Here is a 140,279-nt window from a genome sequence, read left to right as displayed (position 1 = left end):
ATTGGTTTTGGTTTTTGATTATTACATTACAGCCTGGGGGGAGGAGATTCGCTAATTAAGGTCTTGGAGAACAGCTACCAATTTTGAAATGCTGCTTTTAATTTTAATACTCCCCAGGCTGGAAGGGGGGTGGGGGGACGAGCTCCTTCATGCGGAACATCTGCGCCAGCCACTGTCTGCCCATCTGCCCTCCTGGCTTCCTCCCAAGAGCCAAACGTCCGGCTGCATTCATGCCTCCTGCTCACTGCTCAGTGCGTAGCCATCGGCCCACCTGCCGGCCACTCTCCTCGTCGCCAGCAGGAGGGCGCTGTGGCTGGGTTAGCGTGGTGCCGGCGGGAGGGAGCAGAGTCACCCCGAATAACCCTGATGGCGCTGTTCCCATGCGGGGAGCTCAGAGCAAGCCAGCCCTGGAAGCTGGCCTTGGAGGTCAAGAAAAGTACCAAGTGCCGTGGCTCCGAGCAGAGCGCAAGCACCTGGCCTTCGGCGGCCTGTGCTCCCTAACGCCAGCCCTGCTCACAAGAGTGGCCCGACACCAGAGGCCAGCCAGGCTCCCGGGTGGGAAGCGAGAGAGAAACTGAGCCTCAAGCGCACCATTCCCATGCCATGCTGGTGGGCACGGGGGAGGCGGACAGACGGGGAGGAGTGACGGGAGCCCCTTTGGCCAGCGCTGTTAGGGGCCTCCGAAAAGATTTAAGACCCTGACATTTGTTTCCAAGCGTTGGCCTCTTTGAAGGAGAGCTCCACCACAGCTCCCTTCCGGCAGCCGGACCTGCCACGGGGCCAGCCCCAGGGCGCTTCATGGAACATGATCCTGGCACTGCTGGGGGGTCGGAGATGAGTCTGGGGGCTGAGCAGCTTGGGAGCTCTGAAATCTCTGCCAAGCAATGAGTATGGTATGTGTGGCTGGCATGGGCAGTATGGCACACATGGCATTATGGTCCGCACCGGCTGTATGGCAGTCATAGGCTATATGGCATGTAGGCTATAATGAGCCTGGCTTTGGTGGGACCCAATGGAGAGGACCAATTCAGGACGAATTGCTTCAGGCAGGGCAGTTATAGCCCAAGGCTGGGGTTCCTTTGCACACCAAGGCAAACCCAACCAGCCAGACAGAGAGGACTTTGGTCTCCCCCCACTGGCTAACCATAAGTCACACAAGCAATTCCCTTAGACACTCCAGTTTCCCAGTATCACCACCAGTGTCACTTGTTATGGGGATGACTGGTTATGAAAACTAATACCCCAGTAAAAGAAAAAAGGTTCCCTCGATCCCAAAGGGCCAAGCTCCAGACCCAGGACAATGTACAAGTTAGATCTTACCCACCAAGCACACTATTGCCAATCCTTTAGAATCTAAAATCTGAAGGTTCATTTATAAAAGGAAAAAGACAGATGAGAGCTAGAATTGGTTACATGGAATCAATTACATACAGGGATGGCAAAGTTCTTGGTTCAGGCTTGTATCAGAGATGGAATAAACGGCAGGTTCAAATCAAGCCTCTGGAGAACATCCACAGCTGGGATGGGTCACTCAGTCCTTTGTTCAGAGCTTCAGTTTGTAGCAAAGTCCCTCCAGAGGTATGAAGCAGGATTAAAGACAAGATGGAGGAGTTTCCGGGGCCTTTAATATCCTCTGCCATGTGGCTTGTGCTTCCTTTGTCTCACATACAAGCTGCCCAGCCATGGCTTGAAAGCCTTAGAGTTCTGTCCATAGGCAGGCAGGTCCCTGCATGCCTGGCTGAGTCACAAGGCATATCTGCCTTCTCTCAGTGGGTCAGTTGTATAGCTGATGGTCCTTAATGGGCCATCAAGCAGGCTAGGCAGAGCTGATGCCAAATTGTCTGGTGTATCACCCAGAAGCAGAGCACACGTTTGAAATACAGACAGCATAGAGCCAACACTTATAACTCTAAACAAAAATGATACACACATACAGACAGCATAATCCTAACCAGCCAACCATAACCTTGTCGTAGACACCTCATTTGACCCCCTTTATACAAGATTTGGTGCCACTACAGGACCTTGGTTGCAACAATGATCTATATGGTCACAGGTTATGTCAGTACCTCACATAGGGCATATATGGTTGGCATTGCCTTATGGTATATACAGGCTTTATGGTTGGCATGGGCAGTGTGGAATGTATGAACTATATGGCATGTATGGGAAACTGCTCCTCCTCTGGGCATTGGGCTCGAGGCCTTTTTGTTTCCTTTTGTTAAAATAAAAATAGCAACAGAAGAAAGCTCCATGGCGGGGGGGGGATAAATTTGTGGGTTTCAGCCCATCATGTGCCAACAGGGCATATACCTGCAAATCAGGACTGGCAACACCCAGCATTCAAGAATCATGCGCCGAGCCTGAAAAATCATGATTGCCAGAAGCTCGGAGTGGACAACAGGGGTTGGTCACTGGATAAGTGCCCTGTCCGGTTCATTCCCACTGAAGCACCTGGCCCCAGCCGCTGCTGGGCGACGGGATACTGAGCTAGATGGGCCACTGGGATGGCCCGGTGGGGAGGGAGCTGGTGTGGTTACCAGTCTGCCTATTGCATTTTCCACTCCGTGCATCTGATGAAGTGAGCTTTAGCCCACAAAAGCTTATGCCCAAGTAAATTTGTTAGTCTCTAAGGTGCCACAAGTCCTCCTCATTGTTTTTCCAAGGATAAGGAGTTATTTCTTTCTCCCTTAGAATGCTAGGCAGGAGCTAAGCCGAGGTCATCGCTCGGCTCCAGCTCTGGCTCCAGCCCCGGCCTGGGACCGAGCAAACCCAAGCTCCGCTGGCCAGGTGTTTGCCATGCAGTTTGCATTTCTGACACTTAGACCTTCCCCTTCCAGCGCCGGTGCGAGGCAGCGCACAGTGCGAGCCACTAGGGGGCAGAAGCGTGCAAGAAACACAACCCTTGGAACAATTAACTTTGCCTCCCCAGGGCCAGCTGGGGAGAAGCCCAAGGAGAAAAGCCCCTCGCCATGGTCCGATGTCTCGGCTTCTTGCCACATGCAGGGCTTTGGAACTGCCCCGCCTGGGCAGTTCCTGGAGAGTCCATCCCGACTCAGCACGGGCTGGACAGGCCACTAGTTCACGTCCCGGCTGCCCCTGGCAAAGCTGGCCTCAGCGAGTAGACCTGCCAGCCTGAGCATATGAACCACGGAGCCCCGGCGCCCTGTCCCTCCCCTCGGCTTTTGCACAGGGACAGGAGCGTAGTGGCTAATAGTCCAAGGCGGTCCGTATATGAGGCCTGAGCAGAGGCAGATCTCAGCAGGGAGAGGCCCGGGAGTCGTCCAGAGGAACCACAGATGGCGCTTTGGAAAGTTTTGGCTCCAGACGTGTGTAGCGGACTCTGAGCATTGTAGCGTGGAGTCCAGGCTGGAACGCTCACCCTGATGTTCAGAGCAAAGCGGCTGCACCGCCCCCCCCACCCCCCCAGCACAGAGCCCAGTACTGCAGGCCTTAGCACCTGCCCCAGCTGTAGGTCTTGGCATCGGCAGCACGGCTCCTGGCAGGGGCCCTGTCAGTGCAGCTCACAGTGCCAGGCCTAGCAGCAGGGAACGTTTCTGGGCCCTGGCCCTGTTGGTACGGATGCCTGTGACCCTGTCCTCTATACACAAGGCAATGCCGCCGTCCCTGGCATGGACAAACAGGGGAGGAGAAGGAGGTGGGAGGTGATTTTATCTCTGTGAACTGGATCCTGGAACGCTGCGTCCAGCTCTGGTGCCCACATTTTTTAAAGGGTGCAGAAAAGAGCCACAGACATTGCTCAAGGACTGGAGACAATGCTGGACAGTGATTCACAGAGCCCAGGCTGGTTAGCTGATCAGCTGGAGAGGTGCCTTGGCTACAGTGTACCAGGACCCTCCTGGGGAGAAAGTAGTGGGCACTGAAGGGCTGCTTAACTGCGTGGGAAAAGGCAGAACAAGAGCCAGTGGCTGGGAGCGGAAGCCAGACAAATTCTGCTCTGAAAGGAGGCAGGCATTTTTCAGGGTGAGGGCAGTGCTTAATTTGTAACTCTCACAACGGATGCGCCAAGCCCAGACGTGCCAGGGCTATGAACTGCCAAATCTCAAGGTGCCACCCCAGGGCTCAGCCCTGGCATAGATTAAGCACTGGGTGAGGGTGATTCACCATTGAACAAACTCCCCAGGGAAGTGGTAGGTTCTCCATGTCTGGACAGTGCCACATCCAGACAGGCTGCCCTGCTGGAAGGTTAAGGTGACCAGAGCTCCTGATTTTATAGGGACAGTCCCGATATTTGGCGCTTTTTCTTATCTAGGCCCCTATTACCCCTCACACCCTGTCCCGATTTTTCACACTTGCTGTCGGGTCACCCTATGGAAGGTACTGCAGTCAAACACAAGTTACTGGGCTCAATCTGTGGGGAATGGATGGCAAACAAAGGCCTGACTAGCTAGCCTGAAACGCTGTGAATGAACGGATACCCTCCCTGATAACTGACTGGCTCTATGGGGCCCAATCCTCCACTGCCAGGAAGCAGGGACCCGGCGTTTTTAGCTGGCCCTGAGTGAGGAGCATGGTGGGGCTGGCAAGGGATGGGCGCAGATGCACTGGAAGTTTTCCAGAGCAATCAGGTCAGCAAGGAGGTTAGTGACAGACAATGCAGCCAGGGCATGTCTGCAAATGAGGGTGAGGTGAGGAGCCCTGCTTAGGAGTGAGAGCCATGGGAGAACTTGGTTGTCTCTCCCACGAGGCAGCAGCTGCTCTGCATGGCCCCAGCCTGGAAGCCAGTTGGATACTTGGGGCTGGGGGCCAGGGCCCTTTGTGCAGACTAACAGGGACACAAGCATCATCTTCCTGACCTCCAAATCCTTTCGCGTCCCCTTCCCCACCCCAAAACTCTGCTCCACTCCTCTGGCCCCGCTGACTCCACCGGGACTCTACCAGGCTGGCTGCAGCCAGTGGTGAAAACGGTTTGACCCTCTGGACACTAAAGATCCAGCGGCTTGCATGCCTGCCCTGCCAGCCTGGGGCTCTTTTCCTCTCCCAGACATGGGCCTTGGGAGAACCATTTCCAAAAGCTAATTTTAAAAAGTGCCCCTGTCCAGCTCGCTGCTGGAACTTTATTAAGATCATTTTTGACAAGCGGGTTCCACGCATGGCACATTCTGCAAGGTAGCCGAAGCCCCGGGGTCTCCTGGGGACCAGGACGTCTGGAGCGCACCTGGACGAGGGAGGGGGGTTAATCTGGTATGTTGAAGCCGTCTTGAAAGTCAAGTGGAGGAAAGCCCGCCGGTCTGAGCCCCGTGGTGTTTCCAGTCCCCCTCGCATTCGCCTCTGGGCCGCTCCATGCAATCAGAGCGTTTTCTTAGCAACAGCAAGGCCTCGCGGCAGCTGGAAGTGAATGCTTTCTGCAGCCGAATGGCAATCATTCCCGGAGTGACCCAGTGGAAGGGCTTCTCCAGTCAGGTATTCGCCGCTCCAGCACCTCACTGACCCAGTAATCCAGCACTCCCGGCTCCAGAGGCCTCTACACGCAGTACCCACCCACCGCTGCGAAACCGAACAGGGAGCAGGCCCTGGGGGGTCTCAGGAGAGTGGAAGTGAGCCAAGCAGCCACGGAACAGCAGGGAGACTCCGTCCTGGAGAGAGGGTGACTTCTGGGAGTTTAGAAAAGTGTCTGAAAGCAGGAAAAGGTCTTGATCTGAAAGCTTCAGACACGTTGTAGCCAGTGCCTCCCGAGAGCCTGTCCGCCCCCGCTCCCTGTCTGTGACCAGAGGCAGCAGGAGAGGGCTGGGATGAAGGGCATATGCCATGCAAGCGAGCCGCTAACTGGAGAAGACAGGAGAACTGAAGAGTTCATCTCAGGCAGTCTCACACAGAGGATTTGCTGCATGCAGAAAAGACGCCATCTGGCTTTGAGCATCCCCTCTCCCCAGCATCACTCGCCCTGGCAGCCCCAGGGGGCCATGCACAGACAGGTGTGCCTTCGCCCAGGGTCTGGGTCTCACACAAAGGTTTTGTAACTTGTGGTCCTGGCGAGACCACGCTGCCAGCTCTCCAGGGGCAGCAGAGAAGAGAGCTAGGAGGTGCTGCCAGTCCGAGATGCCAGCCGTTGCGAGGTGCTGTGTTTCATGGTGACTTAGGCACCGGGGCTAGGATTCCATTTAACAGAGGGCGCCGGGCACCGTCCCAGCGATGCGCTAAGAAAGCAGCCCCCGCGCCCATGACAAGTCCACCGTTCCATGCCCTTTGCAGTGCTGTAGCCGTGTTGGCCATGCGGTGACCTCTCTAGCTGGCTGCTTTCCCCCGAGCCACTGCCGGGCTCCCGTTCCCTTCCACAACAGCTGATCCACACAGAGATGAGCTAGGCTGCCCACTCCAGAGGCTGTGGACTCCTGGGGCTCCCACCACAAAAGGTGGCACTTCAGGAAGTACCGCCCCATGAATGACATCACTCTGACGGCCAATCACTGCAGGCGACATCCTTCAGAACGGCTGCCCCGGGTTGCTGGTCTGAGACGAAGTGCTACACGTAATGTCCATGGGCTCTGTGCGCTGTGTCACCCATGTGGTGCATATGGGAGACGTGTCCCACTGCCTGGTCAGCTGCTCGGGTTCTGAGTCCATTGGTGGGCGGTGACCGCTCGCCCAGGCCCAGCCAGGGAGGTTTATGGGTAAAGCCAGGCTAGCACCCAGCACCAGCAAAAATAGGCCCAAAGCTCGTCGTAAATGGCATAAGGAAATATATTGTCCCCCTGCAACGAAGAGAAAAGAAGGCAAATATCAGTGATGAATCTTCTGCCTTTCAGTGTGATTGATGGTTGTAATCAGCGCCGGGCAGCTGACGGGAATGCCAGGAGGATGGGACATTTGTCATCTGAAGGGTGCTAACCAGAGACACTCGCAGCAAAAGGCAGAGACAGCCGGGCTGGGCAATGTTTCGCAACCCCCCGGCAGGCGCATTGGCTTGTTGAAGAACTTGGGCCAGGGGAGTGAGAGAGGCACAGAGGGAATGGAGGAGGGAGAGGACTTGCCCCTTTGGAGCAGGGCAAAGTGACTCGGGAGTCTTGATTCAATTCATGTAAAATTAGCCAGTGAGGATGGGTTCCAACCAGGTTAGGGGGGTGTTTAAAACCCACACGCCAGGTCAGGTGGGACCCCCGGGGCACTGGCCAGCCAAATACACTGGAATCAGGGTTAGCTGAAGCCACGTGTGAAATGTGGCCCCTTCACCTGGATCGAAGTCCCCGCAGGTGGGCCAGAGAGACAAGCTGTGGAGATAAGAGAACCCCCAGACAGGCAGGAGAATGGAGAATGGGGAGAGAAGGAGACCCAGGCAGAATCCAGAGTCCCTGGGAACGTGGCCATTCTCCATCCCTGGTCGGGGGAGTGTCCCTCACACCCTGGCCACAGTGGGTGACATTGTCCCATGTCAATAACTGCACCTATCTGTCTCCCACAGCTGTGCCGAGCCTTCGCTCCCACACCCTAGTGTATTACATGGGGGAAAGCCCACGTGAGCAGCTGCTGAGCCCACATCACCAGCACAAGCTCAGGCTTCCCCTCTGAGATCCAGTCTCTGCATGGGGTAGGGCAGGTCTCCAAACCATTAGGACTTCTGGGGTGGTCCTGCAGCTGGGGACCCGATGGCAGGCTATGTGCTGGCCCAGAAGAGAGGACTGTGCCCTGGCTGGATGCTGAGGGCTCTGCTCTTTGGCCCTTCCCTGCAGGGTCACTTACCCAGGGGGTTTGCTATCTGCCTGCAGTAGCTGCTGTCCATGGGGTCTGTGGGTGCTGTCAGTTCTCGGTGCCCGGCTCCGTCCCGTGATGAGTATCTCACACACTGTGGGAGTGTAACGCCCTGGCCAATGCGTGTTCTGCCTCCCTCTCTCTGCATGATCCATTGTTCCAGCCCTTGCCCGCAGAGTCTGGCTCTGCAGCGATTTACATGTAGTGCTCTGCAGGGCACCAGGGCCTCAGACAGTTTGGGTCCCAATGTGCTGGGCTGGGATGCTCCTCCCCTGCACCTTTCCCCATGTTCTGGGCAATCTGATGGACCACATGCTCATCAAAACCTCCAGATGCAACTACATGGCCAAAGCCCATTGTCCCTGGGGTGCACGGAGCTGGGCTGGGCTCTGCCAGGGAATCGACTTTGCCCCAGGCACCAGCAGGGAGAGGGGGATTTGAATCTGAAATCTTACAAGTAGCTACCAGGGGGTCAGTTTATTTCCCTGCCTCCTTCTTCCAGCAGCGCCTGAATCATTCCTGTTGGGGTCGGATAGCTATAGACTGACAATGGGATGAATGAAGCCTAGGCTCTGCCCCCCCCCACGCCCCCCCGCAGGATTGGCTCTGTGATGACTTGCTTCCTGGAGTACATACAAGAGCCTCTGCGGAGCCATCTGAATTTTGCTTGCTCTCACCTGGACTGGGGTGGGCTGCAGGGACCTCCCTACCCAGGGGGCTCTGCGGAAAGGGGAGGGGGCGGTGGCATCCTCCCAAGGGTTGCAGTAAAACAAAGACCTCACTGCTTTGGGGCTGCCCTGTGCGTTTCTGCTGGCCAGACAGCCGGCTGGCCAGGGACCTGCAAGGAGCCACCTCACACGTTGCCAAAGGCATCCTTCTTTCCCTGTCCTTTCCTCCCGTCAGCTCCCCTCCCTTCCCGCGGCCCTGCAGCAGCCCCGGCTTTGATTAAAACTCTGCCACCAGCAGCCCTCTCCTTCCTAAGCGCAGGCATGTGCCCCCTCCCGAAACCCACGTTCACTAGCGCTACCCACGCCTGGGCGGGCACACCTGCCACGCACCCTTCCCGGCTCATGCTGGCCTGTCCCCCCCACCTCACTCTCACACACACTCACAAAGCCAGCAGCCTCCGTCCACACTCACTCACTCACACGCTGTCTCACACAGGCTTTTCTCTTGCACTTTCCCTTGGCTCAGTTCATGAGCCTTTGAGAGCGAGCTGAGCGGTGCCAATGTGTGTGGAAAAGGACAGCCCGGGTCCCCTGACACGCACATCGGCTCCCTCGCCCACTGGGCATTCACACTCATGCTGTACCACGGCCAGGAGCCCGCCCCCGCCGGTCCACCTCGCGCTGCACTGGGGCCTAGACCCTGGCACCGGCTGCTCTGGACTCGCTCCGGCTACGGCCTGCACTGATGTGAGCTGCCATCACGCCCAGCGAGAGGCCTGGGCTCCCTCTCCCTGCCCTGGGGGAAGGATGTGCTCAGAGCCCCCCCTCTGCCATTAGCGCACCCATCCCCATCATAGGATACAACAGCCCTTCCCCAGAGCACCTGTCCAGCCGCTGGCCCCCAGGGTGAGGACAGTCTCCAGGGCTGGGGGGGGGCAGAAGCTCCCACACACAGAAACTTCAGCTTTGGTTCCTGATGGGACTGGCACTGGCTTTCCCCACCCCCATCTCCTTTAGGGGTACTTGGAGAGCGGGTCCCAAACTCCCCCAGAGCCGCCTGCTTCTCTCCTTCCTTTGTTTTTCTGCTTTGGCTGGAGCAGCACCAGCCGACACAGTGTGACAAAGCCACCGTGGGTCACAGTTCCTGCGGGAGTCCCTGCATCTCACCAGCGCAATGTCCCAGCCCTGGGGAGGGTCCCACCAGCTGAGGGTCCCAGCCCTGAGTGAAACCTCACCTCCCTCTCCTTCGCAGGACCTGACCTTACCGGGTCCTGGGCCCACAGACGCACTTCGACACAGCACCAGGCAGGGGAACAGAGCTGTTACAGGAGACTTACCCCCCTCCTGCGCTAAAACACGGGCAGGGCTAATTCAGAGCAAAATGCTGAATCGTCCCCCTTGGCCCTAACGCCAGCCCCAGAAATCTCTGCACAAATCTGTCTTTTGGGCCTGGCGGGCGATCGGCGGGACAGTGGGGTGGCAGATCCGTCAGGAGCATCACACAGGCAGGGACCCAGCACACTGGCGCTGGGGCACATGGCAGGTTTGGAGTCAGTTTGCTGCCATGTCGTTTTGTGTCATCTCTCAGAGACTTGCTCTCCCCCACCACCATGCTAAGCCACTGCACCAGTGAAGCAAATCCGCTCCTGGGGCTTGGCAAGGAAAGCAGCTCCAGGATCGGCGGGGGTGGAGGGGGGGTGTTTGCACTGGGGATTTTATCTGCTCCTAAATCCTGCTTTGCAAAGCAGCCCCTTGATCATTTTATGCTCAGCTCCTGGCCTGGCGCTTTTAACAAGGGGTCTGAGAGCTCTGTCCCCCTGCTGAGTTCAGCAATGTCCCACTCCCCAAAATACACCCCGGGGCTCACTGCAATCCTCATCAATGACTTTCTGCCATCACCACAATGACCCAAAGCATCTCTGGGCATGTCCTGAGTGACCCCTGTTCCAAAGGTGGCTCGTTTACACAGCAGGGTAAAGTGCCTCACTAAACTGGTGCAGAATGCCGATTCGGTGCCACGGAGATGCTTTGCAAATTTGGGTGGGTTTCGCCAAATTCTTTCAGGCACAGAAGAAAATAAATTGTTGTGCAAAAGTCAACACGGTTTCTGTAAAGGGAGATCATGTCTTACTAATCTATTAGAGTTCTTTGAGGGGGTCAACAAACATGTGGACAAGGGGGATCCAGTGGACATAGTGTACTTAGATTTCCAGAAAGCCTTTGACAAGGTCCCTCACCAGAGGCTCTTATGTAAATTAAGTTGTCATGGGATAAGAGGAAGATCCTTTCATGGATTGAGAACTAGTTAAAAGACAGGGAACAAAGGGTAGGAATAAATTATAAATTTTCAGAACGGAGGAGAGGGGTAACTAGTGGTGTTCCCCAAGGGTCAGTCCTAGGACTAATCCTATTCAACTTATTCATAAATGATCTGGAGAAAGGGGTAAACAGTGAGGTGGCAAAGTTTGCAGATGATACTAAACTGCTCGAGATAGTTAAGACCAAAGCAGACTGTGAAGAACTTCAAAAAGATCTCACAAAACTAAGTGATTGGGCAACAAAATGGCAAATGAAATTTAATGTGGATAAATGTCAAGTAATGCACATTTGAAAAAATAACCCCAACTATACATACGATATGATGGGGGCTAATTTAGCTACAACCGATCAGGAGAAAGATCTTGGAGTCATCGTTGATAGTTCTCTGAAGACGTCCACACACTGTGCAGCAGCAGGCGAAAAAGCAAATGGGATGTTAGGACTCATTAAAAAAGGGACAGAGAAGAAGATGGAGAATATCTTATTGCCCTTATATAAATCCATGGTACGCCCACATCTTGAATACTGCTGTCACGGAGTCCCCAGGCGATACTCTGGAACTGCTCCCCATGAAGCCAGTCAGGACTCTGGGGAAGTCTCCTCTCTGGGCGCAGCCTGTCTTCAGGACACACAGCTCCCCCGGCTTCCACCTTCCTGGGCCTGACCTCGGAGCATTCAGCATCCTCTGCCCCTCCCTGCGCTACCCCCAGCAAGTCTGCCCAGGAGGGGTCCTGGGGAAGCCAGAGGGTCCTGCCCCCCAACTCCGCAGTCAGACGTGACTCTCAGCCAGCCAGTGAAACAGAGGTTTATTAGATGACAGGAACATGGTCTAACACAGAGCTTGTAGGTGCAGAGAACTGGACCCCTCAGCTGGGTCCATTTTGGGGGGCCGTGAGCCAGACAACCCCGTCTGCCCTTCACTCCATGTTTCCAGCCAGCCCCAAACTGAAGCTCCCTCCAGCCCCTCCTCCTCAGGGCTTTCCCCTTTCCGGGGCCAGGAGGTCACCTGATTCCTTTCTTCTCCAACCCTTTAGCTCTCACCTTGCAGGGGGGAAGGGCCAGGCCATCAGTTTCCAGGAAACAGGGTGTCGGCCATTGTCTGTGTCCAGACCCCTGCACACACCTGCCCTCTAGGGCTCTGCAATGATCATACACCCTTACCCCACCATCTAGAGACTTAAGAACTGCATAGGGGAAACTGAGGCACCCCCACACTATTCAGAGGAAACATTAAGAACAGTCCCACTTCGTCACATCTCTCCCCCCTTCGAGATCGAACTGAGCGGGGTCACTTTAGCCGGTGACCTGGGGAAGTTCGAAGCCACCAACCTTCCCATGGATGCCCCAGCATCTCTCCCATTCCTTGGTAGGAGTTACACCAGGCCCTTCCAGTTTCACGCCCTCCCTTAGGTCGGGGGTGGTCGATAGCACTCGCAGGCCGCATGTGGGAAGGTTTATGAGGCCCGTGCCCTTTGGCCACCCCAAAACCCCAAGGGGTCAAACTGGGATTGGGTCTTCTCCCCAACAAGCTGGCCAAACACAGCCACTTGGTTATCGGACTGTTTAACTTTCTTAACAGCTTTCACTTCATCTGAGACCTTCTCAAAGCTATCCACACTGGATCTTTCAACAGGAAAGTCAGTGGATCCATTCACAACAGAAAATTCTGACTGTTAGGAACTGAAACTTTCTTGATTAAATCACTTTCACATCCTTCAGTTGCAGTAAACTGCTTGCAAAGACTCCATGAGGATTCCTTTCCCGAGAGCTTTTCTATGCAACAATTCACCCCTCACAGAAATTCTGCTCTTACCCTCTTCACCTAGGGCTTTCTCTAGAGGAACACTTTCCTGAGCAACAACAGACTCTTTCTGGGTCTCCCTTACATCCAGAATCACCTCTGGCCCATCCGGCGGATTCCTACACAATCCCCTTTCAGGCAAATTTACAGACTTCCTAGATAAAAGGTCAGAAGCATTCTCCTTCCCTTTGCCACACACAAGTTCAGGAATCTTTTCCTTCTTGCTGCAGGTTTCCACACCCTCAGTAGGTAACACAATCAAATCACCTCCATGCTCTCCTTGTGCCCTGGCTAGGATCTCACCCTGGTTAGAGAGAGTTGCTCCACCCTTTCCCAACAACACACGAGCAACAGGCAAAATACAAGCACCAGAATTGTCTGGTCTCTGGGATTTTACATAGACACTAACTGGATGCAACCTAGTTACGGGGCCATTCTCCCGAGCAGACACAAATTTAGGACCCTTTCCTTCCTGGGCTTTAGCTGAATCCAGAACCAGCTCTGAGACAACTGCACTCCCCTCAACCAGCACAGGCTGAAAGGCCCCTTCTGTCTGCTCCACCGACAAAGAGCCAGAGACACTTTCTCCTTTCCCAGACACGCAGCTTGGGATCTCTCTCCCCTGGTCCCAGCACACAAGGCTGGTCACAGACAACTGCTTGGAGATCGGGGTAGCTCCCTCCATAGGCAAGTCAATACCCCTGACAGACACAGACACATTTCCTTCCCTGTCACAATTCTCCAGCCAGGTACCAGGTAAGGTCCAGGGACACTCATCTTCCACTCTCCTCGCCTTCCCACCCTGCTGACTAGACACAGCCATCAGCTCACAAGGCTGCCTGGGCTCATCCAAACTTTCCTTACCAAGCACCTTGCCACTCCCAACAGATCCCCTGCCCTGCCTGTGTCTCCCCCAACCCAGCTGGGGTCTCAGCTCCCACTGTGCTCAGCACTCCCCTTGCTGTCCCAGTGGGGGTAGGCAGCGAGCTCGCTGCTTTCCTCACTGCATCAGAGCCAGTGTGAGCCCCCTCTCCGGTGTGCAAGGGGGGCGGGGAGCCCCAGGGGTCTGGTTCCAGGCAGGCAGGTACCCTGAGCCTAGCAGCTCTCCCCCATGCCAGCCAGGTCATCTGCATTTTCACTGACCATTTCCCTCTCCGCCGATTGGTTCCCTGGATTCAAATTCAAACCCTCGGCAGTTACAGGAGCAGGGCCTGGATCCTTTCCCAAAGAGACACAGTCACCCCACAACAGGGTCTTGCAGCTGGTATCCTGGAGAACCCCAACAGCCAGCCAGCCCGACCCCTCCTGGGTCTGCACAGGAATCTGGGCCATAGGCAGGGCGAGGGGCTTCATCCCTGGGACCCTCACCCAGCTCACCCAGCCCCTCAGCCTCTGAGGCTGCACCACCCAGGGCCTGACAACAGTTCTCTTTGTCCCAGGATCTTACCACCCCAGGAATGTCTCCCCATTGACCATCACCTTCCTCTCCCACTGGGGGTCTGAGGGGCCTGGGCCCAGGAGACTCCACCCAGACATAGAGGTTGGGGTCAGGAGTGGGAGCCTGTCCACCTCCCCACCCATCTGGCTGACGGAGTCTATGGACTTGGGACCCAGCAAGGGAGCTAGACACCGGGGCTTTTCCGCAGGGTCCCCCTGGTTCAAATCGCCAGCCTGCTCAAAGGCAGTGAGGTGGCATCCACACACCCCCCCTTAACCAGGGGCAGCAATTTAGTCTTGAGGTTCCCTGCGGAACTGGCCCCCCGGGGTCTATCCCCACTCACCCCGGGGAGGTCCCCTAGGCCTCTCCGCTCCCCCACCGCCAGTTCATGCTGCTGCTGCTTCTGCAGCTCTTTCTCGGGCTCTCGCTGTCTCTCACCGTCCTCTTGCTCTCTCAGACTCAGCTCCAATCCCGTCCGTCTCCGATCCCCGGATGGGGAAACCGATCGTGAAGACCCTCGTCTGGTCGGGGACAGGAGTCTTGGCGAAGCCTGGCTCCCACTCCAGCTGCTCCCAGATCCTGCTATAGCCCCATTTGGGTCAGAAATCTGTTCCTTAGAACGGTCATCCTCCTCCAGCTGCAGGATGAACTGTGCCTTGGTGAACTTTCCAACGCTCAACCCTCTCTTCCTGCACAGGATTACAATGTCCTTCTTCAGGAGACGGGGACAGGCCGTCACTCCGCTCCTCCCAAGTTGTTGTGGACTCACAGGCCCGTGTGTTCTCAGCTCCCCACGGTTTCCAGGGAGAACCCCTAGTGTGCCAGCCCTTCTCGAGGTCACCATCTCTTTGCCAGGGTCGAGCTGCAGACTCCTCCGCCCCTTGGACTGCTCTTGGACTGCTCGCTGCAATCCCCCGGGGGACCTTTTACTGCAAAAGCCTTCTCTCTGGTCACACACTCCCCGGGGTTGACCGCCACCTGAAACCGTCTCTCTCTGAATCTTCAGCACGCCTGGTCCCCGTCAATCCCCCTTCGTTTTACTGCTCCCCAGTCACTTACTGCAGGAAGCACCATCCACGGGGTGCAGTACATCCCACCGCTGCCACCAGCTGTCACGGAGTCCCCGGGCCATGATCTGGAACTGCTCCCTACGAAGCCAGTCAGGACTCTGGGGAAGTCTCCTTTCTGTGATCAGCCTGTCTTCAGGACACACAGTTCACACAGCTTCCACCTTCCTGGGTCTGACCTCGGAGAATTCAGCCTCCTCTGCCCCTCCCTGCGCTTCCCACTGCAAGTCTGCTCAGGCGGGGCTCCTGGGGAAACCAGAGGGTCCTGCACCCCAACTTCGCAGACAGACGGGACTCTCAGCCAGCCAGTAAAACAGAAGGTTTATTAGACGACAGGAACATGGTCTAACAAAGAGCTTGTAGGTGCAGAGAACCGGACCCCTCAGCTGGGTCCATTTTGGGGGGCCGTGAGCCAGACAACCCCATCTGCCCTTCACTCCATGTCTCCAGCCAGCCCCAAACTGAAGCTCCCTCCAGCCCCTCCTCCTCTGGGCTTTGTCCCTTTCCCGGGCCAGGAGGTCACCTGATTCTTTTGTTCTCTAACCCTTTAGATCTCACCTTGCAGGGGGGAAGGGCCCAGGCCATCAGTTGCCAGGAAACAGGGTGTCGGCAATTGTCTGTGTCCAGACCCCTGCACACACTTGCCCTCTAGGGCTCTGCAATGATCATACACCCTTACCCCACCCCCTAGAGACTTAAGACTGCATAGGGGAAACTGAGGCACCCCCACACTATTCAGAGGAAACATTAAGAACAGTCCCACTTCTCCACAACTGCGTACAGATATGGACCCCTCATCTCAAAAAAGATATACTGGCATTAGAAAAGGTTCAGAAAAGAGCAACTAAAATGATTAGGGGTGTGACGTTATGAGTGTAATATAATATCTCATTGAAAGGTGACACAGGGCCAGAAAGAGTTAATTAACTCACAGACTGACCTGATCCATGGCCGGACTTTAAAGACTGGTTAGGAAGAGATGTAAATCAATAGAGCTTTGAAATGTATCCTGTATTGTTAGAGATAGAAGGGTAGATGTTTGTTGAGGTCTTGTGATATCAGCAAACAAGTCTCATTTATGGCTACAGCTTTGATTCAAAGATCAAAAGAGGAATATTAACATTTAGGAAGACACTGGAGGGCCATAGTATTATTGTAAATATGTCTCTTTGAAGGTTGTGGTAACCGGTGTCTGAACTGCTCAATGGATGAATGACCCTGTGCTAATTGCCAGGATGTTTGGGAGAAGGAAGCTTGAGCCGATTGTTTTCTCTGGCCAAAAGGCTGCTGGAAATGTATAAAAACCCTGGAGACACGATCCTTCTTCATCTCCAATCGGCTTTGGGTTTCAAGAGGGGGAAACCTTAAGCCATAAGGATTGAGATCCCCAGCCACTAACTGGAGTCACCCTGAAGATGGACATTGGACTGTAACCTCTGGACTATTTCTAAAAGGACTTCTGGCAACTACAAGCTCAGCTCTGCTCTGTATCTGAACCTCAAGAATTGAATTCAAGTCTGTCTGTATATTGCTCGTTCAACCAACTCTCTCTCTCTCTTTTCTTTTTTAATAAATTTTAGTTTAGTTAATAAGAATTGACTGTAAGCGTGTATTCGGGGTAAGATCGAAGTTATAGTTGGACCTGCGTGTGGGGCTTGGTCCTTTGGGGTCAGGAGAACCTTTTATTTTATATGATGAAATAAGATTTTCAGAATTTATCATCCTATGTTTGACAGGTGTGTCTGGATGGAGGCCTGTGGCTGGCACTTTAAGGGAATTGCATTATTTGGACGTCTGAGTAACCAGGGAGTACTATAGAAGCTGTTTTGGGCTGGCTGGGTAAATCTAAGTGTTGGAATATCCACCAGCCTTTGGGGTTTGTCTGCCCCGTTCTGTTTGCAGTTCACCCTGATTGAGTGACCTCAGCTGGCTCCCACAGGCAGCACCGTTACAAGGGGTTTGGAACGGGTCCCATATAAGAAGAGATTAAAGAGGCTGTGACTTTTCAGCTTGGAAAAGAGGAAACTAAGGCGAGATATGATAGAGGTTTATAAAATCATGAGCGGTGTGGAGAAAGTGAAAAAGGAAAAGCTATTTACTTGTTCCCATAATATAAAAACTAGGGGCCACCAAATGAAATTAATGGACAGCAGGTTTAAAACAAATAAAGGAAGTTCTTCTTCACACAGTGCAAGGTCAACCTGTGGAACTCCTTGCTTGAGGAGGTTGTGAAGGCTACGACTATAACAGAGTTTAAAAGAGAACTTGCTAAATTCATGGAGGCTATGTCCATTAATGGCTATTAGCCAGGATGGGGAAGGAATGGTGTCCCTAGCCTCTGTTTGTCAGAGAGTAGAGATGGATGGCAGGAGAGAGATCACTAGATCATTACCTGTTAGGTTCACTCCCTCTGGGGCACCTGGCATTGGCCACTGTCGGCAGACAGGATACTGGGCTGGATGGACCTTTGGTCTGACCCAGTATGGCCGTTCTTATGTTCTTAATTTTAAAAAATCTGAAAAATTGAAACATTTTGAGTCTGGGGCTCAAAGTGACATTTTGTTTCAAACATTTTATTGGGGAAAGAATATAGATGTGAATAAATGTTCAACACAAGACAAGGAGTTTACAGTCAAAAGAAATGGTTCATTTGACCCCAAATGGGCTTTGGTGGGGTGGGCAGGGGGTTGAGTTTTTGATTCATCAAAAGTTTCAAAAAATGAGGTTTTCGGTTAGACTGGAAATGATATTTTTCCGGATTAGTCGGATTTGCCAGCAAACTGGAAAATCGATTATCTGCCCAGTGTCAGGGTGCTTGTGTCTGTCCAACCTGCTTGGTCAGATCCCAGGTGAGAGTCCCGGCTACTCCCAGCAGCCAACTCTTACCCCCCCTCCCCCTCCCCCACTCACACCTCCCCCACCATTTGTTCTCCAGCTGGGATCTGTGCCCAGCTTCCCTGCTGCGGGAGGGAGACCCATCTCCCCCTGAGGCACGGGGCACGAGGGGTCAGTGTCCTGGCAATTGGGTTTGCCATTGTAGTCTTGGATGCTCCAGTGATATGGGGTCGGCCTTTTCAACACCCCACCCTGGTTCAGACAGTGGGCAAATGGCCAGCTATGTCTTTTAGCCTCCCTGAGAGCAAACTGCCCTTTCCCCACACTGAGCAGCCTTGAGAAATACAGGGGAAACTAAAAAAAGAACAGGAGGACTTGTGGCACTTTAGAGACTAACAGATTTATTTGAGCATGAGCTTTCGTGAGCTACAGCTCACTTCATCGGATGCACACATAGGATTCATATAAATATTACAGAAAATTCTCACTTCATCACACCCAACTCTACTCATTTAACTGCCTTAAAAGAATTGCTTTGGCCACATTCACTGCCGGCTTGGCTCTTTGCGGAGTGACTCTGGAGTGACCGCAGTTCACACCCCAATGCTCCAAGTGAGGGGGCTCGGGAAGCTGCCCTGCCACGCGGCGAATCCAGTGGGTTTGCGTCCCCTCTCGCTCACGGCACAGCTGCAGTCCCGTTGATGTCAGGGGCGCTATTTCTGGCTTACACCCCTGGGAGAGGAGACACAGTGACCACGCAGTGTCTTAGCAGTACAGGGCGGAGGAATCTGTCGGTCAAGACGACACCTCTGGGCAGTCCCCGGGGCCCAGCGCTGATGCTGGCATGGCTGTCGCTATGTCAGTTCAGCCAGACGTCAATACAGTGGGTTAGCGAGCCACAAACACTGAGTCCTGGGGCACTTGTGGCCTGACAGCTCATGGGGAGAGACCCACTCAGCAAGGGGGAAAGGTGGCCGGAGTCGACTGATGAGTCCATGTGAGCCAGTGCTCCCAGGAAGTCTCTTGTGGTGTTTGCCCAGACGTAGGAGGTGACCCCAGAGAGCGGAGAGGGGGCGGGGGAGGGCTGCAGGAGTCAAGGCGGGGTATTGCCAGGGCTTAATCTGTGCCAGGGCTTGCCAGGGCTGAGCCTAAGCTTGGCAGTTCAAAGCCCCAGCATCTCTGGACTTGCTGCGTCCGTTATGAACGTAAAACAATGGCTGGAGCCCTGGCCCCTCTTTCCTTACAAACTGGATATTACGAGCTCACGGACCAGCGCACAGGCTGCGCAGAGGAAGACGGATGATGTGGTAGAAGAAAGAAGCTGCCTGATTTGATGAGGGTCCTGGGAGGAAGCTTTTCCATCCTCCCAGCCTGCTGAAGTTAGTTATGGTCCCAAAGCCAGTCCCTGCTAGGACGACGGGCCCATGAAATGACACCAATACCTGGGAGCAGGGCCACCAGCAGCTCGCTGCCTTCCCGAGAGAACCACGTTCTGACTATCCCTGGGCTCTTGGAAGGGGAGTGGAGCCTTTGGAGGGAGGGGTTCTCCTGTTGGTGCAGCTAATCCACCGCCCCGAGACTGGCAGAAGAATTCCTCCATCCACCTAGCGTTGTCTACACCAGGGCTAGGTCGGCTCAAGTACATCGCTCAGGGCCGGGGGGTTCACATCTATGAGTGACATAGCCGCCGGGTCAAGCTAACTGTCAGTGTAGACCAGGCCTGAGGAGAAGGGACCCGGGGTTGTGCTAACACGGGTACCTATCTCCGGAGCTTTGAACGTAACAAGCCTCCCTCCCCTCCCCAAAGTCTCCCTCTGCGGAGGCTGCGGAGCTGCTGTTTGCCTTCCAGTGCTCTGAGCCCGCCAGACACCCCTTCTGACAGATCAGCGCACAGATTAACAAGCAAACAGCAGCGGACCCCAGAGCCAGAGTGGCTGCAGAAGGGAACAGTAATCCCGTGAAGCCCAGAGGGAGCGCGGCGACTTCTGCTGATGAAGCATAGCACCAGCGCGGGGGATTCATTTCCCCACAGGGTGAATTTACCCTTGCGCTGCCCTCGCTCTGCAGAGCTCCGGAGCAGCCAACTTCGTTCTTCCTCCCCCTCCTCTCTCCAGGCTCTTCCTGGGCATTCAAAAAATAAAGGAGATGAGCAGCTGCCTCTACTAACACCTGGATTTCTCCTTGTTCTCCCATCCCCCAGCTGCTTTGCTTTGCCACAACTCCGCCAGCCCAGCCCACAGCGATCACTCATCTGTGACACCGATCCTGTTCTCCCACCATGCGGAAGTGACCAGGCCTGTGCTTTGCCCAGTGCTAGGCTAGGATAAATCAGACCCTGCCAGCTCCCACAGCCTTCAACAGACAGCAGCTGACGTGGCATCCCCTCTATGGAGCCAGGCCAGCAACCACCAGAAAACAGGCCACTGGCCCAGATCAAGGTTCCCATGGGACAAGAGAGGCTGTGGATTGTCACTGGCTGTAACTTGACACTTACGTGCCCCGTTAGGACTTATTCCCGGGGGAGTATAAAGGGAAAGGAGGGGACGGAACAAAAATACCCTAGAAAAACATTCATACCCATTGCAGTGGCCTCTAATTGACCCCCCTGGTTGGCAGGCTCATTGGAGGGGCCATGGACTGACTGGGTCCTCGAGCCAGCCTGCAGGTCAGAGCGAAGACGCAGCAGAGCTGCATTGCGGGAGGGGAAAGCTTTCCCTTCCTGCTGCCATGCCTGTTCTGTGGATAAATAGACTTCAATTTCCGGGAATGAATTCGCAGGTCATCCATCCGCAGGAGCCAGGAACCAGAGCAGGCCAGAGATGATGGATTTGACTTGCCCTGCCATCCCGGGAACAGCCGGGCTGGGAGCTGCTCTCCTCCAGCCCCAGCGGTGTACAGAAGCAGTTGGCGTATTTCATTCTGCTCTGGCTCCCTTCAGGTTCTCGCTCAAGTCAGCGCCGGACAAACTCACATACAGAAAAGCTCTCCGGGCAGCCTGGCTAAGCAGCCCCAGCGATGCTTAATGGGAAGTATTTTTCTGTTTCATTTTCCTTTCCCTCGGAAACTAACCCGGCCTTTCTGCAGCGAGACGAAACAAGCCCAAAAAATAATTCCCCTTTTGCAGCCCATGGCCTCTCTCTACCCCTCTCCCTCTTTGGAAAGAGAATGCCCAGCACTCCTGCCTCGTTTTTCCATATCCGTGCCGCGTTTCCAGAAGGAGTGACGGTTTTCCAGGGTCCAGTCTCCTCTGCGGTTCACACCAATGGCTTGTGTTGGCTCCTTGCTGCTTTATGTTCCTTTTGGGTGAGATCCTATCCTGGGCAGACCCAGGCACTATTCCTGCCCCCCTTCAGGCTGAAGCGTTCAGGAATGGGCTCGATACGAGTCCCACGGCCCAAGGACAGCACACTTTGCACAGTGAGCAGCAGCCCTGGCTTGCCACCTGCCCAGCCACACTCTCCTGGCGTGTTGTGATCCCTGCTTCCCAGCCTCGGCCTGATACACTGACCTCTCTCTACCCCTGCACTGCGTGAGGGCCAGGCAGAAGGAGGAGCCGGTGGCTCTAAAGCCCCCCGCAGACAGCTGCAGTGAAAGGGTGGCCCTGTGCGAGGGGTTTGTCCCTGCACAAGGCAGCAGGGGCTCTGTGCGGAGGATGGAGGGGGTGACTCGCCTGGGAACAGCAGGCTGGAGAGGAAGCAGTTGATGGCCCATGTGCCTCTGCGTGATTACAGGGGTAGACGGTGCTCAGTGTGCATCATTCGCTTATAGTAAAGTAAACACGTCGCTTCCACAGCCCGCATTCGGCTCCCCCCCCCCGCCTGCCCCCACCGTGGGTCAGGAAGGATCCTTCCAGCTCTTGGCTAATGCAGCTCTTTATTAGTGGGCTGGTTTCCCCTCTCAGTCGCGCCAGCCGCCTGTACCATGTCAATGTCACTCGCTTTCCCCGAGTCAACCTGAGATCCATTTCGTCCGCCAGCTCCAAGCCCACACAGCCCCTCGCAGGGGGAGACAAGGCGCACATTTGCTCAGCTTGGCTAGCCTGCTTGACGACTACCGCAGCAGAGCATGGGAAGAAGGAGCAACTCTCTTCCCAGGAGATCAGGCCAAGATGTTTGTTCCCTCTCCCAGGCTGGCTCACTCCCACAAACCGACACAACAGCCATGTCGCTCTGGCTGTGCGGGGAGGTGCCGGCATTTGGTTTCCTCTGTTCCACATATAAAGCCCATGGCACACACACAACCAGCCTCCGGCTGCACAGACAACATTGAATTCCTAACCGTGTATCTCATTGACCAAGGGTGCTACCCTGGCAGGGCAGAGCCAAGGTCCAGCTAGCCCTGTGTCTGGGCTCTGAGACTGGCTACCACAAGGTGAAGGTGCTGGAGCCCCATAGGAGCAGCCATCGGATAATCTGCCCCCTACATTGCACTCATCCTGCTCTCTAATGGCTGGAGACTAGCATAGCCCTGAAGCAGGAAGCTGAATATCCTCGATTCCCTGCCAATAGCCCATCCCCTGGGACATCCAGGCCCCTCACTATGGGGCAATTTGGGCAGCAACTAGGGAAGAGCAAATGTGAGATCCTTGGAACCATGTCCCATCTTCTGCACTGACCCTAAAGCAGAGGGTTCGGCACCCCTGAGGCAGGGTCTCCGGCCTGAGCTATGCAGGAGGTGGGGCTAGATGCTCAGGCTGCTCCCTTCTGGCCTGGAGTCTATGAATCCGTGCAATGTTTGGGGGCAGGTTTCCTCCCTTCACTGTGTGATTTCACACTCGTCTCCACTTCCAGGTTCTGGGTGGGACGGGGTCTAGCGCGCCTGGGCCTGCCCTTCGGGGGATTCACAGTACGCCTCCAGCAGGCCAGCTCTGGGTGCAGCAGAGGCAGGAGTCCGTGCGAGCAGGACATCAGCCTCTCCAAGGGAACCGTGCTGGCCCCGCCAAGAAGGGTGCTGTTTCCCCAAGCCAGGCTCTGCAGCCAGATGTGCAAAGCCTTGCGTGGCTGCTGAGGGGGCTGAAGAGCTCAGCCTGGATTCCCAGACTGCAAGGCCAGAGGGAACACTGTGCTCATCCAGTCGGAGCCTTCCCCCGGGAGCCTCCTGCCCAGCTCGGGATCCCACGGTTGAACTAGAGACCTCCAGATGCCAGTGGAGGGACACGTCACCACAGCCCTGGGTGAGCTGCTCCAATGGCTCGTTCCCCTCCCTGAACCTTATTTCCAGTTTGTATTGATCGATCTTCACTTCCCAGCCGCGGGCTCTTGGCCTGCCTTTGTCAATGATCGTTGTTCTTGAGTTGTATTCTTGTAGCTCCCTGCGAGCCCCAGCCCTGGCCCAGGCCCCCGTGACACTAGGCGTTGCACAAACACAGAACAAAAAGACAGACCCCGTCCCAATGAGCTTCCAACCCAAGTATATGGTGAGAGAGAACAGACGGGTGCAGACAGACAGAGGACTGCAGGGAACCAGTGTGACCTCACGTGTTGGTTTTCTTCTCCCCGGCAGATACTCGCTGAGGGAGAAGGTATCTGGCGCCCGGGGTTGTTCAATCTGGCATGCACAGCAGTTTCCTGACCCTTGTCCATTACTAGGGGCATAGGAAGGACGGCTGGTGATTAGGGAACTAGCCTAGAAGCCAGGTAACCTGGCTTGGAGTCCTGACTCTGCCACAGACTTTCTTTGTGACTTTGGGTAAGTCACTTAGCCATTTTGTGGCGCAGGTCTGCACCATGGCAGGACCTCTGCCTCCCAGGGGTACTGTCAGGACAAATACATCAGAGAGCGTGTGGGCTCAGATACCATGGTAACAGGGAGCCATGGCTAGGCCACCAGCTAGAACAAGGCTGTTGCTGGGATTGCAGAACAGACCAAGAGGGATCACAGTGATCTCAGCACTCCAGAAACTGTTTCATCAAAACTTCTGCAATGATCTCCCCTGGGAAGGGAAGGTTGGTAGCAGGGGGGGCACATTGGTGAGCTCCCCCACAAAGCTGCAGCTAAGGGAAGCCAGTGCCCTGCTCCCCCACCCCACGCCCTGTAGGGGAGGTGTTAATATTGTCCATCAGTAGCGGCCAGCTGAGGGTCTAGTGCCCTTCTCCTGAGCTGGAAAAGCAGTGCTCCAACAGCTATGCACAGGACAGGCCGTGACTGCCAGTTCTCCAGGGCAGGACAAAGAGAGGGAGGCAGAATGCAACTACCTGAGCTGGAATTTGGCCAGGACACCAAGGTTAACCCCCCCGGTGCCGGCCTGAGGCTCATCCTGAACTTACAACAAACATGAGAAGCCTGCTGTCCGTGGTGACTCTGTGGGTGCTGCCCCGAGCTCTCTGAATTCATCAGACACCCGCTCCCGTTAGCCAGTAAGGGAGCCTTATTTTCCCCCACAACGCTCATGTTCTTTCTGAGCAGCAAAGTTCTTGGGCTGGTTTTTTTCACCTGGCGTGGCCAGCAGCTGCAGCGTGGGGCTGGGAAAAGGAAGGATAGAAGCGACTTTGGCCAATCCAAGTGGAAACGCATTGTGTTTCAACTGGCAGCTGCCTCCTCTCTGAGATGTAGTGTGGGGAGCCGTCTTGTCCCTGCCAAGAAGGCTGGTTTTCTGGAACATGGCTCTGAAAAAGCACATTATGTATCCAAGCTGAGATCCAAATCCCTGCCTCTCTCTCGGAACACATTTATGAGCCTTAAGACATTTCGTGCATCTTTGTTTATGGCAAAACCCCAGCCTGGCTGCGCCTTCCCTCTAACACTGCTGCACAGCTCAGGGAAGGCTTCCGAACTGGAGTGTTTTGCACAAAGAATTGACTCAACTATTTCGTCTTTATTATTCTCCTTGTTAGTCGAACTGTTCCTCTGTGAGCGAGGGAGCTGGCCATGAGGGAGGCTGTTCAAACGGGCCAGGGAGCGAGCTCAGGAGACGACCGGACGGGAGGTGGGAAGGGTTTCGTCTCCCACCTCTGCTCCACTCAGCTGTGAGGACCCTGGGCACTGAGAGGGATGTTTTCCTCTCTGATAAAGCAGGTTTAGAAACTGCTCCTCCACTGCTTCTGCTTCCGGCGGGGAACAGAGACGCCAGCTCCTCGGGGTCTTGCTCCCATCCCCTGCCCCCTCAACCTCCCAGCTTCGGCTTCCAGGAAGGAGTTTCTCTTGCTTTCCCTTCCTGTGCAATGTAAGTGACTATTGTGCTGTGGGACAGGCAGCCTGCACGCCCATCCACCGGGCCAGTGCAGCGTGACCACCCCAGGCTTCCCTGGAGGGACCCCACCTCGGGCTAGAAAGGGAGCTCAGTCTTGGTGCCCCATGCAGTGGCTGGCTCTTTGCTGAGCGATCCAGCAGAGGGGCCAGTTATAGGGGCCATTGTCACACTAGAACTCTGCAGAGACCCCAGCTCGCACCACCAGGCTCCCACAGGCAACTGGCCAACGCTGACTTTCCTTTGCTACCGGCCAGGGCTGGATTTAAGCCAGCACCCTAGAGAAAAACACGTCCGTGGCCCATTGTCAGTGCCCCGAGCCAGCCAGTGTGACCTTCCCACCATCTCCAGCCTGTCCCAGGCTAACAACAAAGTGAGCTCTCCCTGGACACGTCTATGCCAGCCGTTCAGCATTGACGGCCCAGCCATCTGCTCTGAAGGGTACGTCTGGATTCACGTTCTGCATGGCGAAGAGCTCTGGCATGGTGGCTTTTGCCTGCCAGCATCACAGCCAGGGTACAGCACTGGCGGCCAAGATTTCTCCTTGGCTGACAATGGCCTTGCTGCTGCCACTTCGAATGGCTTTGTGTTTCCTTGTGGGCCACTTTCTCCGCTGGCGCCAGTCAATGAAGCTCCATCTAGGTTATTGGCTGCAGCGGAGGGAAGGAATCGGCTGCCAGTCCAGCCTCCACCCCAGTGACTGCAAAGTCCTGATTCTGAGCCCCAGCTCAGGCGTGCATGGGCCTATTGCGCTGCATGGCGCAGACGGACAGCTGGATGGGAGGGAGGAGGGAAAGAAGGAGTGCACGTGCCCTATTTAATTCTCATTAGACTGCAAATCTCAGTAAGGCAGGAGCAGCTGCAGTCCCGGGCGGCTGGGAGATCCTGGTCCTGTTCCCAAAGGGAAACCAAAGTCCCAGTCTCCCCCGCTCTTGCTCCGAAGTGGGATTGGTCCCCTGCAGCAGAGGGAAGCCCCGAGAGCTGTTGTTAATGTATACAGCTGCGACAGCAGCCAGTAAAACACCTGGCAACCAGCTTGCCAAGAAAGAGAACCTTCATTTTTGTATTAAACAACCAACCATCCTGATTTCCCCTTTTCCATCCAGAACCCAGAAATAATGCGATTCCCCCACGCTCCTGCTGCAACTGCAGCCCTCGTGGTCTCGCTTTGCCGCCTGCGGATTCACCAGAGCGTGATGCTACTTTCCATTAGCATTAGTATCCGTGGGACTGTTTGCACAGCAGCACTGATGCCTGGGGAAGGAGCATGGTTAGAATGTGAGTGCGGTGTTCCCCCCCCCTCCCCGGCCCTGTCCGGTGGATTTTGCATTCCAGACACGCTGTCCGAGCACTCCCTGGAGCTTGCCCAATGGGGGGGGGGGAGATTTGCATTTTAAATAACACAGCTCCAAATGTCACCCGGTTTGATCCCCTAAACTGGATAAATGGAATTGATCTGGATCACTGGAAAGGAAAAAATCATGGATAAACACCTGCCTGGGTGTGTTTAATCTGGGATCAGCCAGGATGTGAGTAAATATTCCAGTGACCTTCTGCCTGCTCCACCCTGAGCCATGTGGGGTGCAGAGGAAGAGGTGCCTGAGGCTTCAAACGTAAGGGATTAGGATTTTAATGAATTTCATGTTTGAAGATTTTGTTTACGCTATGAGACTGGAAGCTGTTGCTGTCCAAAGTGTAGGTGGATTCCTGCAGCCTGCAGAGGGATTAGTGCCTCGACAGCATCTAGAAGGAGCTAAAATTGAAGAGATCAAAGTGCACTCTGGAGGAATCCCGTGTTATTAACGAGGCAAAGGGAGAGGAACTCTGAGGATCAAACACCGTAAAGGTCTCAACAGCTGGACCTGCCAGACCCCACAGGAGCACATGCAAAAGGGCTATTCACACTTGCAATTTGCCCAGAGGTGGGGTTCCATACACACACCTGGAATGCACACGTGCATGCTGAAAACACCTTTACCAACCTGGGCCGTGCTGTGTGTGTCCGTGGAGCCCAGTGAAACGAGTATCTAGTCCCATTGGGGCTGTGCGAAAATTACTCACCCTTGGCCAGAAATTCCCATCCTGGCAGAATATTTTCGTCTGTTCATCCGTTGTCAGGTTTTTTCGTTTCTTTGTTTTTTGTTGGGTTTTGGGTTTTTTTGCGGCTTTTCCCACAAATTAACCCCGGGCTCTGCAGATGAAAACAGCTTCCATTACACCGGGACAAACGCTGGTTTGCTGTGAGCCGAGCAAAATTATGCAGCTGAGGATTTCCTCCCCCCCGCCCCCCAAAAAAAATTCCCCCTTCAGTAGAATTTTACCAGAGGAATGGATTGAATTCTGACGAGTGCTCCCAGAACCCGCACACAGAAGTGAGAGAGTCTAAGCCCCTCTTTCCCTTTCCCCGCCCGTTCACACTACAGCAGTGACATCTTGCCTGTCAGCTGCATGGTAAAGACTACACGGGGCAGCACAACGACTGGGAAGTTTGCTAAGGAAGAGTCCTTACTTGTTAATAACTCCCGATTAGCTCATTTTCTTCCAGGGAATTTGAGGGAGTTTCACTTGATGGTAGAGCAGTTTCCTCCAGGGAGTGAGTGAACCCAATCCTATTTAATTGATGCCTTTTTGATATATCTACAGTGCAAGTGAGCTGTCTGAATCACCCCCTTTGTTCCCGCTGGAGGTGTGTGCCTTCAGGGAACTCATGCCCCCAGGCGGCCATCAGCCAAAGAGTTTCAGCTGTCACACCGATGAAGCTGGCAGCCTCAGCCCACACCAGTGCTAGTCATGGGATGGGGTGGGGGCAGAGTTCCTGTGCAGGGACATACACACCCTGGGCTCTGCAGGGCCTGGGATAGGCCTGTCGCCTGCTCCAGTCAAACCCTCTTGTCTACAAATGGGTTTACCGTTGGTGAAAGCAAACCAGCATTTTCCTCTGGCCCTTAATAGAGCCCCCTTCAGGCTGCCAGGAGCTGATTCGATTGAATACGGGGGGGGGCACATTGAAGGCAAAAGGGAAGAGGAGTCTGTAAAGCATCGAGTGTGCAGCACGTTTACTGCGTCCCTGCCTTTCTGTACATGACAGAGCACCTCCCTCAGGGCTCCGTGCCCACACCCTGCACCGCCGCGTGGGGGTGCTCGCCCGTCCTTCTTCTCTTTCCTTTGTACAGGCCTCTCGACCAGCACAGGTATGGCGAGGGAGGCAAAGGGACCGAATGCCTTTGACAAGGTTCCCACAACACCAGGCCAGGCTCAGCCAGGCAGAGTTCACTGGGGCTGGCCCATTCAGAGGCACAGACTTGCTTTGTTTGCCACGGATCACTTACAGGCCCGTGCCAAGCACAGGAACATTGCCACACACGATTAATAATCATTTGCACCTAAGGAGCCAAATTTGCAAACTTGGCTTCCCCAGTCAGCAGCCCTAAATCTGCAGGGCGGGTCTGTTAAAGCAGGGAGTGCTTGCTGGCCCCTGTGGGCCGATCGGAGCTGAAGTGGGCGGTCTCAGCTTGGCATCCGAGATTGAAAGTTGGGCCCGCTGTCGAAGGCAGGAGTTTTACGAGCATGAGAAACAATACTTGACAGTACAGCAGTACATCTGTGCAAGAGGAATGAGTTATAGTTGCCATGGAAATCTTAACTTTTGAGGCCCCAACTTCCAGAGTCTATAATTTACAAGCACGATTACCGGGAGGGCATGAAAAAACACGGGGACTGCCCGCGCACATAACGAGCTGGACACCCAACGGCCCATTTGCACGTGCAGTTGCCATGACCACACACATGACCTAGGGCAGACTAGTCAGACAAGTACATTTTTGCATGCACAGTTCTGAAGATCTGGCCCCGTTTTTTGTGGTGTTGTTTTCTGAGCCTTAACGCTGCATGAATAACACTAATGTGTGTTATTCATGTGTTAATGGGGGAGAGAAAACCTTTTGTAGTGGTAAACACCCATTTTTTCATGCTTTGTGTGTATAAAAAGATCTTCTATACTTTCCACAGTATGCATCCGATGAAGTGAGCTGTAGCTCACGAAAGCTTGTGCTCCAATAAATTGGTTAGTCTCTAAGGTGCCACAAGTACTCCTTTTCTTTTTGCGAATACAGACTAACACGGCTGCTACTCTGAAAGTAATGTGTGTGTGTTAACAGAGCTACAGCAAGACAGAGCTATAAGGACACATGCAAAAGCACACAAGTGCTCATTGCACCATTAGGAACCCACATTTGCATGCACAAAGAGGTATCCTGATTTGCTCCAGCATTCATGTCTTCCTGCTCTAAGGTGGGTTTTCTGGGAGCAAGATGCACACACGCACACATTTCACAGGTGCACCTGACCTCTGGCCAGGAACATTGCTCCTCTCCAAGCATTGCATGGGCTGGGGCTGTCCCGTGAGCAGAGACACCCCCGCTTTGCAATCAGAGCACACTTCCTCCAATACAAATGGGTTTGAAATCTTTTGGAGAGGGAATAATTCCCTCTTTTAATGCATGGAAGCCTCCAATACCAAATCTATACCAACACAATTAGCATTATTCATATTCCATATGCTCAGCTCTCTTGTTATGAATATTAATCTGCGTCTTGCTCCCAGACACTTTAGACAGTCTTGCTCAGCGAGGAGCGTTAATGGCAGGGATTGTCTGAACGCAGCATTACCACAGGCTGCTGGAACATCTGCCCCTCCTACTGCTCCCTGAAGACTTTGCACCGCAGCCTGGTTTCTTACACTGTGGCCCTAGAGAGGCCCTGCTCAGCCTGTGCTGAATTGAGGCAATACAATGCCCTACACACACCTCACAGGAGGCTCCCAATGGCCCTCACCCCCCACACTGTAGTGGCAGCAGGTTTAAGAGTTACGAAGAATGAGGTTGACGACACCTCCTAGAGCTATTGTTTCAGGCTGTCTGCAGACTCAGGCAGGCATCAGGTACGGTCCGTTCATGTTTTCGAGTGTTTCTTTGGGCTTGTCTTTACATGCAGCCCAGCTGCACCACTGTAGTGAAGACACTATTACGCTGATGCGAGAGATTCCCCCACCTCCCCGAGAGGCAGTTGCCCTGTCAGCGGGAGAAGCTTTCCTGTCGGCACAGCACTGTCTACACCAGGGGTTAGGTCGGTTCAACTACGTCACTCATAGGGGGTGGACTTTTCACACCCCTGAGCAGTGTAGTCAGACCGCCACACGTTTGTAGTGTAGACCTGGCCTTCGCCTCCTGGAGGCCTCGCAGCGGAATAATTTGTTGTTATTTAATGAGAGCTGAGATGCGGATCCTGTCACGTGACTCCAGGATGCCCCTCTCCCTGGGGAGGGCAGTCAGAGAAGCCCCCCCCTCAGCAGATGCGTGCAGCAGCCTTCCTGCTCAAGCTGCCCCCAGATCAGCAGCTGAGCCAACCTGCCCCATCTCCTCTCTTGCAGGCCTGGCTGGGAAGCTGTGGTTTAATAGCACAATGGAGCGGGACGTGCTTTCTAGAACAATCGAGTGGCACCTGGTGATGCTGCAAAAGGAGAACAAAGGGGGAAGAAGCCGGGGCAGCGTAATGCAGTGTGTTTGTCTGGCTGCCATTCGTTCACCGGAGCACGGTGCAGTTTATGGAGGCAGGGGAGGTGTTACTGGGAGCTGTGGAGAGAGGAGGCAGCTAAAGGGGACCTGACCCGATTCTGGGCTTGATTCTCCCTGTGGACAGAGTGGAGAGGGCAGGTTGAGGGAGCTGGTTGTGGGTCCCTGAGTCAGAGCCACCTGGGCACAGGGGCAGCCCTAGCTCGCACCCCGGGGCATGGCTCCTCACAGGCATTGCACCATAGCAGGGGTGATCTAACAGGCCCCTCACCATCCAGCCCACACCGCCGCCTGGGACACACCCTTCCTTCCCCTGCCATCGGGGTGGGAACATCCGGTGCAACCTTACCACTGACTATCTTTGCTTACACGTGGCCGAGCGGCTGTAGCGGTCAGCAGAATCCAGCCCACAATCCCTTTGCCTCATGCCCTAAAGGCACCCAGCGCCTCTCCAGCCGCCACTGAAAAATAGCTCCAGGAATATCAAGGGAGGAACATGGCCAAGTATTTTAGGCAGGGGGCCGGGGCTCTGCCTGATCCCTGGTGAGCAAGGGGTTAACCACAGTGTAGGGTCCGCCTGGCTTTCCACAGGGGAAGGGTATCAGAGTAGGGGCGAAGGGGAGAAGCCTTCGGGAGGGCAGGGGTCTGTGTCCAGGCTCACGGGCCGAGCCTTTCTCTGGCTTGTGTTATCGATTGGGATTTTGGGCTCACAGCGTGATCTGTTTAGGCACAGACCCTGCTAACGCTGCCCGCTGAGCCGGTCCGTCCCCTCATGGGCTCAGAGCTAGGCTTTCTTATTATTTAGAAGTGATGTTCGACTCCTGCCCAGTCGGGGTTGGGGCCCCATTGTGCTGGCTGTTGTACAAATTCAAATGAAGATGCAGTCCCTGCCCCAAAGAGCCTGCAACCTCAGCCCTCCGTCCTTCAAGCCGCTTTGCAAGGGCAAAGCCCTGCCCTGGCAATGACCAGTGCTCGGTGCAGGCCCAGGGGCTGCGTGCAAGGAGCAGCTTGCAGGTTTGGGGGCTAAGAAATAAAGTGACATATGAAGGGCGGGGGTGGGAGGATCCAGTCCAAGAGATACAAGTTGTACATACATTTATTTGCATTTTTAATATATGACTTGTGAGTAAAGCGTCAGCTCCCCCATCTGCTCCGCAGCCTCGCATCATTAGCTGGCTGGTGTCCTGTAAGCGTCTCAGCAGAGGTGGGTGTGGAGCGGAGGAAGAGAGGTGGGCGCCAACCCGTGCAGGGACGCTGGTCTCTGCGGCGTGGAAGAAGATGCCGGCGCATTTTTAGTGGCGTGGAGGTTTTGGGGGCGGATCACCACCTGGTGGACCCGGCAGGGATTGAATGGGAAGCGGGCTAGAGAGAGACTGGGGGCCTGCCAGAGTTTAGAGTCTCTCTGAGTCCAGTACAAAATGTGGTTTCATGCAGCATATCGTTGCTGTCATTGTTCAATAAAAGCTTTTCATGGGCCCCCAAGATCCCCTGCTTCCTTGGGCAGGCTACCAGCTTAGTACCAAAGCTACAGGAAGGAGATCTCAGGAATGGGAGGTTTATAACTGCAGTGAAGACAGCAGGGTGCTTTCCTCAGAGTAACCTCTCTGCTGCAGTATTGGAAACCCCACGCCGCCTGCATCAGTGCAGGGGAAGAGAGCTGGGCGTATGGCAAAGGGACTGGACCAGGACTCAGACGAGCTGGGTTGGAGGTTGCCTTGGGCACTTCCCTCCCGCTCACTTTGCCTTCTTTCCCCGGCTGTACAAAGCAGCTTCACTTCACTTTGCCTTCTTTCCCCAGCTTCACACCGGCCCGGCAGTCACTGACGGGGGGGAGGGTGGCGCTCAGCTCCGGCAGGGCCATAGGCCGTGATGCTGGCTCGCCTAACCTCTCTGCACACGGCACAGCTCGATTAGGTGCCCGGGTTCTTCCCCTAGCAGGCTCACAGGAAGGCCCCCCCCCACTCCCGCAGGACTGGCTGGCACTGCCTCAGCAGCCCCCCTTTAACATCCCTGCGTGCCCAAAACGGGCTCGGACACAGAAAAGCAAACACCAAGAAAGTGTTTTCTTTCCTTCGAAATCTTGGCCGCCTGCCCTTTCTCACAGCGCATTCCCAGAACTCCCACACAGCCCTGGCTCGCGAGGGCAGCCCTGGCAGAGCAGTGAGGGGAAGAAAGGGAGGCCCAAAGAGCCCCTAGGTCTCTCCTGCCCCAGGCATTGATAATGTCCCTTATTGCAGTGGGTCTTGCTGGGCCCTGCTTAAAGGGCAGTTTCATTATTTTGTTTATCTTAGTTTTATTTTTTAGCTAAGTTAGAAAAGAGTTTGTAGTGAAGGCTGAAAAATGCACCCACCCCAGCCAGCCTGGAGCGCTGGTTTTAATTTTAACTGCGCTGCACATTAAACACCCCGCCCCCATTAGCAGCTGGTCGCCCTGCTGGGAAGGGGTTAAGTGGGTGCTGTTGACTCACTGTGATGGACCCCACACCCCCGGATTCAGAGAATCTGGGCACGTCGGTGCGGAGGAGGATCTAGGTCTGGGCTCTGAAATCCTTTGGGAGGAGCAGCCCTGCCAGGAAGGAAGAGCTGCAGGGCATTGCATGGTTTGTTGTTGTCCGGTTCTTTGCTAACAAAGCCAAACCCTTGGAAGAGGGAGTTTTGGTCCTGATATGGGGGGATGAGGGGGCTTCAGTTTAGAGCAGATCGAGGAACCCGCCAGCTCCCACACCCACTGAGTCCCGTCCTGCCCCTTAGCGCTGGTGACAAGCAGAGACTCCCCCTTCCTGCTTTCGCTCGCTCTCCAGCCCCCAGAAGGACCCCAGACACACTTCACACTCTGTGCACTTCATTCTGGGGAAGACTGAACGGCTTTATTGATCGGAATGATTTCCTGCCTGTGCTCTGATCTCCTTCGTGGCTGGGGGGTGCTAGCCGTCTCCTCCCGGAGTGCTGCTCTGGACACTAGAGACAGAACTCATTGCTGATCACACCTGGACAGCCCCAGGCTTGCAGAGTAAATGCTGCGTGTCTCAGAGGAGACCATGGCGTGTCTGCGCTGTGTATTCAGCCAGGAGCCCTGGACGTCGGGGGCACCTTCTCTGCCCCGGCATAGAGTTTACTGTCCTGAGGGCTGAAAGACTTTAGTCTAAGTAAAGTCTTCAAGCTCGATCTAGGGGTATCTGGGTGAAATTAATAGCCTGTGATATCCATGGGGTCAGACCAGGTGATCATTCTAACCTCCCTTCTGGCCTTTACCTCTAGTCAACTATGAACACAATGTACACAACTGTGCATGTGATCAGCATGTGTGTGTTCACTCTAGTAGATATCTCCGGCTGCATGTCAAACAAACCAGACCTGAACATGAGCTCCCAACACAACACAGCACAACGGCCAAAAGGGCTAATGCGATCCCTGGATGTATGAAGAGGGGAAATCTCCAACAGGAGCAGAGTGGTTCTCTTACCTCTGTATGTGGCACGGGTGTGACCGCTGCGGGAACACTGCAGTGCCCACAAGTCAAGAAGGATGGTGCTAAATTGGAGAGGCTTCAGAGAAGAGCCACGAGAATGATTAAAGGATTGGTCAACATGCCTTACAGTGAGAGACTCATGGAGCTCCATCTATGTAGCTTAACAAAGAGAAGGCTCAAGGGTGCCTTGATCAGTCTCTATGTGGGGAACAACTGTTGATCGTGGGCTCTTCAGTCTAGCAGACAAAGGTCTAACACCATCCAGTAGCTGGAAGTTGAAGTTAGATAAATTCAGACTGAAAATAAGGCTCAGTTTTAACATTGAGGGTGACTAACCACTGGAACTGCCCCAGGGTCACTGGTGGAATCTCCAACACTGGCAGTTTTTGAATCAAGTTTGGATATTGTTCTAGGACACCTGCTCTCGATCCACCAGGAATTCATTCAGGGCAGTCCTGTGGCCTGTGCTTTGCAGGAGGTCCCACCTAGAGGCTCACCAGGGCCTTCTGGCCTTAGAAGCTATAAATCTGTAGGTATGATTGTAAACCTTAAACAATAGTCCTCTGCACATGTGTGTGTCCCAGATTTTCCTTCATTGGTCTAGTGTCTAGGGATGCGAGTCAGGAAATCTGGGTGTTGCCCTCCCATCCAGTGTTTGTCTTGTCTACACAGACAATAAGCGGTTTGGTGCCGGGACTGTCTCTCACTGTGTTGGGACCGTGTCAGGCACAAAGGGCTCTCTGGACACTACGGCTAAGAACCAGGTATGGAATGGATCAAGCAGGAAGAGGCTGTTTTCGGCGTGTCCTAGAAACGGGACGCTAAACTGCTCCAGGCAATGAGCGTTCCAGAACTGTGTGGAATTATAACCATCGTCAGAATTAAAGCTGTACAAATAGCAGGGGAATAATGTTCTGACTCAATTTTTGGATTATTTCTTTAAAGGACAAAATATTCCAGAGAATAATCCTCTGGCAGTGTTCAGTTCTGGAGCCTAGACTCCCTCTAACTCCCAAGGGGTCAATGGGAATTGTGCCGGCTGACACCAGGACTGAGTCTGGCCCTGAGGGGACCTTCCTGCCCAAGCCAGCTCCAGGGCTGGGACGCTGCCCCGAGGACACAGAGCTGCTGGCCTTGGCTGGGGGTGCCTGTGTGTCCGTCTGCACGGCAGTGACTGCAGCATGTGGAGATGTACCCGAGCTAGCCTTGGCCTAGCTAGCCAGAGTATCTATAGCAGGGAGCTGGGGGGGCATGGTGGCCACATGAGCTACCCCCACCCTGCTAGACTCTGGGTATTTATTTGCACAGTGGCCACTCGGCGGCTGCCTTGTTACCAGCTACTGTCACACCTCCCCACTGCATTGTGGATAAACCTTTGTCTCCTCGCTCGAGGGTCCGAGAGCTGAAGAGAGCCCTCAGCCTGTCCTCAGGAAAACAGGCAACCCAGGAATGGGAGGGTGTGATGGGGCTGCGATTTCCCCCCGGGCATCAGGACCCGGAGAGGAGAGAACTGGTCGCCCCCAGCCCACCGCACACCGTCTGTGGCCAGCTAGGGCCGGAGAGGCTGCTCTTTGTTGGCACTGCAGCCTGGCGCTCTAAGTCACTCTCCACTTCTCCTTCCCTGTTCCAGCCATGTCAGGTTTCTTCATTACTTAGCCAAGCTGTAAATTGTCTCGTTTGGAGCACACAATTTATTCCTAATGTGCATTGTAACAGCCAGATTTTGTTTTCAGGTGTGTAATTAATTTTTTAACATGATTACTCTCCTAGGAAACCAACGATAAACAGGGTTTGGGCTCCTTGGGAAAACATCATCAGTGCAGGCAAAACTCAGGCAACAAATGAGTCAGCTGAGTTGGGGGGCGACTGAAAGGCTCGGAGGTTCTCTGCTCTCTGTGTCTCCTTCCCCGCTCCAGAGCCCTGTCATTCACACACTCAACAGAGGGATGTGGGACTGTCTGGCCCAGCAGGACAGCAATGGGTTATGGAGACTCCACCTTCTGTTTGCCTGTTGAAACCCAGCCCTTTGCTAGTGTGACGAAGTGGGACTGTTCTTAATGTTTCCTCTGAATAGTGTGGGGGTGCCTCAGTTTCCCCTAGGCAGTTTTTAAGTATCTAGGGGGTTGGAGTAAGGGTGTATGATCATTGCAGAGCCCTAGAGGGCATGTGTGTGCAGGAGTCTGGACACAGAGAATGGCCGACACCCTGTTTCCTGGCAACTGATGGCCTGGGCCCTTCCCCCCCCTGCCAGGTGAGAGCTGAAGGGTTGGAGAACAAAGGAATCAGGTGACCACCTGGCCCGGGAAAGGAACAAAGCCCAGAGGAGGAGGGGCTGGAGGGGGTTTTCAGTTTGGGGCTGGCTGGGACATGGAGTGAAGTACAGACGTGGTTGTCTGGCTCACTGCCCCCCAAAATGGACCCAGTTGAGGGGTCCCATTCTCTGCACCTGCAAGCTCTGTTTTAGACCATGTTCCTGTCGTCTAATAAACCTTCTGTGTTACTGGCTGGCTGAGAGTCACGACTGACTGCGAAGTTGGGGTGCAGGACCCTCTGGCTTCCCCACGAGCCCCGCCTGAGCGGACTCGCTGTGGGAAGCGCACGGAGGGGCAGAGGAAGCTGAATGCTCCGAGGTCAGACCCAGGAAGGTGGAAGCTGTGTGAGCTGTGTGTCCTGAAGACGGGCTGCTCACAGAAAGGCGACTACCCCAGAGTCCTGACTGGCTTCATGGGGAGCAGCTCCAGAGCATCGCCCAGGGACTCCGTGACAGGGCAGCTTTGCCGTCCCAGCGAGGGCTTTTCCGGGGTCAGCCTGAGACACGGTTCTGGGCGGGGGGGACGATGCAGTTTAACACCAGCGGCCCGGCGCAAGCTGGTGTCTTGTCTCACCCTGTCCACGGGCAGGAAACTCTCCGCAGAGTCAGTGCCCTGCACAGCCCAGGGACCGCACTTCAGATTAGTAACTAAATCCCCTCCCTTCCCTTTCATCCATTACAGGGGATTGGGGGGGATTATCAGGGATTCATCAGCTCCAGGCTGAGCGGCCGTGTTCGTGGCTGCACGCTCTCCTGCTGGACGGAGAAGGCTGCTTCTCTGAGGCGGCACGGGACAGACGATGAGCCGCGGGAGCGCCGTGGCTGGACCAGGGCTAAGGAAGCAGAGTGCGACGCTTTGCTGCCCACACGACTCCCCGAAGGCCTTCACACGCCCCCCTACATGGGGCCCGTGGGTGTGCCGCTTCCTTCCGAGGGGAAGCAGCCCCTTGCGCCTTGGCCCAGCACCCTGCGGCAGGCACGCAGGAAGAGATGGACCATTCCCCTCTGGATACGAGCCCCAGCGGAGGCTTGGAAATATCATTGTGATTCCGACTGGCACGTCCCAGCCGCATGCCGGTGGCAGCCGTGTCGCTGCGACCGGACGTGAGTCGTCTGTATCACATCACCGTGTGGCGGGAGCCTGGCCATCCAGCACCCGGCCAACCTGCAGGCCGCTTGCACGGTGAGACGGGCCATCATCTAGTGGGAGCAGATAGAACTGGGCTCTGGGAGCCACTGACTTGCTGTGTGACCTCAGGGGAGTTTATTTTGCCACTCTGTGCCCCGGTTTAACCACCTAATACTTGCCCCTTCAGGGGGGGCTTTACTTAATCCCCATTTGAGAAGGGCTTTCAGTCCCAGGAAGGAAGCAGAAGCAGCAGATAACAGGGAGGTATTTCCGGCGGGAAGATGGTTTTACTTCCCCTTCCCCAGAGGGTTCCCCAGTGCAGCTGCCCCGAATGGGCACGTCCCAGTAAGACGGGCAGCATCAGCAAAGGGCTCAGGGGCGCTGACTGATTCACAGCTTCCTTCTCAAAGCGGCTCCCGGGCGGGTGGGCGCAATCCAGGCCAGCCGGGTTTTCAGAGCGTGTCCCGAGGCAAAACGAGGCGGCTGCTTTGTAAGTCTCAGGGGAAGGGGAACCGGAACCTTCGTGATGGGTCCAACTTCGCCCTCAGGGCCAAAGCACTGGGCCAGCCCACACGCCTGCGGCTTTCACCCTCCAAAGCCAGGCCCGTGTGCTGCAGCGTCGGCTCAGCTGGAGCTAAGGGGGTGCACTCAGGTGCAGGCCAGTGCACGCAACCAGGAGGGTCGGAGCGGGTGTCTGGGCAGAGGCCTAGGAGTTCCTGGGTTCTGGGCCCAGTGCTGACACCTGCTCCCTTGGCTTAGGAGCTACCATTGAATCTGCCTCAGCGTCCTCCTTTGTGCAATTGACGCCCTACTAGTGCCCTGACCTGTGTCCCCAGGGGAGTCGTGCAGACTACTTCGGAAATGCACGGCGCTTCAAAGCCCCCGATTTTAATTCCAAAAGGGACCACTCTACACTGAGCGCGACAGCCCCTGCCAGAGGATTCCTCCCCGTGAGCCCAGCATGGAGCTCATGACCTGCTCTCTCCGGGCTACTTCTTTCCTGCGCACCCCCGGCTCCAGCCTGCCTTCCCTCACATTCCTCACCAGAGCCCGCCGGTAGTTTCCTAGCTCGATGCCTCTGCTGAGACCTGGCCCTGGGAGCTCGGGTCACTTGTGACCCCCTGGCAGTTGGGAGCTGCAGGTGGTGAACCAAAGGTCTTTACTTTGGGAGGGTTGTTTTTGAAGTGCCCCTGCAAATAAGTGTTTCAATCCAGCCCCTCTTGAATTGCCATATTAGGCTCAGGTGCTCTGAGCCGCTGTCCTGTTACAGATTCAGTCTGCAGGGAATTACCGACCTTAGTCAGACTTAACATCTTCCTGGCTGCAGGGATTTGATTCGCTCCCGGAATGAGCTGATGATGGCCGGGCTGCGCTGTCAGCACCAGAGTAAATATTTTGTTTCTCTCTCGACAATGCCCTGCCCTGAGCTTCCCTCCCGCAGCCGCAGCCGGGCCTCCTGCTCCCAGGGGAGAGGTTGCTGCCAATGTCTGTCTCCGGGGAACTCCTGACCTCTGAGCCGAGGGGATGGAGCCCTGCGGCTGGGAGAGGAACGGCCCAGCTGTAAAGGCCTCGTTCCTTAGGCTGCGCATCCCTTTCTCCTTTGCCGCCCCGGGGTACCCTGGCCATAGCAGCGCTATGGTGCTCAAGGAATTTCAGCACCTTTCTTCCCCTTCCCTTAATGGGCATCTACAGCAGGGACCCCCCAGGAGCTCCACGCCCCGCGTGCTGCGGGAGGGTGCCGCCCAGCCCAGAGGACGTGTCTGCATTTCGCATGGGCTCCCCATTAGCCATCACACTTGCAAAATGTGGGCTGGCGTTTCCAAAGGAGCTAGCACTGACATGTACTAGGAGTTTGGTTCCGAAATCCCCCCGGCCCCTTTGAGACTCCAGCCATGGTAGCTAAGAGAGAGACACCGGCCCCTGTCAGCAGAAGAGGGGAGCCAAGGGGCATGGGCCCCACATGTAAGGCACTGAGGAATTCTCAGAAGAGATGAACATGGGCAGTAATCTCCAGACAGCACGACGCGCCTCTGCCCAGAATCTGTCCCCTGCACACACCGGGCTCCCCACACACTGGGGCTGGGGAAGGCAGCAGACTCTTTCTAGATAGTAAAGAGACGGAGAAATGTATCTCTGACGAGCCAGAAACGGGATGGGATTTTGCTGGTGGTTTTCCAGATGAAAGGAGGTGAAAATCACTTCCATTAGCTGGGCAGAGATGGGCCGGAGAATCTGCCACGAGAGAGCTTCATGGCTCTGCGGCCTGACCCACCAGCCCTCCCTGCCCAGCTCCAAAGAGCCGTGAGTCACATCCACAGGGGAGAAGTCGGAGCGGGGGGGAATGCTGACTGGGAGTCACGCTCTGCCCCCTTCTGAAGGGACAGGTCTCTGGGGGACAGGGCATGAGCACCAGGATGTAACCCCCGCCCCCCCGTTTGCTGGGTGTCCTGACCCATCCCGGATCATAGCCATCCCTGGTGAGACTGGGAGCCGCAGGCTCCCTGCAGTGGCCAGGTCCCAGCGGTGCTCCAGGAACCCACCAGCTGAGTAACATTACCAAGGCGAGCTCCAAGAAGCAGCTGGGTGGCCCCTCCCGGCACAGGAGGGCAGTGACCATTTCCCCAAGGGGGTAGAGAAAAGCCGCGGGAGCTCCCGGGGGAAGTCGCCCCAGCGGAGAGACACCATTCGGCTACTGGGAACCGATTGGATGATTTTGCTTTTGGGGAGCGCAGGACGAGGTACCCTCGGTACTGGCGCAGGTATCAGGAATGTGGTGGTGCCCAGAGTCCCTGGCCAGGATCAGGTGCTGTACAAATACAGTGGCCAGTTTGACGGCCTTTACCTACACTGCGTGGAAGGTTCCTCCTCGCACCGTCCCATTGAAATCTGGGGGGCTCCTCGTGGAGTGAGACACTGCTCAGCAACAGGAAAGGTGGCAGAATCAGGCCCATCACAGGTCCCTGCAAACGTCTGTGTCCAGGCATGACCCCAGGGGAAGGGTGAAATTACTGAGGTGCTCTAGGCTTCGGCCCGAAGGAGACAAGCAAGGGGAGCTGGCAGTGGGGCGGGAGTCACTCCATCCCTTGGGCGCTGGCCAAGCCTTCTTCCTGGGAGCTGGAACTGAGCCAGGAGACCTAAGCAACCAGGAGCCATGAGCAACAGCAAGTCATGAACCGGCACCTCAGAGGCCTGCAGAGGAGGCTTCCTCGGGGCAACGCAAACCCGACGTGGGGAGCAAGGCGAGGGGCTTGATCGTGCTTCAGAAGGAACATCGGGGTTCCCGGCGGCTGCCGTGCTCCAAACAAGCATTAACTCCAAACAAGCCAAGGGACACAGGGGCACGAACGCCCCACGGTGCTTCCCAGGCAACACCAGGGCCCATCATCTCCCAGCACCCTGGGTCAGTCCACCTGCCTGCAGCGTCTCAGCCTGCTGCTCCCCGACCATAGCGACTGCCGTTCTCTGAGCGTGCCGAGCGGCAAAGCCTCACGGTCAGCTGCAGCCAGGCTTCCCAGGGCTCAGCACCCAGGACCAGGGTCCTGGCGCACGGTGTGAAGCAGGCTAGAGCTGCTGCAGGTGAGTGCTGAAGAATCCTGGAGCTTTGCATATTGTCCATTTCATGCCTGGCAAGTCGGATGTTTATTATCTCCACTCACATAACGTTGCAGAGAGTATCTGCTGGGCAGGGGTCAGGATCCTGGCCCAAAGAAGCCAGAAAGCCCGTGGATTCAGCCCTCCATGGAGGAACCCTGAGGTGGCATATAGCCGCTGTAGCTGCACGGACACCACCTCCCTCCTACTGTAAGGTGTGTGGTCAAGGCAGCTGGATGTCCCAGGCATCGCCCACGGCCGGACTGCCGGTTAGGGATTTGGGGTAGATGGTGCAGCATAGAGCAGCCCCAAGGCTGCTCCGCTTTGTACCTGGGACCAGCCCAGCAGTCAGCCAATTGCAAGATTGGGGGTGATATAAAGACGGTTAAACCCCACTTGTGTCCCCAGCACCAGTACACACACACACGCACCACACACACACGCACACCCACGCCCTGCAGCTGGCCATTATGTGCCATCAATAATACAGGGCCTGGTGAATTCCGCCCCAGGCGATGCAGGGTATGCGACACCAATGAGAGCACCGCTGACATAGCTACTGAGAACACACTGAGGCCTTGCTACTGAAATCAGCCTCCCACTCCTGGCAGCCTCCCAGCAGACTTCTTTGTCCCCTCAGCTCATGCACCCTTCATGGCTTTCAAATCCACCCTTGGCATTTGTTCCAGTCTTGCCAGGCCCCCAAGCCCATCTGCACATCTGCTCAGCCTCAGCCACCTCCGCTCCCCAGCCTGGTGATAGACAGAGCACACTGCAGGCAATTACAGGTTGGAGACAGGATGTCACATTGCAGATCCTTTAGTGGCTGCTTTGCCTGGGGTTTTTTAAAGGGCTGGTGCATCCCCAAAGGGCAGATGCGATGGAAGAAGCCGAGTCTCGGCTCCCAGCCCTGTACCTCATGCTGTCAAACTTCAAGGAAAGGGATGTTCCTGATCGGCTTCAGGGTCAAAATGTAGGTTTGGTTCAAAAGACTCAAATCCGGTTTTCAGTCTGACTGAAGCCAGGGAGAAGCCGCTGGGACAGGCTGGTAAAGCCCAGGGGAGTCTGCTCGCGGGGTGTTGGCTGGTTTTGTAGCTGTTTAACTCTCCCCAGCAGCGCTGGGAACCCTCACACCAAGGCACTGAGCCCAGAGGGGAAATGAACCAGAGACAGAGAAGGAAACTGACCAGCCTGCTCTCACTGGAAGTACACAGCCAGCCTCAAGAGCCAGCGTGGTTTGTACCCTGCCTTCCGCTGTGATGATCTAATGTGTGATTAGTGATGAAGAAAAATTAAAGGGGCCCTGATTTCTCCCCTCCGCTGCCAGGTGTGGACAGGAGCAGCATCTCAAAAGCAGGGTTGGAAGGCTCTTGAATGGGCACCAAGTGGGAGGGAGGTGCCATGGGGTTATGGTGCTAGGCCAGGCTGCCAGCGATCCAGGTTCTGTTCCCTGCTCTGCCACAGGCTTGCTGGGGGATCTCAGGCAAGTCACTTAGTCTCCCCTCTGGCTCAGATCCCTGAGCTGGCCAACTCGCTCCGCTCCCAGGTGGTGGTGGGGGTATGAGACTGAATCCCTAACTGCTGGGAAGATGGTCATTGTATATGGGAGATGTGTCTGGGTAGATACTATAGGCAGCCTGCCTCAGGACCCAGGGAAGCTCCTTCATTCAACCCCTGGATAGTGGGGAAACATACTCGCATATGAAACTGGCAACGTTTCCACCTGAGGTTAAATGCGCCCTGCTGTCCATTCCCTATCGGGGGGCAGAGGCACTGAGATGGCTTTGCTGCTGATGCTTCGCAAGCCCAGCCCTGTCTGATCCCGCGCGCAAGAACCTCCCTGACGGACCGGGGGGTAGTAGCGGGGCTGGGCCAGCAGCTGGAGTCACTTCCCCAGGGTGAGATTTGTAATGATCATCCTTGAATCCACCAGGCACCTCCCGTCAGCATCTGCCGTAGGAGCCTCCCAAGGATGCGCCTCGAACCAACCCACCAGACTGGCTCAAGGCCCCTCGGCTTTTCAGCCCAACTGAAAAGGAGCCGCACAAGCTCTGTCTCCGGCAGCAGGAGGCATCCCACAGTACCGGGGCTCAGCTAGAAGCACCATCCCTTCTGCTTCCTCCCTGGGGGATCTGAGCCCCAAGGGGTCTGGTTTGCAGGCAGCTGTTCCTGCTCCGCTTGGTGCCTTTGTGACATTCTGGGCTTGCCCCATCCAGGCTTCCCACTCAGGACGGGCAAACGCTGCCCCTCGTGGGCCAGCCAGACGTCCCAGGGTCAGACTGCAGGAGCTCCGACATTAGCTGAGGATCTGGCCCCTAGTCTAGCAGGAAGCTGCTAGGTTGATTACACATGGTGAGTGAGCCATTGCCAGGCAGAGGGAGAAGTGTCTCTTTCCCCCTCCTGCTCTGAGTAACCCTGCCTTCTCCGCCAGCGCCAGCTGCTCCCTGGGGTGGGGATAAGAGCAGTGTGCCATTAACGGCAGAGCCTGCCTGAACCCACAGTGCAGAGCCAGCCTTTGAAGGCTTCCTCTGGCAGCTCCTCTGACCAGAGAAACGAGTTCCCTCCCCGGGCAGCATGCCCCCTTCCATTGCCCCAGCGCCTGGGGGCCCTGGAGCAGAATAAATTGCCCCGGGTGTAGGGAGCTGCCCTGCTCTTTGAAGCACTGGAGGTAGAGGGCGCTGCTGAGCACTCTCCACTCCCACCCTGCCCTCCCATAGGGCCCACTGCTCAAGTCCTGGGAGCTGTCGCATCGTTTTGTGATTGATCAGACTCGTGACAAACACGGTGACCTTACTGGTTCTTTTCTGAGACAGGGTGGAGTCTTAGGCCACCTTCTCTCTGGACAGTGAATCAGGGCCTTCCGGTGGGTGATCACAGTGGATCGGTCATAACAACGGCAGGACTCAATAACAATAATAGCAGCTAATGACACTTTGCCCTGCTCATGTATCTGAGATCCCCAAAGCACTTTGCAAACATCCATTAACTCAGCCTCACAAACACACCTGTGGCGTAAGTAAATACTCTTAGTCCGCTTTGCAGCTGGGAAAACAGAGGCACTGAGCGGTGGAGTGACCTGCCTGAGGCTACCCGACGGATCAGCGGGCAAGCCAGGAACAGAACCCAGGAGTCCTGACTGCCAGCCCCCTCCTGGAGCTACTGGGCTCTCTCCCTTCCATCCCGGACAGCGCCGCTTGCACTGTGGATCCCTGTGCTGTACTGGCCAAGAACTCACCTGCCTGTCTCACCGAAGCCACAAATTAAAAACATGAAAATCAAAGCCCTGATTTCTTTGATTTGCTTTTTTTCCTCCAGAAAAGTTAAACTCCACAGGTACCGACCGCAGTGCGGTGTGCTAGGCTGTTGAGAATAAATGAGAGGCCATAGACTGTCCCTTGGAATTTCCTTATTAGCCAGGTGAGGCAGCCGAACTGCAAGGGGCGTGATAGCAAGGCAGGGAGCATGGCTAATGCTGCAGGGCCGGTGGAGGTTTTGGCTCAAAGCGGGATAGGTTAATGTGAGCTGGCAGAGGAAGGATTGCAATAAAGAGGAGAGCAGGCTGGGTCTGTAGGGCGCAGACGAGGTCTGAGCACAGCAAAGGGCAAATAAGTGAGAACCACTTTGGTGTTACCCATGTGGGTCTCCGAGGCAGAGTTTACATGCTCCAGAGTCACACGCATCAGCATGCATTTTATATGCAGCAGCAGGGTCACGCTCAGTGTTGTCAGGCTAAGTTACTTGCCATGGGCTGAGCTCCTTTCCATGGGGCGGGGCGAGTGCGCCCGATGGCACAAACAGCTTGGGGCATCATGCCAGTGTGGAAGGAGGAGGCCGGGCCCCTGCACTAAGAGATGCTCCGATCTCGGACTTCGCGTTAGCCCTGGGGCTAGACTGGCCACTCTAATGGCTCGGCATGGCGAGCCCTGGCAAAGGGAGAGCTCTGCGGCCAAGCCGGGAGCCGCGGAGCCAGTCTCATCTGTCGGGGTAATAAGGATCTATAATTCCCGTACCGCAAGGTGACACTTTACTGCAGAGAGCGGCCAACCTTTGGATAATGCTATTAGGGGCCTAACTGAAACCGACTACATTAGAGCCCTGTTGGGCCCATTGAAATCCCACGCCATGCCCGGCGCCCTTAATCTGCAGCCAGGACAGACGCTTCCTGCCAGACGCTTTCGTGACCCCCAGAGCTCTGAGGGAGACACTGCCCTGTTCTTTGGGGCCCGTTTGGCCCCAGCTCCTCCCACTCCCTACCGTTCTGTTCCTCTTCATCCTTCTGCCCTTCCACAGCACTGGCCTGTTAGTTCTTCATGGTGGGTTGATTACCTGGGTAATGATTAGCACTTAGATAGCCCTTTTCACCCAGACATCTCGCCCCAAGTCACAGAAGGGGAAACCGAGGCGGGTCTCAGCTGCGGTCTCCCAGTGCAGCAGTAGCTCAGCAACGCTGGGACCTTCGAGCACGGCCTGGCTCTGGCACCGCATGGGCTCCGTGACAGGGCCAGGGCCAGCACACACCTGTCTGCCCGGTGTCGGGCGGCACGCTCCTGCCATTGCACAGGTGCTAATGCAGCTGCCCGGGGGATGGCAACGCCAGGAGCACCCGGGTCGCGCTTTTACCACCATGTCAGCTGGAGCTTTGTGGTGGGAGAAGCCCCAGCACCTCCCTGCTCTGGCGCCCTCGCCTCTGCTGCCAGCCCTGGAGCCGCTGTGCTGGGAACAGCAGCGGGAGATTTTAGCCAAAGAACCCCCCGGTGTACGCAGTGCTCCAGCTAGAGCACGCCCGCTGGTCCTGGGCCCCCGGTGACAGGCGGGGCGGGGGCTTTGGCTACCACGGAGCAGCAGGAGGCAAGCTTTGTGATTCAAGGGGCGCTCTTCCCAGCAGACCCACCCTGAGCCCATGCCCCAGAGTGCTGCGGGGGGCACTGTGGAGGCCTAGTCGAAGAGGAGAGGCCTACCCCAGAGGTGCTGAGCCGCTGTGCTCACTCATGGCCAATCTCCTCAGCGCCAGGCCACTGGCCACGCCATCCACACGGGTAATTACTTCCTGCCTCCCTAACAGCTGGGGACGTTGCTGCCAGATGTTGCTTAACAGTGCTGGGCTCCGTTCAGCAGCTGCTGCATTTCAGGGGTGACTTCAGCGATCCAGACACATCCCCGGGAGTGTGGTGAGGCTTAATTAACTAATGATATAACCAGCTTGGAGAGCCTCCAATGAGAGCTGCTACAGAATGCATGGCAGAATTATCCATGGGAATGAGCGGCAGTCTGGGGAGCTGCCTGGTTAAGACTGGTGCATGCTGGAAGGGCGTAACGAGTGGGGTCCCACAGGGATCAGTTCTGGGTCTGGTTCTGTTCAATATCTTCATCAGCGATTTCGATAATGGCATAGAGAGAACACTTCTAAAGTTTGCGGACGATACCAAGCTGGGAGGGGTTGCAATTGCTTTGGAGGATAGGATTAAAATTCAGAATGATCTGGACAAACTGGAGAAATGGTCTGAAGTAAATAGGATGAAATTCAATAATGACAAATGCAAAGTACTCCACTGAGGAAGGAACAATCCGTTGCACACACACAAAATGGCAAATGACTGCTGAGGAAGGAGTCCTGCGGAAAGGGATCTGAGGTCCTAGTGGATCACAAGCTAAATATGAGTCAACAGTGTAACGCAGTTGCAAAAAAAGCGAACGTCATACTGGGCTGTATTAGCAGGAGTGTTGTAAGCAAGACACGAGAAGTAATTCTTCCCTTCTACTCTGTGCTGATTAGGTCTCAGCTGGAGTATTGTGTCCAGTTCTGGGTGCCACATTTCAGGAAAGATGCGGACAAATTGGAGAAAGTCCAGAGAAGAGCAACCAAAAGGATGAAAGGTCTAGCAAACAGGACCTATGAGGGAAGCTCGAAAAAACCGAGTTTGTTTAGTCTGGAGAAGAGAAGACTGAGAGGGGACATGGTAACAGTTTTCAAGTACATAAAAGTTTATTACAAGGAGGAGGGAGAAGAATTGTTCTCCTTAACCTCTGAGGGTAGGACAAGGAGCAATGGGCTTACATTGCAGCAAGGGCAGTTTAGGTTGGACATTAGGAAAAGCTTCCTGTCAGTGTGGTTAAGCACTGGAATAAATTGCCGAGGGAGGTGCTGGAATCTCCATCACTGGAGATGTTTAAGAGCAGGTCGGACAAACACCTGTCAGGGATGGTCTAGATAATACTGAGTCCTGCCAGGAGGCAGGCGACTGGACTAGATGACCTCGCGAGGTCCTGCCAGTCCTATGATTCTATGGTTCTATGAAACCCAGTCCCAAGGGCAGTGCGGCCGATTCAGGCTGGGCAGCGTGAGGAGCTTTGCCAACACCCCAGGAGGTTAATGCAAGGAGCCACATGAGGCAGGGACAGCCAAGGGCAGAGACCCCCAGAGAAGCAGCTTGTGATTCGCTGAGGGCTTGGGGTCAATGCTTGTATGGAGAGCTCCCAGCAGTGTTCCCCAGGATGCTCCCCACTGCAGAACAGACTGTCACTCCTGCATGGCAAATCTCAGGAAAACCCCACCACAGATGTGGGGCAGAGGGAACTTTCTGCACCGGGGGAGGGCCACGGTGGGCTTGAGAAGTTGCTGGTTTCCATGGAGAAGAGTGGCTGCGAGCGGTGCCATTTAAGGTGCCCACATGTCTGGCAGGGAGACCATGTTGTCTCCCCAAGGAGCCAGGCGTTGAAATCGAGGGGATTCAAAGAGTTGCTCCTCCAGTCCCAGCCCGGGGAGGATGAGGCTGCCACCCAGCGGCCCAGGGAGATTTCGCCAAAGGTTTGGCAGAAGAGGAATTCAGAGAACTGATCAGCAGAATCCGCTCCACCCCACTCCGGGTCAGATCCCCAGCCCAGAGTCCAGATCCCGCCAGCTTCCCCCACTCACCTCCATTTCCACAGTGCACCAGAGGGAAGATCCTGCTCTCCGGGGAGGCTGAGTGCAGTGCTGAGCCAGGGGGCGGGGGAGAGGAAATGTTTGTGTCTCTCCCTGCTCTTGGCTTAGGTCAGGGTAGCCCCCAGAGCCTGCCCCCAGCCCAGCCTGCAGCCCTGAGCCTCACAGTGGCCATTCCAATGGCTGGGGTTTTACAAATTGTTTTTACAATTTTTATAAACTGTTTATTGCAGTCACAGCGTTACCATTGTCATTTCCCTTTTTTTAATCAGCAAATTAATTACAATGCAAACACCAGCCTCCTTCTGAGCATTTTATTGACAAAGCCACATACAGCCAGGAGCAAGGGAAATCCACTTCTCCAAGCTCAGGCACAGTCCTGGGGCTTTCTCTGGCTTAGCCTGCGAGGGCAGTTAGCAAGCCATGAGCTCTCCACCTGCAACAGGGTTAACTCTGTGAGACATCCACAGCCCCAGCGAAATCTCCTCCAAGCTGGAGCAGCCCAGAGAGAGGCCCCAGACATGGTGAAGGGGCTGGAGGGACTGACCCAGGAGGGAAGTGTAAAGGGTCCTTTGTTCAGAGCTTCGTTTGTAGAGAAGTTGCTCCAGAGATAAGAAGCAGGAATGAAGACAAAATGGAGATGATGCAGTTGCCTTTTATAGTCTTTTGCCATGTGGCTTTTACTTCCTGTCCCCCAAATACAAGCTTCACAGCACATGGTCTGAAAAAGCCATAGCATTCTGTCCATAGACAGCCCCTACATGGCTTGCTGACTTATCAGGGGCAGTCCCTGGTCTCTCAATGGGTTCACTGTACAACTGATGTCCCTTGATGGGCCACCAAGCAGGCTAGGCAGTGCTGATGCCAATCTGTCTGGGGGTGTCACCCAGATGCACAGCACAAGTTTGGAAATACAGACATGCCCTACATATCTATAACTCACAATAAAAAGGTGATACAAACATAGAAACAAGATTATCGTACTTGGGAAATTATAGCAGCTTGGCATATCTGGCATGTCTGGCATATCTCACATGGCATATCTGGCACAACCCACTGCAATTTTACAATATTGGCATTCGTAATATCCTAAAGTGTCCCCCAGGTTTCATACAGCGTCTCACCATGAATCTTGAAAGGCATGTTGGGGGCTGGGGGTGCGTTACTGGTCATCGTAGCAGTGGAGATGTGTCTGCAGGTTTTCCATCTGTCGTTCTGGCAGCGTCTGGTGCCCCTTTGAGCTGGGGGGTCCTGGTCTGTGGGGAGCTGGCTTCTGATGATGAGCCTGGAAAGGTTTGGGGGTTGTTTGAACCAGAAAAGCGGGGTTGGGAAAGATTTCTTTCAGGATACAGTGCTCGTCAAGTACGGTGTGATGGGGTGTACATACCCCACACTGAGCAATAAGGGCTCAAGGGCTCATTTGGGGCTCGGCCAGACCCACCCCGCTGCACTTGCAGCAGATGCTCCATCTGCTGGAGGAATTAAAAGGCAGCAAATTAGCTCAGCTGGTGAGCAGCGCTGAAGGTGAGCAGACCTGCAGCCCACAGCTCCAGCAGAGCAGAGCAGAGCAAAGGGAAACCGAAAGGCTCTGACGGGAGGAAACAGAGGACCCTCCGCAGAGACAAGCAGAGAGGGAAGTGTCCTGTGGCCCTGGACAGTGGTGACTCCCTCTTGCTTCCTCAGGATTTGGATTTTCCCATCAGGCGAAGGCCTTGGACTGAGGTGACCCCGGGGGGGAGACGAGAGGAAGAGGCCCAGGGACAACAGCCTTTAGTAGTCTTGATTGCCAGGTTACTGGTAGCTAAAAGGGCCCTGGGCCAGAGCCCAGTGGAGTGGGAGTGTCCAGGCTCCCCTCCCCACAACGCTCTTGGCAATCCAGAGTTTTGGCCATAGCCAGTAGGTCACGCTTCCCAACCAGACCCTGAGTGGAGACCATTACGTGTGGGTTTTAGTGGAGAGTGGTAGGTGACAACTCAGGGTGTGCACTCGGCGGGGCTATTTTTTCTGTGTTGAAGCAGGTTCTCTGGGGGCATTTGGGTGACCGGTTCCATGAGACAATCTACTTCTCTGGTGACCTGTCCTTGTTTGGTGAAGGCGGTTTTATATGTGTTAAAGTGTGTATCCAGGTCTTTCAAAGAGCAAAACCTTCCCATACAAAGATCTGCAACCCACTACCCTTCCTTGTTTGTCCTATGACTTCAGAGGTGTTAATGGACCCTTAGAGTAGGTGCTAACTACTTATGTTAAACCATCTGTTCCACCTTGTATCTAGCTGTGACACTGAGGACCGTTCCCAGACCTGCAGGAGAACTCTGTGTCGCTCTCTCTCACCAGCAGAAATGAGCCCAGTCAGAGATATTACCTCACCCACCTTGTCCCTGGACTACCCCTGTTATTTTCCCCTTGTTAGCAAGCTCGGCTGTTGGCGCAGTACAGGGATAGCGCTTATTGCTGTGCTGTGAGTCTGAGCAGAAGCACCAGCCTGAAAATTGGATCAAAGCATCCTGTTAACAGCAGTTGGACCCTGTCTCTGATCCCTGCCCGGGGCATGAAAAGCAGAGCTGATGGGATCCCAAGTGGGCTTTGCCCACGACTTCCCTGCCACCTCCTCCTTTCTCTTCCTCTTTTCCTTGCCTCCTCTATCCCCCTTGCCCTGGGGGACTTGTCCACATCCATGCCATGGAAATACTGGGGGGGGCCTTTCAGTGCACGGAGGGCTGGATACATGGATCCACCCCCTTAATCCACCATGTTATGAATCTTCATGTCCTGACCCGGTACCCACTTGGATGGTTAGAATCCCTCCTGCCCGTTTCTCCAGGGACTGCAATCTGCATGGCAAAGCCATCCTGCTTGAGCAATGCCCCTCTGCCATGTACATTGGTCAAACTGGACAGTCTCTACGTAAAAGAATAAATGGACACAAATCAGATGTCAAGAATTATAACATTCATAAACCAGTCGGAGAACACTTCAATCTCTCTGGTCACGCAATCACAGACATGAAGGTCGCTATCTTAAAACAAAAAAACTTCAAATCCAGACTCCAGCGAGAAACTGCTGAATTGGAATTCATTTGCAAATTGGATACTATTAATTTAGGCTTAAATAGAGACTGGGAGTGGCTAAGTCATTATGCAAGGTAGCCTGTTTCCTCTTGTTTTTTCCTACCCCCCCCCCCCAGATGTTCTGGTTTAACTTGGATTTAAACTTGAAGAGTGGTCAGTTTGGATGAGCTATTACCAGCAAGAGAGTGAGTTTGTGTGTGTATGGGGGTGGGGGGGATGTGAGAAAACCTGGATTTGTGCAGGAAATAGCCCAATTTGATTGTCATGCACATTGTGAAGAGAGTGGTCACTTTGGATGGGCTATCACCAGCAGGAGAGTGAATTTGTGTGGGGGGGTGGAGGGTGAGAAAACCTGGATTTGTGCTGGAAATGGCCCACCTGATGATCACTTTAGATAAGCTATTACCAGCAGGACAGTGGGGTGGGAGGAGGTATTGTTTCATATTCTCTGTGTATATATAAAGTCTGCTGCAGTTTCCACGATATGCATCTGATGAAGTGAGCTGTAGCTCACGAAAGCTTATGCTCTAATAAATTGGTTAGTCTCTAAGGTGCCACAAGTCCTCCTTTTCTTTTTGCGTATACAGACTAACACGGCTGTTACTCTGAAACCTGCCTGAGAAAGGAGCTACTTAAATATTATCACTGCAGCACCCAGCAGACCAGCGATCCCCCCTGGGCTCCTGCTTTGTCTTCTTAGATGTTCCCCCCACCATTCTTCCACTCTGAACAAGTCTTTTTCTCCTGCAAGGTTTTAGTGCCATGTGATTATTATAAGCTCATCTGCCTAAAGGGACTGGCTGGTTTATCTGCCTTTCCTCTTCTGATAAAGGGCCCATTGCAGAAGCTCCAGGCTGCAGAGATAACATTTAAATAGCTTCTTTCTTACACTCCATTGGGGGATTTTTATTCCTTTGCCTCTTTCTCACTTTCTCCAGGCTGCTGCTGCTGGAAAAATCCAAGAGCAGGATCAATCACAAGCCATTTTAACCGACAGGGCAGTTGCATCTCCCTGTCTCCTGGGCCGCACCCCACAGCCCTGGCCTTGCTACACGGAGAACCTGGTGGAGGTGTCCTTAGTGAGGTAGCTTTGCTCAGAGGGGCCCGTGAGGCTGGGCCAGGACTGAGGTCGGTCCCAAGCACCGAAGCGGAGGTCGGGCATGATAGCTGGCTGGTCTGGGTGTTTAGGTGAATTTATTGCGGGTACTAGCCCAGCTACCGTAGTAGCACCCGAAGTCTGAGCCTTATCCACAGCATAGATACGACATGGGCAACAGCAGGACAAGCTTCCCCATGCTGCCCAGCCCATGTGCTCCCACCTTGCCTGGGCAAAGTAGAACTCAGTCTCCATGCCCCATTCGTTCCTCAACTTTCTGCCTGGACTGCCCATGAGGGGGCTAGTCAATGCCCGTTGTGGCAGTGGTTTTCCGGGATGTGGGCGCCCATCCTGGGGGAGCTAGGCTGGGACCCACCTGACGCTCCCCCCAAGACATTGCTCACACTCACTGTCCACTTGGGCTAGAGTGGATTCGACAGCCTTAGGGTGAAACGCTCCACACCCCGATCCCCCGAGCTGCCCAGCCTGCTCCTGCCCCAGAGCCTTCTCCGAGGCACTGGCTCTCGGAGCAAGAGAGCCTGTGTACAAGTCGCGTGTGCCCTGCCCCTGGAACATTTAGCCTACGATGAAGAAGCCGGTTTGTTCAAGCCCTCCTCTGGCCAGTCCTGGAAAACACTCAGTCATCTCCCAGCCAGTCCCCTGGAGCCCGGTACTTAGTTCCAGTGCTACCCATTCAAAGTTAAACAGGGCCACTTTGGCAGAAACAGGCACCCTGGGCTTCCCTCCCAGTTCACCTGGGGAAGGCTAAAGTTCACATCATGACACTCAGTTTGGCCAAGCCAGGGCATCTAGACTTGCAAAGAGCTTCTTCATGCCAGCTGGTTGACAGGAGATCAATCGCCCTGTTCTGTTCATTCCCCCTGAAGCACGTGGCACCAGCCGCTGGCGGCAGACAGGACCCTGGGCTGGGGACCACGGGGCGATCCAGCAGCGTGGCTGTGCTCATGGGATGACTGTAGCAGGGCCTGGAAGGTTCAGGAGGATGCTGAGCAGAACATCTTTTATCAGGCTCACACACAAATCAGAAACCCGCCCGGCTGATTAACACATTTCCCATAAGCCACAAACCCCACAACCTGTGCTCCCAGGCCAAGGTATTCCTTTACAAACACCTGCAGCTGTTCTAGTCCTGGGCCTCTGCTGAGCAGAGTCTGCCAGTCCCCTTGAACTGAGCCAGAGAGTCCTGCTCGGGGTGTTTCTATGCAGTGGGGGCTACACTATGAGCCCACCGCCACTTCCACTGCTGCCCGAAACAGGTCAGGAAAAATTCTCCTGCCTTCTGTCCCGCAGGTGGTCAGTATCTGGAACCCACCAGCTATTGCAGATAGTAACCTTGAGAATGAACAAGAGAGCGAGATGCAGAAACCTCTCCAGACAATGAAGCTGACTGACTGTTCCTGCTAATTCCACTCCACAAAGAGAAATGAAAGGGCCAGTGGCTCCCATTAGCACGGTAAAGACTAGGAAGAAAGATGATTATCTATTGCCCTTCACAGGTCATCAGCAATTTGTACACAGCTCACTGCTGAGATTTGTAGCTGCAGGAGAGGTATTTTGTCTTGCTGTGTTTCTTTCTGTCACTGCCATTCCTACCTGAGCTCCCAGGACAAACCCCAGCCCAGGGGAGACCAAGCCCCAATTCAGGAAAGCACTTCAGCTCCTGTTTTAGACCCCAAGGTTTAAAGCTAAGCACATGCTTAAGAGTATTTGCTGGATTAGGACCCAAACGTGGATGTTTCAGTTGAAGAATCAGCCAGTATTTCTATGGCTTTAAAACGACTGCGGTCGAGGTGACATGATCGCATTTATTTGTGCCAGGGCAGAGTAGAGGCAAGAGGGGAAGGGACAGAAATGTATCTGTGCCCACTAAAGGCAAGAGGAGACATTGATTAGTTCGTAGAGTGAGGAGTTAGGAGTTAAAACCTGAACCTTACCCCCAGCTCTGTCTCCAGCTCCCAGCATGACCTGGGGCAAATCATCCAGTGCATGTGCTTAAAGCAAGAAGACCCTTGAGTTAGTCCAGTCCTCTACTGTAGTTAGAGAGGCCTGTATGCTTTGTTATGGCCAGTGCAGTAGTTCTGTACCATGCTAGGGAATAGTGATGTAGTCTAGATTAGAACACAGATGCCACCAGCCATGGCAGAGAAGCCAGCTGGCAGATGGGACTTCCTGCAGTGGGGAGACACCCTTGAACTCTCTGTGCCTCAACTGCTTCATCTGTAAAATGGAGCTAAGAAAACTCCCTTCCTTGCAAAGTGCTCTGAGCTCCTCGGATGAAAGAGGCTCTAGAAATGTGTATTGTTATACTTCTCATTGCTTTCACACCAGGTACAATGAAGAAGCTTGTGTGAAATCGTAAAGCAAGTGCAGAATCTCCCCAAAGGAGTTGAAAAGAAAAGAAAAGAAAAGAAAAGAAAAGAAAAGAAAAGAAAAGAAAAGAAAAGAAAAGCTGCCCCATTTTGCCACCCTAGAATATCCTTTCTCTCATTCTGGCACAGACAGGCAGTGGGTTGTGGAAATTACCTTCAGGTTGGGTTCCCTATTTATTTTGTTAGTTGGTTTGTTCACAATATGGATGAGTCTATTTACATTTAAAAAAAACCCCCTGAAACGTTTCATTTTCACTGGAGTTGATCAGAGACTGGTTAGAACCAACACCAAGGGTCGTGGTCATCCTTAGTGGGGCTCAGCCTCTGTTTGCCACATGTGCTTAACATCATCCCACTGGTTGGATCAACATTATGGACTGGCCCTGCCAACGGCAACCCATGGGGGAGGGGGGCCCCCGAAGGGTCACATGACTCTCCCCAAAACACCTGGGGGGGGGGACAAGGCCGGCAGCTGGGGAGATGAAGGGGCAGGGCCAGAGCTTGCCCTCTTCCGCCCATGCTGCCTGCCTGGAACATCCCATAGAGTGCAGTTGCTGTGTGCCGCACCGGGCAGTGTCCCCGGCTGGCAGTATGGCTGGAGGCTGCCTGGGACGTGCATTAGTGGTTCCACGCACTAGGGGGACTGGAGCAGAGCCCTCCCCCCCGCCGCCAGGTAATGTGGAATGAGGAGGGGATGGGGAGAGCGCAGGGGCAGGGTGGGAATGAGTCACATGGGGGGGCTCACGTGGGGAGCGGGACGGACTCACGTGAGGGGGTCACGTGGGGGACAGGGAAGAGTCACAAGGGGGGGGTCATATGCCCCCCTTTAGCTGGTGCCCCCTTGTGTCCCTCCCACTAGTCACCTGCTGAAGGACCAGGTGCTCCGGTAGTACAGAGGAAGCCCCATAGAAGTACTGAGAGGTGGACTGGTACGGATCAGAATCTGATTCCACAGCTTTCCGTGATGTAAGCGTCTTCTTCCGCTTCCAGAGAAAAAGGGAAATCGTCCCTCCGGCATGCTCTGCCTGTGGCAGGCATAGGAATGGCGGCTAGCCCTGGTATGTTGAGTCAATCCTGTATTAAAAGACAGCACCAAAGAGTTACAAGACAGCATTTCAGCAGAGGCGCCGGGGCAGTTACCTACAGAACCAAAAAGGAAACCAGGCAAAGCTCTCCGTCCTTTTAGCAAAGCTTCTGTTCCCGTTTCCAGGCTGGTGAACCCCTAAGAGCGGAGAAAGTCAATCTGCATATTGAATGTCATAAATAAAACATGGTTTTAAAGAAACCAGTGCTGCGCACTTGGCTCTGGGCGGCTCTTGGTGCTCGGGCTGCGTCTACACTGGGGAAATTTACAAAAACCAGTTCTGCCAGCTCGAAGACCCAGGCCCCTCTTGCACTGATTAGAATGTGCCTGTATTTGCATCCAGGTTTTGCTGCCTCAGCGCTGGTGGGGATTCATTAATTCAGCAGCCCGTCCATCGTGCCCTATCACTGCAGGGCTCCGAGAGCAGCTGGATGAGATGTTAGCGGGAGAGTTGCAGAATGCAGGGGAATCAGAGCTGGTGACCCAGCTGCCAGTTGTTTTCCTGGCCCCATTAGCTAGGATCCTCTGATTACAGTAGGGTTTTGCAAGATCCACCCGACGTCTGTGAAATCTGAGTAGTAAATTCTCCCACTGATAGTATCTGCTTCAGTCCCCATCTGGCTCCCAACACCCCCGCAAGGGAGCAGCCCCCAGCATTAATGAATTCATCCTCACAACACCCAGTGAGGCAGGGGTAGCTTACTACCCTGGTGTACCAGAAGGGGAGCTGACCCAGAGAGATCAGATGACTTTCCCAAGGAGTGCACAGCAAAGCTAGGAATTCAGAGTCCCAGGGCAGGGCCTTCACCAGAAGATCAGCATTTCTGTATGACTAGTTGTGCAGGAAACCTGAAGCTAAACCCAGGCAGGCAGCAGTGAGGAAACATCAGCAAATCCCTGTCACCAAAGACGCACAGGACAGTAGAAAGTCACCTTGCTGGCCTGGGAGTAGTGTGCTGGGAAGGGAAAATGGCTGGTTTCTGAAAGATAGTCTCCAGGAGGCAGCCTGACTTACACTGTCCGTTACCCGACCAGTGACCTCATTTGATTTAAGGGCTTCCCCTATTAGGAGGAAAGGCACCAAATGTGCCTTCATCTACTGGAGGAATTGGTGTCTGGGAGGACCCAGAGCAGGTCTCATGCCAGCTGGGCAACAAGGATTAGTTCCATCAGCACCTTATTGTCTTATAATACATGGCACCAGCACAGCCGCCTGCTCGACTGATGTTATTGCCACTGACGAGATGCCAGTTCCGCAGTGTAATAGCCAGCGGGTCACAGACCTCTACGGTAGGATGTGGAATCCTCTTCCTGCACAGTGAGCAAAGTAACCAACAAGCCATCGCTCTGGGGAGACAAAAGGCAGCCTCCATGTGTTGTCCTCAAGCTGCTCTGTGCTCCCCGGGCTGTCCCCGTGCTGTGACTCACCTTCGGGATGTCCGATGCCCGGCTGGAATTCCTGAGGCAAGAGGGGCTGGGCATGTTCAGTGAAGGGCCCTTTGCTATGGCAGGATTTACGTGCTGTCTAGGCCTGGGACTCACACACTGGATGCTACGGCGGCTGGTTACTTTTCCCGGCAGCCAGCAGCATGCAAGGTGCTGCCCCATCTCAGGTGAAAAGAACGTGTGCGTGCCCCAAAGAGTGGACAGTCTAATAATCGATGTGATGAATGAACAGCTTCTTTCCCTGAAGCACAATGCCAGCCGCACCGCTTAGAGCAGGCCCTCCCGCAGAGGGGGAGCCCGCAGCGTGTCTGGCACCATTCCCTCTCCCCCGACTCTGGTCTCCTCCTCGAGAGATGACCTGGCCCCATGCTCAGGCATTGGCCTGGGGCTCAAGGAACCTGGCCTTCCTTCCTGGCTCTGCCACAGATGCCTTGGGTGCATCACTTAGGCGGTGACAACACGAGAGGGCACCAATGCAGCCACGCTGCTGTAAGCTGTCGAGTGTAGCCACTCCGCGTCAGCAGGAGAGAGACGGGGTCCCACCACCTGAATCAACCCACCCCATCAAGCACCAACATAGTGCGGCCACACCGGCCCTCAGGTCAGTGTAGCATACGTCACCTCTTGTTCACACGCCTGAGCAACATACATTATACCGCCATAAGTGGCAGTGTAGACGTGGCCTTCATCTGGCTAAACTAGATTCTGAATTTCTTCCTCCCAGGGGCGTGCAGTTCACATAAGAGCGGCCACGCTGGGTCAGACCAAAGGTCCATCTAGCCCAGTGTCCCGTCTGCCGACAGTGGCCAGTGCCAGGTGCCTCAGAGGGAATGAACAGAACAGGGAATCATCAAGTGATCCAGCCCCTATCACCCATTCCCAGCTTCTGGCAAACAGAGGCTAGGGACACCATTGGCTAACAGCCATTGATGGACCTATCCGCCATTAACATTAGTTCTTTTTTGAACCCTGTTATAGTCTTGGCCTTCACAACATCCTCTGGCAAAGAGTTCCACAGGTTGACTGTGCTTTGTGTGAGGAAGAACTTCCTTTTGTTTGTTTTAAACCTGCTGCCTCTTAATTTAATTTGATGGCCCCTAGTTCTTGTTTTATGAGGAGTAAATAACACTTCCTTATTTACTTTCTCGACACCAGTCATGATTTCATAGACCTCTATCATATCCCCCCTTAGTCGTCTCTTTTCCTAGCTGAAAAGTCCCGGTCTTATTAATCTCTCCACATATGGCAGACGCTCCATCCCCCTAATCATTTTTGTTGCCCTTTTCTGAACCTTTTCCAAGTCCAATAGATCTTTTTTTGAGATGGGGCGACCACATCTGCACGCAGGATTCAAGACGTGGGCATACCACGGATTTATGTAGAGTGTGACAAAGTTCCTCCTCTGCCTTGGTGGGTCCTGCGTTTATTGGCAGATTTGCTCGCCTCAGAGATTCATGGCAGCCCTCAGTTTGGCCACTTTTGCTAATGGCTCAAACCTGCCATTCATTCAGCTAACCTCATCGCTGGCCAGCATGGGGAAAAGGAAGGAGAACAATCCCCAGTCTCTGCTGGTCCATCTAGTGGGTCAGGGGACAGGCCAGGGACCTTCCCCTCTGGTGGGACCCACAGTCCAGGTCAACTCCTCCTGTATCCAATAGGGAGTTGGGGGGAACCCGGGCCCACCCTCTACTCCAGGTTCTAGCCCAGGGCCCTGTGGATCACAGCTGTCTATAGTGTTTCGTGTAACACCTGTGTAACAGCTACAACTCCCTGGGCTACTTCCCCATGGCCTCCTCCCAACACCTTCTGTATCCTCACCACAGGACCTTCCTCCTGATGCCAGATAGCGTTTGTACTCCTCAGTCCTCCAGCAGCAAGCCCTCTCACTCTCAGCTCCTTGCGCACCCCTCACTGACTGGAATGAGGTCCTTTTTAAACCAGGTGCCCTGATTAGCCTGACTGTCTTAATTGATTCTAGCAGCTTCTTAATTGGCTCCAGGTGTCCTAATTAGCCTGTCTGCCTTAATTGGTTCCAGCAAGTTCCTGATTATTCTGGAACTGCCCTTTTTACCTTACCCAGGGGAAAGGGACCTACTTAACCTGGGGCTAATATATCTGCCTTCTATCCACACTCCTGTCCCTGTTATTTCATTAGTTGTCCCCCGGAATCACTTGGCTTCCAGGTCCTGTGGATCCTCCCCTTAGCCTGCGGGTGGGCCCTTTAGCAGTGGGTGGGCTTCTGCCCGCCCGTTCCTGGATCCCAATAGGATCACTCTCCTGTAGCGAACTGGCCTGACCCTGGCACAAGAGGCAATATGATATTTTCTGTCTTATTATCTATCCCTTTCCTAATGATTCCCAACATGCTGTTCACTGTTTTGACGGCCGCTGCACATTGAGTGGATGTTTTCAGAGAACTATCTGCAATGACTCCATGATCTCTTGCTTGGTTACAGCCAATTTAGAACTGAGACTGGCCACTCAGTGCCCCATCTGTGAAATAGGGGTGACTGTCCTTTCTTTCTCCCACCTTTTCTCTGTCTTATCTGCTTAACTGTGAGCCCGGGGGCAGGAACTGTCTCCCCCTTAGTGTCTATGCAGCACCTAGCACAATGGGGCTCTGATTTACTTTAATAGCGATAAAGACTGAAATCAGAATCACAGCCAGTGACAGAGCAGAGGTCTTGGGAATAGTCTGACACTGCACAGCAATGGATTGGTTTTGATTCATTGTCACCTAGGAACGACAGCAATAACCGAGAGAAGATCGGGTGGGATCGGACACCATCCCGGGCTGGTACCATTGTCCTTGTTTCATGTGTTTATAACCTTGGTTCCCAACTCCCAACTTTGACCAGTCCTTGGTGTCACACTGTGGACTCCAGCAGACTAAGTAGCTAATGCAGGTCTTCTTTAAGCATCCACACTCTGCTTTGGCCCCGGGGTGACACGTGCCTGTCACTGTCCTTCCTGCTCTTCCTCAGGTCAAGTGAAAGGCTGCTGACCTGTACTGTGTTATTTGGTGGCATCCTTAGTATCAGAAGCCATGCCAGGAGCTTTGCTCCTTACTCTGGTTTAGACATTAGCAAGATCATAACCCGTAGCAAGGGAAATGCTGAATCTGATCTCCAGCCTTGATGGGTACAGAAAAGAGGATTTTGTTTTGAATATATTTCTTACTTTTAAATCTCCGCATGTAATTGCACAGGGTTGGATTCTGCCACTCCTACTCACCGTGAGTTGGGCCTTGCTCCTTGAGGAGCCCCATCCATTTCAGTGGGACTACTCACCTAGTCCAGTGCTACTCTGCATGAATAAAGATGGCAGCAGCTGGCTCTTAAGCAGTTTTGAGGAGAGAGCCTTTCCACTCCCTTCTGAAGGAGGCTCAGAACCCATCAATTCTTGAAGTCAAGACCCTCTCCCCTCCTCCCTCCGTGAAAACAGTGGCCCTTTGAAGTCTTGCCGAAGGAATCTCAGCTGTTTGCTGGGGTGGCTTCTAATCTTGGTTGAGAGTTGTACGCTCAGCCCATTCCTCGGATGCCATGGAAGGGAGCCCTTAGGACAGTAGTGAAGTTGGAGTTAACAGGGCCTGGTTTAATTAAACAGTCACTATATTGCTAGAGAGGAGGTGGGTGAGGTCACATCTTGTATTGGCCCAGCATCTGTTGGTGGAAGGTACACGCTTTCGAGCTGCACTGAGCTCTGCTTCCCATCTGGGGAAGGAAGAAGAGCTAAATACACCTAGGGACAGATTGTCCAGCAGAAGGGGAACCACATGTTGGAGGTGGTCCTTTGAAATGAAGTGGTCAGTTGTGGGTTAGATTGTTATGTAGAAAGGGTTTGAAGCAGGCAATTAAGGGTAGCGGGCAGTGTGGTGTGTTACAAATGAGCCATAAAACCAGGGTCCCTGTTAAGTCCATGGTGTCCAGCAAAGTTATGAATTCAAGTTGGCAGATCTGCCTTTTGCAGATGTTTGGCAGGTTTCCTTTGAGGACAAGTATTGAAAGATCAGCTAGAGAGTGATCTCTTTGTGAAAAGTGCTCGCCCATGGGCGACAGTGTGATTTTGTCTTTTATCATTTTCTGTTTGAGTTCATTTGAGAGTGTCGTGATTGTCTGGTTTCACCCACATAGCTGTTATTGGGCCATTTGATGCACTGGATGAGGGACACTGTGTTGTGACAGGCACGTGTTGGCCCAGGGATCTTGAAAGGTGTGCTGTGGGGGGTGTTGATCACTGTAGCAGTGGTCCTGGTCTGTGGGGAGCTTGCTTCTGGTGATGAGCTTGGCAAGGTTGGGGGATTGTTTGAAGGCCAGAAGAAGGGGGTTCAGGAAAGATTTTTTTCAGGATGTGATCCCCATTGGCAACAACACTGCAAACAGTTGTATTGCCAGTCAGTCCCCCTGGAGAGAGGCCCTTTGGCCACAGCTATCAACAGTCAAAAAAGAACTCAACAGCAAATGATAATGGTGAGAGTAATTAACCACTGGAACAACTTCCCCAGGTGCCTGGTAGATTCGTCATCACTGGCCATTTTCAAATGGGGGTGGTATGTTTTGCTAAAAGCTCTACTCTAGGAATTATTTGGGGGTGGGTCTCTGGCCTGTGCTCTGCAGCGGGGTCAGCCCAGATGATCACAACGGTCCCTGCTGGCTTTGAGAGCTAGGAACCTCTTCCCAAGCTTCTTCTCCCAGCTGTTGGGCACAAACGTTCCCTTTCAGAGTCTGGATCAAACTTCCTCCTTGTCTATTGATTAATGTGCCGGTAATAAGAGGGGCTTAGCCCTGCGCTCCCAGCTGTTGTGCATCGCACTTTCCCAGCCCCAGCAATGCTCCCCAAACCAGAGCGCCCCACTCTGACTGCGCCAAAGGGGGCTGTGGAGAGAGACCGGCAGGGGAAGGTCCCCGCTCACCTTGTCCGCCCAGGGGGGGAAGTGACACCCCCGCTGGCTGAGGCGGCCCGCCCGTGCTTTGGGGGGGCTGAGCCCCTTCCCCCCTCCCCTTCCCCGTGCGCTCCGCAGGTCCCAGGGAGGGGGCGGGTCTCCAGGCAGCTCCGCGCTCAACCCATCGCGGGCGAAACTTCAGCCAGCCCCGGCGCCGCAGCCCGCCAGCGCCGTGAACCCGCGGCTCCCCCGGCCGCCTCCAGCCGCCTCTGCCTCCCGTCCCGCGCCCGGGGAGCGCTGCCCCGCGGGCCGCCCGTGCCCCGCGGAGGGCGGGCGGCGGCTGTTTGCAGGCGGGGCGCGGGGTGGCTCGGACTCCGGCAGCGCGCACTCCGCCCGGCCCCGCCGGCCGCCAGCGCAGCCTCCCCGCCCGGCGTCCAGGTTCGTACCGCCCTTTGTCCGCCCGCTTCTCCTCCTTCCCGCGGCCCGGCCTCCTGCCCGCCTAGGCCCCGCTCCGCGCCCCGGCCTGCCGCCGCCGCGGGCTTCAGCACCGCGGGCGCGGACAGCTCCCTGCGCCCCGGGCGCGCCCCGCCTCGCCAGCCAGCGGGGCGAGATCCCCCGCGGGGACCGGCCCCGGCCCCGGCCCCGGCCCCCGGCCTCTTCCGCAGCAGCAGCCCCGCAGCGGCGGCGGGAAGGGGCCTGCTCGGTCCGGGTTGGGGCCCGGCTCCCCCGTGCCCCCAGCCCGCAGGGCTCCCCGCGCCGGCTCGGGGCTGCTCTCCGGCTACCCCGGGGCGCAGCAGCCCCCCAGTCAGGGCGCGGATCTCCCTGCCTCCGTTCCCGGCGCCTCTTCACAGCAGGGCGGGTTATTGTGTGTGTGTGTGTGAGCCTTTAATTAGCCCATGGCTCCCGAGCCTGCAGGGCCCTGGAGCTGAAACAATGAATAAAAGGGGCTCCCGCCCACCGCCCTCTTATGTGAGCAAGGTGAAGAATAGCGGCGAGCGGAGGACGAGCTGCGTCCTGGGGGTGGGGGGAGATGATGCGGGATTCCCCCAGGAACCCGCCCTCCACCCCCAGGGCAGCACCGCTGCTTCCTCCCCCTGCAGCCAGGGCTTGCTTACGGGCCTGCTTCCAGCAGGATTGCAGACCCAAGAACAGGGAAAGCAGGGGAAATCTTTGTCCGCTCCATGCAAAGAGGCCTGGGGCACTGCAGAGCCGCGAGGGGATGCTCCCCCCACCCCCCCAAAAAAACAAACAACCCTCCTGAAACTAGGTGTGGGGCTATGGAGGGATGGCTCCTGCTGCCCGCAATGAAGCCAGGTGTATGCACTGCGAGGTGGAAGGGGCCCAGGCAGGCAATGGGGCTGTCCCATGGCTAAGGAAAGGAAAGTGCAATTCAAATGTCCTATTGCAATTAGAAGGGGTTGCTGGCAAAGGCCATCTGATGAATGGCTCTTGCCAAGCCAAGAACAGGCAGGCCATGATAAGATCGTGGCCCGATAGAAAGCCCATTGGGCTGAATAGACAGACTCCCACTGAAGTCAGTGTGGTTTGCATTAGGCCTTTACACACTGGGGAAGTGCAGCTGGGGGCTCTCTACACACTTCCGGCATTTCTAAAAACCAGGTCCCTCGTGAGCAGAGCAGTCAAAGGGAAGCGAGTCGTCTGTCCCCTGCTCCATCACATGTCTCCCATCACTGCTCGGGTTCTTGGCACAGGCATCTACAGTTCCTTGGCCCAGCCAGTCCGTCCTAAACACCCCGCTGATGGACCTCGCACCTTACAAGACGTCTCCACTGGCCCTGTTCTTAGGCGGTTCCCTGGTATGCAGACTATATTCTCCTTTTCCTTAGTTCACCCCATTTCTCTTAGTGCTATCTCGCTGACCCGCCCGCCCTCCTGTGCCTCCCATGGTATTCCTCTCCCTCCTTATTTAACATCTTATTTAGACACTCATCCTGCCCCTCCACTGTCCGTCTCCTAGCCAAGCTGCAGCTGTTTAGCCCTTTTAAGCTTTTGTACCTCACGAACCAGTCCATCCAAACCCCTAATCATTTCCATTGCATTTCCCCCAGTCCCCTCTGTGAAGTGAGGAGCGGGGTGCACAGTGGGAGCCAAGTCGCAGCATCTGCTCTTAGAAGCAGGTTTTGTGAACACAAAGTGCTTTAGGCAGGTGAGCTGCCCACCTAACGCACGTGAGAAGGCCCATCAGTATTGGTGGGCTGACTTGCGTGAATAAGGCAACCAGGATTTGGCTCTGAGTTTCAGAATGGGTGGCCTGGGGAGGGCGCCTGATGCTGGGTTTTTCAGAGCTATCTGCTGGAGCTTAAGACGTAGGGTGCAGGCTGTTAACGCAGGTTAAAAGAAGGAGTTGGGTTGGCGGGGCATCAGCCCATTCCTGCTTGCAGAACAGTGCATGGCTACGAACAGAGATCAGCCCCGTACTGTACACCAGCAGCATCTCAGTGCTAAGCCCTGCTGTAAGATTTGAACTCGTGTGTGTTGAAAGCTTGCTCAGAGTGCTATCCCCGGGGTAGCTGGGCCAGTGCTGGAATCCAGCGGCTCATTTACCTGTGTAGCAGAGGCCGGAGAAAGTTCATTGAAGACAGATTGACACATAACAACATGTTTCAAAGTCAGCCTTGGCTGGGGCTGAGCGTTTGTTTCTTCGATTGCCTTATGGGATAGCATTAGTATTGAAATGATCCCAACTAGTCACAGCTATTAACACCTCCCAGAGGGGGATGAGAAATGCAGTTCACGCCTTAACTACTCCTGGTGTTGATTTGGAGCCCCCGGCAGCCACACTGATCGAGCAGACCCAGTGCTCTTTGTCAAGGATCTCTACACAGGGAAGGAAAAGAAATGACATCACAGTTTCAAATCATGAGAAGCCTCAGCGGAGATCAGGGCTCCCGTGTGGCAGGAATGGTGGGCAGAGTAAGAGACAGTCCAAAGAGCTCCCAGTTTAAACAGACAAAGGCAGGAGACAAATACAGGTGAAGGGACTTGCCCAAGGCATGCAGCAGGTCAGTGGCAGGAGTAGAGGTCAGGTCCTCTGATCCCCAGGCCAGTGCCTAGCCACAAGGCCAGACTGCCTCCAGGGAACTTTTCTGTATTCTACTATTCTGTAGAAAGCAGCAAAACGTTCAGGAGGAACCAACCCCTTCAATTTCTTGTTGCAATGCGTTATTTTGTGTTACCGCCGTGAGCTCCTCAAGCAGGGATTGTGTCTAGCTTGATGTTTGCACAGCGCCTAGCGCATCCAGGTCCTTGTCCTCAGCAGGTCTCCTGGGTGCTACCACGTTATCAATATGAAATAAGAATGAAGGTGACTTGGGATTCTTATCAGCCAGACGGATCACTTAGCTTCCTCCTCTCATTTCATAGTGTATAGACAACACAAACCTTTTTAAGAAGAAAAAAAAAAACCCTGAGAACTTCAGGTACAAGCAGGGGTTTAAAGTCAGAGTTATCAGCACAGATGAGAAGTCAGGCAAATGGAATGACTGCTCCCGGAAGTGTCCTTGGGAGAGACGCAGGGAGCTGAAAGGATATTTGTCTTTGCTGCTTCATGTCCCTTTTGTTGGCTTTTTAAAAGTGCCCAGCATTGGCCTACCTCTGTTCCCATTGAACTCAGTGCAGCTGCACTGATATGGTGAGTGCCAGCAGCGGGGCAGCTGTTCAGAGCATCCGCACAGTTTGGAACTTTCATTAGTAATGGAAACTGCCTCTGTGCCACCCACTTTCCTTGATCTATATGTTGCCCGACACCCGAGAGAGGGGAAATCCTAGCCTGACTCCCGGGCACTTCATTGCCTGGGAGTCTCTCAGATGAGACCTTACCCCGTAGCTTTGGTCTGCTGTCTGTGGCCGTTCATGATCCCAGGGCACGTTTTCATATGACTTGCTGCTGGCCAATTGTCTTTGTCCAAAATTTCATCTCCCTGCCATTGCTGCACTGCGAATTTTATGGTCGCTGCTCGGCCCCAGAGGTGGCTGCATTTAAGCGGTGCTGAATGTACAAAGTTTATAAAGTGCTTTGAGATCCCTCCAGACGAAAGGGACTAGAGAAATGTGATAGGTTCGTATAAACGCATGCACCCTATCACAAATGCCTGTGAGAACTGTTTGACCGTCTCTCTGACACTCTCCATTCAGCCCCTTGACATCAAAGCCCGGCTGCAAATGGGGGCAGATTTCAGGCCCCGGATGGGCTGGATATGGGGCGGGCAGATGGTGTGTTTTAATTGGAAGCCATTTCCCCAGAACTTAGCTGATCTGTGACCCTCTTTCCCACACCCGAACGCTCCGGCTGTTGTGGAACTCAAAGCTGCTGCTGCCGCGCTGGGAGAGCTTTGTTCTGCCGCCGGGGGAAGCGTTTTGTGGAGATGATTGGCACGAAAGACCCCGTGCAAAGTTTTCCTGCCTGTGTGGTTCGTGCGCCTCTTTTCCTTGCTCACATCTTCCTGAGCGGCAGTTTTTTAAAAATGCAGAGGTTTTAAAAGACAAACGCGCCCTGCTTTGAAGCGCAGATGCCCTGGGGGCGGGAAGAGGCCGCAGCCAGCAGGTCCCTAGGGACAATGAAAGGAGCCTAGGAGGGAGGTAGCATCTTCTGTATCATGGCTCCATACACAGTAATTTGACCTCCTGCAGATGAAAGTCCAGGGAGCTGCAATGGAGTCTTCTCAGTAACCAAATCCCTGGCTGTGCCTGGCTCGTTAGTGGTGTCTCCTGCCTGTGGGAGTGTAACACCTCTTCCCTGCTCCTTAGTGCTTTTAAAAGTGCGGCCTCCTATCCATTAGCACCATTGCTCCTCTGAAGTAGCTTTTGAGACGTGTTTTCCCTCTGCTCCCTTGGGTCATTTGTTTATCTACAATTTGCTGAATCTCCCTCCGTTCCCCGTTTGGGGAGAAGACTGTTGCTGTATTACAGATGAATATTTCATTTCCCAGGGAACCTGGCTAACCCTGTGGAAACATCGGCCTGGCCCCCCACTCTGGGCATTTGCTGTTTCTCTGCCCTCTTTCGGCTGCTTTGAGTTGCTAAAAGCCAGTGTTTTGCCCTGGGAGATTTCTGCATAGCATTCAGGGAACCAGTTGGTGGGTGATGTCACAGTGCGTTGCTGCGGTAATGGCGGTGATGTTGGTAGGACACAGTGATGATGCGCTTTTGCAACAAAGCGATGAAGGAAGAGAGGAACCAGCTCCGGATTGGTCTTGGAGACCCACAAACTCCTCCCCTTTTCCTTAAAGCTGACTTTCGTCCTGGCTGAAGGTGGCGGATTGCCAGCCCTGGCGACTGAGTCCCGTTGTTTGTCCCCAACCCAGGCAGCACCAGGGCGAGGTTCACCCCCCCCCACCTCCCAGGAATCTACCTTGGCTCAGCCCTGGAAGGGCCTTTTCTGGGGTGAAAGGGGCAACGGGGGACTCCCTCACCCATTCTGTTCTTGGCCTCTTAGCTGCTTCTGCCAGAGAGGGGGCCAGCCACTTCCATCCCGGAGTCCCCATCAGCGCCCCCTCTTCATCCCATTAAGGGCTCCCTTCCTGGCCAAGGCATCCCATGTGAATGGGCTCCCTGCAGTTCTCCCTGTCCGCACTCCCCACCATGAACCCCGACAGGCCACAGCCTCCCTTCTCGTCAGCTGAGTGTGACTCATTTCCATTCCCATCAGCACCTGCTGCCCCTCCCCACCCATCTCCCCATCAGCCAGAGTCCCACCTGGATAACGTAAGATCCTCTCTCAAGGGACTGAGCACCGTATCTGCAGTGCCTACAGCCCTGCCACCCCAGGGAGCCTGTGAAAGCAACAGCCCATAGACACCTTGGGGCTGAAAACCCTGCTCCAGGACCCACTATCCCATTTACGTGAAGACACCTACCACTTTCCTGGTGCTAAAAAGCCCATCAGCACTGGCAGGCGTTTAATGCGGCTCTGTCACCGTGCAGAGCAAAGGCTGCTGTGACGGTGCAGGTCCCCGGGGCCATGCAGTCATGCTGCTCTTACCGCTCGTGGGCTGCTGCTCGGTGCTTGTGCATATTGTCACTCAGCAGAAAAGGGGCCAGCGGCTTCTGGGTCACTTACACTCCAGGGCCGAGTTCCTAGTGATCTAAGGCACCTCCGTTTTGGGGGCCCATGGGGCCTGGCGCACGACAAAGGGGTCTGATCCTCAGAGAGCGCTGAGCATCTGCCCTTGGGAAATCAAGCCCCGCTAAGCAGTTTCACTGGCGATACATGAATGCGTAGGCCGAGGCTCCTCGCTTATCACTGGCTGCAGCAGATGGCCCCTTTGGTGTCTTGAGTCTCTCCATCCCCTCTACCAGGGAGCTGCCCTGCAGAGAGCTTGGCCTTGCTTCTTAGCGTCATGTCATAACAAATGTCACACAGATAGGAGCAGACACAAAATGATTGCCCCAAATACCTGCTCTGATCTGCCGTGGCTGTGCCAGCCGGAGACATTGTCAACCCCCTGATTTAGTCCTTGTGCCAACAGAGCTTCCCCCCGGGCCTAGCCTCCTGCCTGTTGTCATGGAGCCACAAGATCTGTGCTATGCCCCAGCTTTTAAACAGTCCCTTGGAGGAGCCCCAGCTGTGGAGCAGACCCCCAAGGGGTCCCACTCTTCCTTCAGGGTAGGCCTCATGGCCTCACCATCTCAGACTGAGCCGCCTCCTGCTTCACCCCATGAGCTCTGACCCACAAGCCCAAGTGAGACAGGCCCCCAGGCAGAGATTGTTACACTCTTTGGGCACCTCAACAAGTGTCTGTAGTGGCAACAGGCAGCGGCTTCAATACACAGGAGGGTTTATGAGTCAGCTGGAAGGCAGCACTGGAAGTGTAGGTTAGCACAGAGAAATACAGGTGAGGACAGAGTCCAGCTGGCCAAACCAGAGCAACTCGCCAGCCACGCTGCAGGAGACTCTAATGCAGGCTCCGTCCCGTTGTCAGACCAAGGTGAGAGCAGTCGAGCCTCTTCCAAAAGCCCACTCTGATGCCGGTGCCCTGACACCTCCCAGTCTGGCATCCGCTCACCTTCCCTCCTGAGAGGTGGGGAAACCTCCTTCCTCTCGGTCCTTGGTTGCTAGGCGTCAGTGTTCTGCCCCTCGTGGTTTTCGGTGTCTTCTCGGGTTTTCCATTGCTCTGGGTGGGCCTCCGCCAGTGCTGCAATGACCCATTCGGACCTCCCCAGACAATTAGTGACACCCCCACCCCATGTCCCTTGCACTTCCCCACAAGCAAATTCAGGCCAGGTCTACGCTCAAGTTATTGCTCCGGGGTGTGAAAAATCCCGACCGCTGAGCCACGGAGCGGTACTGACCTAACCCCCCAGGTGGCCAGCACTGTGTCAGTAGGAGGGCTTCTCCTGTCGCCATAGCAACCGCCTCTCGGGGGGTGCCTTAGCTACCCGGACAGGAGAGCTCTCTCCTGCCGGCATAGGAGCTTCTTCACCTAGCCACTGCAGTGTTTGCCCCGTGACACACACACAGGATTCATAAAAAGTAGTACCAAAAAATTCCCATTTTGTCGCACCTGTCTCCCACTGCTTGTCACAAACGCCTCTTCTTCTTTGGCTGTCCCTCGATGCGAGGATGGAGTCTGCCAAGGGGGTTCATTGCTGGGTTTTTAAGTGGCTGAGGAGCTCAATTCGTGCCCTGCAGATTTTCCCACAGAAGTGACAGGTGTAATCTTGGAGGAGACATAGTTGATGGCTGGAGCATTGTGCCCTTTCTTTCCTCCTCTGTTGCGTCTCGGTCTCATGAGCACGTCTGTTCTCCTCAAAGTGAGCTGTGGCTTGGAGTCTGGTGCGGGGCCACCATGTTCTGTTCTGCCCCGAGTCCTCCCAGAGTGTTGGGCTGATGCTTCCCTTCGTCAGATGTACTTTCTGTACGTCTTTGAAACTCTTCCGCTGCCCTCCGCGAGCCCTTCTTCCCTGACTTAATGGAGAGAAGAGCACTTGCTTCGGGAGGCATACGTACACAGCGGCCAGCCCAGCGGAGTTGGTGTTTCATGACCTGCGCTTCTGTACTGCTGATGTTGGCTGCAGAGAGAACGCGGATGTTAGTGCGTCGGTCTCCCCAGCTGATCCCGAGAATCCTCCTGAGGCAACGCTGCTGGAACCACTCCAGCCTCTTGAGATGTCCTCCAAAGGTTACCCAGGTCTCACACCCACAGAGAAGGGTGGGCATGACAACTGCCTTGTAAACCAGGATCTTGGTGCCTGTTTGTAGATCCCTATCAGTGAAGACTCGTCTTCCTGTCACAAACACTGAAAAGCCCTAAGGAAATTCACAGACTAAAATCTGCATGAAGTTGGCATTAGAGTTGGAAGGACCCATCAGTGACATACAGGGGGTTGTTTTTATTTTTTAAAAAGCAACAACATTCTTGTTATTTTTTTAAACTAACAAGAATGTTATTATTTCAAAAATGATGTTTAGAAAGCCAGGAAAGTCAGAGTTAATATTAAATGTCAAAGAAACCCAAGCATTTGAGAGTTTGTAAATACATGGTTAAAGCGCCCAAACGGATTTAACTCTGCCCTAGGGAGAACCAGAAATGGGGTGAAACCCAAGGCCATCACGAAAGATTGTTTCTCTTCATCACTGAGAGAAAAGCCAGGCTGCTTTCTGCTCAACCATAGCATGGTTGTGGTGGCTTTTTACCAATCCCTGCTCAGCCGTGTCGCCTCCTGACAGCCATCCTTCCTTACACATCAGTCAGGTCCCCGGTGCCACCAGTTAGACAATTGTAATTGGACACAGAACTAGTAATAACAGCAAATGCAATTCTCCTAGGTCCAGGCCATTAAATTAGAGAATTTAACCAGAGAAGAGCAAAGTCTGTGCAGTGATCCAGCATCATTCCTAGTGCTCGCCATGGGGGATATTTGGGCCAGGGCAGGGAGATCCCCAGTTGCAATGGGAGACAGTGGGACTTACAGCCAGGCAGCTTACCTAGCTTGAAACTGGTGAAGGAAACCCAGTGCCGAGCTCCCAGTGCTGGGCACCCTTCATAGAGTCTGGAAACGCTCTAAGAGCTGGGGGGGTGCCCCTTCTCAGTGCCCCGCCCACAAGCTGTGCAATGCTGCAGCTCTTGTAACATGCAGGGCATGGCTCGGTCCCGGAGAAAGCGGAGGGTGAGCAGAGGTGAGGTTGGCAGCGGTGCCATCCCTGCAAGAGCAGCCACCCTGCCACGGTGAGGATGCGCTGCCCCTTCTTCAAGGCCTCGGAGAAAGCCCTTGGTCCAGAACTCACCCGGTCTTCCAAGGAGTCTGAAAGGGAGCAATGCGGGGCGGGGCGGCCACTGTTACTGCCGGGGCCGAGCGGGGAGGGCAGCCATCTGAACACAGCCGCTCCAGATTTCAAAGGCTCTGCTTCCTTCGGAATGGAATCTGAACTCCAGCGTTCTCCACTTCCTGCTATTTTGTAGACCTGCCGGGCTCTAGGCTTTAACTCCGGCTTAGCAGAGTGCTCTGGGCTGGGGACTTTCCCTCAGAGAGAGGGAGAGAGAGTGGGGTGGGGGCGGGGGCTCCTGGCAGTAGATCCCTAACATAGGGAAAGCCAAGTTCCCATCTCTAGGAAGGCACGGATATGGACCTAGGAGAAGGAGGGGGCTCAACATAAACTGGGGGGGGGGTCCACCAAAAGTCGGGGCCCTGTGCCTGGTAGGGTGGCTGAGGCAGAGAGGCTGGAGGGGGGCGGCTTTGGGAAATAACGAGATGCCATCCTGAGGGAGACAGCACGAATTGGGAGCCACATGTGCTCTGCAGCCTGCTGCTGTACCTGGGGCCGCTTTGCACACAGTGTGAATTACATTCTTGCCGTGGTGTGGGGCTGACGGATCCGTCCCAGAGATGGAGGGTCGGGAGAAGCTGCTCAGCTCCCCTACTCTGGCCTCCTCTTCTCTCCTCTCTAGGGCACAGGCTGCCCCTGACATGCTCTGCCCCAGCGAGGAGCCATCGTGTTAGTGCCCCGAAGACAAACGGACGCCTAGCTGGAGAGACACGGAAAGGTAGGCACGGCAGCTGCCCCAGTCCCCTGTGTGCTCCCCTGCACCACATGCAACTCTCCGGCCTGTCGCTGGCAACTTGCTCGCGCTCCCTCGGGCTCGGGGGAACCAGCCAGCTCCTGAGCCATCCTTCTCCCTGCAAACATTGTTCCCAGTAATGAACCAACAAGCACAAATGCCAGGAAGCGAGGTGCAGTCGTCTGCCAGGGCGAGCGCAGTGCCCCAGGGGCTGGCGGGAACCGCAGAGCTCAGCAAGAAAACAACAAAGCAGGCGTCCCGGCCAAAATCAGTGCTCGGCCTCTGGGCCCCTAGGAATCCTGGGCTTCCTTCTCCTCTCCTGGTGATGGAACCTCACCCCAGAATTAGAGTGTTTTCTATTCGCGCAGCACGAGGGCTGGTCAGAAAGGGGGGGGGGGTTCCCCTGGACATTTTTGACTGTTTATTGAAAACCCCCAAACTGAAATATTTGGGGCCCAAAACTGCTGAAAACCAAAAACGAAACAAAACTAAAGGGGGGAAGGGCAGTTTTCTGACATAGTCAGTGATTTTCAAGGGAAGTGAAACTGAGAGCTGCAGAGGAAGGTCTAAGAACCCACCCCAGCAGAGGGGGATAACCTGCCCTCATTCAGGTCTCCAAGAGTTGAAGAATGACACCCCCGAAGCAGGTGATCTAATCACCCTACCAGGATGCTTGTTGTCCTGCATTGTGATACCCATAGAAACGGCCAGTCCCTTTTGGGATCTTGTTAAGTTCTTGGCCTCCAGTGAGCTCAGCATTTACCTGCCTGCCTTCCCCTTCCCTTGTACGTGGGTCTCCCTTTCTCCATCTAGGTATGGTACTGTGCCCATCATTGTAGTATCTGACCATCCCTCCCATGGTCCTGCTACTGCCTTTGCAAACTGTGCCATTCCTCCCACACCATTCTGCTCCCGCGGCCCCCATGTACCTGGTATTTAGCAGGCGCCATTCCCCGAGTATCTGAGAACACAACCCTTTGTGTATTTCTCCTGGCACCCCCCAAGGGTCCGGCCTTGCTATCATCCCCATTTCCACAGAAGTCGAGAAAGACTAAGGGCTGGATGTTTGGTTCCTAACGTCAGCTTAGGTTCCTAACTTCCACTGATTCCCATAGCAGTTAGGCTCCGGGCCGCAAGCTAGCACGCTGAGCATTGGGCCAGCCTTCCTTGCCGTGCAGCTGGCAGCCTGGGGCCAGTCCTCCTGGCAGACTTGCCATGCCTTGTCATGTGGCGGAAGCCATCCTGAGGGGGCTCTGTGCTACCTGCACTGCCCGTGGGGGAAAACACTGGCAGGACATGGCTTCTGGTGGCATCAAAACCAAAGTGTGTCCCAACCCAAAGCTCAGCTCCCAGCGTTCAGCTCAGACGGTCACTCAGATTCAGGGACAGTTCTCTGACAGAGCAGGGGGGTTGGCCCGGGATAAGACAAGAAGGGCCTGGCAGTGACCATTCCTGGCTCTGCTGGCAATTTGCCATATGATCCCCAGCAAGTCACTGCCCGTCTTTCTGCACCTCCATTTCGTCACCTGTAAAACAGGGACAATTGCAGCAGCCCCGCGAGGTTCCCCCAAGGCTGAGGCGGAAGCTGGCCAGGGCATGTGGCGGCCCCATTACCATTTGGGTGCCCACTGGCAACGAAAATCGAGCAGAAACCGTGCATCCGCCTCCCAGCAGGACAGTCTCCGCCTGAGTTATGAGTAGTGTTTGCAAAGTGAGCGAGGTCAACCGGGCACTTTATCCCCATCCATACCCGAGGAGCCTTCTGGATTGTTGCTTTCCCACAGATCTCAAAGCCTTGCTGTTGATGTCGGTGGGTGTTTGAAGCATCTCAGAGCTGTTCTGGGGACCGGAGGGGTAGGACGGGGGGTGGGAGAGGAGCTCTGCAGTGCAAGGTCTCCAGAGAAACCCTTTGTCTGATGCAGAGCGATAACTAAGTGGCTCCTGGTATTCTGCTCACAGCTCCTTCTCTGACTCCCCTGCAAGGCTTTGTGCATGTGAGCGCCTGCCATAAATATTGATGGGCTGGCCGAGGGGTAAGTGTGCATTTATATACCACATTAGGTAGGTAAATGCCATAAGAACCTGCTGTGTGGGTAGAATCATAGAATATCAGGGTTGGAAGGGACCTCAGGAGGTCATCTAGTCCAACCCCCTGCTCAAAGCAGGACCAATCCCCAATTAATAGGAGGTAGAATCTCCTTCCTTAGAAGTTTTTAAGGTCAGGCTTGACAAAGCCCTGGCTGGGATGATTTAATTGGGGTAAGGCCAGGAGAAGCCATGGCATTGGTGCTAGCATCGGGGCTGAAAGTGTTACGGCTCTTTAATGGAAAAGGGAATTTATACCGTGGGGGGAGGAATAAGGAAAGAACCTAGAAGAAATCTGCAAAGTCAGAAACCCGTTAAGAGAATCATCCGTATCTGCAGCAATTCCAGATACACAGCCTGAGCTTAGCAGGGACTTTCAGAGATAAATATCTGCTCAGAGAACCCACTTCCTGTGCAGCAAAGCCCAGGCAGGAAAAACACAGAGGGGCTGCAGTATATCTGTTTAATAATGCATGGCACAGACAGGCAAGGCGCATGCTGCTCTGTAAAAACCATGAGGACGAGAAGTCTCCCCTCCAATAGAGTCCAGCCTGCATGCAGATATTCCCAGGGCAGTGCACGGCCATGCATATCACAGGACAATCTAGGTGTGTGTGCCAGTCAAACCCAGGTAACTTCCTAGGGTCGGCACCAACATGGCTGATTCCCCTGGAGCAGTGTGCAGAGGTCCCTGGTGACACTCGCCTTTACCCCGCAAGGAAGGAGTTTGCAAAAGGGTGATGCCAGGCAGGCAGAAATCTCTCATTTCTATGGTGTGGGGACAGCCCAGAGCATATGCAGCAAATCTGAGGGAATCAATTACACAGCAATTACAGGTGACACAGTAATGGCAGGGTTTGCTTCACTGAGCACCATGGAACCTGCCCGTGGGTTTCAAGGAGAAAAAGTATTAGTAATAGGGAGTATTAATGAGAATAACGATTCCTAATTCCGCACGTGCATGACAGCAGCAGTCGGGGACTCCAGTCAGGGTCAGAGCTGTACGGTGCTGGGTTCTGGGCAAAGGCAAATAGAGACACGGGCTCTGCCCCACTGAGCTTACAGTCTAAGGATAACACCAGTACCTTCCACCTGGGGTCAGTGACACTATTGCGGTAGTGCCCAGCAGCCCCAGTCAGGGAGCAGGGTCCCTCGGCGCCAGGCACTGCACATCCACAGACCCAGGAGCCCCTACCTCAAAGAGCTTCCACCTAAGGATCAAAGGTCGATCTAGCGGATTGGAGGAGCAGAAGGGAATAGCGGGACAATGAGCAGCAGCAGGCACAGTGCACCAGCTGCCAAGCCACTGACTTTGGTTTGCAGGCATCACAACAGAGGAGCGTGTGATAGGGCTGCCAACCCTCCAGGATTGGCCTGGAGGCTCAATTAAAGATTATGTCATGTGACGAGATCTCCAGGAATACATCCAATCAAAATTGGCAACCCTAGTGTGTGATTGCCCATGGCCGGGTATTATTGTATACATGGGGAATCAAAGGCATAGAGGTCATGTGACTCATGCCAGGTAGCAGGCTTGTGAGGGACAGCTGGGAATAGAACCCAGGAGTCCTGACTTCCACTTCTCTGTTCTAATGGCATCATGGGACAAAACCTAGATCTAAAAAGCAAATGAGTGTTTGTGTCTGATCAGCCTTTCAGGGCCTCACTGCAGATAGATGGTGTCGCTGGTGACCCCAGCCACCGAGTATCCCAGGGGGCAAAGCAGCTTCCTCCTGGCTGCTATCAGTGTTGCAACCTGAGAAATCGTATTCAGGGGAGCAGAACTGAGTGGCCCTGAGAAGGGGAGTGAAATATGGACCCCTCCAGTGACTGTAAATCTACACCCCATGCCTGGGATTCCCTGGAGATGTTTGGTGCTTCCTGCTTCCAGTCAGGCTGTGAATCCCCGAGGGCAGGCCCAGGTACATCAGACCTTCTGACGATCCTGACATCACACAGTGAAGGGAGGAAACCTGCCCCCAAACATTGCACGGATTCAGACTCCAGGCCAGAAGGGAGCAGCCTGAGCATCTAGCCCTACCTCCTGCATAGCTCAGGCCGGAGACCCTGCCCCAGGGGTGCCGAACCCTCTGCTTTAGCATCAGTTCAGAAAATGGGCCAGCAGCAGCAGGGTGGCAAGGTTCTCCCAAAAGAAAGGACCTGCACGCCCATTTTGGCTGCTGCAGGATTGTCCGAATCGCCCAGGTTTACAGACAGACTCTGGAGCTGAAGAAGTATGTCGTGTATTCACTGCTTCAGTGAGCGATCAGTTCCCTGAAACAGGGCCCAGCACAGGGTTAAACGCAAGTGCACCCCCTCGTTCAGGTGCTGCCTTAACTACATTGTTACAAAGCGATTCATTATTTATCTTGTCTAAACACTTTCCTGGCTAGCACTGAGATTCGTTTGCTAACCCAGTTGTTTACCTGATTGGACGGTTGACCAGGTTGTTCACCTGATCAGGTCGCTGGCTCAGCTTTTCACCTGGCTGTTCACTTGCCTTGCCAGACAAATCAGGCATCTTTTCACGTGTCCCAACACCTGAAACACTGTACACAGTCGACAGCCCAGGGTGGCCGAGTCTGACTAATGGCCTCTGCGGGTGTCTGACATGCCCAGCACTGTGTGCAAACAAAACTCGGCTCTGGCTCCGGCTGGGGTGTCACTCCACAAAATCTCTATTAGAGTCAATTACGTTGCTGCTGCTGCCAGGTCTCTGTCTCTCGCTGACAAATCACCGGCTCAGATTGGAACAGAGCAGCTGGGTGATTCTTTATGACCCCTGTCATAAATATAAAGGGAAGGCTAACCAGCTTGCCCTGCCTCTCTGGCGGTCTGGGACTGCTCGTATCGATCAGCATAAGAAGCAAGACTTTCTGCTGAGTCCATTTCCTTATCCCATAAACACTGTTTTATTTCCTCCTTGGACATATTCAGGAATTGCTCCTGAGCTATCAAATCACACATTCCGTCAAAGCTAGTGACGCCCCTTCCTTGGGCCCATTTATCTAACAGATCCCTCATATGGTTTAGAAAAGCCACATTACTTAGTCCAGGCCCTCTCCTAAGGGTTCGAAATTTTACTCTGTACGTTTCAGATGTAATTTGAAATTGCTTTAAAACCAAATCCTTGAACTTATTATAGTCAGAAGCCTCATCAATAGGCATCTTATTGAATATGTCCAGAGCTCTTCCAGTTAATTTTGCGACCAATGTGGTCATCTTGTGAGCTTCAGGAATTTTATGGAGAGTGCACAGTCTCTCAAAGGTGAGAAAATATTCAGCAATATCACTGGATTCATCATACTGTGGACATAGTCGCTCCCATTTGTGGATTGTTGGGGAAGGATTGTTAGGGTTATCCAGTAGATTCCACTCAGCCCTTACCTTCTCCAACTCCAGTTCATGCTTCCTCTCTCTTTCCCTCTCCTCCATTTCTTTTTCCCTTGCCTCCATTTCTTTTTCCTTTGCCTCCATAGCTCTCCTGTGAGCAGCCTCTTGGTGTTTTTCTGCCTCTTTCGCTGCCTCCATAGCTCTCCTGTGGGCAGCCTCTTGGTTTTTTTCTGTCTCCAGTTCTCTCCTGTGGGCAGCCTCTTTGGCTGTTTCTGCCTTGGGCTCTGTCATGTTTGCCTCTCTGTTTTTAACTAACTTTACACCCGAGAGTTAGAAATAAAAACAAACAAACAAACAAAAAACTTGGCTTGTCAAATATATATACATATATAGAGAGAGGTTGTGCTGTAACCGGATACCGATGTTCTCAGATCGTGACTGTCAGCCTACAGAAAAATTAAACCTTAAAAAAAACCCTAACACCTTTGTCTCCAGGCAAATAGACAGAAAACCCCTCGAGTTGCTCTTAGGTCAAAACAACTTCAGGTCTGTGAAGACTTGTGAATTTCCCTGTAGGAGGTTAACTACCCTGCCTTTAGGTAGAGAAAACTCCGGCTCACAAAAGACAATTCCCTTTTGTCTCTGCTCTGGCCCCCAAGCAGAGACAAAAAACCTCTAACTGCTTTCAGCTTAAAACCTGCTTTCCAGCAGCCCAAAGGAAAAAAAAATATTTCCTTTTAAAATAATCTGTGCTTCTGGTTCAAAAAATCTCAAATTGAGCTCAAAATGATTTCAAGTTAATCCCACCGCTCTGCCACCATGTCAAGGTTCCTTCCCCACTCTGAACATAGATGAGGTTTTTTGCAGGAGTGGGTGGGTGAGCTTCTGTGGCCTGCGTTGTGCAGGAGGTCAGACTAGATGATCATAATGGTCCCTTCTGACCTTAGTATCTATGAATCTATGAAACTCTAGAGTACAGAGGTGGGGACCTGTATGAAAAACCCCCTAAGCTTATTTTTACCAGCTTAGGTTAAAACTTCCCCAAGGTACAAACTATTTTACCTTTTGCCCTTGGACTTTATTGCTGCCACCATCAAACGTCTAACAAACAGGGAAAGAGCCCGCTTGGAAACGTCTTTCCCCCCAAAATCCTCCCAAACCCTACACCTCCTTTCCTGGGAAAGGCTTGATAAAAATCCTCACGAATTTGCATAGGTGAACACAGACCCAAACCCTTGGATCTTAAGAACAATGAAAAAGCAATCAGGTTCTTAAAAGAAGAATTTTAATTGAAGAAAAAGTAAAAGAATCACCTCTGTAAAATCAGAATGGTAAATACCTTACAGGGTAATCAGATTCAAAACATAGAGAATCCCTCTAGGCAAAACCTTAAGTTACAAAAAGACACAAAAACAGGAATATCCATTTCATTCAGCACAGCTTATTTTATCAGCCATTTAAACAAAACAGAATCTAACGCATATCTATCTAGACTGCTTATTAGCCCTTTACAGGAGTTCTGACCTGCATTCCTGCTCTGGTCCCGGCAAAAGCAACACTAAGACCGTGAGAACCTTTGTTTCTCCCCCCCTCCAGCTTTGAAAGTATCTTGTCTCCTGATTGGTCATTTTGGTCAGGTGCTAGCGAGGTTATCCTAGGTTCTTAACCCTCTGCAGGTGAAAGGGTTTTTCCTCTGGCCAGGAGGGATTTAAAGGTGGTTAGCCTTCCCTTTATATTTATGACAATCGCTAACCAGGAATTAAGCTGGTGGTCTCCCCTGCCTGCTCACCCCTCGCAAGCGTGCCCCTCCCTTCCCCAGCAAGTTCTCCTGTGTCTCAGAAACGGGAACCCCCTGGAATCAGACAAACAATTGTCCAGGCTGTTCTGACAACAATTTACAAACCGTGCCTGCGAACAGCACCTCAGGAAACACACACAGCAATAATTGAGCAAGGTGCCATATGGTGCTGCTGCTCTCCCCGTGGCCTGGTCTTCCTATGCCGTAGGCCTGGCAGCAACGAGCCAAGCAGCAGAAAACCCGAGCCGACTGCCAGCCCGGGCACCTGGGCAAGAGAAACACGACTGCAGGGAAGGGGAGCCCCACCCAGCACCCAGGAGCACACCTCCTGCACCCTGGGAAACAGGAGCTGGCAGCAAAGCAAAGGCAGAGGGTGGGTTGTGTCTTTCCATGGTGATAGACATTTGCTATTGTGGATAATTGGGGGCAGAACTGTGACCAGTGCCGTCCGGGGGGTCAGACTCAGCACCATGCTCCCCTCTGGCCTTGGAATCTACGAAAGGGGCAACCGCCAGGTTAAACACCAGCAGCCAGTTCCTGCCACCAGGCTGAGCAGCACCCAGCCCAGAGCAGCTCGCGGGGCCAGGCCTGGCTCCGTACATTACACGGAGAGCAAGCGTCTGTCTCGCTCTCACCCTGCCGTCCCTACTACGCCCCAGTCCTGAAGCTGGACCTGCCGGGGCGGCGCCACAAGAATGCAGCGATCTGCCCCAGAGGTTGCATGGCAGGACGGGGGTCTCTGTACTGAGATCAGTGAGATCTCTGCCGGGGGGAAGGACCCTCAGGGTTGGGCCTGGCTGGCAGAGAGACCTGCGTTGGGTGAAGTGAGTTCCCGGTCTGAGCTCTGTGCTCTTGCCACTGCGACAGAGGGTCTGCCCCAGTCGCACCATTTTGCTTTCACCTCTCATCAACCCTCTGTGCGTACTCGCACGCACGGCCCAGCCAGCCCGGAATTTGTGCCAGGGCTTGGCAGGGCTGAGCCCCAGCACCTCTGGGCCTGGCAGGTCAGAGCCCGGCACCTCTGGGCCTGGCAGTTCACAGCCTGGCACCTCTGGGCCTGGCAGGTCAGAGCCCGGCACCCCCAGGCCTGGCAGTTCAGAGCCTGGCACCTCTGGGCCTGGCAGGTCAGAGCCCGGCACCTCTGGGCCTGGCAGGTCAGAGCCCGGCACCTCTGGGCCTGGCAGTTCACAGCCTGGCACCTCTGGGCCTGGCAGGTCACAGCCTGGCAACCTCTGGGCCTGGCAGTTCACAGCCTGGCACCTCTGGGCTCAGCAGTTCAGAGCCCGGCACCTCTGGGCCTGGCAGGTCAGAGCCTGGCAACCTCTGGGCCTGGCAGTTCAGAGCCTGGCAACCTCTGGGCCTGGCAGGTCACAGCCTGGCACCTCTGGGCTCAGCAGTTCAGAGCCCTGCACTTCTGGGCCTGGCAGGTCAGAGCCCGGCACCCCCAGGCCTGGCAGTTCAGAGCCCAGCACCTCTGGGCTCAGCAGTTCGGAGCCCGGCACCTCTGGCCTTGCTGCATCAGTTATGAATGTAAAAAAATTGCTTGAGCCATGGAATATAAATGCTTGAGCCCCGGCACCTGTTTCATTGCAAATGAAGCCCTGGGCCCTGCACTGGCAAACCCTGTGGGGGAAGGGCCATGCCTGTGTAGAACCGTCTGTTTCCATTTGAAACAGGACAGTGACCAAGCCTGGGGAAACATTTCCTCTTGGGGACATTTTAGAGATCCAGGGATTAGCGTCACATGACTAACGCCCGATGCATTTTCAAGTTGGCTGTAAGCGTTTCCCGTCTACCCAGGCCCAGCAGTCTCCTGCTGGTAACAATGGTGGAGGCAGGAATGTAGAAAGAGCTTTGGTAACTGGAGCCAACAACAGGGAAGTGAAACTCCCTGAGCCCTGTCTACACTGCAGCCTCCCCCATTACTGCCCCTGAGAAAGCTGCACCAGTGCAGAGTTCCTGGGATGACCGGTCCATGCATTGTCTCCTCCAGAAAGCCAAGGAAAGTCAAGCAGCAGGTTGTGACGCAGCTCATTATACAGAGGACTGCAGTTCCTGGTGGCCAATGGACAATTTGTGCATCAAACAATTTGCATATGTGCCCCAGTGTATTCTGGGTAATAATAGCCACATACTTGGGAAATCTGGTTGCCCAGGTTGCCTGTGTTTACTTTGCAAGCCCGCAAACATCCCTGGGAAGGCAAAGCACGTGCTGGAACAGCTGTGGTTGGATGGAAGGCATTACGTGCTGACAACTTGCGAATTGGTGTTCTCTCTGCATGGGAAGAGCTGCTCCTAACAGCCAGCTGTCTGCATGGTTTTAGAGCTGTGATCAGGAGTTGTTGCGTAGCTACAGAAAGTTTGGATAACAAGATTCTTGGTTTCATGGCTCAGCTTGGCCCAGGAGTTGTGTGTGAACTGGGACAAGCCACTTACACTTTTGGAATTTGTTTCCCTGTCTGCAGTGTGGGGGATAGAAATCCCTTTGGGAAGCCAGGGGAGGTACTTGGGTAGCAGCTTCATCTCATTACTGCTGCTCTTTTAATTGTTCGGCAACTGTTTCAGCTTTGTCTTGCACCCAGCAATGCAGCCAGGTGCTGTTGTCGGAGCTTCGAGTCCACTAACTTTGGGTGAATCTCAAGTATTGCAGTGGATTTGGCTTGTGCTAAGAACAGGAGAGTAAAACTTTGAATGGGGACTCCTGGGGCAAAGCAAAGAGGAATAAAAAGTGCACATCTGAGATGAGCTAATGATTGCTGTGAGTGCCAGCCTTCCCTGGGTGCACAATGGCAGAGCTGTCTAGGGTGGGAAAGCTCCAGGCATCCACACGGGTGGGGTCCAGGGGGCAGCCCTAGGCACTGGGATAGTGGGGGGAGGCTGCAGGTTGGGACCAAGGGGTGTCGGCAGAGTTGTGTTTGGGGGTCCAGCACTGGACTAGGAGGGAGTTGTGAGCCAGGAGGGCATCAGCCGAGCTGTGTGTAGGGAGCCCAGGGCTGGGATAGCAGGGGGTCATGGTCCAATGGAGGCAGCTTGCAAGGAGGGGCTAGTTCCTGACTCAGCCACCTCAGTCCCTCCCTCATATTCCAGGAACAGTAAGATCCCTTCACCTCTTCCCATCCCCCTCGTGCAAAGGCTGCACAGTGTTGCTTTTAGCAGCACTCATGGGCATTGCAAGCCCTGCTGAGCCCCCCCCGACCAGGGCCTTTCCCCAAATCTTCAGGGTGCGCCAGCCCCCCTCTCCCTGCGGCCTGCGCTGCGAAGGACTTTGCATTAGAAGACAGGCTCTTTTGGACGCTAATTCTAGAGCTTGCTTTTTTTACGGCCCCGTGAAGTGCTTTGGTGTTCCAGAATAGAGTAGATGCTGTTGTCTGATGCGCTCACGTACGTACGTGTGTGCGTGCAAGAGGGTAGCTGTTTGTTTCCCTGAAGATGAGCACACGCGGGTGGGCGGTGCGTGCGTGAACACCTGTTCAGAGGAAGGTGCTTGCGTGGTCTACGCTTTTGTGCAGTTGGAAGTTTGGGCAGGTGCCCTGGTTGGTGAGTGCCAGGCTGGAGGGGTGGCAGAGGTGCCCTGAGGGTGTGCCCCAGATTCACCCGCTGGGGAAGGAAACACAAAGTCCCTGCAGCTGGTCTCACCCTGTCCCTTTGCCGGGGGCTGGCCTTGTTTCCTGCAACCAATTCAAATGCAGAACAAATCAACTCAAGCTACTGGGTAACTACTCCGCTCGCCCGCCATGTCCCCTCTAGCTGGGGAATGGGGAGGCTGTACACCTTTTCCCTAGGGTAGCCTCCTCAGCCCCCTTCCCCTGTGCTTCTATAACCCCGTCCAGACCAGCTGTGGGACCAAATAACCCATGCACATACCAGAGTGCCTTGATGCCACCCAGGTAGGCCCATGGCCTGTTGCTTACCCAAGTAGCTCTGTGGATTGTGCTGGACAGTGGCGTGACATTGGCCCTGGGGGATGGTTCCTGATCTGTATGGGTCAGGTACATCCCCAGGCTGGGCCCCGACTAGCCCCCGCCCCTCTGTGACTGGTCCAGCCCACGGGTACAACCCCAATTAGGAGCGTCGCCCTCAGCAACATAGCTGGCGTCTCCCACCGGGGGCTTGGCATTTCTTGTCAGGCCTCGGTATAGAAGCAGCAGGAGACTCGCACACACGTCCTGGCTGAGCAGCCTCCTGGACCTCAGTAGAGTTAGCATCACCGTGTCCCGGCCCACGGCAGCAGCAAAGTGCCAGCAAGAGGAGCTTGTCCAGCACGGCTGCCCAGGCTGGGCGTTGCCCTGTGCTGCCAGCCACGTGCCATCAGTCAGGGCTCTGGGAGGGGTCACTGCAGCAGACAGATGGAGAGTGGCCAGTGCTTCTTACAGACCCCAAGAGTCAGACTCAGGGAGGCTCTTCCCAGCTGGGTCATTAAGTCCCTGGGGCAGCCACAGTCTGCACTGATCTGGGTCACTTCGTTTTCTGGGCATCCAGCTCTGGCTTCAGCAGCTTCTTTAGGGTGTCTGTTACCCGTGGGGCGCGCTGGTGCACGCAGTGTGGGGCTGGGGAATGAAACGCACCTGCCCCTGTTTGTGCTGAAAGGAGAATGGGCTGCAATGGGGCGGGGGGGGGGTCAATTCTGAGCACTGGCCTCAAGGAGAATAAAAGCAGATCAGCCTCCAGGGAGTCGGGGGGGCAGTTAATCTTCAGGGGGCTGGGGGGGGCAGTTAATCTCCAGGGGGCTGCCCCTGGTTTGAAGCGTGTGTGTTCTGGTGCATCGGGGGGGCACGCTGGCTTTCCTCCCCAGCTGGATGAGGGGACAGGACAGTGGTGGCTTCTCTAACGCCTGAGCTCAGAACGGGCGGCCTAGGGCAGGGCCGGCCGCCAGTCGCTCGCGCCGAGTGCAGGGAAAGGCTCCGACGCCCCGTGAACAGGGCAGGGGGTTGGAGGTCGTGTATGAGTCCGCACTGGTGGTACCGGAGGCCCAGGCCTGCCCTGCCGTCCAAGGAGGGGGGACCCTCCAGGCCAGGGTTGGTGCAGAGCAGCTGGGGGTGGCAGCCCTGCCAATGCCGAGCCCATTTGCAGACAGAGGTCACTGCAGTCCCCGGGCCGCCAGCTTGCACTGGTACCCGTGCCCAGGCACTGATTAGTGAAGGGCCCCCCCACAACCCCTCGCCCAGTGGGGTGCTGGGGCTAGGGTAACGCCCCAAAGCAGCTCACCCCCCGAACCTGGCAAAGGCTCTAAAAGACGTTGGGCCGGGCTCTGCTCCCAGCCACTCCAGCGTCACTCCGCTCCCCGGACGCCAAGGGACTGACTTTGGATTTCCAGGACTTGTCCCCTGGCGTTTCCCAGGACGGGGGTGAGGTGCCTCCGGGCCCGGCGGCAAAACCCCTGGAGCTTTCAGCAGCCCAGACCCACCCATCTGCCAAGGGGTCAGCATGGCGCAGTACCGGTGTTTGCTCTGCTCCGCGGGTGCTGGCTTGGTTTTGTTTACAAGGCCGGGTTACGCATTTTAAACAGGCTCTTCCAAAACCCAATTACCTCCAGAAGACAGCCGGGTAAAAGTGGCATAAGTGGCTGTGTGGAAATCTCCCTGCGCAGCAGCCTGGGGAAAACCGACACAACAAAGCCTCTGTAAATTGAGTTAACCGCTTTTAATCCTCTTTACAGATGAGGAGAGCTGATAATTATTTTCTGCAGCCGCTGTCAGGGCCCCGGGGGGGGGGGGGGGGATAAATAACTGCCCTGCACCAATGGGCTGCGGCAGGCCTGGAGTTCAGCGGCCGTGTAGCCAGGTTGAATTATTCTCTGTTACACGCTGCCTCTCCCACCTCTCCACTCTCTGGCTTGGACAGCTTGTGGCTTGTGCCGGCCTTGGTGATGCCAGACCATTCCCCTGTTCCTCCACCGCAATCCTAAATCGATCCACAGCTTCCTGCTCCCTGGACCCTGGCCTTTCAGGTAACCTTCCTGGGCCTCCTCGCTCTGTGCCCGGGCTGGATGGCTGGGCACCCCGGCTCGTCTGCTGCTGCGAGCAAAGCTCAGGGGGTGGGGGGGTGGCTCGGGTCTCACTGTGCCTCTGGGGAGTCCTTTCAGGGCCGGGTCCGCGTTACGCAGGTAACGCCTGCGGTCCATGCAGCTGGGTGGAGATCGGAAGGGGACCATAAGGAAACCAAAGGAGTAACAATAGCCAGCTGCTGGTGCCTGCACCAGAGCTCAAAGCCGTGGGCTGGGCTGGAGAGTGAGCACGAGAGCACAGCTGCGCCGGGGGGGAGTCGAACGCGGAGCGAGAGGGACAAGGACAGGAGCCCCGCTGGCTGGGGTCTGCCGAAGGGAAGGGGGAGGCAGGAGGGACCCCGGAGCAGGGCCTGGGGGGCTAGGCGTGAATGTCCACCATTGGCCGAGTCCGTGGTGCTCACTGCTCACGGAGACAGAGGAATACACAAGAGCTGGGCAGACCTGGGGAGCGCGGGGCTCTGGCTGAGGGACGCTGTGTGGGGCCGGAGTCATATCAGCGCTGTGGGGGAGCGGCCGCCATGTTCCTGTAGCGACCCGCATCCAGGGTCTGTCAGGCTGATGTGGCGTGTCCCCGCATCCATCCGCAGGGCAGGCAGCCAGGAGGGAGGGGATGTGCCGGTGGGCACGTTGCAGCCAGAACTTCCACAGCCTTTGTCCGGCAGGAGCTGCCGGCGCTCCACCCCGCCGCCCCCCGAGGGGCTGCTCTGGGCTCCGTTTAAAGGGGCGAAGAGTGCTAGCATTCAGCCTCCAGCCCTGTGCACTCTCCCCTCGGCCCCCCCGGCTGTGGGGCTGGGAGTGGGGAGGAGTCCATGTTGTGAACTTGGCAGCGCTGAGAACCTTCCCCACCTGGCAGATCTGCTGCACCCGCGCCCTGCCGAGCAGGGAGGCCGGTCAGTCACTCAGCCCTGTGCTGCCAGGGGCTCCAGAGGGCAGGAGCAAGGTTCTGGAGGCTGCGCGGGGTCTAGTTCTCCCTTCTGCTGTCACACTGAGATGAGACGATCCATCAGTGCCAACTCCCCAGCTGGCACAGGGTCTGCGATTAAACCAGGCTGGAGCATGAATGTCCTTCGGCCCTTGGCTAGAGCCAGAAAGGCATACCGCAGCAGGGCTGGGGAGGGAACGGAGCCTGGCCTCGGGGAAACTGACAGGGTCCGTCATCGAGCGCTGTCAGGGCTGTTACTTTGGGAAGGGGAGTAGCCAGTCAGCAGGATTGTCAGCATCAGGGCAGCCCTCCAGGGCTTGGCCATGCTCCCTAGGGACCCTGTTTGTCACTGAGCTGGGACCATGCTCGCTCCAGGGGCATGACGCTGGTTTCCCCCATCTCCTTCTCCCTGCTGGTGCTGGAGGAGTCTCTGTGCTTGTCGGCCTGCGTGGCCAGGGGCTGACTGCATATGAGAGACCATGTCCGTGTGGAAGCCAGGAGCCGGCGGGTGGCGGAGGGTCTCTCATCATCCAGAACAGGGCTGAGCAAAATGTAAGAGGAAGCTCATGAATATGCCTGAGAAAGTTGGCGTCATCTTGTTCTTCTAACCTGTTCTGCGTCGGGCCCATCCCCCGGGTATCTGAGCCCCCCGGTACAGTCACTTTCCCTGAACTCTCCTGCCATGGAGCGTCACAGGTGCAATCTCTAATCATTGGGGTTGGGAGGAGACCTTCTTGGGGCCAGATCCCCCATCTTCCCCTGCAGGGTCCCTACACCTTCCTCTGCAGCACCCAGTGCTGCCACTGTCAGATACTCAGCCAGGCAGCCCTGGGGTCTGTCATCCCGAACCCCGCAGGAGCCCCCTTTCCCCTCCTAAGCACAGAGTTTGCCTTTGGATTTTCACTCTTTTCTGTTCTCTCCCCAGGCTTTTACTGCTGCCCGACCCCAGGGTGGAGATCAAGGTAAGCACCAAACCTCCCCTTCCTGCTTTAGAGTGTGAGGAGATAACTTCCCAGGGGCTGCACCAGCCCATTACTGCCCATATCCCCCTTCCACCCAGGAACTCCCAGGGAAAGACTCAGGCCCTGGTTATTGTCGGGGAGCGAACTCAGCGTGCTGTGATAGACTGGGGCCGACTCGCGTTAGCCTGTGACCCGCCCCAACCCCCGGCATTCTGGTGGGATTTGTTGTATCCTGTGATGTTGCCCTGAGCTGGCCCTGCACTGCTGATGCTGAACTGAAATCCTGGGGGGGCTCTGGCCTGCTGCGTGTTACAGAGCGTTTCAGGTCTGGACAGCGTGCCTAGGAGGCTGTTTAGTTGGGGGCGGGGGGAGTTGGGGCCAGATGCCCGGGGCGCTTTGTGTTGCTCTGGCCCCATGTGGATAAAAGTTGGGCAAAGCAGCGAGATGGCCGTGTTGCATTCAGGCTTTCTTTAGAACAGCTGTAGCGCCCGGCCTAACAGGGAGCTGGAAAGAAACTGAAATAAGTCAATAAACCCAACTTTCTCCTGGGATCCGCCCGCCTAGATCCATTCTGCCGCAAGGCACAGAGTGGCAGCGGCTGGGGGTGTTCGGCTCAGCGTGGTTTGATTTCTGTCCTCGTTGCTCATTTGGTAACAGGAGCTAAAGCACTGGGGCCTTTTCTAAGCCGTTGCTGTATTGACCGGGCATTAACTCTCAGCTGTGGGGGTGTTGCTGAAAGGGTGGGGGCAGCATGCAGGGCCTCAGTCTGTCCCCTCTTCCCCCGCTCTTGTTCCATGTGCAGAATTTCGTATGATGAGCCCCCTGGTGTGCAAGGGAGACAGTCCCCTCGGAAGAGGCTCCCTGAGGCGGCTGGTGGAGGGCAGGGGATGTTGATCTGTCACCAGAACAACTTCTCCCTCCCCCTCGCAACATGCTGCAAAGCCCAGTTGGGAGATCTGGCTGGGGAAACACTTACCTGCCCTACTGAAGGGTTCCCCACACATGCCATCGGCTGCTCTCAGCTGGCCCTGGGTCGGGAGGAAAGCTACGCCCTGATGGGAGCTGTGCAGCGGGCATAGGGTTGGTGTATCAGGGCAGCAGTTCCTAACGCACCCGGCATCTCCTGGCGTTCGTGAGTGGTGCTTGGGGCTTCCCCTCCCCACACTGCCGGCGAGTTCCAGGGCCAAGCCTACCGGGCACTGTGGGTACCAAGCTGCCCACACTCAGAGCCGAGGGAACGCGGCCTGCCTGCACTGCTGACTCTGGGCAGTAGCCGGGCGCTCACCCAGCCAGCTGAGAGCTGGCACACGGCGGATGGCGCTGCCCGGCCTGTGTCTGGTTAGACTGGCCCCAGCACCTGGCCAGGCTGAGATGCTGCCGTAGTGCCTCGGGAAAGGCTTAAGGACCCAGCCCAGGAACAAAGGAGGCGCTTGTCAGGCGCTGATAGATGGGCTCTTTCATTCCCCCGGCTGTCACACTGATCTGTAATGAATCTCCACTCGGCTGGATTATTTTTAATACAACAGGCAGCGATGTCTCTCTCCCGCCCACCACCCGGCTGCTGGGGGAGCCGCACATAGGAGCCTGCAGCGGTGCTGGCAGTGAGGTCGCAGAGAGAGGGCTCGCTCCCCCGCCCAGCACGCAGCGGCACCATTGAACCGCACGGCCGGGGCGGCTGGGAGAGCTGGGGGCCGGGGATGGTCGGAGCGATTGGTCTCTGAGGCTGTTGGGGAGGCGGTGACTGTGCGGGGGACCTGGAGAAGCCATGCCAGGGCCAGCAAGGAGACAGGAGACTAGCCCAGCCTGCGGAGCAAGTGTGCGGGGACCTGGGCTCCAGTCCTCGTTTGCTTGTCACCATCCCAGGCAATGGCAGCTAGAACGGGGTCACCCTCTGCTGCACCAGAACCCGTCCCGACTCCCCTGGCTCCAGCATGCTGGGTGCGAGGCTCTTGTCTGGCAGGGAACGGAGACAAGGGCCGGGGGCTTCAGCCTGCAGTGAGAGAACTGGACCTTCGGCCGGCAAAGCCTGTTGTGCTAGGGCAGAATAGAGCCGTTTCCTGGGGTCCCTGCTAACCCACCGCCCCTGCGGGGAGTGAGAGGCTTGTTCCGTGCAATGGGGTGACCTTGCATCTGTCCAGGGTGGAGTCACTTGTTGCTGTGTTGCCCACGCACTCGGAGTTGGTGATTCCATGTGCATATAGTGCTGGCTGCAGCCCATTCGCCTGGCCGGGGAGTGGCTCTGCGGCGCAGGGCCAATCTCTGCTTTGGCAGGACTGGATCGCGCTGCCTTGCCACCAGACCCCGGGCTCGCCTCCCACGAGGCCACACGGCCCGTCTCTGTGTGGGCAGTGGCTGGGATTTGCTTCCCCCCGGGGACTGTGCTCCAAAGAGCGAATCCGTCAGGACAGATCCCGGGGGAGGTGGCCGCCAGGTCCGCCTTGATCACAGGACTGAGGCTCCACAAGTGATGTGGGGCGGGGAGGACGTCTCGGCGAACCCGCAGAGCCCCACAGCAAGGAGACGCTCGGCCACCTCTGCCCCAGCAGGCGGGGTTGTGGTCAGAGAAGGACCTGGCTGGGGAGGTTATTTCCCCATGGGCTGCACCCGGCCAGCACTGAGTGAATGTCCCTCCGGCAGGCAGGTGAGCCCGTGGGTACTAGCCATTCACCACTGCTCTCAGAGGCAGGAGGCCCAGCCATTTCCCCTGGCTGGACCAAGCCCACAACGGTTATTATGGACTCCTCCATGCAGGGGGCTGCATCCCCCCTTGCCCCATCCCAGGCAGGTACCAAGGGCGGGTGAGAGCCGGTTCTCCCCGTGTCGCACGGCGGCCCGTGACCATCCAGCTGCACCACAGTGCAAAGAGCAAGGCCCTGTCCACGCAGCACGGTTCACCTGGATTTTAAACGCGGGTCGTCGTGTGTTGAGCACTCCAGAGGGGCCGTGCGGGATGGCCATCGGGGATCACCTTCTCTCCGCAGCGGGCCGCGTGCGTCGCTCGCACCTGGGCACAGCGGGGGTGAAACACTACCACTGACCGTGCTCCTCTGGCAGCATTTCACCTTCACCTCTCAGGGGGGGCTGCAGGTCAGGATTGAGGGGCACCGGCAGGACTGTGGAGGGAGCCCCAGAACGGTTTCAGTCCCTGACATCCCTCTCGGCCCTTTCCCTGCGGGGCAGCTCAGTGATAACGCCCCCCCACCCCACCCCGCCTTAGGAATCGCCCTGATCCTTGTTCTCTGCCTGTATCCTGCCAGAGCTGCCCAGGTTTCTGTGGTTGTCTCCAGTGCCCCCACCCCTTCCTCTGCCCATCTTGGCTCCCCACAGCGCAGGTTACAAGCTGCTGCTAATAGCCCTCTTCTCCTCCGCCGTGTTCATCTGCTCTCCTTGCCACTTCACCATCCATCATTTGGACACAAACCCTCCTGTACGTCTCGAGGTCCCCTGGCCCAGGGCCTGCAAGTACAGTGTCAACTCCAGCCACGGTGTAACACGCATACCCTGTCCCTCCTTGTCCCAGGCTCCCCCTTCCTCAGGAACCTGCTGCTTGCCAGCTTCCCAAATTGCTGGGCTTCAGGACCTCCCACGAGGCTCCCTCGCTGCTCCTGGAGGAGGACTACATTTCCCAGCATCCCTCTGCCCAGACTCACAAACAGCCAAGTATCTGACTGGGAGCTGGGTCCAAATAACCCTTTATAAACTAGGCTGCCCGGCAGGGGAGAGCTGACAGCACTGTGTGGTTGTTCATGTAACGAACTGCAGCTGAGCGCCCAGCCCTTTAACTCTGGTGCTTAAATGGCCCTAAAAACCTCCTTCCCTGCAGCTGTTGTAGGATTACTGGTGAGCGCTGGGTTGTCGTTCTTGTAGGGATGCTGGTGTGCACTGGGTTGTCATCGGGTTGCTGGTGAGTGCTGGGTTGCGTGCGCTGGGTTGCCGTTCTTGGAGGGTTGCTGGTGAGCACTGGGCTGCACTGGATAGTTAGCATATCAAAAAGAAAAGGAGGACAGCTACAGCAAATGCATCCGATGAAGTGAGCTGTAGCTCACGAAAGCTCATGCTCAAATCAGTTGGTTAGTCTCGAAGGTGCCCCAAGTCCTCCTGCTCTTTTTGCGGATACAGACTAACACGGCGGCTACTCTGAAACTTAGCATATCAAATGACTCTGGAAAGCTGAGCCCTCCCCACGCCCTGAGCAGAGGTTCCTCCCCTGCGTGTGCCGGCACCCTGTCTCCAGCAGGCAGGTGAAGCAGGTCTGCCACCTCTCCCTGAGCCCATCCCCATTGCTCCGGGCTGCAGACCAGGGCTGGCCCTACAGTGTAAAGCTCCGCGAACCCGAAGCCCCCTGGCCTTGCCTGGTCTCAGCCGGCATTAGGAAGTGAAGCATTTCAGCGCCATGTCACAGCACGTGCTCCCCGCAGAGCTGGTAAGAGCTTTGCTGGGTGCTAAAGATGCAGCTAAAGCAGGTGACCTTAGCAAGAGCCCTGCATTCCTAGTGTGCTCTGCATGGGCAACCCTGATCCTGCCCGCCTCCCCTAGGGCCTGACCTACAGCCCCACGGGAGCTAGTGCAGGACTCTCATTGAGCCTCGCTGGTCATCACTCGGTGCTGGGGCTGCCGGCGTCCTGCCTACGGTCAGGAAGGAAGTTTGGGAAGGAAGGAAAAGCCACAATTGCTTGAAGAGCCTCAATAATGCAGCAAAGGCCTGGCCCAGCCATGCTCCCGTGTTCCAGATTTCCCAGGGCTCTGCGAGGCCGGGGCTTTTTCACATGGCTAGAGAGAGCTGAGAAATAAGCCAAGATCTGGGCACGTTCCAGCTCCTCAGTCCAGACTTAATGTAGTCGCTGAAGGATGTCCCCCTCATGGGGCTAAGCCTCCAGTAACCGGAATCTAAGCTAATCCATATTTGCCAGCAGCCTTGCTCGAGCGGAGTCCATCCCATTTGGAAAAGTTGATTATTTTGTTTTTAATATTCTCGAGTCAGATTAATTAGGAGATGCTAATGGTGTCCCTCCTCTGGGCCCTGTTAGCTTCTCCGTGACCCTTGTTAATTACACAAATGGCCCCAACTCTTTTCTCTAATTTAAGACAATGACGGGGAACGTGGCTGTCAATTCCCCATCCTCCCCGGAACAGTCATGGAAAGTGCTGCCCTCCAGCAGGGAGCTGGGGCCTGGGGGTTGGACTCTCCTGAGGGTGAATGGCTCAGAAGATCAGGTCCTTGGCCCTATCCCCACCCTGCCGCCTTATCTACCTGCGTATTTGCCCCTCTGCACGATACTGGATGGGGCGAGCCCTTTATTTTGTGCATTGGGTTTTTTGTGGCCTCCAGTGTCTGAGCGCCTGGCACCCAGCCCCGGGAGATATAGAAGTATCATTCGCCCCACTTTACAAATGGGGAAACTGAGGCACGGAGGGGTGAAGTGACTAGTCTAAGGTCATAGAGGGAGTCTGTGTCACCAGCTGGGAACCGATCCAGATCTGCTGAGTCCCAGCCCAGTGCTTCAGCCACCCCTCCCTTGTACTCAGGCTGTGCTCTCACCTGCCCCACGGATCAGCAGAAACCCACTGGCAGGATCCCCACAGCTGCAAGCAGGGTGGGGGCCCTTGTTCCCCCCCCCCGCCCCACACAGTGCAGGGGGTAGCTGTGCTCCAGGAGGGTGCGTTGGTGGGTCCCGGGACCCTCCTGCCCAGTTTACACCCAGAGGAAAGAGATTTATTTAGTCTTCCAACCTCCACTGATATTAGCAACGACCATCCAACGACCCCCAAGTGGCACTGGGGAGGGTATCGGCTCTGTGCTCACGTGTTCCTGCCGTGGCACTCTCCGGGCGCCATGCCCTTTGTGGCAGAACTGGAGAAAGGGGAAGGGGGGAAACAGCCCTTTTATCTGCCAGCAGAACCTTTGTTTTTCTTCCTGATGCTTTTGCCGAAATAAAAGGGATCCGGTGTCTGAGCTGCCCACCGTATGCTAATGGTTTGCACTTAGAAACGGGCTCCCTTCAAAGCAACACTGTCAAGATGAAAAACCTACTTGAAAATAACTCCCATGGCTGTGTTATTAATAACCCCTCGGATCGTTAGCGCCAAGCCGCTCGCAGCCTCCCTTGCTTTTCCCTGCTTCTGCTGTGGGTTTGCATCCTGCAGTTTGATCAGTTTGGTGGGCAAAGCCCGGTGAGTCACTTTCACTCCCTGGCTCTTGTGCAGGGCCCTGGAGCCGCAGGGGCAGTGCTGGGGCTGGTTCGATTCCCAGCAGGCCATTTTCTCATGACTCTCCTCTCCCACCCCCAAGTGTGAAAACGTTTCTCAGTGTCTCCAGGCCCGGGGTAGGGCACTGGGCTGGCAGGGGACCTGGCCTAGTCCTGGCTGTCCCACAAACTGGCTGCATGAGCGGGGGAAAATCAGTTTCCCTCTCTGCCTCTGTTTTCCCTCCCAGCCTCCTTCTGCCATGTCTGTGTGGGGCCAGGACTGTCCCTCACTAGCTGTCTGTGCGGCACCTGGCCCAACAGGGACTCGAAGGCCGCTGATGCTAGCAGGCAGTGTCAGTTGTAATGTAATTGACACTGTCTCTTTCAAGATCTGTTACTCCGGGAAACTGCTGCTGAAGACAATTGTTGTCCCAAATTAGAAAAGGTCTGGGGTCAAATTCCCCGCTGCTGTGAACTCCGTGTGTAAATTGGCACCAATTTACAGCAGGTGGGGATTTGGCCCCTTGTAACCTGTGTATTTCTGTCCTGGACAGGCTCGGAGGGCCCCCCTGGGCCCCATCACGTCACTGAGTGTGTCCCGGGCTCTCCCCACCACACGGCAGAGCGTGAACTAGGATGCTGGAGGGGTAGATGGACAGCAGGAATAGGTAGCCAGGTTCAGTCTAAAGTCGCCCACCCCCGAGGCGTTTGAGCTGGTCCCGCTCCTGCCTTTGTCATCAGCAGAACAGAGTCCCTGCAGAGTGCCGGGCTGCCCTGGGTCAGATACTCTGGAGACTATTCCAGAGGCTTTTACTGACAATCACCCACTCCAGAAGCTGAGCGGCTCGGGAGGACCCTCTCCCGGGAATGCATTTTCAGCCCCATGGACTCCTCTCCATGCTCTTCAAAGGGTGACTCAACAGATCCCAGAGATGGTCACCGTGATTGAATTTGGGCCAGGCAGGGGGGAGCACATCCATCTTCTCCTGCCCTGGCTTCAGCTCAGCACTGGTGTCTGCAGGTACCAGCCCAGCCCTGATCCGTGGGGGCAGTGTCCTATTGGGGAAAGATAAACTGGCAAATCCAGATTTGCCTGAACTGATTTCTCCCCCTTTGATTAAAGGACGCCTTTCTAACCCCTCTCTCCTGAGCTGAGAATGAGCTCTCCCCGTTTGTTGCAGTCCCCAGTAAACAGCAGCTTTTAGAGCTTTCAGCGGTTAAAAGCCGTCCAGATCTCCCAGGGTGCGGGACCTTGGGAGGAGAGCTGTGCTCGGAAGCCTGCATGAAATGGACTCGGGCCAGGCCGAGGCGTCAGGTGTATTCCTGCAGCAGAGACCGGGAAATGGCTTTCAAAGGGCCCGTTGTTCTGGGACAACTCTTCTCGCTATTCTCCAGCTAGTCAGCATGGGGGGCGGTTTGATGTTGGGTTTTGCTGTTTGTTTTGCATGGCGGGTTTTGTTTTGTTTTGCTGCTGTTGGGTTCGCTCCAAAACTCACCAGATTGTTCTCTGGTTTAGCCTGTTTCATGCACCTTGTCAGCACCATTTGAGTCTATTAAAAAATACCCCGAGGAACCAGCACACTGAAAAACAAATCAGTTGCCAAGGGAGGACGCCAAGGCTAAATCTGGCTTGTCCAGGTCCAGCTGGGCTCTGGAGCAGCTTTGAAATTCACTGTTCTATTGTCATGAAATCTGCTTAACACCATGTCGGGGACGAGTGCCAGTCAGTGGGTCTGCGTCTCCCTCCCCCTGCAGCTGGAGTGAACCCAAAGTCCCCGCTCTGGCTGCGGGATGCCTTCGCTTTATGGCAGCTCTAACAGAACACTGTCCACCAGCATCCAAGTGGCCTGAAGAATCAGGGAGAGTTTAGGAGCTCGGGATTGTCCCTGCTGGGGTTTGAGGTGGCGGGGGCAATAGTGAGGCAGCACGGGAGCTTGGGGGAGACAAAGACCTCCCTGCCATGGAGCTACCTAGACCAGAACCAGCAAGATGTTTGTATTTAAGAGTTACAGGGGAGATTTTCCAAAGCTCCTAGATGAGTTAGGAGCACAGGACTTTCCCACTGACTTTCCCTGGGGTTTGGGCTCCTAACCTGGATGCTTTTGAAAATCCCTCCTGACATCAGCATAAGGGGTGAAACTGAATTCAGCGTCTGAGCAACCCCTCCAGCCTGTCTGTCTCTCTCACCGGCTTCCCAGGAGATACCTGCAGGGTCCACCAGAAGGTGCCATGCCATGTGGCACAGGGTAAAAATTCCGGTCCTGAGGGCAGGCAAGTCTGTGCAGCTGCTCAGGATCCTGGATTTCTCTCAACCTGGAGATGAGTCCTAAGCCGCCACCTCCACACTGGCCAGATCTGAACAACCTTCCGTCTGGAGGAAGGGGGGAGGGATTAGTGTCCAGATGCAGGGTTTGCAAACAGCCCCTGTCGTTGGCCCGATACCTTGGATCTGAACCAGCCCGGCTGCAAAGCCTCCTCATCAGCGTCAGCCCCTCCCCTGGGAAGGCAGGAGCCAGCCTGGAGCAAGGGGCCGCACAGCTGAGGTGAGAGCAGAACCGTTGTGCGCATGCGGCCGCTGGGCTAAGGGAGGTGCCCGGTCCCCTGCAAAGAGGCTGTTGCCCTCACCCAGCTTGGCAAGAACCTGGGAAAAGGTGACCCCCTTTTGGGGGGGTACACAGGGGCCCTGTTCCTGAGGGCTTGTGCTTGAAGCAGGCCTGAGGATTCTTCAGGGAGCCCTTTGCATCAGCACTCTCTTCTGCGTCCTGACGGATCTGGGCATGCTGGGAAAAGTGCCTTCCCCACACCCTCTGGAGAGGCCTTCCCTGGCAGTGACACTTGCCTTGTGCAGCATAAGAGCGGCCAGGCTGGGTCAGACCAAAGGTCCATCTAGCCCCGTATCCTGTCTTCCGACAGTGGCCAATGCCAGGTGCCCCAGAGGGAATGAACAGACCAGGTCATCGCCAAGTGATCCAGCCCCTGCCGCCCACTCCCAGCTTCTGGCTAACAGAGGCTAGGGACACCATCTCTGCCCATCCTGGCTAATAGCCACTGATGGACCTCTCCTCCCTGAATTTCTCTAGGTCTAGGAGCTGTGGTGGGGCATGATGCCTGGGCCCTGGACAAGTGCACAAGAGATGGGCATGCTCCCCGTGCCCCTCTCTCCCCCCTGGCACGCTGGAGCTGGCTAGGCACCCTCTTGCCTGTGGTCACCCAGAGTCGGTGGCAAAGCCAGGGCACTCAGGAGTTTGCAGCCTCTCACGCTCCGCCCCGTAAGCAACACTGCCCCTTGCTTTCCCTGTCACCTCTGCCCTGCAATAATTAAAGCTCCTGTAAAAGCTCCTCCACGTGGCTGCTGTACGAAGGTGCCACCATGGAGCGGGGGAGCTGCTGCTGTTGTCAAAGCCCAGCAGAACCCTAATTGTGTGCGCTGAAAGCAATCACGTTAATACCTTCTGAGAACACTGCTGGAGCCTTAAAATGCTCCGATAAGCTCCGGAAAGGCATAAAAGAGCCTTGAGTTTAATTTGTAGTCAGCAGGACGTTTGTGTCTCATGGTTTCTCCCTCCTGCATCCACACACGCTCAAGTGTAACGTTAGCCGGGGAGGTCAAGGGCTGTTCTCTCTGCTGGCCCAGCCTGGTCTGTGCTGTGGGCTGCTAGCTTTGAGCCCCATCCTGCTTGTCCACCCAGGGGAGGAGCGTCTGGATTTCAGAGCCTGAACGGGCCTCACATTAAAGTCATGGCAGGCTGATGAGGAAGGTCCTCCAAGTTCCACTCTTGACAAGCCGCTCACCCCTGGCCAGAAAATGTTAATATGTTTTTTAAAACCTTGAGCCCCAATTTAGTGAATTGAATTTAATTGTGTAGGCTCTATATAAACACATAGGGACAATGGTGTAACTCCATTAGTTTCCCTGGAATTGTTACAAATTTGGCCAAGATTCCCCCCTCCCCACCTGGCTCTGACATAGGAGATTCCCCCTCCCCACCTGGCACTGACTCCTGATGTATAGCCATGGCGACCCCTTGGCTTTGATGGGTTCAATGCACATTCTAGCCCCTGGAGTTTCTCTGACTCCTCAGCAATGCTCCTGGCAGGGACAAATATTCTGGCAGAACATAAAAGTTAAAGGGACAATGTCAAGAGAAAAATCCTCAATCCTCTCAGTTCCTCTTCTGGCTTTCTGAGGACCCCTCAGCTCATTAAACAAGCAAGAAGATGAAAATCCATTCATACTTTTCACCCCCCGGGCAGTTTGTTTGTGCTTTACACTTCACTTATCTTAGGAACATGGAACTTGGACTGGTCAGTTTCACATCCTGTTTACAGCCAATTTCACTTCCCATTCATGGTTCACTAGTTCAGTGCTGCTGGGTTTGGGTCCCTAGTCCATACAAGTAGGGCTGAATTAAAGCATTCTTGGGGTTCCCATTGGGCCTGACCCACACTGTATCTCCTCCCCCGTTTGGGTGGTAGTTTGTTTCAGAGTTAAGATGAATGTAGCTTTTTCCACCTTCTGGAGCTGTTGTTTCAGGCCATGGTAGGCATCAGTTACCCTTGGGTCACCTTTTCAAGTTTTTCTTTCCATCCACGAGGGCTAGAATCTATAACGTTTTGTGTAAAACATGCAAAAAAACAAATTAAAAGATTAAGTTTACAAAGTCAAGCACTCAGAAGTTAGGAAATGCCACCATTAAAGTTCCCTGTGCAATCTGAACCCACACGCCCCCCGGTGCGTATGCATTGTGAGAGTCTTTCATTACACAATCACCTAGTGTTTTTTTCCACGGGACGGGACCCCATTTGAAGCTCTCGGTGTTTGCCAAATGGGAAAGGACGAAGCCCTAAAGCAGCCTGGCACCCATTACAAAGAGTGGCTAGAACAGACCTGGAAGCTGTTTTTCTAACAGTAGGTTGCTGGAGTCATTTCATTCCCGTTAGTGAGCTGGTGGGCAGATTGCTGCTCGGGGAGCGCAGTTACTGCCCTCACTGGACCAGGTTCACATTACTTTGTAGAGCTAGAGTCGAGTGACTAGCCAGTGAATCTGTCCCTTAGTTCTGGGGACCTGACCCAAAGCCCAGTGAAGTCAGTAGACAAACCCAGTGATTTCAGTGGCTTTGGATCTGGCCCCATGTCTATACGGAGAACATGGTAATGTACGTAAGACACCCTAGTGCCAACCCTGTGTGCACACAGAGGGGAGGATGTAAAGTATGGGGAGGACATAAAGTGCTTGACATTGCCAAATACCTACGTACTCCCTAAAGCTGTGACGGCCAGGGAAAGTCTCCAGGGACTCAAGATGTCACACCTGGGATGCACCGACGACCAGATCTGGAGGCAGACTATGAGAAAATGGAAAGCAAGGGCCAGGTTCCCCATTGGGCATCAATCACTGTCGCTCCACTTAACAGAACTGCCGGGTTACGCCGGCTGAGGATCTGGCCCAATGAATGTTGCGATGGCAGAAAGAAGCTCTTTGCTTCCCAGTGAAAGGTCAGGACCGACGCTGGGAGCAGCTAAGGCAGGGCCCAGCCCAATTACCAGGCAGGGTGACCTACCGGCCGCCCGGGTAGGTGTTCATCACCCTGGGGTGGTACGAGTCTTGAGAGCACCACGTGACTCCGGGGGAGCGTACTGGTGCACTAGTCCTGGCTCGCTATCGCTTTCACAAGGGCTGGGCATGGTTTGGCCTCCCATTCCAACAGATGAAGCACTTTGTGGTGTATTCTGGGGGGAGTCGGGGGTGGGGGAGTAGTATTCTGAGCAATAAAGAGGGGGATCAAAAGCAGAAACACCCTCCTGGGTCCGTCACCCAGTTTTGAGCCCACCTGTTCCTGTCCTTTGAGCAGTTTGGCAGATGAAATGAAGGACCCGTGCCCTGGGGGTATCGCAGCTCACTCTCACCAGCCCCTGCCTTCCCCTGAGGGCACCAGGACAAGACACCAGAGACCTGGGGCTTGGCGTGTTTGCCAGGAGGTGGGGGAGGGGTGAGTCTGTTCTCTCTTTTCCAATCTGGGGCCAGCAAAGCAAACCAGGCTCTTGCTCCAAATTGGGAGCTCTCTGCGGAGGCCTGGCAAGCTGCGCTTTCTGCCTGGCTGTCACACTGGACGGGCCTCTCCTGGCTCGTGCACACACAGGGACGTGTCTTCATACCAGGGCCCCGCTCCGCTCGCTGGAGGCAGGTTGAGGGCGAAGTTCCTGAGAGTCGTGCTGCTCTGCGGAGGATCTACAGGGTCTGTGCAAGGCCCTGGCCTTTAAACAGGCTCCCAGGAGTAACCCCTTCAGTGTGCCAGACCCCAAAGGACCCCACTTTTTCACAAAGGTGACTCCCCCTCCTGCCCACTCCAAGACTGGACCTTCAGGCTGCCTTCTCGCAGCAGCTCTCTGGAGCGAGTCCAGGGGCTGGGGGTGGGGCTCTCGGCACGGGCCCGGGGCACAGGACCAGCAGCAGGGGTGTGGGGCCAGCGGCCAGGTCCCGAGCCCCACATGCGGGGTTGGGGAGCGGAGTGCGGGGCGCAGGACCAGTGGCCACGGAGCCCCAGGCAGAGGGCCAGGAGCAAAGACCCAGGTGCAGAGCCAGCAGCTGGGGTGCAGGGCCAGCCCCTGAGACCCAAGCCAGGGACTGGAGCCCAGGGCGCGGGGCCGGCAGCCCCATATAAAACCTGGTGTGGGCTGCAGCACCCCTGCACCCCTATGTCCCGCGCCTCTGCAGAGCGGCTGAGATGCAGCCCTCGTGTTCCTAGAGAAGCTGTGGCATTGAAAAGAGGGGAAACGGGGGAGGTAGTACGTTGCAGGTGACTTTCCAGGCGTGCTTGGCCTAGGTGATTTGGGTGCTTACAGGCTCCAGCGCCCCTGAGCACCTGTGCATGGGAGGGTCAGCAGCCCAGCCAAGTAAGTGCCCGACACTGCTGACCAAGCCCTCAGCCCCGGAGCATATAGACGCCTTCGTGCCCGTTAGCTCTTTCTCTGGGAAAGCTCCTGAATGGCCAGCGGAGCAGCGCTGATGAGTCAGTGACGGGGCCGTGCATGAGGCCGTGCATGAGGCCGTGCAGGCTGGAGACGAGGCAGAGGCTGCTGGTGCAGCCAGGGTGTAGGTTATCAGGGGCATGGTGCATCTGGGCATGCTACAGGACACAGTCCCTGGGCCGTCTGGCGAGGGAAGGCAGCTGCTGTGCAGGGTGAGGGGCAGAGGCTGTGCATGTTGGCATCTGACTTCATCTGCTTCTTCGTGCATGGAGGAGAAGGCGCCGTTCGTCTGGCCTGGGAAGTAGGAAGGGAGCTGTGAAGAGGGCTGGTGCCAGCCGCCCCCAGCCCGCCCCGGCTGCTGGCAGAGACAGGGTGTCACAGCACCAATCCTGCTCCCTCCACACTGTGACTTGCCTTGGAGGGGATGGAAAGGGCCCTTGGCATGCTCTGCCATCAAGTCTCCAGGGGCTCAGCAAGGGGACTTGTTTCAGAGTCCATTGCAGACGCCCCTGGAGCCAGCTCAGCCCCGCGCCCCGTGGCATCAGGGAAGGCTCCCCGGGGAGGTGTGTTCTGGGTTGGGTGCCAGGAGGAGCAAGCTGTGCTGTGCAGAGGACGTGGGATTGGCTCGTGCTCCGGGTCCTGCCCTGGCCTTGGAGCAGAACGGTCCAGAGGATCCCAAGAGATCCAGTGATCACACCGGCCTGTGCTGTGCTGCTGGCAATCCCAGCCATTGCCTTCCTGGGCAGGTTCTGCCCGATGCTGGGCAGCGGTTGTGGGTAGCTGGGACCAGGAGTCGTCCCCATTGTCCCCTCATGCTGATCTCCTGGTCAGGGCATTGCCCCTAGGCAGCAGGGTGCCCTGCGGGGGAGGTCCCCCAAATGCGTTGGGTATCGGGGCTCAGCCTGGGCCTGCAGATTCATGCTCCAGAGCATGATGCTCGGGTGGCAGGGGGGAGAGGCCAGGGCAAGGGAGCTGGCAGACAGGTGTATTCCAGGCAGGGGCTCAGGAAGGGGCTGGCAGGCAGGTGTATGCCAGGCGGGGGAAGGGGAGCTGGCAGAGAGGTGTATTGCAGGCAGGGGGTCAGGAAGGGGATGGCAGGCAGGTGTATGCCAGGCGGGGGAAGGGAAGTGGCAGACAGGTGTACTCCAGGCAGGGGCTCAGGAAGGGGCTGCCATTCACATATATGCCAGGCAAAGGGGGGCAGCGGACAGGTGTATGCCAGGTGAGGGGGGAATGAAGAAACCAAAATGCTTGACTCTTCCTTCATCCAGCCACCCAACCTGCCTTGTCGCTCTCCTTGCCCAGTGCCGGGATGTGGGGCTCCCATCCATCCTCAGCCAACGAGTCCTTAGTGCTGAGCCCAGGGCGATGAATGGCAAAGCCTCATCGCTCCCCTCCTGGCTCCTTTTCCAGCTGAGGCCCCTGCAACACCCTGCACCCCCACTTACCCCGCCACTCCTGGAGTGCTGGCTGCTGGAGCCCTCCTCTGCCCCCCGAGCACTCACACCTCGGTTCCCTGCCTCTGCCTTTGGAGCCCCATAAGTGCTGGGACCGGATCAGCACTGACTTAACCAGCTGTCTGCGCCCCGTGTCCCAGGAAGCGATGTGCTGGTCACGCGGGGGCCAAGCTCGCAGCAGGAGCGGGAGCCGCTGCGGAGCAGCAGAGTGCAGTGCAAGGGGCTGGGGTGTGCCCAGGGGGTAGGAGACTCTGCGAGCAGGGGGCTGGGAGCACACCTGTGTGTGCACTCGTAGGTGGGAGTGCCCGGGTCATGGGCGAGTGTCCGAGCGTCTGCTGGGAATAACCCAGCTGCTCTTGGGGGCAGCTGAAGGCCGGGCCGTGACTTCCCTGCTCTGGCTGGCCCCGGAGGGACCCATCCGTGGGCTCTGCCCTGCTCCTGTGCAGAGCTGAGCCTGGGGCTCTCTGGGGGCACGGCCGGTCCCTCCTGGGGGGCCCTTAGCTCTGCAGCCTGCGCCCCGCCCTGCCGCCCTGGGCACCGCATGGAGGAAGCACAGGCAGGCAAGCCAACGCCTCGTTCAGTTGCTAAGTGTCAGCACGGCGAATGGTGAGCAGCACGTGAGCGAGAAGCCAGCAGGCAGCGGGGGGGCAGGCAGCGCGGGGGAGGAGCCCCCAGGACCAGGGAGGGGTCCGGAGATGGATCCGTTTGAGGTGAAAGGGTGGGCGGGGCAGCTTTGTGCTGAAAGGATCTGGCAGCAGGAGCCAGCCCCAGGGGCACAGGAAGAGCCGGGCTGCCTCAGGCTGCCGAGCCCTATAGGTTGCCTGGGGCTGGGCCCTGGGGGTGGCTCCCACTGGGCAGCCGGGCGGGGTGGGGGGAGCCACGGAGCACGGGGTCTATGGGCTGGGTGCCCCTGCCACCCTCTGCTCCAGCCCCCTTGGCCCTTATCCCGTCTCGCAGGCTGAGCTGCTGCTCTCTCCCCCCACCCCATTACGGAGCCGGGGCTGAATTCCAGCTTCCTCCAACCACCCCAGGTTAGTCGGCTGTAGCCTTGTCAGACACGCGCACGCGGGAGAGGTGTGAGCACACTCGCTCACACATGCAAGGAGACGCGTAGGCACACACACACCCAGGGAGAGGCGTGCACACGTGTGGGAGAGGTGTGCGCACACACACGTACAGGAGAGGCGTGCACACACGTACAGGAGAGGCGTGCACACGCGTGGGAGAGGTGTGTGCACACGTGTGGGAGAGGCGTGTGCACACGTGTGGGAGAGGCGTGCGCACACGTGTGGGAGAGGCGTGCACACGTGGGAGAGGCGTGCGCACACACAAAGCCCTCACCACACAGCAGCACAAAGGCGGCCCCATGCACATCTGCCCAGCAAAGGCAGGTGGCTTTCAGGAGCTACCTGCCGATGTTGCGGAGGCCCCTCTCCAGCTGGCGTGCACACAGCTGCTACATGCCGATTAAATGGCCCCTTCTTTTAAATCCATTTCTCCTGCTGATTAGAATTAAAACAGGAACAGAACACTGGCTGCAGCAGGGAGCGGGGATGGCAATCAGTGGCGGCTGCTAATTGGAGCCATTGTCGAGGTAACTTCTAGCCAGGTACCCTTCAGCCCCAGGCAGGCTCTGTGCCCAGACCAAACTGGACAGTTTTCTCCTTTCAGCCCTGAAGAATCAGGAGGGGGTTGAAGCAAACCCCACCTAGACTCTAAACAGAGCCTGGCCTAATGCTGACCATGCTGGGAGGAAGTGTGGGGGGGTCACCTGGAGACAGTGGCGCTCCTCCAGCCATGTGCTTCCGAAGGGACTTAGCCATACCCCTGTCCGACTTGGGCCATGGAGGGCCACCTAATGCACTAGACCAGCCCCCGGCTATTACCTGTGGGAGCACTGGCTCCCAGATCCGCTCTGATCCAGTGTGGGTACACAGGGGCAGGGGGTTCCTTGACCCCCTTTCCTCCCGTTCTCCCACTCACAACAGACCTGAATTTCCCCCCTCAGCCAGAAGGGCTGCCATTGCTGAGAACAATACATTTGTGCGGGACCTACACAAAAACAGTGCGTGGCACTCATGAGCTCCCTCTGCTGGCAGTGCCGTGTAAAGGAAGCAAACAAGCTGGTTCCGGAAAGGTGTTGGGGGTGGCTATCAGCGTCTGGCAACCAGAAACACAGGGAATCTAAGGGAACGCCAAGCTGCCAGGAGAGTAGAGTGAGCGGTGGGGAGGGGACACTCGAGCCATCTGTCTTGGGGCTTTGTGTTGCTCCCACCCCCATGGTATCTGCGGGCCTTCCATGTACAATCAGTAACCTAGTGGACTTCCTGGAGTCTCTGGCACATCTCCCTTGTCAGCTTGGGCTAGGGTTGTTGGGTTTTTTCAGTTGGCTGGTTGGTGTTTTGTTTTGGGGGGGTGAGCGGGGTGTAGGATTCAAAGGGGGGTTCCTAGCGCCACTGTTATCCATGGTAGAAAGGCATTTCCAAAGGGGAAGGTTTTTGCAACATTTCCTGAAGCTGGCCAGCTTCTGGGTTCCCCTGGCCGCAGCTGGAAGATCGTCCCCCAGCCGGCTCCCCGGGGAGAGGCAGCTTTGTCCCCCGCTCTCGCGCTCCATCCTCCATTTGGGCTCTGCCCACTCTTAGAGGAGTGCAGGGATCCCTGTGGCCACATGCTCACCCAGGAGGAAGGGATGACCCTCCCTGGCGAGCTAGAGGCGAAAGACATTTTTGGAAACTGATGCAGCCTGGTCATCCAAGCTTAGCGAGGAGTCCAGCGGGCCCCCGCGGCTTCGTGCCACCTGATGACCGGGGCCGTGAGCCCTGATGGAAGGCAGAAACGCGCATGCCCCCTCTCCGACCAGCACGGCTTTGTCTTGGCTGGGTTCAGTGGGCGCCAGCTGCTCTCCCTCCAGGAGCTGCTCTCCTGCCGGCCGCCTGGCATTTGGTCAGGCCAGTGGTTGGGTTGGTTGAGACTGAGATGGGTGCGTGCCCTGGCAGCCAAGCCTGTGGTGTCTCCCTCTCCCCGCAGTGGTCTCGGGTAGCTATTGAGGGGAAGTGAGGAGAGTCTGGATCTCCGCGGGACCCCACTGGCAAGGGCCTTCAGGGAGGGGGAGCCGTTACCCATCACCAGAGAACGGGGGACCAGGACTCTCCGGCTCTACGCCTGGCCCTGGAAGGAGGCTCGACCTACTGCTCAGGGCAGTGGACTGGGGGTCAGGACTCCTGGGTCTTGTTACCTGCCCTACCACTGACTCCTCACTGCATGACCTTGAGAAAAAATCCCTCCTCCCTCCTCCCTCCTCCCTCGTGCCTCCGTTTCTTCATTTGTAAAATGGGGATGGTGATATCTCTCCACGTCTGGGGGGAGGGGACAGGGAGGTGCCCAGGCCTGTCTGCCCATCGCTGAGATCCCTGCATGGCGGGGGGGGGGGGGAAGCGGGGTGAGCAAAGTGCATTTTTCAGCAGAAAGGCAGGTAGCTGGGAATGGTGCCAGCAGCGGCAGCCTGGGGGGGTGGAGGGGACTGTGCTGCATGGGGCTGGCCCTGCCTTTGAAGCTCTGCACCACCTCACAGCCGGTAAGTTAGGGGGTGTCTGTCCCCTCCCCGCTCGTTGGCCCCCCGGGGAGAAGGGGAAGGAAGCGGTTGGTGCGGGAAGGGAGCCTCGCAGCGTCTCTGCTGCACCAGATGAGAAGAGGCCTGTAATTTCCCACCCAACAAGCAGCCGAGTGGAGAGAACAACAATAATCATCATAGCCAGGAAGCCTGGCCCCCGGCGCAGCCCTTGGCAGCGTGGCTGTGACACGGGGTGGGGGGCTGCCTGGCCGTGCCGGGGCGCCCCCTGCTGGGGAGACGGGCTGCCTGCCCCGGGGGGGGGGAGCTGCCTGGCCGTGCCGGGGCGCCCCCTGCTGGGGAGACGGGCTGCCTGCCCCAGGGGGTGGGGGGCTGCCTGGCCGTGCCGGGGCGCCCCCTGCTGGGGAGACGGGCTGCCTGCCCCAGGGGGTGGGGAAAGCACCAGGTGGGGGTGGCGCTGCTGCCCTGGGGGAAGCCACAGGCCGCTCTGCACAGAGGAAGGCGCCAGAATCCCCTGGGGGCCGTTTGGAATCCCTGGGCAAAGGGGTGGGCCGGGCCCCCTAACCCGGGGCAGGGCGGCTCAGGCCCCGAAACCAGAGAGCACAGGTGCCACCTGGTGTGACGGTGGCTGCTCCCGTGCAGGCCAGGCTGGCAGCTTCCCCCTGGCCAGCAGTGCCGCGGGGAGGGCTCCCTTCCCCCGCCGGAGGCCTGTGTCGCTCACGCTAGTGCGCAGAAGGGCGCCTGGGCACAGAGTGAGGCACGGCCCAGTTTTTAGCACCTTTAGAACACGTGACGGTGCTCTGTAGCTCCCATGCTCCAAGGGGGAGAGGGAAACCCCCGCCTGACTGCAGGGCACGGCCCCGGGGGCATGAGGGGGCAGGGCAGAGCTGGGGGGCAGGGCAGGGTAGAGCCAAGAGCAGGGCAGAGCTGGGGGGTAGGATGTAGAGCCAGGGGGCAGGGCACAGAGGCATGAGGGGGCAGGGCAGAGCTGGGGGGCAGGGCACAGAGGCATAGGGGATCTGCTGTTACGCTGGGTGCATGCGGGAAGGAGGCTGCAGCCCTGGCCCTGGACACCGGAAGCCCTGGGGCATCTCTCCTGGGCTTTCCCGCGGAGCTTGTCCATTCTGCCGGCCGCTGCATTGGAGTGAAACGTCCCGGGGCTTCTCCTCGGACTCCTCCAGGCGGAAGCAGCCGAACTCCACCCCTTGGGGCTGCCCCCTCCTCTGCCCCCCAGACTCAGGCTGTGTCCTTCCAGCCACAGTCACTGTGGAGCACGGCCATCCGCGGGGCACTCTCTGGGCGCCCTTCCCACTGGCACATCCCTGCCTTTCCTGCGCAGTCCGAGACAAATGCCCTACGCCCGTTGCTTGTTTCTGCCAGGCAGTGGGACAGCGTGGAGCCAGCAGAGCTGGAGGAGAAGATAGATGCGTAGCTGCCTTGGTGCACTGGGGTCCCTGGCACCTTGCAATCTCTCTGGGCATGTAACAGTGAGAAGCTGCTACTGGCTCAGCGGCATGGGGCTGTAACTGGCATACGGCTGAGTGGGCTCAGCACCCTCCCAGGCTGACTGGCACCTTGGTGCGGCTCAGGGCTTGGAGCCAGTGGATGTTGGTATTTCGATTATTCAGTGTGTGGACCACAGTCTTGCCTTGGAACCAGCGGGAGAGCACAGAGCCATGGGGCTGGGTGCGGTGAGACGTGGGCTGGGTAAACGGCAGTAGCCCTGCAGAGCCAGGCCCTGACATCTGCCTAGGCAGGACAGCTCCAGGGCTGGGCGGGCAGGCGGGGTCACCCGAGCACCGTGATCGGAGGGATGGGTTACAAGCATGGGGTGCCACCGTTGGAGTGGGTCGCTGTTGAGGGGTCCCCCCATGTGCTAGGAAAAGAAGGTTTTTAACCTTAAACTCCGTGCTCCTTCCGAAACCCCCGCCGGGGGAGCGCTTGTGGGGGGAGGAGGGGCATCGCCCCTCATTCCACGTCACGCTTCGCTCCCTGGCTTTGCTCTGCCTGTGGGAGACACCGTGCTACGGCACCCGGGCAGTAATAAAGCGATTGCATTCTCTCTTGGCAGCCCCGTGGCGCCTCACTAAAGCATGCAGCTGGCACCTGCAGCGCGCTCATGGCCCGTTAAATAATGGGGCTAGCCCCAGGGGCACCGCCCAGCTGGGCCTGAGCGCTGCACCACTGCCTGGCGAGCACCACGCATGGCACGGGGCAGAACGGAGCTGGGGAGGGGGCGTCCTCCGCCAGAGTCAATTAGCCGTTATGCTCCTCAGGAGGCCTGGCAGCTGGAATTAGTTCAGCATCTGAATTTACTTAATGGTATTTATTCTGTGTGTTTCTAATGAAACTGCTTCATGGGGCAGACGCTGCTGGCCCCCGAGGGGCCGTCACCCCGGCACAGGGCACTGAACCCAGAAAACCAGACAGGCAGTCTCTGCTGGCAGGCAGCTCTCTGCTCTGCAGCCGTCCGGGGCCCGGCACCGGATCCCTCCCTGGCCTCGTTCTGTGGACCGCAGGGATGAATGCGGCCCACTAGCGTCGAGTTTAGGGACTCCCCTGACAGGACAGCAGGCCGGGCTGTCTGCCGGACAGGTCAGCAATCGGCCAGGAAGCTCATCCTTAAAAGCTGTCCAAGCCTGATGCTCCAGCCCGGAGACCTTCAGACTTTGGGCCCCTAAAGGTCTGGAGCTGGGTGTGAAGGACTCTTGTACACCTGAATGAAAAACACACTCGGAACCAACTCAGGCCGTTTGCTGAAAAGAGAGCCCCAGAGGTCAGCTCCTGGAAGGTGCAGGCCAGAGGCCAGGTCGTGGCCTAGGCCTGCCAAGCCTCCCATGCACATGTACTGGGGGAGGGGTGTTTGCCACTGCACACAGCTGTATGTACACAGGGACACACCTTGCACACGTGTGTCGAGTCACTCAAGCCCCCACAATCCCAAGCCCTGGGAAAAAGCACTGGGGTCTGTGCCTGCTGCCGAGCACCGGGGGGAAAAATGCTCCTGCAGCTCTCGCTCGATTGCAGAAGTTTCTCGTGCGCCCATCACCCTCGTGTCCCGTCACTAAGATCGCCCTTCATGCACCAACAAGCCCAAAGGTGGGAACTTTGCTCCTTTTAGAAGCATTTGGGCTGAAACAAAAACTTGAGGCAGTGACTCGTCCGCCGGGCAGGAACAGGCCAACGGATGGTTGCCAAACGACTCCTGAAATGGTCACTCTTCAGCCCCTGCGCTGGTGAACAGTCTGTTCTGGAATCCCAGAGCGCCCCAGGATCTTCCACGGGGCCTCTCTGCAGACACTAGTGCACGCGTTCGTAGAGTCAAGGAAGTTAAAAACTATCTCCTGCTTGTGTTCTGAGCCTGTCTCAATAAGCCTCCTCCAGGCAAAATTCCGGTCTGAACACGACCTACCAAATCAAAATCCAGCCTGTTCTTCCCTAGGAACTTTATCAAAAGCACTTTTCATCCGATTCAAATGCTAATGTAGAACCCTTTTCCAAGTAGACAGGAGTGTCCCGCCTCTGCAATTGTCACAAATAACCTGGTCCCACTTTGCGGGGATTTTGCAGATAACTCCTCTTCTCTGCTCCTCAGGACAGATCTCCCTTTCCTAGACCATTCTGTACAATGTGCCATGTCATTCACAGCCCTTCCTCGGCATTTCAGCACCTCTCCTACCAGGGCCTGGTGGTCTACTACTCTTCAGTCGGTTTTGATGCCTCGAAGGTCATTGCTTCTCGTGATATGCGTAAATCCACTGTTTCGTCGCAACTCTCCCTGTGCGTTCGTGGTTCTGGCTGGCTGAGCACGGCTTAGAAATGTTCCCTCCAGCGGGCGCCCTGTCCGTCCTCTGGGGTTAAAATTGTACCAGCTCGAGCCGTCTCAATGGCGCAAGTAGATCAGAGGCAAACTGGGCTTTGGCCAGCCAAGGGCTCTGTTGGCAGCTTGCTATGCTTCTGCGGGCCACAGCTAGCTGGCAGAAACTGCAGGTCCCAGCATGCCATGCTCTGTCTTCACTTGAGCCACCTGGCCAAGTGACCTCATGGGGCCTGAAAGTCCCCACAGGCAGTGGCTTTCTGTACCAGAGGATGGTGGGTCGGGGCCCCGTTGGCCTGGGTCCTGGGCACAGCCCCTGCCCTGGAGAGCACTGCAGCAACAGGCAAGGTAACACTCCCTGCTCCCTCCTGCCCTGGGCGACTGGCCTCCAGCTCGCCCCGGCATCTTCCCCGGGCAAAGCAATCGGCAGGAGGAGCCCGTGGCTGGGACAGAGGAGGGAGAGGAAGCAGCAAAGCTGGGATCCCTCCCCGCATTCACTCGTTCACAGGACCTGAGCCTTCATTACGCTGACGCTTTCCGACTGGTCAGCCGGGCTGTGCTGGGAGCCCAGGTACTTAGCCCCGGCTCAGTGAGGCTCGGAGGTGGCACCTCATGAAGTCCCTCCCCCACTTTTCCAATAGCTCCGGCTATTTCCAATAGCTCCGGCGGGTACAGCTCCAGCCCTCGCCTGGGGTTTCCTGGGTGCCCCTTGGGGGAGACGCTTGCACTGAGCTGTTGCTCGTGTGACTGCTGTGGGCATCGGGAGCTGAGCAAAAGGCCTGGCAGACTTACCCTCCTCCAGCCATCCTGCGGCCCGCACGGGGTACCGAGTAACTGCGTCAGCCCTTCCTCCCTCACCCTCATCCCCTGCCACTGGTCCTGGGCTGGGCACCTCTGGTCCTCACGCTAGCCATGGGCACGTGCATGCTGCCACGCCTGGCTGGCAGGGTGAGGAGGCAGTGGGTTGTGAGCAGTGTGTCTAGCCAAGCGTGGCAGCATGTCTGTGGTGTTGCAGTGAGGGAGGGGGGTTGGCCTGGCTTGCTGGGAGCGAGGGGGCCGCTGCACGGGAGCAGGTGCAGTTTAGATCCCTACAGTGACCTGGGACCCGCTGCTGGGACACAGACGTAGAGCTGCTGCACCAAGCCAGACCCCGTGGTGGGGGAGGGGGTCCACACCTCTGTTCGCCTCCTCTAAGAGGTGAAATGATGAGTAGCAGGCGCGCTGCAAGGGCCAAATGCAGCCTGGAAAAAGGGGGAGCAGGTCCCCGCAGAGTCTCCAGTGACCTAACAAGGGGAGGAAACCAGGTGTACGTGGTAGTGTGGTGTAACTGGCCTCGATCGGGGTGTGCTCTGGGTGTGTCAGAGCGTGTGACAGGCCACCAGTGTCTTCAGGGTTGACCCCACTGAAGGAAACTCCGCTGGGAGGGAATTCTCTCCCCATGGCGCGTTTGTGAGGCACCTAGCACGACAAGGCCCTGGTCTGATCATAATTGATCATAAGGGCTCTGTGGGGTCAGTGAGGCAGGTGGCTCAGAAAGAGGATGTTGGGTGTGGGCTGAGCAGTGCTGAGCGAGGAGCCCCAGGGACAGCCAAGCCAGGGGAAGAGTTCCTAGGTGAACTCTGCTCTGTCCTTCACGACTGTGTTGTTAACGCTGAACAAAGACAGTTCCGACTCTACGTTGTGTGTGGATTCCAGAGCAAGCGTGGGTAGGTCACTTCCACCCGGGGAGGCAGGGAGGGGAAGGGAAGTGTCACAGAAGAAGCACTTCCCAAGAGGGTATCAAAGAGGAGACACCACAGAGTGTCCATACAGCCCTTCGCTACCCCACCCTGGGAACTCCGGGAAAGGTGACTGCCGGGCTCTGGTCACCCACTTGCTGAGTCCGGACGTTTTTTCACGGGGGAGTGAAATATCTGTTTCCCCCCATTACCCTCAGTCATGACAAAGGGCGGGTGAGCAGATGCGGTGCTTGAGCGGATAAACGTTCATGCCCGTTTTGCAAGTCTGGGTCCCTGGGGTTTGAAAAAAGCATGTGAAGTTATTATCGTAGCAGGGAACAAACACACACGCACATGGCTGGGCCTGCACGCACATACAGATGCCTGCCAATATGCACAGATGCACACGGGGAGCCATGCGTTCTAACCCTGGGCACGCGGACTGTCACGGGGTCCCCGGGCGATGCTCGGGAGCTGCTCCCCAGGAAGCCAGGCAGGACTCTGGGGCAGTCTCCTCTCTGGGAGCAGCCTGTCTGCAGGACACACAGCTCACCCGGCTCCACCTTCCTGGGTCTGACCTCGGAGCCTTCAGCCTCCTCTGCCCCTCCGTGCGCTTCCCCCAGCGAGTCCGCCCAGGCGGGGCTCCTGGGAGAGCCAGGGGGTCCTGCCCCCCAACTCTGCAGTCAGACGTGACTCTCAGCCAGCCAGTAACACGGAAGGTCTATTAGATGACAGGAATATGGTCTAACACAGAGCTTGTAGGTGCAGAGAACAGGACCCCTCAGCCGGGTGCATTTTGCAGGGCAGTGAGCCAGATAACCCCGTCTGCCCTTCACTCCATGTCCCAGCCAGCCCCAACTGAAACTCCCTCCAGCCCCTCCTCCTCTGGGCTTTGTTCCTTTCCCGGGCCAGGAGGTCACCGGATTCCTTTGTTCTCCAACCCTTCAGTCTTCACCTTGCAGGGGGGGGGAAGGGCCCAGGCCATCAGTTGCCAGGAAACAGGGTGCTGGCCATTCTCTGTGTCCAGACCCCTGCACACACCTGCCCTCTAGGGCTCTGCAATGATCATGCACCCTTACCCCACCCCCTAGAGACTTAAGAACTGCCTAGGGGAAACTGAGGCACCCCCACACTATTCGGAGGGAATATTAAGAACAGTCCCGCTTCGTCACACGGACACACAGAGACATGCCCACACCCCCCAGGATACAGGCCCGTGCACAGAGACGTGCCCCCAAGGGACAGGCACAGGTGTGGAGGCGCCCACATGCCTGGCTATGGAAATGGAAACACAGCTACGCCCACGGCCAGGCCTTGCGCCACCGGGCCCCTGGCTTGCAGGGCCCACTTGCTTGCTCTTTGATACCAGGGCACAGGTCCCCCCCTCACCTTGGCTGCGTCCGGAAGCGTTTGATCTCTTTGGAGGATAGCACCTTAATTGGCAGATGGAGACACAGCCGGGAGTGTAAAGGAAATCCCCACTTGTCAACAAATTTGCATCCTTTGACATTTTAATTCTTTCCACGTTGTTTTTTCTCAGACCGGCGCACAAACCGCTGTCATTAGCTTCCCCGATGAGCTCTCAGGCCCAGCCAGGGCTCATTACAGGGGCAGAGGTAGGGGCCTCCCAGCCAGCCCTTACTTAGTTCCGCTAGCAAACACGCAGCAAAGGCGGGGATATTGGCTATAAATCATTTCTAAGTACAGACCGTGGATCTGCCCTTGTCCGGACTCTCTGCGGGGTCGGGTGTGAGGCCGGCTTGCCGTGTAAACTCCAGCTGTGTGTTCTCAGTGGGATCAGCAGAGCTGGAAATGGAAAAGAAAAGGGGAAAGGCCAAGTGAAAGGAGGGGGGGACGGTTAATTCATGGGCTGGGGGGCGGGGAGGGGGTTGTCTGCTTCGGTTTGGAGCGGAAGAGAAGGGAGCCAGACCCGCTCTCCAAACCGGCAGCCCAGAATAATTACCCGGCTGCTATGTGTGTCTCTCCCTCGTGTTTACAGGGCGCTGCGCCGGGGTCAGCGCTAAAACGGGGAAACCGGCTGGTCCCGATCCTGCTGTCACCCCAGCGGTGACTTCCGTGGAGTTACTCCGGATTCACCAAGTCTGAGCTGGAGCAGTCAGACCCCTCCCCGCCCCTTCCATCCTGCAGCCCCGCCGGCCGGAGGCCGCGCAAGATCCAGCCCCGGCCCCCACCGCGGTGGTCAGGGCTCTGGCTGGCCGCTGGAGAAGGGCGCGGGGCCCCCCTGGCTACCAGCAGGCGCCGGATGACCCGGCTGGCGGGCAGGCAGGGCGCTAACCAGGGTGCTGAGGACGGAGCAGCCCCCTAGGGCTCCAGCCCCCTGCCCCCGGGCGGCCCCGTGGCCGCGCTGGGGCCGCTGGCAGGCGGGGCGCAGCGGAGCGAGCCGGCCCCGGGGCTGGGCAGAGGCGCCCCGAGATGGCGGGGGGAGCCGGCAGCTGCCCACTCGCTCGGGGAGGAGAGAGGCAGGCGCGTCAGGGGCTGGGGGGAGGCACCGGCAGGCTGCGGAGAGGAGGGAGGCGGGCTCTGCGCGCAGGGCTGGGGAGCGCTCACTCCCCGCCGGCCACGGGCTGCTGGAGCGTCCCGGGTGAGTGGGTCCCGCGGGCAGCCCCGGAGCGGGAGCGGGAGGGGACGGGGCTTGGCACCGCGGCCCGGGCGCATGGGTCTGGGCGCGCAGCGCACCCGCCCCGGGCCTGCTGGAAGATGGGGGCGCATGGGGACGGCCCCATCCAGGGCTCCGGGTCCGCGGGGCGAGACGCCCGGCGCGTCCCGCAGCCCCCCGCACCCGCCCGCCGGTCGCTGCTGGCAGGAGAAGGAACTTTTGCGCAGAGGAAGCGCAGGTTCGCGTCCCGGCGCGGGGGGAGCCAACCGGGGCGCTCCGATCCTCCCCCTTCCCTCCTCCCCGCAAAGCCAGAGGCTGCCCCGGGGGCCTCGTCTGTCCGGGCTCGGGCTCAGGCAGGAGCCGAGCGGCCGGTGCGGGGCTCCTCGGCCCGGCAGGTGCCCCCGGTGGTGGGGGTGGGGGTGCCGGGGTCCCTGCGTGCCCTGCTGGGTTGTGCACGGCGCTGGGCGCTGCCTCCGGGCACATGGACCCGCCGGCAGCGCCCCGGGCTAATGGTAAAGTGAGTCCGGGATCCCACTGATCCCCCTAGCCGCTCGCCCGCCTGGCGCACCCGGGTTACTCCGGGCCAGGCTGCGCCCGTGCAACTCCCGCTGTGTGTCCCCGCGGCGCTGCTCCGGCCCCTGCCCACTACAGCAGGGAAGCGACGCCGGCCCCTCACCGTCCCCTCGCGGCTGCGGCCAGCGGCCGGGACACACGCGAGGCACTGGGGGCCGAGCCGGGGAACGTGCCTCCCTGCGGGTGCGGGGCTGGGACAGGGCACGCGGGGCTCAGCCAGAACTAGGGAGCTGCAGAGCCCCTCGGGGAGCCCCCATCCTGGGCTGGCGACCCGCCCCCTCTCCCTGCAGCCAGCCGGGCTCAGCTCCCAGTGCCCGGAGCCCCGCACAGCCCAGCCCGCCTGCCCGGGCTGGAGACAGATCCGGGACACGTTCCCCAGTAGCTGCCCGCGGCCGAGCCCCGGCAGAAGGACGCCCCAGCTCCGCAGCGCGGGGGGCAGCTGGGCACAGCCTGTCCTGGGCTGGGCTGCGTCCCCGCTAGCTCCGCCTCACACACACCTGTGTTTGCACCCCGGAGCGGCGAGGGGAGCTGGGGCTCCGGGCTGCAGACCCGCTGCGCCAGGCGGCATTTGCCTTGGGGGTCTCCTGTCCTCTGCATGTGCCAGAATCACAAGAAAACCGCTGGGGGAGGGGGGCGGGCTGCCTGCTGGACCCTCTGCCCCGCTAATGCGTCCCTCCCTGGGCGGCTCAGGGCTCCCCCCGCCTGCCGCTTGCCTGCCCCTGGCCATGGCCGGGCGCTCCGAGCACATCCCCCGACACGGCACGTACACCCCAGGGCACATTGTAGACCCCGGGCACCTCGCCCACCCCCGACACAGCACGTACACCCCACGGCACATTGTACACCCCGGGCACCTCGCCCACCCCCGACACGGCACGTACACCCCAGGGCACATTGTAGACCCCGGGCACCTCGCCCATCCCCGACACGGCACGTACACCCCAGGGCACATTGTACACCCCGGGCACCTCGCCCACCCCCTGACACGGCACGTACACCCCGCGGCACATTGTACACCCCGGGCACCTCGCCCACCCCCGACACGGCACGTACACCCCACGGCACATTGTAGACCCCGAGCACCTCGCCCACCCCACGACACGACACGTACACCCCACGGCACATTGTACACCCCGGGCACCTCGTCCACCCCGCGACACGGCACGTACACCCCAGGGCACATTGTACACCCTGGGCACCTCGCCCACCCCCGACACGGCACGTACACCCCACGGCACATTGTAGACCCCGGGCACCTCGCCCACCCCCGACACGGCACGTACACCCCAGGACACATTGTAGACCCCGGGCACCTCGCCCACCCCTGACACGGCACGTACACCCCACGGCACATTGTACACCCCGGGCACCTCGCCCACCCGCCGACACGGCACGTACACCCCACGGCACATTGTACACCCCGGGCACCTCGCCCACCCCCGACACGGCACATACACCCCACGGCACATTGTAGACCCCGGGCACCTCGCCCACCCCCGACACGGCACGTACACCCCAGGGCACATTGTAGACCCCGGGCACCTCGCCCACCCACCGACACGGCATGTACACCCCGCGGTACATTGTACACCCCGGGCACCTCGCCTGTGCCTCCCTTCACACACACAGACGCCAGCCAGAATCGGCGTGAGACCTGTTCCTGGGGCAGTGCTGGGAAGGGGCCCTGGTGGGGCTGGACAGCGTGTTCATCTCTCCAGATCTGTCCAGCCTTGTGGGCTCACAACTCCTCACCCTCAGTAGCTGCGAACAAGGGAGACAATCAGGTGGAGCAGGTGCCCTGTCGTGCGGGGGGGAGAGGGGAGGGGCTCTATGAGACCATCATGATCCTGTTACACTGGGGGCTGTCTGTGTCTCAGAGCTCAGTGCCCACCCTGCACTCCAGGCCCCAGGCTCTCCTGCCACACTGCTCCATGGGAAGTCCCTGTGGCCAACTCCAGCTGGGCACTGGCCATAGGGAGAACATGGCCATGCCCATCCCCACCACCTCGGGCCTGGAGCAGTGATGCAGGCCCTGACTGGGCTGAGCAGAGTCTTCCTTGGTGACTTTTTTCTGCAGGAGCAATGGGGGGGGTCAGGGGCTCCCCAAGGGGCCCAGAGCTAGAAGGGACAGCCTGGAGGCTGTGGGTCGCCCCTGCAATCCAGCTCCTGCCCCGCACCCTGCTCCCCTTGTGATACACTGAGGCTCCAGAGCCAGGTTCCCTCCAAGCCCCAAGGTCCTGCAACAGCCGGTCCAGGCGCAAGGTGACTCTGTGAGCCCAGGGAGTGGGCAGAGCCCTCAGGGTTCGGGAAAGGTCGGGGACACAGTCCAGGCTGAGTGGATGGGTGTGCTTGCTGGGATTGTTCTGGGCTGGCTCTGATCCCAGACTAGGGGCTGCATGCACCAGACTGGAAATAAGGTGTAACTTTTTAATTGTGAGGGTGATGAATCAGTGGAAGAACTTCCCCAGGGTCCTGGTGGATCCTCCATCACTTAACATCGTTAAATCCAGAGGGGAGGTTTTTCTAACTGCTCTGCTCTAGGAATTAGCCTGCGGCAGGTCTTTGTCCTGTGTTATGCAGGAGGTCAGACTAGACAATCACAGGGATCCCTTCTGGCCTTGCAATCAGCGAGGAGCTGCAGCTTGTGTGGAAAAATCCGTGTTTGTCTGAAACCTCTTCCCTGCCCGGCCCCCCACATGGCACAGTGCTGACAGGGGGGCAGGGGCAGGGCTGGCTGAGTTCACAGCACTATATAAATACGCCACCGTCCCATTCTCCGCAGGCGGGTGCTGCTGGCACGGTGACTGGCAGCGCTGGGTTAGGCAACAGAATCGTTTCCTGGGGGCCGTGGCAGGTGTCCGATTGCCTGGGGGTTTTACACCTAGATTGGACCCTATTCCAGGAAATGGCGAGCCCAAATCAATCCTGCATTGGCAGGGAGACTGCCTGGGTGATGTCATAGGTCTTTCCCCTCTCTAGCAGCTGTGATTCTGTTATTTATGATTATTGCTAAGATTTCTCTTCCTTGTGACTCTGTGGCGACTTGCCAACAGCCTCACTTATCCAAACCTCGTTCGTTCAGAACCTCCTGCTTCCCCCAGGGAGCTGGCGTCCTGTCCCTGTCCCCCCATGTGTGGGCTTTACGGAGAACAGCCCTCCCAGGTGCCCCATCCCACCCCCAAATTATGCTAGTTAATTTTCTGATCCCCGATTCCACACCCAGAAGGCCGGGTTCGCCTGGGGGGGGTGGCATGAGACGTGAGGGGGGAGAGCCACTCTCCCAGATATTAGCCGCAGTGCTCGCAAAAGGAATCGTCTTCCTGATGATGATGCTGTATCAAAGCATTAAATCAAAGGGGAGGGGAGGATGCAAATTGACTACAAATGCTCCGTCAGCAGCCGGGCCCAGCCCGGCCTGGTGGGGAGGGACAGGCTGGTGCTAAGTGCTGAGTTGAGAGCCTGCCTGAATCCTGCTAACGAGCCATTAACTGCCACGACCTCGCCCGAGAAGCGTTCTCTGCCTTGCAAAAATGAACTTAATTATCAAGAACTTACAGTGGCTAATTCATATGAGGCAGGGCTAAAATCAATTGAGTGGGGAGGCTGCCTGCTTTCCCGGGAGCAGCAGGACCCTCATCCCCTCGACACGGGGCTTGCTGCGGTTTGTAGTGGCTGACCTGTGTTTGTGTTTGAAGCAATGTGGTTGACGGGGGTCTCCCCCTGCCCTCCAGCAGCGACAGGCCAGGACTGACGCTAGTGAATGATGATACAGGTGCAGGGGATCTAAGGCAGCCGTGCTCTGCTGGCAGGTGCCTGGCTTGGGAAGCAAGCTCTAATATAAACCCAGGCTGCGTCTCCACTAGAGATGTGAGCCGTTTGTAACTGACCGGTTTAAGCCATGCTGAGGTGGCTCACCGTCTGAATCCATTTCATTCGCACGGCCCTCTGGGTGCCAATCCCCACCTGCTCCACTCACTCCCAGAAGCAGGGCCGGCTGGGAGATCCTGCTGTCGGAGGGTGGGGACGGATCGAACTGTTTCTGCTTTAATCAATTACTAAATCGGCTGCCAGGCCAGCAGGACTAAGCAGGGAATCGGTGTGTGTAGACCCCAGGCGTTCCCCAAACCTTCCAGCGGCCAGGCCCCAGGGCCCAGGCCAGGCCATGGTAAGAGTGCAAATGTGTGACTGCAACCGTAACACCCGTTCCCTGGGCTGCTGGAAGCACCGCTTGAGACAAACCTCCATGGACACTCCCCAAAGCGGCAGGCTTCATTCCAGCTTCAGATGTTCCCGTGTAGAATAGAAATTGGGTGGAACTGCAAGAACCCCTACCCCAGAGCAGCAGGGCTAATGGGGCCGTGCTGCCCTCTAGTGTTTACCGCAGAGCTGGCCCTCCAGTTTAACAAGCAAGTGTAGGCATGGGGCTTGGTACCGAAGGGAGTCCCTCTGTTCTCCACGTGTGCTGGCCAGGACTGTACTCGGAGCACTCTGCCGGGTTAGCTATCCAGGCACGTTACACCAGCAAAGCACTCCAGCCTGGATGCAGCTGATTCCATGGTTTGTGCGAGCAGGGCTTGTATCAGCCCCTCAAGCAAAATACTCTGTAGTGGCAAAAATGCCATTTTGCAGCTATAGCTGTGTCTACACAAGGAGCTTTTGCCAGCAGGGATCACACCTCATCACACACCCCTGGCTGACACGGCTAAGCTGGCAAAGGCTATCGGGGAGACTTGGCCTCTGTATCCAGGGGCTCACAGGGGGCACGAGGAAATGGAAAATGCTGAGCTGGCTTCCACATTACGATGGAAACAGCCTCCTGAGAACCCAGCTGAGGGCAGTCTCCTCTGCCGGCTGTCTCCTGCTGCAGAGCGGGAGGGATGAGGGGGCATCAATTCATACACTGGGGCAAATAAGGAGCTGGGCATAAGCAGGGGCACTCGCCACGGACTCTGATAGGAGTGGTCTCCATTTACGTGAGGGCTGAATTTGGCCCATTGTCTGGCCAGGGCATGCCGGGCTCCATCCCGTCCAGGCAGCCAGCAGAGTTCCCTGGCAGCTGTTCAGCCCTGGGAGGGAGCATGCGCAGTTGCTCCATGGGGACAGAGCACGGGCAGTCCTGTTGGCATGTAGACGCTGCGAGGGGATGCAGCATGCTCAGTGCAGACGGACTCTGCAGAGAAGTTGGCTGCTGAACCCTAAAAAGGTTTTACCGAGCTCGTGTGAACAGCCGTTTCCAGCAGTTCCAAACTTGGGCAGATTTCCCTGGGGAAGACAAAAGGCACGTTCCTGACACCAGGGTGCTACCCCCAATCGCCTTGTGAGAAGTGGCTGAATCATTTTTGCTGAAACATTCAGAAAAGTCCCAAATGGTTAAACTTTGTCAAATTTACAAGCAGCTGAATACTGGGTCTTATGATGGGACACGTCAGGCAACCTTAAGTCTAGGAGCTGCCCATCATCACTGGATGGAATGGGCTGGAGCTCTTCCAGGGGTCTCCTGCATGGTTCTGGAGATATGCAAAGAGGAGTTAGGAACACGGAACCCTTCTGAAAGGGAAAGGAAGGCGCTGATCTGCATGTTAGATCGGTCGTGCGTGAGTCATTGGCATCACGGCCGTGCTGCCTGCCCTCACGTCAAATGGTTCTGGGCACATTCCGCTGGCCCGCGAAGGATCAAATCCCTGCTTGTTTCCAGTCACTTAACCCCACAGCCGAGAACGAGGTGCTCCCAGAGGGCGTCGCTCCAGAAAGTAGGCAGGGTGCAATGAGCAATCTCTGGATGGGCCTCCAGTCAAGCTTGTGCCTTTCACTGTTGTAAAGCCCCATCTGGAAATGCAGCCACTCGAATAGGCTGCAACCTGGTGTGCAGAAGCAGAGCCTCAAGAACTGTCTCCCAGGGACAGTGCAGCTGGTGCTTCAGTCAGCCTAGGGTTAAATGTCCCAAGCGATGGGACTTGCACCTATGCCCTGGGGAGACAGTGCAGCAGCCTAAAGCAGTGCTCAGAGTTCCCATTCTCACTCTGGGCCTGTGACTCCTAGCCACACCCTCCGTGGGGTTTGCACCCATCCAGTAGTTGCAGACTGTCAGGAATATTCTGCACGACTTCTGCAGTAGGGAGGCGTCGGAGGTTTATCAATGTCCTTGGGCCTTTGTTTGCACAGGTGGAGTTTTGGTTCAGATAGAGCAGGGACTCTGTGCTTGTACAGCACCTAGCACGATGGGGTCCTAGGCCATGACTAGGCTCCTAGGCGCTACAGCAAGGTACCCCAGGTAGTCCTGATGCAAAGAGCAATGTCAGGTTACTACAAGAAGAGGACAGGGGATTGACAGGAAGTGAGGATGCTCCAATGGAAACAGCGTAAGGAGAGGGGAAGCCACCTTTCAGCTGTTTGAGGGGAATCTGTCCCCAGCTGGGGTTTGAGGGGCAGGATGGCCTAGTGGTCAGGGCACTGGCCTAGGACCCAGGAGACCTGGGCTCAATAACCTGCCCTGCCACAGACTCCCCAACTGATTTGGGGCAAGGCACTTAGTGCCTCAGCTCCTCACCCATAAAAGGACCCTGACAGCACTGCCTTACCTCGCAGGGGCACCAGCGGCTCACTGTGATAATGGGGCCATGTAAGTAACGAGGCAGACAGGTGTGAAGCAGGAAACCTCTGGGCTGAAAGCTGCAGCTTTGCTAAGTGGTAGCTGGGCTTGTCGCTTCTTTCCTGGCATCTAGCAAATCTCTTTAGCAGCACCAGAGCAGATCTGCTCCCCCGCCAGTTAGCAGAGGTGCCCACACAGTCCGGCCAGCTCATTGTACCATGAACCCACAGCAGCCAAACACAGGGTCACTCCAGTATCCATCCCGGACCCCACGTGGGTCCCTGAGGCAGAAAAACAGCCATACGTCTCTGTACAGCTGCCAACTGAAAAGAGCTTAGTTCCATCCAGGGCTCCATTGTATGCGGGGGGCTGGGTGGTGGCCACGGTGTGTCATGCGGCTATTCCAGCCAGGCTGGGGCGAGCTGCCAGCTGGCTTTGTCCCCTCTGGCTGTCTGGCCAGCAGTTGGCAGACAGGAGCCCTGGATCCTTCCAGCAAGTGGGAAGCAGGGTGGTTGTAAGTCTGTCTGAAGCTGCTGTGGTGTAAAGTGTGTGTGTGTGTGGACAATCGCACACTGAGCGTGGGGTGAGCGTGTGAGAGGTAGACTAGGTGTGCGGGAGGTGCATGAGAGAGAAAGAGCCGGCTTGTATTTATCAGTCTAATTATTTCCCTGAGTGGATCCATGACTAATCCTGCGAAGGCAGCTGGTGAGCGGGGGCCAGGAACACAGCCCTGGGCACCCACTTTCGGTTCTGGATGCCAGGGATTCTGCATGTGTTGGCCTGTATCCATCTGGGTCAAACTGGAGTGTCCCGCGCAGTCCCACGTGGCCTGCTGCACTTCATCCCTACAGTCACCTCCCTTTGGCCCCGGAGACAAGCTCACCCCGTCATCGTATGCGCCATAGGCTTCCGTGGGGATTGTGCAGGAAGATTGGGGCCTGAAAGTGATGTCAGTGGAGTTAATCCTGATTTACACCATTGCAAGTGAGAGCAGAATCTGGCCCACGATTTGCATCTCAATAGCAATTCCTTTCCCCCGCCCTATCACCGCCTCTGGTGAGTGTGACATGGTTCCCTTTGGGCCTGACTGCGCCAGCAAAGACTAGGGCTAATCACAAGAGCAAGGTTACCCCACCGCTCCTTGCCCCAGGCTCTGGAGTACTGGCTGTCAGGGGGTCCCCGGGCGATGCTCTGGAACTGCTCCCCATGAAGCCAGGCAGGACTCTGGGGAAGTCTCCTCTCTGGGAGCAGCCTGTCTTCCACCTTCCCGGGCCTGACCTCGGAGCATTCAGCATCCTCTGCCCCTCCGTGTACAGCGAGTCCGCCCAGGTGGGGATCCTGGGGAAGCCAGAGGGTCCTGCACCCCAACTCCGCAGTCAGTCGTGACTCTCAGCCAGCCAGTAAAACAGAAGGTTTATTAGACGACAGGAACATGGTCTAACACAGAGCTTGTAGGTACAGAGAACAGGACCCCTCAGCCGGGTCCATTTTGGGGGGCAGTGAGCCAGACAACCACGTCTGCCCTTCACTCCATGTCCCAGCCAGTCCCAAACTGAAACTCCCTCCAGCCCCTCCTCCTCTGGGCTTTGTCCCTTTCCCGGGCCAGGAGGTCACCGGATTCCTTTGTTCTCCAACCCTTTAGCTCTCACCTTGCAGGGGGGAAGGGCCCAGGCCGTCAGTTGCCAGGAAACAGGGTGTCGGCCATTCTCTGTGTCCAGCCCCCTGCACACACCTGCCCTCTAGGGCTCTGCAATGATCATACACCCTTACCCCACCACCTAGATATTTAAGAACTGCATAGGGTAAACTGAGGCACCCCCACACTATTCAGAGGAAACATTAAGAACAGTCCCACTTCGTCACAAAGGCCTCTGCACTGGCTCTCAGCCCATCTCACTGTGTCTCTCCTTCCCGGCCAGGTGGCACCTGATCCTAGGAGTCCGGCCCACAGCACTGGATGAGAATTCTGCTGTGGTCTAGAGCGCACTGATCCGGCCCAGCAGCATGGACTTTGTAATGAAACAAGCATTAGGGGGTAAGTCTGTTCTTCATATTTGGATCGTGCCCGCCTGCCTGCCCCATGCCCTCCTGGCTGGGTGTCTGAGAAAGGGTCCCACACTGAGGAGAGCTTGGCCTAGGACTGTCTCAAAGGCTGCTGCTAAAGGGGGAGACCCATGTGGATTGTTTCTCTCTGTCTACGTGCCACCTGGGTGCCAGGAGCCAGGTGTAGGGAGTTCTCCCAGGGGAGCCGAGTCCAGCTGTGGTCCCATGCACCAGCTCCCCGGTCTCTCTCTAACGGCCATGCTGCTATTCCCTCGCGTCCCATCCCGTGAAAGAGCCAGAAGCAGCAGGGATCCTGTACCCCTGGCATCAGGCTGGCGGGCCAGGAAGTGCCTGGAATACCTGGAGAGCTGACAAACCCTCCACCCCAGCCCGTCCCCGCTTCAGCAATAGCCCCCGCTCACTCACCCTGGGGGTCCGGCAGCTCGACTCTGCTGGGAATGGAGCCCGCAGCTTTGAGACCCTGGGAAGTCCCCGGTATAACTCACCGGCGAGCCCCAGGCAGGCAGACGGGGGTGGGTGCTAGCCACACGGAAGGGCTAGATAACGACAGGCTGAGAACAGCTGTAGCAGGACAGAGGTGGCAGCTGTTTTAATCCCTGAACTGTTTCATACTCAGAGCTCTGGCATCACACACTGAGGGGAACTTCCAGTGGGGTTTTGATTTTCCTGCTGCCAGGTGAGGCCGTTAGCCACAAGGGTTCCCAGGGCCACCAGCCTCGCTGACTGGCTGGCGTTTTCCCTTGTCACCCTGGCTAGTGGAGTTGGTTTGTGTTGGGGTCCTAGCGAAGGGACTTGCCTGGCCCCCGTGACTCTTGTATCTGAGCCCCTCCCAGTCTGTAATGGATTTACCCTCCCACCCCCCTGGGAAGACGGGCCAGGGCTTTGATTCCCATTGAACAGACTTGCCCACGGCAGCTCAGGGTGCTTGTGGGAGAGCTGAGACTTGACCTCAGTCCCACTGGGCTGCCCTCCCCTGAGCAGCCCCTGGCTGATCGGGAATCCCTGTCTGGTTGAGGTCATTGTAGCTTGACAGTGATGTGAAGGGCCCTGGGGAGGCAGCTCCCTTCCCCGTGGAGTCACAAGAGACACTAAACTGAGTGGTTTGCAGAGCCCAGGGGCCTGGCATGGTCAGCGACACGGGGACAGCCCAGCAGCTATGTAAGAATAAACCAACCCCCCTGGATTCTCCGGGGGAACAGCAGGGCACCTTGCACCGAAAGAGAGTGCAGTGACAGGGGAGGCCGGGGAGGGGCAGGACACAGCAGAGAGAGCAGCCAGTGGGGCTGGGGCTGCAAGCACGGCCCAGAGCGTCGGCCGAGGGGCAGAGCGGAGCCACAGGACATGACGGTGGGCCGCGGGTGTCTGAGAGGAGACGGTCACGCTGCTGCCCTGCCCCACGGGGAAAGCCCCCTGCCGGCAGTCCAGAGACCCAGCTCCCTAGGACAGGCAGAACTGGAACACCCGGAACCCAGCACCTTCCTCCATGGCATCTCTGCCGTTCTCCCCACAGCGAGCTCAGCCCCAGCCCAGCCCCCAGACCGCTGCCACGCGCTGCCCTCCTGGCTCTAGGCTGCAGCACTGGCCTCACTGGCCTGGGCGAGGGGCCAGCCTGGAGCAGCTCCAGCTGGGAGAGCTGGTCCCTGCATGGGGAGGCTGCTTGGCAGGGACCAGCACACTGCACCAGGGATCACTGGGCACCAGGCTGGGTGCTCAGGGTGCTCTGAGGGCTTGCCCTCTCTGCGGGGGGCGCCCCAGCTCCGCAATGTCTGCTCCCCAGCCCCAGGCCTGATGCTGGATGCGTGTGGGGCGGGGGCGGGGGGGCAGGGCAGCTCTGTATCAGCAGTGGGTGGCATGTTGCCAGGGCTGCCTAGCCTGATGGGGCCTCGCGAGACATGGTCACACCCCAGCCTTCTGCTGCTGCTTCCAGCCTGGTGCCCCCGGGCACTCCCCGGCACGGGCACCGGCTGCCCCACCTCCCGCTGGGCCCTGGGCCTGCCCTCTCCAAGGTACGCCTCATGCCACACTGTGGGTCTGCAGCACAGCCTCGCCCCCTTGCCCAGCACTGCGGGCAGTAGCCCCCCAGCAGTCTCTGTGCTGGTCCTCACTGGCTGGGTGCCAGGGGAGCCTGGCATCTGCAGCGGCTGGGCAGCTCCACTGTGGAAGGGGGAGCCCCTCAGCCTGGCCCTGGCACAGAAGGTGGCAGGAAAGGCCCCAGGGGGCCTGCTCTCTCTGAGGCCGTGCTGGGCCCAGGACAGGGATCTGGCTGCGCGTCCAGGAACCCTTCTCCTCGGCATCTCGCTAGCTCACGACTGGTCTGCTCAGGTTCTTGCCTTTGCATTCGTGGGGGACAAAACTTCACCACCAGCTCCGTGGGCTTTGCCGGGAGGGTCTGGCAGTGCACCTGGGCGCCCACCCAGAAGCGCCCGGGGGGGTCCAGGTTCCCACCCAGAGAGGTGTGGAGGGTCTCTCCCCATCTGGGGGGTCTCCACTCGTGACCTGCGGCTCCGGGGTTCCATGCTGAGTGACTTGCACAGCTCTGTGGCTCACGTCTCTGCCCAGCACCGGGCCAGACCTGCCGCGGCCCCTCCCGGGAGAAGGCACTTGAGCTGAGCCGTGGGTCGCCTGTTTGCTCGCTGCTCCCATTGCTAACCTGTAAACTCGCCGTCTCTGCTGTCAAAACACATCAATCTGCCTCCCATCGGAGCAGGGAGGGGCGAGGGGAGCCGCTCCTTGGGCCACAGCCTGGCTGCCCCCTCCCCTCTGGCTGTCCCCTGGCCCGGCTCCCTGCATCCCCGCTCCTTTGGCATTAGCTGCCACTGATGCTTGGCCACGTTGTCCCTTTGCCATCACCCACCTCTGGCTGCCTCCTTGCTGGCCCTGCCCAGCTCCGAGGCTGTGGGACGCACCCCGAGGGAGCCCCTCTAGCCCTGCCCAGGGTAAGACTGTTCCCTCCTGGACATTTCCTTACCGTTTGTCCAGGCTGGACTGCCTTTGCCAGGCCCTGAGGCTCCCCGCCCCCTGCCAAATGGGCTGTGTCTGCACATGGGGGCTGCTTTGCAATCGTGTCCCCCGTTCAGCTCCTCAAAGGGGAGCCCAACTAGGAAGGGGTGGTCCCAGCCGAGGCCTGCACACAGCCCCCCCTGCCCATGCAGCCCCCAAACTGCACCGGCTGGGTGCCCTGCCAGGGCTCATTGCAACCCGGGAGTCAGCGAACGTCCTGTCCACAATCGCCCCCAAGTCTTCTCTCCTGGCTACTGCTTCCCGGGGGAGGGGGTGTCTGTGTGGCAGGCTGCGGCCTTTGGGATGTCTCAGGGGCAGGTGCCTGTGCAGAATCTCCCACGGATCTTCCCGGCCTTTCCAGGCGCCATGTCACGCTTGCCTGCCCTCCTGCTCTTGGCGGAGCCTCCCTCCCTCCATTGAGGCGCCTGTAATTCCTCGGCTGAAGGGCACGGGCCAGACCCAGCCTGGCACAGAGCCCCGGCCGTCCCGCAGCCTGGCTCTGCCGCGGAGCAGGGCTCTTTGTTCAGAGCCATGCTGCAGCCAGTTTGAAAACGAATCAGCAGGCGCCGGGTGTGGACACTGCCCCCTGCGTAGCAGAGGGGGATTCCCCGAGACGCTGTCTTGGGAGCCTCGCTGGCACCCTGCCGCCCTGCAGCTGCGCCTCAATGACAGGAGAGAGCTGGGTTCCCAGCCCACCAGCCTGCGCTGCTGAATGCCTGGCTCCGGTGCTGGCAGCTGGCACTTCCCAGACTCACTCCAGGGTTACTCTGTGCCCCAAGCCCCTCGGCTGCCAGTTTACGGGGTCCCGGCAGTCCAGCTATGAGTCAGGGCTCCTGCTGGTCTCCAGGCCAGGCCCCGTGAGTGCTGGGAGACCCCGCCCCAGATGCCCTGGGTAGAGCCTGTTCTCCGGGCCTCCCTGCCCCAGCTGCCAGATGGGGTACAGCCCTGCCTGGCCCCCAGGGGCGTTATGGGATAAATACAGCGCGGCTGCTGGGCAGACAGGAATGAGGGACAGACAGGGAGATACGTCAGTCCCGCCTGTGACACGCTCATTCGCACTGGTGTAAATGACTGCACTGGAGGAGGGGCAGGGCAGCCCCAGGCCGCTGGTGAGCTGCAGCAGCGTCTCATTCCCTAGTCGCCTTCCTGCCTCTCCCAGTTCTGCCCCTCCTGGCTGCGGCCAGGCGGGGGCCGGCAGGGGATGGCGCCAGGCAGCTATTGGAGGGGGGCATCTGCTTGGGGAGCCCTGAGCCCCGGCCGCAGCCTTGCCCCCCTTCCCATGCTGCCTGGTGTGTCCTGTGCAGGGGCCACCAAGGACATGGGGAAGATGCTGGGCGGAGAGGAAGAGAAGGATCCCGACGCTCAGAAGAAGGAGGAGGAGCGGCAAGAAGCCCTTCGCCAGCAGGAAGAGGAGCGGAAGGCCAAGCACGCCAGGATGGAAGCCGAGAGGGAGAAGGTCCGGCAACAGATCCGGGATAAGGTGGGTGAGGCGGGGCAGCGGGGCTGGAGTGTGACTGTGTCACACAGACGGTGCCCAGCCACAGCCTGATGGGCCCATGCGGGAGTCGGGGGAGCCCTGTGCGGAGATGGCTCGGGGGCTGGCGCTGTGATCAAGCTGGGGCCATAGCAGGGCCAAGTAGAGAGGGACTCCCTGCTCTGGGCAGTCACGGGGCCACCCCGGCAGCTGCTGCTCCCTCCCGCCGCTGCAAACACCCCGGAGCTGGCTCAGCGCCCCTCTGCCCCCTCCCAGTGCCAGACTCTGGACAGCCCCATGGGGCGGGGCTCGAGTGACTCCGGCTCAGCCAGACATGCAGCAGTTCTGCAGGAACCTCCCATACGACACCCCTGAACGCCGCTCGCCTCCTTCGCCCCTCCTGGCCCTGTGCTGAGCATGCTGCCCACGCTGCTCCCCGTCCTGTTCTGATCCCCGTCCCGCCTGGGCTCTGAGACCGGTAGGCTTGTGATGTAGAGGGTGGTGGTTTAGGGCATCTGGGCTCCACCAGTGAGTAGAACTGAGCCTGGAGCCAGGCAGGGGAACTGACCAGGCTAGTTTTGAAGTGCAAAAGGCAAAGGAACTGCTCTCTGAGCTCTGTGGGGTGGGGCAGAACCGGCCCCCAGGCCCCTGGTGCTCTGCCCCGCCGGACGTGGTGGGAGCAATAGGGTTTTTCAGTGGGCACAGAGGGGAGGGCTTGTGGCTGCAGGGATTTCATCTGGCCGCTCTCTGACTGCGTAGCTCCCATGCAACCGCCAGCCCTCTGCGTCCCAAGGGCTGCGACTTCCACCTGTAACGAGAAGGGCGGCAGGTCCCATGTCAATGAAGGAGATGGTGCGTCCTGCACACACGGCGTCGGGGAGGCCGTGGGGTGCAGAGTTCTGTGCACTGGATCACTGACTCCCTGCCCGGGGGCCTGCCTGATCCCGGCTCATCTCTTCGCCAGTGTGCTGAGCTCCAAGGGGAAGTCAGTGTCCTGTCCTGTGCTCGCTGCCACGGATCCCTGTGCCGGGCACACTGCCCAGGTTTAGGGTTGGGGTCTCTGTGCCATGGCCAATGTCCAGGCCTAGGGATTCTTGCATGGTTTCTCAGCTGGCTGCAGCCAGGGCAGCTGCACTGGTGACAAGCCGCACATTCTCCAGCCTTGCTCCGGGCATGGGGGGGAACTCTGCACAGCTCCTCTTCTGGGAAGTCAGGAAGGGGAGGAGGCTGGGGACTCGGGCGGGGGAGGCCAAATGCGTCATTTCCCCTCTATGCTGTGGGATCCAACCTGCCCCAGGTGGGCAGGGAGTGTTACTCCCATGGGTGGCCCATGTATGCAATGAGCTTGGTGGGTCTTAGCCTGGTGCTTAGTAGGGCAGGGTCCCCATCACTAAAGAGCCACATCCCCATTGGCACTAAGTGGCAGCCTGAGCAAAGATGGGGAGGACAGACTGGGCCATGGAGACACAGTTCCCGTCTCGGGCTGGGAGAAGCGAGCCACTGCCCTCCCTGGGCCTGTTCTCTGCATGGCAGGGGAGGCCCTTGCTGAGCTCGCTGCGGGGAGCAGGGCGGAGCTGGGGCTCTGGTGTCCTAGAGCCCGTCAAACCCGGGCCCATGGGAGCCACAGGCAGAGCATGTCCCTGGCCCAAAGCACCTGAGCAGCAGTGAAATGCTGGTAAATTAACGACGGTTCCCTGGGGCCAGGCACAGTGCACGTGTTACCCGCCCTGGTGTAACACCCCTACCCTCCTCTGCATGGAGGGGGACCCTGCTCCAGCACACACACCCCTTGGCACATCCGGGGTCTCACACACCCCTCCGTACGCATCCCCAGAGTGCCCCCTGCACCTTCACACACCCACTGCTGCGCACACAGCTACACACTTGCTCCCACAGAGCCCCTCTGGCACACACAAAACCCACCTGCCTATGGCCCCCTCCCTGGCCTGGCCAGCCCTTGCAGCAGGAGCCCCGGGTGCTGCTGCCTTTGAGCCTGGGTTTGGACACAGCCGAGGCTTGGCCCCTTTCTCACTGGTGACACTGTGAGAGGCAGCAAGACCTGACTGGGGAAAAGCTGCCCCAGAGATTCTCCCCCTTCGCAACTGCTCCGAAACTCTGCCCCACCCTCGCTACGCGCCCCTCCTGCCACCGCAGCAGGGGATTAGCTTGGAACGGGGGTGGGCTGGGGGGGGGTCCTTATCTCCCCCGCCTGCTGCAAGCGGCCGCATGACAGCCTGGAATTGTCGCTCGCTATCTGCCATCTTTAATAACCCGCTGAGGAGCAGATAACATGGCCACATCGCGCCAGGAGCTGCCTCGGCCCAGACGCTGGGGAAGCCCGACTCTAATCACAGATGCCTCCAATATCCTGTGAGCCGAGACAGATGGGAACAGGCGATTTCAGGCAGCGGGGCTCTGCCAGCCGGTTCCTCCTTTAGCCCGTGCGGGAGTGGGGGGAGCTGCACCGTGTCCTTTGCGTGGCCGGAGGCGCCCCAGGGCAGCTGGGGACGGGGAGCCTGGTCGCTTTGCAAGCTGGGCCTGGCCGTCTGCCCCGTTCTCGCCTGTGGGAGGAAAATGAGGAAAGGATGAGTGGCTGTGATGGGCTTCGGCCCACACCTGCCCCGGGAGCCTGGCAGGCGGCCTGCACGGCCCGGGCAACGCTCTGGGCACCGCTGCTCACGGGCTTTTTTCTTATGGAGACAGCAGCACCTAGATGCCAGGGTGGTGGGCATTAGAAACATGACAGACCAAAGCGCATCCCCCAGCCCGCCCCGGAGAGGCAGGCAGGGTAGTTGGCTGGGTGGTGAAGGAACATGGGCCTGGCCAGACACATGCCCAAGGCTGGCGTCATGGCAGTGCCAATCCCCCTTGCTGTGCTAGGCTCTGGCTGTTACCCGCCGCGGGCTCACAGGGAGGGGCTCGCTGAGGGTATCAGCAATGGACGGGAAGGCTGCTCTCTGCTGGGCTGGCATGTGTTCAGACCCGCAGAGAGGTGTGTGTGCATTTGCACACCTGTCTGCACACTCACAGCACTGCACATGCTGGGGCAGGCCAGTGGCTGCAGACCTGGCCCCAGAGGAGAGGGGCTCCCCAGGCACTGAGAGGCCCGGTCTGTCTCTGCCCCACAGTACGGCCTGAAGAAGAAAGAGGAGAAGGAGGCAGAGGAGAAGGCGGCGATGGAGCAGCCGTGCGAGGGCAGCCTGACGCGCCCCAAGAAAGCCATCCCGGCGGGCTGCGGGGACGAGGAGGAGGAGGAGGAGGAGAGCATCCTGGACACGGTGCTCAAGTACCTGCCCGGGCCCCTCCAGGACATGTTCAAGAAGTAACAGCCCCGCGCCACCCCCCCGCCCGGGCCCACCCCCACACACTGGGGCGCACTGGACCGGGGGGGGGGATTTTCATTTCTTTTATTTCATTTGGTTTTTGTTCCAACTCAGTTTCGAAGGGAAGATCCCAGATGTGTCCCCTGTGCCCAGAACCCCTCGCTGCTCCAGTGGGGCGGACGAGGCAACCAGACCAAAACCCACCCCCCGCCTGCTGAGCTCCGGGCAGCCGGAGCCCCAGGCTGGGCACTGCCAGGAGCCCAGGGCTCCCCCTTCCTCCCTCGCCCCTCAGCCATACGGAGTCGGAGTTCTGTTGTGCCAAAGTGCCAGCCGGTTGCTTGGCAAATCCCCCCGGGCGTGGGGGGCGAACTGGGACCAAATTCACTGCAGTAACCTCATGTCGGCCGGAGGGTGGGGCAGACGGTAGGGAAAGGCACGGCTCTGCCCGCTCTCCATGCCCCGTCCCTGCCCTTCACTAACTTCAGACATTCCTCAGTCCCACACTGCCTGCCTACTGCCAGGGGTTAGGGATGTGCTGGCATCAGGAGAGCACCCGCAGGCTGGGGGCTGTGCCCCCCACAACCCCGGCCCTGCCTGGTCTCAGCCCATGGAGCAAAGCAACCCTGGCCCGTTCCAGCTCTGCAGCTGGTGGCTGTAGATGTCCTGCCGGGCCAGGTTCCAGGGGCCATCCTGGGGGCTGGCGCAGAGGGGACATGGTGGGCTACAGGCCTGGCTCCCAGCGGCGCCGCCCCACAGCTCTGCCCCCTGCCCCGCCCCCCAGCTGCTGTGCCCATTTCTGTTGCATTTTGTTTGGGCTTCAGGAAGGGGCTGTTGGGTCCAGCCCCTCCCCTGGTGCTGGGCAGCCACACGCTGCCCCTCGCCTGCCGCAGCAATCACCGGGGAGAGCCCTGGAGCAGGGGCTGCGGTACACAGGGGGACACGTGGACTCCCCAGATAACCCTGCCCCGGGGCAGCAGGGCAACTGGTGGGACTGGGGGGGCCGGAAGGAAAGATGAAGCCTTCCTCACCACTCTGCCTCTGCCCCCAACCCCTCCGCAGGCCCAGGCGCGACCCCAGCCATGCCTGTGCCCCGGGAGTCACGTCCCCCGCATGTCTCCAGCCAAGCCGAGCCCGTATGGGCGTCCCTGGCCGAGCTCGGCCCTTGGGGGGATCAAGCCGAGCACCTTTGCCATATTCAAGACCCTGCCCATTAGGGCAAATGGTTGGGGAGGAGATTTATAAAAAAAACAAGGGCCAGAGTTGGGCCCAAGGAACTGGGGGTTCCCGCCTCCGCTCCCAGCCCCGCTGCACAAGGAGTGTGTGGGGGGGGTCTTGGGTCTGGGGACGATCCTAGCATGTTGCAAGGCTGGAGCCCAGAGGGCGGACGCAGCAGTTAGCCCTCCGGGTGTCCCCTACCCAACGATTCCCATTATGGCAAGGCTGCCAGCACCTGTCTCCCCAGCGCTGCCCTGAGCTGGCTGCGGGCAGCCCGTGGCAAGGCTGAGCAGCCTCCAGGGGGGTCCCACTCAGCACACTTCACACCCTGGCCCTCGCCCACATTCCTGCTATGCCCATCGCTGTGGTATCTGGGCACCCGTGCCCACTGACATACACTGAGCCCTGGCTGGAGGGACCTGTCCTTCTGCCACGCTCGGCCCCTGCTGGTATCTCTGGCTCATGGCTCCTGCCTCTGGGCGCCAATCTGCCCCTGCATGGCTCCAGGGAGCTCCCCCCATCACCAGGGCAAACCAGCCCTGGCTCTTCCCTCCACGGCAGCACCAGCCCGCCCAAGGACACAGGCAGCCTCTCCTGCGCCTAGCCCGGGCTGCAAGCTCATTGCCCAGCTGCAGCAGTGCTGAGCCAGGCAGAGCGAAGCGGCCGAGAGCTGCCCGCCCGAGCTCTCACCAGCAGAGACAGTCCCACCCCATGCCCTGAGGCGGGTTCAGAGGCCCAGGACTTGTCTCCTGTTTCCCAAAGGGGTTTCTTTGCTTGGGGTGGGAGTTCCCGATTGCATCCCAGGGTTTCCCTTTTCCAGGGGTTTTGTTTTTGCCTGCGGGTTGAGTCTGAGAGAAGCCACAAAGTCTCGCTCGCGTCTGTGTCCTTCTCCGATAGTTAAAGCCATATCAGTTAGACTGCAATACATGCAACGCATGCCAGCGAGCCGCGCCGCCGTGCTCCAAGCCTGCGCAAAGGAGCAGAACCGGGCGGGAGCCCCCGGCCCCCAGCGTCCACGTCTCAGGCCACCCTTGGCCCATGTGTGTTTCCGCATTAGTGTTTGTGTAACAGGGTACACTCACCCCAACCCTCTCATCCTGTCTGCTAGTCACTGCACCAGATGGTCACCCCATGGCCCAAGGGACCCCAGTGCCAGGAGGGGCAACGGGGGGGGGGCAGGGGCCCAGGACTAGGAGGGGGGGCACTGTGCGGGTCGATGGCACTGGCCCTTTGGCACCCGCAGCCAGGGCTGACAAGAGCAGGGGAATGGGGGGACAATGGGGCTGGGGGCCTGAGGCCAGGCGGGGGGGGGGGGGGAGACACACAATGTATGTAACATCTGTGTAAATAAAGTGAACCGGGAGGGGGTGGGGCTGCAGTGACCATGTGGTTCCAGGGCCCCCCTCATGTCGGGTGAGGGGCCTGCCCATCACCCGTTGGGCAGTGAAGCACCATGCACTGCGGCACCGCTGCTGTGTATTTTCCCCACGTGCCCGCAAGGAGGGAGAGTGGGGGTCACCTGCTGCGCTGCCCAGGGCTCCCCCCAGCTCGTTTCAGCTGCTTCCATTGTCTGACGCTCCCAGGGCTGAATGGCTGATGTCTGCAACCTGCAATAAACACAAACTCCACCATGGGGCAAAGGGCTGATCCGCCAGACCCGGGCTCCCCCTGGGGCGGCCTGCGTTTGGTTTATACTTTTACCACTAGACCGAGAGGCCTGCGACCCTCTGCGGAGGAGGGCGACTGGAGCCGACCGCACAGCTGGCTGCCCCGGGGTCGTGCGGGCCTGAGCAGCTGTACTTCACGGCTTGGTGAGATGAGGGGCCGGCCAGCAGCTCACAAGGCCAAGTCCCTGCAGCTAGGGTGGGTACGTGAGGACCCCCCCGCTCCCCAAAGGGGCTGCAGGCCCAGGACACAGCAGCAGGGTTTCTCCTGGCTGTGCCACAAGGGCGTTTCAAAGGGGCTCGATTCTTGTCACAGGCTTTTCCTCCCCACCTGGAAACTGACAGGAGAGAAGCCCCAATCTTGTGTGTGAGAGAGAGAGAGAGAGAGAGAGAGAGAGAGAGAGGGCTCGCGTGTTTGTGGCTTTGAGTGCGTGTGCAAATGAGTGTACAAATACGGCTGTCTGGCGCATGAGAGCATGCCTGCGCACCGAACCATGTGCCGTTTGCACCTGAGCAAGGGGACAGTAGGCGTGACAGGGAGCGTGCGTGTACACGGCTGGATGTGCGCCTGTGGGTGGGTGGACGCCTGCGCACGCTTTGCTTGTGTTCCCGCCCGTGCCCTGGGGCCGGCCGGCCGGCAGAGCGTCGCCAGAGCCTCCAGGGGCATCCCAGCGCCCCCTCTAGCTCTCACCTGCTGGCAGCGACACCAGCCCTGGGGCTGAGCCAAGCTCACTTGCTCGATGTGGGGAATGTAAAGTCCTGCACGTTAGCCCACCAGACTGCTGGATCCATTCTCCCCTGCCCAGCCCCCTGATAGTGCTGCCCAGCGCAGCCCCCCACCCACCCCGGGGGCTGGCTGACCACATAAGGAGGGGGACAGGCCCCCCCAGACGGGGAGAGCTCCGGGGAGCACACTAGAGCACCAGGGAGGAGGGTTCCTTCAGTTGCTGGATGTGTGACCCTGCACTGACCCCCCAACCCACAGAATACACCCCCTCCTGATCCACCAACCCCCTCTCAGCCACTAGCTTCTCTGCAGAAACTCATGGGGCACAGAAGGGCCCTAACCTTTCCCTGCCCCCTGATCTCCTGGTGCTCACACCCACCTGAGAAGTGCTCTTGGGACAGGGGCCGGCCCAGGCAGGGGTCCCTTGCCAGCCATGCGGTGACCATCCCACTCCAACTAGTCTTCGACGAAATAATAAAATAAAGGAATTTGTACGTTGCCCTACGTCTGACCTGAGTGCGCTGCGGCCCGCAAGCTGGGACAGCCCCCCCCACCCCCCAGGTGGGCCCAGAACGGATCAGTACGGCCAGTGTCTGCACTGCCGGGGGCGCCAAGGGCTCCCAGCGTTCCTGGGCCTGACCCGGATCCAGAGGGGAGCTGCCTTTCCGAAGGGGCCACAAGGTAGGGCAGCAGGACAGGGAGCAAAGCAGAGCTGGGGGGCAGGGAGAGACTCCAGCCTGAGCAGCTCCAGCACGGGCGGGACTGGAGGTGGGGGACCAAGGGCCGATTACAGGGCTGAGGCGGGAGGAGGCAGGTGGTGGCTGAGGCCTGCGCTCTCATCACAGGGCTCCACCTAGGGAGGCCCTGGGGAAGGGGACTGCATCCCCATGACACCCAGCTGGAGGGACTGGGACTGTGAGGCAGGGGCAGAGGGGCTGGCCAGAGAGGGAAAACTTTGCAGCCCTTTCTATCAGCACGACCTGCTCTTTCCTGGCATAAGCTGACAGTCTGGGGAAGTGGCAGGGGGCATTGGCACTGCTGCCCAGGGCTCTGGGACAGCCGCCCACCGCGCCCTGCAGTGCACCCATCGGCTGACATGCAGTCCCATCGCCTTGAAACTGATGTCGTTAGAGCTGTGAGCTATTGGCCTGCACGGAGGGCAGGCAGCCAGGGACTCCGGAGCTGTGCTCCAGGCTCCGCAAACACCTCCCCCATGACCTTGAGCAAGTCACCTCCGGTCTCCCTTTCTCCATCTGCAATACAGGGCGACTCTACATGAGGTGCAAATCACCATTGTTAGGGCTGGAGCCTTAAAAAGCAGCCCCTTGGACTGCAGCTGGCAGCTGGTGCCCTGCAGCGAATGGACCCAGGTAGGCACAAAGGGACAGACTGTTAAAGGTGTTTAGGTGCCTAGCGGTGCAGGACAGCTAGTGCCCCAAGCTGGGTGCGTGACTCCTGGGATGGCAGCTAGGGGCTAGGCCCTTCTGAAAACTGTCACTAGATGCCCAGGAGCCCAACTCCCAGCGGGGGAAAGAGGAGGGAGAGGAGAGGAGCTGGCAGAGTTTCCATTGGGAGTTAGGCACCCAGGCACTTCTGAAAATCCTGCCAGCTGCATCGTTAGGCACCTAAATACCGTTGCAGATCTGCCCCAAGCACTCTGCACACACCATCAGGTGCATGGACGTCAGCTGGCCTCTCCCGACTCGGTCATTGCCCCTAACTCCCAGAGCACGCAGTATTGCGACCCGCGACCCATGAGGCTCATGCCGGCCGAGTTTCACAGGCCCCAAATCTGCAGCCCAAGCCAAGCCAGCTGCAGGTGTTTAACTGCAGGGTAGACAGAGCCTGTGAGGGTGGGCCCCCAGGGGGATTCCCTCCTGCCCCCACCCCACCCCAGCACAGTCCCCCATTCGTACTCGCTCTGATGTACCCGGACCCGTTGCCAAGCAGCATGGTGGGGCTTGTAGCTCTGCCCAGGAGCTGCGACCTGCTGCCCCCGCAGGCTCTTCGAGAGCAGATGGTTCCCAGCATCCTGGGCTGCTCAGCTCAGTGAATTTGGCCAAGCGGAGCACAACCTGCCAGCGCTCAGCACCGGCCCGGCAACGTTGTGCCAACAAGCTGCTCCTGGCATTCTCCATCCCTGAGAGCCATTGCCCAGGAAGCTGTGTGGGAGCAGGACGTCGGGGTTCCCCGCTGCTGCCCTGCATCCAAAGGGACCCGCATTTCTGTGCCTCCTGGACTGGAGTCTGCCGGGGACAGCACTAGGTCCTCATTAAAACCATGTCACTCCAGCCACAGCGACATTCTGCACTGGGAAGCTTAGCCAGGCTCCAGGAGCACACCAGCCTGGCTCCAGGATTGTCATGGAGCTCCCAGGCAAGCAGCTCCCTTCAGCATCCTTCGCTTTGCCAGCACCTCCCCATGGAGCAGGTACCCGACCCGCGGGGGTGCTCCCCGTGAGCAGATGCTGCCTGCGGCACGGCCCTGGCCACCTCCCGGCCCTGTGCCCACTAACCCAGGGGGGGCCAGCCTGGGGCTCCGGAGCCCCACGCGGCTCCTCAGACGTTAACAGGTGGCTCCCTGTCGAGGCACCGACTCCGGGGCTGGAGTTACAGGCGCCAACTTTCCAGTGTGCTGGGGGGGTGCTCCCTGCTCAACCCCTGGCTCTGCCCCAGGCCCTGCCCCCCACTCCCTCCCTTCCCATGCCCTCCCCTGAGCCTGCCGTGCCCTCGCTCCTCCTCCCTCCCCAGCCTCCTGCACGCCATGAAACAGCTGATCGGGAGGTGCGGGGAGGGAAGGGGAGGTGCTGATCAGCGGGGCTGCCGGTGGGTAGGAGGCGCTGGGAGCAGGGGCAGGAGCTGATGGGGGGGGCTGCTGACCTATTACTGGGGCTCTTTAGCAATGTACATTGGTAAATTCTGGCTCCTTTCTCAGGCTCAGGTTGGCCATCCCTGCACTAACCCATCACCCGGGACTTGCCCCCCGGAGGATGGAGAAGGCTGGGGCTGGCATCCCCCCTTTATCACAATGCAGAGAGGTAAACAGCAGAGTCCCCCAAGGATCTGTACTGGGACCTGTGCAGTTCAATATATTCATAAATGATCTGGGAAAAGGGCTAAACAGGGAGGTGGCAAAGTTTGCAGATGATACAGAATTACTCAAGATAGTTCATCCCAATGCAGACTTCGAAGAGCTACAAGGGATCTCACAAAACTGGGTGACTGGGCAACAAAATGGCAGATGAAATTCAACGTTGATAAATGCAAAGCAATGCACATTGGAAAACATCATCCCAACTATGTATATAAAATGATGGGTCTGAATTAGCTGTTACCACTCAAGCAAGAGATCTTGGAGTCATTGTGGCTAGTTCTCTGAAAACATCCACTCAACTTGCAGCTGCAGTCAAAACAGCAAACAGAGTATTAGGAACCATTAGAAAAGGGATAGATAATAGGACAGAAAATATCATTCTGCCACAACGTGAATCCATGGTATGCCCACCCCTTGAATACTGCATGTAGTCGTCATTGCCCCATCTAAATAAAGATAACATTCAAATTGGGAAAGCTGCAGACAAGAGCAACACAAATGATGAGGGGTGTGGAACAGCTTCCGTATGAGGAGAGATTAATAAGCCTGGGACTGTTCAGCTTGGAAAAGAGACGACTCAGGGGGAGATGAGAGAGGTCCATAAATCTTGGCTGATGTGGAGAGAGTGACTAGGGATGTGCTATTTACCACTTCCCATAACATAAGAACCAGGGGTCACCCAAGGAAATTAAGAGGCAGCAGGTTTAAAGCAAACCAAAGGAAGTGTTTCTTCACACAACACACAGTCAACCTGTGGAACTTGTTGCCAGGGGATGTTGTGAAGACCAAAAGTATAACTGGGTTTAAACAAGAACTAGGTAAGTTCCTGGAGGACAGGTCCATCAATGGTTGTTAGCCAGGATGGGCAGGGACACAACCCCATGTTCCAGGTTTCCCTAAGCCTCTGACTGCCAGAAACTTGGACCAGAGGTCAGGGGACGGATCACTCGATAACTGCTCTGTTCTGTTCACTCCCTCTGAAGCACCCGGCACTGGCCGCTGGCGGCAGACAGGACACTGGGCTGGGTGGGCCATTGGGCTGACCCAGTCTGGCGGTTCTCATGTTCTTCCGGAAGGCCCCTGCCTGCACTGTCAGCCTGGCCACCGTGGCCTCAGTTGGGTTGTTTGGACGCTGTTGTTTGCAGCACAGAGCTTGGGGGAGACTGAACTGTGGGAGCCCCAGGTTTTCCTGGCAGCATCGCAGCCCAGCCTGGCCAGACACTGAGACCTGCAGCCACGACAGGCATGAAGCATCCCCCAAACCCCAAGGGCAGGTTTGGAGCCAAGCGAGTGCACCTACCCCAGCTCCTCACACGGGTAGACCCCAGACAGCCAGGCCCTTTGCCTCAGGATCCGGAGGAGACACCCGAGACATCCTGCCTTAGCGCTTGGCTGCCCATCCCTGGGGCACGCTGGCACCAGCCGGAGACAATCGCTGCTGACTGCTGCGAAGGCGAGCAAGCCCAAGGCGGCAATTAGATGGGGGTGGGGATAATAGTAGCTCTCCAGGCCGGAGGGCCTAGTCCTTCACCTAATGAAATGAACATAATAGCCATAATCAGTAACACTGGCAGAGCTAGCCACAGAGCATCCCCGGCCTCGGCCCTTGGGAGCTGCTTGGATTCGACCACAGCCACACCCCTCGGGTCAGCCTGCCATTGCTGGGCAGCTGCCTTCAGCTCCCTCCGCCCGCTGGGCCCTGGGGCGGGCGCTGCTCTGTGTCTGCCCACTTGGGGCAGAGACCGCGGCTCAGGCACTGGTCGTCTGCCTGCACCCCACGCGCACACAACGCAAGGAGCAAAGCCTTCCATCGCTCACAGTGAAATGTGCAGAGAGGCACCGGGCGTCAGACCCGGCTGGAGAATGGTGGCGCTAAGGAGATTTACTTGGGATGTTTTGACACGTGATGTTAACAGCTTGTGTTTTGGAGATGGATAGCTTAGTGGTTTGAGTGTTAGCCTCCTAAACCCAGGGTTGTGAGTTCAATCCTTGAGGGGGTCATTTAGGGATCAGCCCAAAAATTGGGGATTGGCCCTGCTTTGTGCAGGGGGTTGGGCTAGATGACCTTCTGAGGTCCCTTCCAACCCTGATATTCTATAAAGCTTTCACTTTTTGAATCTCAACATCTATTGTCATTTAATAATTATTGTCTGACCCCCCCCATCGTCCGACCTCTCCCTATAATCAGGGGCGACAGCTTCTTCTTAATAGTGGGGGGGGGTGCCACAGGGCTCCGCCCCCTCTGTGGCTCCACCCCTGCCCCTCCTCTGCCCCCAGGGCCCTGCCCCCTGGCCAAGCTCTGGAAGCCAGAGGCAGGCTGGGAGCTGTGGAACCTCCACCTGCTGGGATGGGGGGGTCAAGAGCAGCCCCCGGCCCGTGTCCCCACCCCTTGGGCCCCCTGTGCAGAGCCGGTGGAAGGTCCCCGGCTCCCCACAACGGCCTGCGTGGCTCTTACCTGGGCCAGGCTCCAGCTTCTGCCCTGGCCAGGGAGTGGGGCCTCAGGGGGAGAGGAGGGGTAGGGCCAGGCTGGGCCCATCCACTTTCAAAAGTGAGAGGGCCATGACCCCTCTTCCCCGCGCCCCACCCCTGCCCATAATTTCCCACAACTGTGAACATTTAAAACCGGAACTGGTTAAAACAATGCTGACAAACAAACAGTGCTTTTATCTGTCAAAATTACAAGAAAATAAAAATCGAATGTTCCCAAGTCCCGCCAGCCAGGCGGGTGGGACTGTAGGTGACCCGCACCGGCCCCAGGCCGTTGGCGTCTCTGCGGCCTCTCCCCCCGGATCCCTGCGTGGAGAGGGAAAAGGCCTGGGGGGCCTATAGGAGGGACGGCAATGCACTGGCTTTGGGGGGTGTCCAGAGAGCGAGTGCGGCCAGTCGGCATTGTGACTAGCACTGAGATGGGGCAAAGGGTCAGGCAGGGGTTCAATGAGGAGGGGCCAGGGCCCAGCCCCGTTCCTTGGCTATAGACAGGGAGGGAAGGGGTGAGAAGTCGCAGCAGTCAAGGTCTCTCTGGTGGGAGGGGAGATCGCAGCAATGCCAAGGGGGGGACCCATGCACCTCTCAGCCCCTCCTTTGGAAACCTCTGGTTGTGCCCCTGGGGCTGGGGCCAAGGAGCTGG

General features: G+C 57.1%; 1 protein-coding gene across 4 annotated transcripts; it reads left to right on the top strand.

Annotated features, from left to right (window-relative positions):
- Window positions 1-62,306: 62,306 nt before the first annotated feature.
- On the top strand, window positions 62,307-134,558 carry CPLX2 (complexin 2). Of its 4 annotated transcripts, XM_073355175.1 has the most exons (6): window positions 62,307-62,413; window positions 71,884-71,979; window positions 87,062-87,098; window positions 122,512-122,627; window positions 126,961-127,136; window positions 130,259-134,558. In XM_073355175.1, the coding sequence occupies exons 4-6, from the start codon at window positions 122,597-122,599 to the stop codon at window positions 130,454-130,456; spliced, it is 405 nt and encodes a 134-aa protein (XP_073211276.1). In that variant the 5' UTR covers window positions 62,307-62,413; window positions 71,884-71,979; window positions 87,062-87,098; window positions 122,512-122,596; the 3' UTR covers window positions 130,457-134,558. The 4 variants fall into 4 exon arrangements, with proteins under 4 accessions (XP_073211276.1, XP_073211277.1, XP_073211279.1 ...); XM_073355176.1 differs by lacking the exon at window positions 71,884-71,979 and having other exon boundaries at window positions 62,316-62,413; XM_073355178.1 differs by lacking the exons at window positions 62,307-62,413; window positions 126,961-127,136; window positions 130,259-134,558 and adding an exon at window positions 63,612-63,792 and having other exon boundaries at window positions 122,512-122,601.
- Window positions 134,559-140,279: the final 5,721 nt, after the last annotated feature.

Source organism: Lepidochelys kempii, chromosome 8, assembly GCF_965140265.1.
Source record: "Lepidochelys kempii isolate rLepKem1 chromosome 8, rLepKem1.hap2, whole genome shotgun sequence".
Lineage (NCBI taxonomy): Eukaryota > Metazoa > Chordata > Testudines > Cheloniidae > Lepidochelys > Lepidochelys kempii.
Note: the sequence above shows the minus strand (reverse complement) of the source record. Positions and strands in the feature narration are given on the sequence as shown.

What these genes read in the sequence shown, in the direction of transcription:
- CPLX2 (XM_073355175.1), top strand. Translation starts at nt 122,597, where the DNA reads ATGGACTTTGTAATGAAACAAGCATTAGGGG. An exon ending in AATGAAACAAGCATTAGGGG is followed by an intron (nt 122,628 to 126,960) that starts GTAAGTCTGTTC and finishes TGTCCTGTGCAG; the next exon opens with GGGCCACCAAGGACATGGGG. An exon ending in GGCAACAGATCCGGGATAAG is followed by an intron (nt 127,137 to 130,258) that starts GTGGGTGAGGCG and finishes TCTGCCCCACAG; the next exon opens with TACGGCCTGAAGAAGAAAGA.